At 43.0% G+C, this 143,218-nt stretch overlaps 5 protein-coding genes, 1 non-coding gene and 4 pseudogenes across 6 annotated transcripts; 6 read left to right on the top strand and 4 right to left on the bottom strand.

Annotated features, from left to right (window-relative positions):
- Window positions 1-680: 680 nt before the first annotated feature.
- Window positions 681-56,687, bottom strand: ALDH7A1 (aldehyde dehydrogenase 7 family member A1). Its single transcript, XM_064366276.1, has 18 exons — window positions 56,452-56,687; window positions 55,106-55,159; window positions 53,675-53,740; window positions 44,258-44,338; window positions 42,145-42,268; window positions 36,250-36,382; window positions 35,027-35,071; window positions 30,664-30,741; window positions 27,855-27,952; window positions 21,387-21,428; window positions 19,166-19,260; window positions 15,741-15,825; window positions 14,104-14,210; window positions 11,448-11,564; window positions 8,659-8,756; window positions 8,391-8,464; window positions 2,598-2,673; window positions 681-946 (listed from the first exon to the last, which is right to left on the bottom strand). The coding sequence occupies exons 1-18, from the start codon at window positions 56,641-56,643 to the stop codon at window positions 892-894; spliced, it is 1,620 nt and encodes a 539-aa protein (XP_064222346.1). The 5' UTR covers window positions 56,644-56,687; the 3' UTR covers window positions 681-891.
- LOC135270706 (U6 spliceosomal RNA) lies at window positions 12,923-13,029 on the bottom strand. Its single transcript, XR_010338835.1, has one exon. It is a non-coding gene; the product is annotated as a U6 spliceosomal RNA (small nuclear RNA).
- LOC110567051 (non-histone chromosomal protein HMG-17-like) lies at window positions 37,307-37,719 on the top strand. Its single transcript, XM_064366232.1, has one exon. The coding sequence runs from the start codon at window positions 37,307-37,309 to the stop codon at window positions 37,568-37,570; it is 264 nt and encodes an 87-aa protein (XP_064222302.1). The 3' UTR covers window positions 37,571-37,719.
- Window positions 51,684-52,244, top strand: LOC105714253 (profilin-1-like). The gene has a single exon (XM_064366277.1). The coding sequence runs from the start codon at window positions 51,684-51,686 to the stop codon at window positions 52,104-52,106; it is 423 nt and encodes a 140-aa protein (XP_064222347.1). The 3' UTR covers window positions 52,107-52,244.
- Window positions 56,688-61,194: 4,507 nt separating the features above from the next.
- Window positions 61,195-81,348, top strand: PHAX (phosphorylated adaptor for RNA export). The gene is made up of 5 exons (XM_021664920.2): window positions 61,195-61,301; window positions 63,934-64,547; window positions 66,878-66,998; window positions 74,364-74,447; window positions 79,011-81,348. The coding sequence occupies exons 1-5, from the start codon at window positions 61,206-61,208 to the stop codon at window positions 79,278-79,280; spliced, it is 1,185 nt and encodes a 394-aa protein (XP_021520595.2). The 5' UTR covers window positions 61,195-61,205; the 3' UTR covers window positions 79,281-81,348.
- A 492-nt stretch (window positions 81,349-81,840) lies between these two features.
- LOC105714247 (large ribosomal subunit protein P1-like) lies at window positions 81,841-82,233 on the bottom strand (annotated as a pseudogene).
- A 1,970-nt stretch (window positions 82,234-84,203) lies between these two features.
- Window positions 84,204-92,217, top strand: SPMIP10 (sperm microtubule inner protein 10). Its single transcript, XM_012448164.2, has 3 exons — window positions 84,204-84,356; window positions 85,035-85,143; window positions 91,965-92,217. Exons 1-3 carry the CDS (start codon window positions 84,271-84,273, stop codon window positions 92,172-92,174), a joined length of 405 nt encoding a protein of 134 aa, XP_012303587.2. The 5' UTR covers window positions 84,204-84,270; the 3' UTR covers window positions 92,175-92,217.
- LOC135270691 (U4 spliceosomal RNA) lies at window positions 86,990-87,118 on the top strand (annotated as a pseudogene).
- Window positions 92,218-108,418: 16,201 nt separating the features above from the next.
- Window positions 108,419-108,781, bottom strand: LOC105716235 (pancreatic progenitor cell differentiation and proliferation factor-like; annotated as a pseudogene).
- A 14,159-nt stretch (window positions 108,782-122,940) lies between these two features.
- Window positions 122,941-123,260, top strand: LOC105716228 (large ribosomal subunit protein eL42-like; annotated as a pseudogene).
- The last annotated feature ends 19,958 nt before the right edge of the window (window positions 123,261-143,218 follow it).

Below are 143,218 nucleotides of genomic sequence, written 5' to 3' on the forward strand. Positions count from 1 at the left end.
CCTCGGCCTCCTGGCAATTCTCCTGCTGCAGCCTCCTGAGTAGCTGGGATTACAGGCACCTTCCACCACACCTGGCTAATTTTTGTATTTTTTGGTAGAGACAGGGTTTCACCATATCAGCCAGGCTAGTCTCGAACTCCTAGCCTCTAGTGATCCACCCGCTTCAGCCTCTCAAAGTGCTGGGATTATAAGTGTGAGCCACTGCACCCAGCCTCCAGAAACACTTACAAAATTCTGCACAGGCAGTTTTGGCCTCAAGACTCCTCCAGCAGGTGGCAGACTCCTGCACGAGAACAAAATCTCTACCCCACAAATCTCTTCTAAGTTGACACGGTCTTCATGAGCAAAATCCATGACTGTGATGAATACCTGTTGTCATTTTAAGCTCTGCAAATTATTCCACATGAATGCTGAACTATGATCTCAAGCATATAAGGGAACACATCTCCCTTAATCACACGACATCCAATACATGCCACAGGTGGGTAATGTCAAGCAATACTCACCCCCACGGATCCTCTGCTTGCTCAGGAGACACCTGTATCTACCACAAAGTCTTCTGCTTTCTCCTCTGGTCTGTATTTTCCCAAATTCCTAACCTGGTATATACTATTTTTTCTAATTACAAAATAATCATTAACTTTAAAAAAAAAAAGTAATAAAAATCGATCCAACCCATCTTTTAGTAAATATGGCTATGTTGTAACAATTTTATTTTGATTTTTTAAAAATGAGTCTGTTGATTTAATCAGGGCTTTGGCGTCATGGGGGATTAGTCAATGTCACAGTCATAATGATGTACTTATTCAGGGAAAATTTTAATTTTCTTTGTCTTCTTCAAAAACAGCTGCCAGAACACCTCAAATTAAGCAATGTTCATCTAAAACACCTTTACTGAAACTTGATTCCTTGGGCCAAAGGAAGGTCCTTACTGTAGTTGATAGTACTAGTGGGAAAAAATGAACAGAATTAATGATAGTACACACATAACAGAAGATTTTCATGCCCACTTTTAAAATGTAGTGGATCTGTATATATTAATAAGGTGAGATCTCCAAGTTATAACTTGTTAAAGAAAAACCTTTAAGATAAAAGACAATGTTAGTATGGATCCCATTTTATGAAAGAAAAAAAAAGAGAGAGAGAGAAACATAAAATCTGGAAAGACATATGTCATCCTTTTTTTTTTTTTTTTTGAGACAGGGTTTCACTCTGTCGCCCAGACTAAAGTACAGTGGTTCGATCTTGGCTCGCCGCAACCTCTGCCTCCCTGATTCTCCTGCCTCAGCCTCCCCAGTAGCTGGGATTACAGGCGCATGCCACCACGCTTGACTAATTTTTGTATTTTTAGCAGAGACAAGGTTTCACCATGTTGGTCAGGCTGGGCTCAAACTCCTGACCTCAAATGATCCACCTGCCTCAGCCTCTCAAAGAGCTGGGATTACAAGAGTGAACCACTATGCCTGGCCCATACATGTTATTTATAGTTTTTCTTTTGAGCAGGGCACAAGAATATGGGAGCTATAACTTCTTTTTTATGTCTCTCAATAACTTACATTGAATTATCAGGGAAAACACAGATATTCCCATTTGATAGAAATACATTAAGAAAATATAATAATTTTGAAATAAAAGCTTCTCTATTAACTAGCCACCTGGTCTTTCTCATGAGAAGAAAAGAATCTCCATTAAAATGGGTTCCAGAAAAATCACAGCTGAAAGTTTGCCTTTCTAGCCCTCAAATGCACAAGCAAAGTAAAAAGAGACATAACTGACTTCAAAGAATGGGAAGCCGGTAAAAAGCCTGCATGTTTGAAATAAAACAAGCCACAGGTAACAGCACAGCACCTCTGAAATTCCTGGCACGAACACAGTCTCAGAGGCTCTAGGGAACCAAGGCTGAGCACCTGCCTGAGGTTCCAGAGCTAGTGACAGCAGTAAATGGAGCTGGGATGGTGTCTCCTGGTTCCTTACCCAGTGCTCTTTTTACAAGACAACACCTCATGGGTCTTCCCCAACAAACTCTTTTATGCACTTAAATAAAAGCCATTTCTACCCAAGAGGGGCAGGGACGGAGTAGGGGGAGACCGAAAAAAAGTAGAAGAAACGAGTCCTAGTCAAAATCTCCCAGCAGACTCCCTATCCAGCTACACACGTGCTGGGTGAATGAGCTAATCCACTTTCAAGGACTGTGCTCACTATTCTGAGAGCTGGTACCCCACTACCCTCTGCCTGCTAGCCAGGCCTGCAGGGCCCTCCCTGCCTCTGTTTTCTGCTGCTTCTACAGTCTGCAAGAGTACTGAGTGCATCCAAGAAGAAAATGAAAAGAACAGCTTCTTCTACTTTCTCCTACTGGTTGACCCCACGTGTCCTGCTCCTGGACAGAAACCACCCATGAGACCATTTCATCGTTGGGTGCTGGGCACTAGCTGAAGCAGGGCAAGAAGGCTAGAAAAATAGTATCAAATAGATTCAGAGGAGACAGCTGTGGAACGCCGGAAAAATCAAATCAAAGACAGAACAGACAACAGGAGAGTGTAAAAGCCCATTCCCAAAGGCTTTAACCCCAAACCTATCTTCCCAAAGTCTTTTCTTACCAAGTAGATCTTCTCATGTACTGTTTCCAGGCATCACTGCCAGACTCCCTGCCACCACCAGTGTGCTTTTCTCCTCCTAGAGAAATACAAAATAATGTATCTTTTGAGCAGTTTCCTTGTGGACTCCTAGTTGCTATCGCTGAAAAAAAGATATCAAAATGACACCAGAGCTACCCAATTATTTACATTTACCCCACAGTATCTCCCCTGCAAAAAATAAATCAAAGACAGAGCCCAAAACAAACAGAAAAAAGGAATTAAGAGGGAAAATAAAATGTAAGGAATTAAGAGGAAACATATCAGACAGAAACCGTAACAATTAAAAAAAAAAAAATCCCATTAGACTAAGGTATTAAGAGTAGAGGCTGAGCATGGTGGCTCACACTTATAATCCCAGTACTTTAGGAGGCTGAGGCAGGCAGATTGCTTGAGCTCAGCAGTTTGAGACCAGCCTGAGCAATATGGTGAAACCCTATCTCTACAAAAATTAGCTGGGTGTGGTGGCACACACCTGTAGTCCCAACTACTTGAGAGGCTGAGGTGGGTGGATCACATGAGCCTGGGAGGTCGAGGCTGCACAAGCCTGGGCCAGAGTAAGACCTTGTCTCAAAAAAAAAAGAGTGGAAACCTCTAGACAGTGATGAAAATATAGTTTTATTTTCTCATTTATGCTTATCTAAATATTCCAATTTTCTATTATTTATATACTACTTTTATAATAATATTTCAATGCTACATTAATATCATTATAGAGGTTTCAAGAAGATAATGATTCCATAAAACAAGAATACTATTTAAAACTGTGCCATTTAGTAAAAAACAAACAAAACAACAAAAAAAGAGAATACTCCAGTTCTCTTTTGATTAGTTAAAGAGAGAGAAAAAGAGAAAACACTGAGTGCAGTGGCTCACACCTATAATCCCAGCACTTTGGGAGGCAGAAGTAGGTGGACCACCTGAGGTCAGGAGTTCAAGACCAGCCTGGCCAACATGGTGAAACCCCGTTTCTACTAAAAATACAAAAACTAGCCGGGGGTGGTGGTACACACCTGTAATCTCAGTACTTGGGAGGCTGAAGCAAAAGAATCACTGTAACCTGGGACACAGAGGCTGAGACTGCAGTGAGCCAAGATCATGTCACTGCACTCCAGCCTGGGCAACAGAGGGAGACTCCATCTCAAAAAAAAAAAAAAAAAAAAGTGTGCCATCAAAAGTGCAAGAAACGGCCCGGTGTGGTGGCTCACACCTGTAATCCCAGTACTTTGGAAGACCAAGGCAGGCAGATTACCTGAGGTTAGGAATTAGACAACAGCCTGGCCAACATGGTAAAAGCTTATGTCTACTGAAAATACAAAAGTTAGCAGGCATGGTGGTGCATGCCTGTAATACCAGCTACTCAGGATGCTGAGGCAGGAGAATCACTTGAGCCTGGGAGGTAGAAGTTACAGTGAGCCAAGATCGTTTCACTGCACTCCAGCCTGGGCAACAGAGCAAGACTCCATCTCAAAAAAAAGAAAAAGAGAAGAAAAGAATAATGAGAAAAGATAAAATTAGACAATTCTTCAAGACACTACATTAAAATGATAGGAGTTCTAGACATTAAAATAGAGAATATAGAAGGGGAAAATCAAAGAAATACTAATAAAATAAAGAAAACTAACAAAAACCTTCTATAATTGAAAACTAAGAGTCCCCAAAATCTAACTAGGCCAGTCACTGGTCCACTGATGACCCAACAAAAAAAATTTTTTTTGAGATAGAGTCTTGTTCTGCCTCCCAGGCTGTAGTGCAGTAGTGCAATCTCAGCTCATTGTAACTTCTGCCTCCTAATTTCAAGCAATTCTCGAGCCTCAGCCTCCTGAGTAGCTGGAACTACAGGCACATCAACCACGCCCAGCTAATTTTTGTATTCTTTGTGGAGATGGGTTTTCACCATGTTGGCTAGGCTTCTCTCGAACTCCTGACTTCAAGTGATCCACCCACCTCAACCTCCCAAAATGCTAGGATTACAGGCATGAGCCACTGCACCCAGCCCAACAAAAAGTTTTTAAAACAGATCTCCATTGAGGCATATCATTATGAAATTTCAGAACATTAGACATAAACAGTAGACCCAAATATTTCTGAAAGGAGAGAAAAAAAGGATCAGAAATCAAAATGGGTTGGACTTTTCAACTGCAATACTAGAAACCAAAAGAATGAGTAATGGCTTTAAAATTTTGAGGACAAATGATTACTAACTGTGCAGAAAAAGCATAAAAGGTACAGTAAGTCTTTACTTAATTTGAATGATAGATGCTTAGAAACTATGACTTGAAGTGTAATGACATATCACAAAACCCATTTTACCATTATAAACTAGTGTTAAATTCCTATGGCACATTTCTGGTCACAAAAACATCACACATCTAAATAAAGACCCAAAATGCTTCTAATACTAAACATTGAAATAAATGTTATCCGTACTTAAGGAAGATTAATAAAAACAAGAAAAATAACTATTTACCCAATTTTTGATGTATCAGTGAGTGAAGGCACTCAGTGACAGTGGTTGGATTAAATCAAGGAATCTATGTTTTCATATCAAAAACTGTAAGGAGCACCTCCTCCCACAACACAGTTCAAAAACAAAGAATAACAAATCTAGCAGGCTCACTGAGCACTTTCATACAATGTTTATCATCATGAATTTGTACATTACTGTTTACTTTACACATGTATATTTTACAATAATTTATATTCATTCATTCATTTCTTTTCCAATCTGCTTATTGAGTTCAGGATCATGGGTAGCTGGAATCTATCCCAGTGGCTCAGGGTACAAAGCAGAAACCACCTCAACAGGGTACACTCATACAGACTGGGACCATTTCAACATGCTGATTCACCTAATGTGCACAGCTTTGAGATGTGGGAGGAAACTGGAATACCCAGACTCACATAGACATAGGGAGAACATGCAAGTTCCACACAGATAGTGGCCCTGGCTGAGAATCGGTTGTTTTATTTGTTTTTTTTCATCATTATATAGAGGACCTGCTGTATAGCAGGCTGCCTTGCAAGGTTGTTGGCATCTGGAAATCTGGCTGGTATACAGCTCTCTACAATAACATAAAACTTTCCTTAAATGGTAAGGGCAGCTCTCTGAGTCTAAATTGTTTTTGCACAAACAATTGTGGCTTTTTAAAAAATACCTGCTTTTCTACTGAGAGTCTGGAATTTTGGTATGTGCTAGGCAGAGGGTATCTACATGACCAGCCCCCAAGAAAAGCTGTAGGCCCTGAGTCTAATGAGCTTTGCTGGTAGACAACAATTCACATGTGTTGTCACAACTCATTGCTGGAGGAATTATGCACATCCTGTGTGACTTCACTGGGAGAACACTCTTGGAATTTGTGCCTGGCTTCCTATGGACCTCACCCCCATGTAATAACATCGTATCATATAGTGGGAGTATATAGGGAAAGAGAAGAAGGGTTTGCAAAGTTTCATTTATCATAATAAAGGGTCAATACATAATGTCTAAAACTGTCAAGGAGATAGCAGTGAAAGCACACTATTTAGAAAAACTAACATCAATTAAAAGGTAAATTTACTTTTTTCTTTTAGAAAAAATAATCTTAGTGTAGACTCTGAGAAAGGAGGAGGAGAAGTATGGGCAAAACTACTTTTTCCATTATAAGACTTTTTCAAAACTTTTATTTATTTAGAGACAGGATCACGTTTTACTCTGTCACCCAGGCTGGAGTGTAGTGGTGGGATCATGGCTCACTGCAGCCTTACACTCCTGGGATTAAGCAAGCCTGGGGTTAAGCAAGACTCACGAGTAGCTGGGACTACAGGTGTGCACTCACACCTGGCTAGTTTTTTTTTTTTTTTTGTAGAGACAGGGTCCTACTATGTTGCTCAGGTTCATCTCAAACTCCCGCGCTTAAGCAATTACAGGAATGAGCCACCACACCCAGCCCAAAACTTTTTTTTTAGGAAGACAGGGTCTCCTTCTGTCACCCAGGCTTGAATGCAGTGGCACAATCTTGGCTCACTGCAACCTCTGCCTCCCAGACCCAAGAGATCCTCCCACCTCAGCCTCCCAAGTAGCTGGGACTATAAGCACACACCACCATGCTTAGCTAATTTTTGTATTTTTTTGTAGAGATGGGTTTTTGCCATGTTTCCCAGGCTGGTCTCGAACTCCTGAGCTAAAGCAATCTGCCCACCTTTGCCTCCCAAAGTGCTGGGATTTCAGGCATAAACCACTGTGCCTGTCCACCAAAACTTTTTAAATTAACTATGAAAGTTTAAATGAAGAATAGTCAAATTGACTGGGTGCAGTGGCTCATGCCTGTAATCCCAACACTTTGGGAGGCCGAGGCAGGACGATGGCTTGAGCCCAGGAGTTTGAGGCCAACCTGAGCAGCATACTAAGGGCCTGTTTTTACCAAAAAAAAAAAAAAAAAAAAAAAAAAATTAATTAGCTGGGTATGGAGGCACATGCCTGTAATCTCAGCTATTCAGGAGGCTGAAGCAAGAGGATTGCTTGAGCCTGGGAGCTGGAGGCTGCAGTGAGCTATGATCACACCACTGCACTCTAGCATGAGCAACAGAGTAAGCGCCCAACTCAAAAAAGAAAAAGGAGTAGTCAATCGGAGAGAGCAGGCATGGGTTGGAAACAGGGATTAAATTAGTACAAAAGGAGTAGATATTCATGCGTTTAGGCAACTGCACAGTGGAGCACAGGGTTAAGAGGTGAATTGAAAACAGTCTTTTGCCAAAGTCATGCACCAAACAGTAATTGTAGTATATGGTCTAAAAATATAAAAGAATGCTGCTAATGATATAAACTTTTACAAGTATTAATGCATGTTTATTTTGCTTCTATATATTATTTTCATTTTATTTTATTTTTTGAGACAGAGTTTCACTCTTGTTGCCCAGGCTGGAGTGCAATGGCACGATCTTAGTTCACCACAGCCTCTGCCTCCCTGGTTCAAGTGATTCTCCTGCCTCAGCCTCCCAAGTAGCTGGCATTACAGGCATGCTTCACCACACCCAGCTAAATTTTTTTTTGTATTTTTAGTAGAGACGGGGTTTCTTCATGTTGGCCAGGCTGGTCTCAAACTCCCAACCTCAGGTGATCCAACTGCCTTGACCTCCCAAAGTGCTAGGATTACAGGCATGAGACACCGTGCCTAGCCTGCTTCTTTATTTAAAAAAAAAAAAAAAACAAGCAATCTATTTTATTTTACTTAGGATCATTTTTAATAAGTGATACTAAATATACAATGGTTAGGGAGAGCTTTTTAGGAAAAACTACTACCAAGTTTCAGCATTAATAATGCACGGCTTATTAAGAGGAAACAGGAGCAGGTCCAGTGAAAAGAAACAATTTAGTATTCTATCTAGTGAAAAAGAGTATGTTTAACATTTATATGCCTACTTTGCAAATAAAAACTAGAATATTTCATGTAAAATTTTCTGGCTTTGAAGAAGGGATTCTTAACCTTTTTTGGGTCTGGAAACTTCTCCCCAGAAAACAAATGCCACCATTTCAGGGGTTCACACATTTCAGGTTGAGGCCTCTGCTCTAACCTGATGCTGCCTCTGAGGAGATGATGCAAGACTCTATGCGATAACTTTGAATACAGAATGAAAGCTTTCTCAGCATGTTAGGTCACATAAGATTATTTCAGAATATAAGGAGTGTTTCAGTTTCTTGGTCAAACTTTTCTAAAAGCTGCTACTGGATTTTCTTTGCTGCCCAACATGGAAAAGAAGACATTATTCTCTACGTACCAAAGGCACCTCCAATCTCAGCCCCACTTGTTGGAATGTTGACATTTACAATGCCACAGTCTGATCCTTTAGGTCTGTTAAAAAGAAAGGCATGGTGAGAACAATGAACAGGAAATTAAAAACAAACAAAAATAAATAAAAAATCTAAATCAAAGCTCAAAGGCTTTCAATACTGAAAAATTGATTTTCAACTATACCGGTTTTTTTTTAAGTCCACTCATCACATAAATCAGACTTATATAAATTTTCAAAATAGTCAAAGTTGTACCCGAGCCAGCGGAAGATTCTGCCCAGATCTTTGGTAAAGATGCTACTTGAAAGTCCCTGTTTTACTTCATTATTCCATGCAAAGACCTCTTCTTCATTCTGAAAGGAGAGACATTGGAAGCTGTTAGATGTTATAGTATTCAGGTCAAAGTTCACTGACATTAATCTCATTTCCTGAGATGTACCAGTATAATTTTAGTGTACAAAAGGAAACCAAAGAGTCAACAGTATACTCTTATAATTCAGATCGTTGATAATAAGTAAAACTTTTTGGGATTTTTTTTCCCCTAATTATAATTTGAGAAACAAATATTAGCACATTCTTCCTCTCATCTAATCTATTATATATAATAGCTAATATCTAGTGAGCTCTTAGAGGAAATAACTAAATAACTCATCTAAGCACTTAACATGCATTTAGTTATTTAATCCTCATCCTATAATACAGGTTTTCTACTATCTCCCAATTTACAGATAGGGCAACTGAGGCCTAGAGAGGCTACTTTGCTCAAGAGCTCACAGTCTCATAATGTACACAAACACATTACAAAACACAAAATTATATTCTCTAGTCCCCACATGTGAAACAATGATAGGTCATTTAAAGCAAGAAATAAAGAAATGCAATCATGTAATTGCAACAAGATACAATTCTCACTATTCTTTAACTGTGAATAATGGCACATTCAAATCTTGATTAAATCTCTATAGTCTCAAAATTAATCCTAAATATTTTTTTCTTTTTTAGAAAGAGAAAAAAGAAAGAAAGAAAAAGAAAAAGAAGAAAGGAAGAGAGAAAGAAAGAAAAAAAGAATGAAAGAGAGAAAGAAAGAGGAAGAGAAAGAGGGAGAGAGAACAGGAATCTTCTCTATTGCCCAGGCTAGAATGCAGTCTAAAAATGGGTATTAAAAACCTCTTTTATGCCAATAATTGTACTTAACAATGGAGACAGGAAGGAATAAGGGAGGAAAATAACAAACAAGCAGCCAACCAATATTTCATTTAAACCTGTGAAATGCTATGCAATTGCTGAGGAGTGATTTACTTCCAATTATGTGTTCACTTTTAGAATAGGTGTGATGTGTTGCTGAGAAGAATGTATGTTTTGTGGATTTGGGGTGGAGAGTTCTGTAAATGTTTATTAAGTTTACTTGTTCCAGGTCTGAGTTCAAGTCCTGGATATCCTTGTTAATTTTCTATCTTATTGATCTAATATTGACAATGTGGTGTTAAAGTCTCCCACTATTATTGTGTGGGAGTCTAAGTCTCTTTGTAAGTCATTAAGAACTTGTCTTTTGTATCTGGGTGCTCCTGTATTGGGTGCATATATATTTAGGATCGTTAGCTCTTCTTGTTGCATTGATCCTTTTACCATTATGTAATGTCCTTCTTTGTCTCTAATCCTAAATATTTACTGGCAAGGCTAGGGCCTGTCTCAAGCTAGGGAATGAGATCTTTTAATTCATTCACCTGTGTTGGTTTTTGGAGTTTTATTTGTTTGTTTGTTTGTTTTAGAGACAGGATCTCATCCCACCTCAGCCTCTCGAGTAGCTAGGATTACAGGCACACACTATCACGCCTGGCTAATTTTTTTTTTTTTTTAAGACAAGAGTTTCACTCTTGTTGCTTGGGCTGGAGTACAATGGCGTGATCTCAGTTCACTACAACCTTCGCCTCCTGGGTTCAAGAGATTCTCCTGCCTCAGCCTCCCGAGTAGCTGGGATTACAGGCATGTGCCACCATGCTTGGCTAATTTTATATTTTTAGTACAGACAGGGTTTCTTCATGTTGGTCAGGCTGGTCTCCAACTCCCGACCTCAGGTGATCCACCTGCCTCGGCCTCCCAAAGTGCTGGGATTACAGGCATGAGCCACTGGGCCCCGCCAATTTTTTCATTTTTTATAGAGACCAGGTCTTACTGTGTTGGCCAGGCTGGTCTTGAGCACTTGGCCTCAAGAGATCCTACTAAAGCACTGAGATTACAAGCATGAGCCATTGTGTGTGTCCAGCGTCTTCACCTAGTAAAACCTCCACAGTTTAAGACCAAGATATGAGAACAGGGAAAATAAAACAAAACTCTGCAGCCTGTCCTCTGATGCAGTTTATAACCACAGGTCTTTTTTTTTTTTTTTTTGAGACGGAGTCTTGCTCTGTCACCCAGGATGTAGTGCAATGGTGTGATCTCGGCTCACTGCAACCTCCCCCTCCCGGGGTCAAGCAATTCTCCTGCCTCAGCCTCCCAGGTAACTGGGATTACCGGCACCCACTACCACACCTGGCTAATTTTTGTATTTTTTAGTAGAGACAGGGTTTTGCCACATTAGCCAGTCTGGTCTCAAACTCCCGACCTCAGGTGATCCGCCCGCCTCAGCTTCCCAAGGTGCTGGGATTACAGGTGTGAGCCACCACACCCAGCTCCCACATCTTCTCATTTTGTCTGCTGACATGTTCACAGCACTCAGGCTATCAAACTATCCAGTACCAGGGTTCAGGAGAAGCTGCCTCTATGGCCCACACAACTCGGGATTAATATGACACAGGAGATGAGGACCACACACTCCATAAACTCCAATACTAGTCCACTACCCTATCTGGTTTCCCTGGCAGCTAACTTGGCATGCTATAGAGTTTTAAAGTGTTTATCTCATATTTTATCCTGAACCTTCATATAGCTACTATTCAGATTACTTTCTAAAACCCTCTTAAAGGCTCATCAAGTGAAATTTAATCCACCATCAACTTCCTCTTATTTATTTCAACATTAGACTAGAGAACAGACTGCATTTTTACCTTGAATTTAAAGACATAGAGAATCGGAGCAAAAGTCTCTGTGTGTGCAATGGATGCATCGTGGCCAAGACCTGTCACAATTGTCGGTTCTACGTAATTTCCAGGGCGATCCATAACCTAATACAGAGAATTGAAATAAAAAGAATGGAAGCATTTCGTTTTCTAGTACTTGGGGTCAGAGGATACAATCTTTGCCTACACTTACAAAGAAAAAAATTAGCATCATTTATAGGTGAATTATTTCTCCAAAATAATTTCCTGTCATGAATGAAGATTCTTTCTTCTTGGTATTGATTCTAACTTAGTTGGTTAGAGAAAAATGGAAATAAGGAGTCAGGCAGGGATGGAGAGCCATGCCATGTGACACAACCAAGTTATATTGAACAAACACTGTTGCAAGTGGTTATTTTAATATTTACATAATTTAAATATCTATTGTGTGTTATAGATTGAATTGTATTCCCCCCAAAATTGACATGTGGAAGCCCTAATACTCAGTGTGACTGTTTTTGGAGATAGGCCCTTGCCCTTTAAGGGGGAAGGTTAAACAAGGTCATATGGGTAGGGTCCTAATCCAACAGGACTAGTATCCTTTTGTTTTTGTTTTCTTTTTTTTTTTTGAGATAGAGTCTTGCTCTCACCCAGCCTGGAGTGCAGTGGCTTGATCTAGGCTCACTGCAACCTCCATCTCCCGGGTTCAAGCCATCCTCCCACCTAAGCCTCCCAAGTAGCTGGGACTACAGGCATGCACCACCACGTCCATCTAATTTTTTTTTTTTTTTTTTTGTATTTTTAGTAGAGTCCAAGTTTCACCATTTTGGCCAGGCTGGTCTTGAACTCCTAACCTCAAGTGATCTATCTGTCTCAGCTTCCCAGAGTGCTGGGATTACAGGCGTGAGCCACCATGCCTGGCCACAAACAAATCTTTATATGCGTGGGATTGTTTTTGATTTGTTTTTTTGTTTTTTGAGACAGGGTCTTGCTTTACTGCCCAGGCTGCAGTACAATGATATCATCATGACTCATTACGGCCTCAAGTGATCCTCCCACCTCAGTCTTGTAAGTAGTTAGCACTACACGTGCATGCAACCACATTCAGCATTTTTTTTTTTTTTGTAGAGACAGGGTCTATGATGTCCAGGAGGGTCTTGAACTCCTGGCCTCAAGCAATCCTCCCACCACAGCCTCCAAAGTGCTGAAATTACAGGTGCAAGCTACTGCACCCAGCAATATGTGTTAATTTGTTTTAATACTTAACGGTATGTATTTTTTTATTCCTTGCCTTAACTGACTTTTTAAGATTACCAATAAACAGATTCTAATTGCTCTGAATACAAAGTCTCCTACTGTGCTATGAAAAGGAATTCTCCTTTCCATACAAATATTTAGGGACCCAATGCAAAAGCAACCATGACTCAGTTTCTTCTGTGTCCTTCCAGAAATGTCCCATGCATTTTTTTTCTGTTGTCTTTTTTTCAAATATAGAATGCTTCATGAATTTGCATATCATCCTTGTGCATGGGCCATGCTAATCTTCTCTGTATCATTCCAATTTTAGTATATGTGCTGTCAAAGCAAGCACTGTTGTCATTCTTTAAAACATGTATTTCTGGCCAGGTGTAGTGGCTCACGCTTGTAATCCCAGCACTTTGGGAGGCCAAGGGAGGCAGACCATGAGGTCAGGAGTTCCAGACCAGCCTGGCCAACATGGTGAAACCCCTTCTCTACTAAAAATAGAAAAATTAGCTGGGTGTGGTGGCAGGTGCCTGTAATCCCAACTACTCGAGAGGCTGAGACAGGAGAATCACCTGAATCCAGGAGGCGGAAGTTGCAGTGAGCCAGGATCACGCCACTGCACTCCAGTCTGGGCAAGACAGTGAGACTCAGTCTCAAAAAAAAAAAAAAAGAACATGTATTTCTGGCCAATCATGGTGGCTCATGCCTGTAATCCCAACACTTTGGGAGGCCGAGGTGGTGAATCACCCGAGTTCAGGAGTTCAAGACCAGCCTGGGCAACGTGGCAAAACCCCATCTCTACCAAAAATACAAATAGTAGTCGGGGTGGTGATGTCACCTGCAGTCCCAGCTACTCAGGAGGCTGAAGTGGGAGGATTGCTTTAGCCCAGGAGGCAGAGGTTGCAGTGATCCAAGATCAGGCACCACTGTACTCCAGCCTGGGCAGCAGAGCAAGACACTGTCACAAAAACAAACAGGGTCAAGTGTGGTGGCTCATGCCTGTAATACCAACACATGGGGAGGGCAAGGTGGGTGGATCACTTGAGGGCAGGAGTTGGAGACCAGCCTGGCTAACATGGGAAACCCCATCTCTACCAAAAAATGCAAAAATTAGCTGGGTATGGGGACGTACACCTGTAATCCAGCCACTTGGGAGGCTGAAGCAGGAGAATCACGTGAACCTGGGAAGCACAGGTTGCAGTGAGCTGAGATCACACCACTGAACTCCAGCCTGGGCAACAGAGTGACACTCTGTCTCAAAAGCAAAAAACAAACAAAAACATGTATTTCCACTTATAATAAAGACAGGAAAAGAAGGATGTCAAATGGGGTCACTTTCCCAATATGCCCAGAGCCCTGCTTGTGTCTAAGGGAAAAGAAGGTTAAAAAGCTGTTACACTGATCTCAGAGCATCCCGTACCTTGCCCCCATAGACCACTGTGCCACCTTCTTTCTTTGCTTCTTCCACTGCTCCAAGAAACATGCTCACTGCCTGTTTAGTGTGGAGTGGCCCATAGAGAACATTAGCTGGAGAGAGAAAAGGAAGGCTGGCTCATCATTTTGCCCTTTATGGCATCATTTTATTATTAGAATAGATTTCTCAATGAATGGACCAATCCCTTCCTATATGCTCTCAATTGAGAATGTAAGTCAGCATCCTTTTTCCATAAAGAACCAGATGTTAAATATTTTATGCTTTGGAGGACGTACGTGGTCTCCATCACAATACTCAACTCCGTCATTGTAGTGCAAAAGCAGCCACAAATTACATGCAAATAAGTAGGTATGGCTATGTGCCATGAAACTTGCTTTACAGAAACAGGCAGGACCAAGTCTGTTTGCCAACCTCTAGTTTAAAGGAATGGCTATCAATTAATCAAAGCACTGCACTCAAAATATAGGATCAGTTTACTCGTTACAGTGTGACCATTCTCTAAGGAACCGTCACAGTCAGCAGCTGGTGCATAATTCAAGGGGGAAGAGAATGATGCTGTCCTATGTCATGGCTGCTGGAGACTAGAGCACTGACAGTGGTGCAGTGACAGAGGAAGAAGGAAGCTGTAGGTAGGCCTCTATGAGGAGGAGGCATGTTAGCAAAGCCATCCCCACCCTGGGTGAAGAATGTTTCCAGGAGATAGCACAGCACAGCAGGACAGAGCCTGGCATGCCTGGAACACTGAAAGGAGGTTGGAGAAGATGGAACTCTGAAAGCAAGCGGGAAAATGGACACAGGAAGGCTGGTGAGAAGGCAAGCAGGGCAGGAGGCAGACAGCAGACCATTAAGGATCGGGAGCCTGAGAAAGAGAAGGAATCAAGAGGACTCTAGGTTTTAATCTAAAAGCAGGCCTGGCGCAATGGCTCACACCTGTAATCCTAGCACTTTGGGAGGCAGAGGCAGGCAGATCATTTCAGGTCAGGAGTTCGAGACCAGCCTGACCAACAAAGTGAAACGCTGTCTCTACTAAAAATACAAAAATCAGTCGGGTATGGTGACACACACCTGTAATCACAGCTACTCGGGAGGCTGAGGCAGGAGAATTGCTTGAACCCAGGAGACAGAGGTTGCAGTGAGCTGAGATCACACCACTGCATTCCAGCTTGGGCAACAGAGTAAAACCATGTCTCAAAAAAAAAAAAAAAAAAGAAAAAAAAAAAATCTAAAAGCAATGAGAAGTATTTTATGCAGGAGAGTGAATTATCTGATTACATTCTAAAAATCACTCTGTAGCAATACATGCAGAAAGGTCAGTTAGGGGACTCTTAAAGCCTTCCACAAGAGGGATAGTGTTAGCTTGGACAAGGGTAATAGTAATGAGAGAGAAGCTCACTAAATCTCATCCCATCTAAACAACCTCTCCTAGTCTCACCCACCAGCCCACATCAAGCACCCAGGGTCAAAACCTAGGAGCAGACACGATACCCCAAAGCCTAATAATCTGCTTCACGTGCCTTCAGGCCTCTCAGGGAAGGGAAAGAAACTCCAAAACTCAGATCAGAAACACCTGTAAACAACAGCTCTCAAAAAGGGATCCTTGGAAAACAGAAGGAGATACTCACAGTCCCATGGGTTTCCAACTCGGATCTGTGCATAGGCCTTTTTAAGTCTGTTTACAACCTCATCATGGATGCTTTCATGCACAAACTAAGCAAAAAAAGAGGTATTTGAGGGCATAGTACAATCAATGTACACACTTTTAAACAATGAATAATATTATTGAAAGTTATTGAAATATGGTAATCTCTAAAAACATAAGCAATTCAAAGCACATTTTATTTTTAATTATATTATTTCTCATTTTAATATTAACTATATGAAGTTTAAAATTTCCTTTTAGGTAGATGTTAGAATAAAATCATAAGCCATGTCCTTTTTTTTTTTTTTTTTGAGACAGAGTCTCACTCTGTCACACAGGCTAAAGTGCAGTGGTGCAATCTCAGCTCATTGCAACCTCCACCTCCCAGGTTCAAGTGATTCTCATACCTCAGCTTCCCAAGTGGCTGGGATTAGAGGCACCCACTACCACGCCTGGCCAATTTTTTGTATTTTTAGTAGAGATGGGCTTTCGCCATGTTGGCCAGGTTGGTCTTGAACTCCTGACCTCAGGTGATCCACCCACCTCGGCCTCCCAAAGTGCTGGGATTACAGGCATAAGCCACCGCACCCTGTCCATAAGCCATGTCTTTATCAAGTTTCCAAGGATGTATTTGGCTAAACTTTGCAAATACATTAAAGAAGTCAAGTACATCTGTCCCATACTGTAACTCTAAGTCTCAGTGAACACAGAGCACAGTGGTAACTAACTGCTGCTTGGTAACTACAAACACTTAGCCCCAGGCCACATAGGTCTCCAGAGGAGGCCTTAATTAGGTGAGGATAACCCTTGCACTCTCTGGGTAGTTGTGAGGTCCATGCTATGCTCCTAGTGGCAGAGCGGAACTTGCCAAACCATCTATTCTCTGAGTTAGTCTCCATGTGATGAATGAATTGACATTATGAGAACTAGTCATGAAGTAGCCCACAGTATTGGAATTTTTATATATATATATATGCGCTGCTAACTCTAAGGAAATCTATTTGAACAATGGCTAATATTATCTATTAATATTTAACACTAATATAAAGAACATCTATGAATATTTGCTCCAAAACACACACAAAAAATAAAAATTGGCTGAATAGTGAAATATTTGGCTTTCATGTAATTTCATATTTTACCATGTAATGAAGGGTATAATCATTTGGAGTACATAGTTTTTTCTTAGCTTTAATGTAATCTTTAATGGCAATTTAATGTGTATGATGAACAAATTTAATAAACTGTAATGTTACAAATACAGTATCAGATTTTTTAAGAATGTCAGCTATGTAAAAATAAAGATTTATTTTCATTTGTGCAAAACATCTGAAAAAAACAAGTATGAAAATTGTGAAAGGCTGGGCACAGTGGCTCACACCTATAATCCCAGCACTTTGGGAGGCCAAGGCGGGCAGATTACCTGAGGTCAGGAGTCTGAGACCAGCCTGGTAAACATGGCAAAACCCTGTCTCTACTAAAAATATGAAAATTAGCCAGGCATGGTGGTGGGCACCTGGAGTCCCAGCTATGTGGGAGGCTGAGGCGGGAGAATCGCTTGAACCTGGGAGGTGGAGGTTGCGGTGAGCTGAGATCATGCCATTGCACCGCACCCTTGCTGACAGAGCAAGATTTCATCTCAAAAAAAAAAAAAAATGAGAAAAGTGTGAGAAAGGTAAAGATAAATCTCATATATCTTTGAGCTTATTCTAATTAATTTAGATGTCAGTCTTATAAAGAATTTGTTCACACTCATTGTGAATGAGAGCAAAAGCCCAAAGCCAATTCCTTAATAATTCAACTGAAGGCCTTTTTTATTACAAAAGGAAAACTCAACAATAAAAAATGGCTCAAGTTCAAAAGAGCTAAAAATAATTTCTTTTAAATGATAAATGCAGCGAAATTTTGTACCTAACTAAAACTTGTTCAGGACGGGGTGTGGTAGCTCCTGCCTATAATCCCAGCACTCTGGGAGGCCAAGGTGGGTGGATCACCTGAGGTTAGGAGTTCAAGACCAGTCTGGCCAACATGGTGAAACCTTATCTCTACTAAAAATACAAAAATTAGCCAGGCATGGTGGTGCATGCCTATAATCCCAGCTACTCAGGAGGCTGATGCAGGAGAATTACTGAACCCAGGAAGTGGAGGTTACAGTGAGCAAGATCGCACCACTACACTCCAGCCTGGCAATAGAGCAAGACTCTGTCTCAAAAAAACAAAAAAAAACTTGCTCAGTTATTGTATAGTCTTTTAGTACCATAAGTCATGAAAATCAAAGTTGTAACACATACTAAACTGAAGTCCAGCTCAATCTTAAGTACAGAGATTAAACTTCCCAAATCCCACACTGAAGCTAAACCATATCTCCCCTTATATACACTTAATGTTAATTTGTCGTCTCTATATATATGTATCAGACTACATACGTATATAGAGAGGTCAAGGGTATACAGAATCATTTGCTTTTCAATGAATCATGTCATTTCAAGTCAAAGCTAAGACTAGACTTGAGGCTAAAAATTAAAATGTTTATTGATTGATTGGTTGAGACAGGATGTTGCCCTGTCCTCAGGGCCGGAGAACAGTGGTGCAGTCATGGCTCATTGCAGCCTCCTTGTCCTGGGCTCTATCAATCCCTCTGCCTCAGCCTCCCAAGTATGTGGCTGGGACTACAAGCATGAGCTATCATGCCTGGCTAATGTTTTTTAACTTTTTGTAGAGACAGGGTATCACTATGTTGCCCAAGCTGGTCTCGAATTACTAGGCTCCAGCAATCCTCCTGCCTTGGCCTCCCAAAATGTTGGAATTCTGTGTTTGAGCCACCGTGCCCAGCCCAAAATGTTTAAAATGTTTTACTACTTAAAATGTTTTTATAAAAGAGCAAGACTCTATTTTTAGCTAATAGTTTAATAATTTTTGGGCCGGGCGTGGTGGCTCACGCCTGTAATCCAAGCACTTTGGAGGCCAAGGCAGGCGATCACCTGAGGTCAGGAGTTCAAGACCAGCCTGACCAACATGGTGAAACCCCATCTTTAAAAATAATAATAATAATGATAATGATAATAATAATTTTTAACATTTTTATCTTGTTTTATTCTCTAAGTTACATTGGACTTTTTCCATATTGTTCTAGGAGTGGGACTGAAAATAGTTCTCATCTCCTACTCCAACTGCAATCAACTGGTGGTGGAACCCCAATTGGCTTGGGGTAGGGAAAAGGCAAAGTCCCTGATTGATTAACAACATGTGCCATGAGCACGGAAAGAGAACTGGGCCACATATGTGTCAGCTGCATCTAGAGAGCACGTTGTTCTAGCAGTATTGCTGACACCTCACTAACAGCAGACCTCATTAAAAAGTAGTGTTTAAGAGCAAGACAATCTCACAGGCCTATGCAGACATACTCACCAGTCGCCTCGCAGTGGTACACCTCTGGCCAGCTGTTCCCACAGCAGCAAAGAGAGCTGATGGAACAATTAAGTTGAGGTCTGCATCTTCAAAGGCTTAGGAAAGCACAAACACATCCATCAGTGAAGCAAAACAGGTAGACAGGTATTTGTTAGCTGGTATAAAACAATGTGGGTGTTTTTTTTTTTTTTGAGATGGAGTTTTTCACTCTTGTAACCCAGGCTGGAGTGCAATGGTATGATCTTAGCTCACTGCAACCTCCCACTCCCACGTTCATGTGATTCTCCTGCCTCAGCCTCCCAAGTGGCTGGGATTACAGGCATGTGACATCATGCTCAGCTAATTTTTGTAATTTTAGTAGAAATGGGGTTTCACTATGTTGGCCAGGTCAGTCTTGAACCCCTGACCTCAAGTGATCTACCTACGTCAGCCTCCCAACATTCTGGGATTACCGGCATGAGCCATAACACCCGGCCAACAATGTTTTTATAAAGTGCAGTAAGCGAATGTCAAAACTATTGTTGTAAAGTAAGCATATTAATGTCACAGAGACATATACACACATCAGGGGGAAAGGGACACTCTTTTTCCAAGGAAGACTATGAGCTCTATAATCTTTACCCAGATATAGAGGGGTAAATTGAGGTTCCCACTCCTCTGACCTCTTCATCTTTTATCTCTCAGGGGTTTTTATGTCTATTCTTTTTTTTTTTTTTTGAGATGGGGTCTCACTCTGTCACCCAGGCTGGAGAGAGTGGCACTGCAGCCTTGACCTTGTGGGCGCAGTCAATCCTCCCATGTCAGCCTCCCATTGGCTAGGACTATAGGTGCACACCACCACACCCAGGTAATTTTTGTATTTTTTGTAGGGATGGGGTTTCACCATGTTGCCCAGGCTGGTCTCAAATTCGTCCTCCTTGGCCTTTCAAAGTGCTGGGATTACAGGTGTGAGCCACCACACCCAGCCTATTTTAACTTTTCAAGCCTCAGTTTCCTCATCTAAAAAATGGGGCAATAATGCCTAGGATAATAATGGATGGTAGTAGGCAGTTAAGGAAGAGCTGTGCTCTGAAGTCTGGCTGTCAAGATACAAGTAGTAGCATTTGTCATTTGCTATCCTGTTACTTCAGGTACGTAATCATTTTAAGTCTCAGAATACAACCTTCAAATTAGATTAATAGCAGTATTTACTTCATGGGATTGTTGTAGGGATTAAATAAAATAATGCATATAAAACAGCTGAACACAGTACCTGGCAGACACTAGTGCTCACTAAATGCAAACTTTGTTTTTTACTGAAGTCTCTCTTTAAAAATTCATCCAGAGGCTGGGCACAGTGGCTCACACCTATAATCCAAGCACTTCGGGAGGCCGAGGCTGGTGGATCACCTGAGGTCAGGAGTTCGAGACCAGCCTGGTCAACTTGGTGAAACCCCATCTCTACTAAAAATACAAAAATTACCCAGGTGTGGTGGTGTGTGCCTGTAATCCCAGCTACTTGGGAGGCTGAGGCAGGAGAATAGCTTGAACCTGGGAGGTGGAGGTTGCAGTGAGCCGAGATCATGCCATTGAACTCCAGCCTGGGGGACAGAGTGAGACTCCATCTCAAAAAAAAAAAAAAAAAATTCATCCAGAACAAACCCTTCACCATCTACTTCTTATATCTTACACATACTTCTTATGTGTGTCATCTACAAAATCTAAGCATTTTTGTGACAAATTCAGACAGTTGAAAAAGAGCATTAAGTAATCTCTAAGCCTATAGGTGATTTTTTTAAAATGCCTTAAGGACATGTTTCTTCCCAATATAAAAGCACTCAATATTCCACTAAAGACAAAATAATGTTTTGAAATCTAAAGAAATGATCAAGTCACATAAGAGTTACTTAAGTTATTCTAGAGAAATATAGCCAGTTTTCAGCCAACAGAAGAAGAAAAAACAAGAAATAATGCCACACTCCAATGGCAATGGAAGCCTTATTCACAGGTTCTAGATCCCAGGTAACATGTTCTAAACATAATACCTTTCCTTCCTAGTTACCTCTGCCTTCAAACCAAGCTTGTGTCCTATCTCCCCAGTAAAATTCCTAAACACAGGAACTAGGTCTCAGGCATACGCAACATGGAAGAAATGAGATCCTAAATGAGACAAGTTCCATATATTCAGGATGGCGATTGTAGAAAATATGAACAGAAAACAAAAATGAAAGGACAGCCTTACCAATAATGGCATTATTTCCTCCAAGTTCCAATAAACTTCTCCCTTTAAAAAAAATTTCACATACAAATGAATGGCTAGCTCTGTATTTACTACACACTGCTATATAGCCTAACCCCAACTGTTAAATTACATAGCCTGTCCAATTATTTTTTATATAGCCTATTCCAATCATACAGCTATCTCAATTACACCCTATCTCAATTATTTTTCAACTTATTTTCTCTTTTTTTTTTTTTTTTTTGAGTCGGAGTTTCGCTCTTGTTACCCAGGCTGGAGTGCAATGGCGTGATCTCGGCTCACCACAACCTCTGCCTCCTGGGTTCAGGCAATTCTCCTGCCTCAGCATCCTGAGTAGCTGGGATTACAGGCACGCGCCACCGTGCCCAGCTAATTTTTTGTATTTTTAGTAGAGACAGGGTTTCACCATGTTGACCAGGATGGTCTCGATCTCTTGACCTCGTGATCCACCCGCCTCGGCCTCCCAAAGTGCTGGGATTACAGGCGTGAGTCACCGCGCCCGGCTATTTTCTCATTTTAAAGTAGCATTACTATTGTATCAATATCAAATGTCCCGATTTTGGTAACTACTGTGGTTATGCAAGAGAAAGTCCATAATCTTAGGAAATACCCCAAAATATTTAGTAATAAAGGGAAGCAACATCTTCAACTTACTCCAAACAGTTCAACAATAATATGCACTCACAGAATGTATGTGTGTGTGTGTGTGAATAGATGTTGCTGAAGTGTATGCATAGATGTTGCTGGAGAGAGAGAAAATGATAAGTCAAATGGGACAAAATGTAGGCAATTAGGGTATACAGGAATTCCTTATGTTGGTCTTATAATTTTAGGTTTGAAATTATACAAGAAAGTCTACAGACAAACCAAACCACCCTGAATGCACCCAATCTTGTCTGAAACTATTCAAGAAAAAAAAGTAAAATGGAGCAGTCACTATAGAAAACGACATGGCAATTATCCCAAACGACATGGCAATTATCCGAAAAAAATTAAACAGAGCCTAGCCAACATGGCAAGATCCTGTCTCTACAAAAATTAAAACAAATTAGCTGGGCATGGTAGTGCCTGCCTGTAGTTCCAGCTACTCAGGAGGCTGAAGCCCAGGAATTTGAGACGACAGTGAGCCATGATCGCACCACTGCACTCCAGCCTGGGCCAATAGAACGAGACTGTCTCAAATAAATGAGTGAGTGAATGAATGAATGAATGACTACATGATCAAGCAATTTCATTTCTGAGTATAAGCAGGGACTCCATATTTATTTGTACATCAATATTCATAGTAGCACTATTCGCAGTAGCTGTAAGGTAACAGCAACCCAAGTATGAATCAGCTGATGAATCAGTAAAGTAAATGTGGTACATAAATATGATAAAATATCATACAGCCTTATTTTATTTTATTAATTTTTCTTTTTTCTTCTGAGACAGGGTTTGACTCTGCTGCCCAGGCTGGGGTTTAGTGGCATGATCATGGCTTACTATAACCTCAACCTCCTGGGCTCAAGCGTTTCCCACACCTCAGCCTCCCAAGTAGCTGGACCACCATACCCAGCTCATTCTTGTACTTTTTTTGGCAGAGACAGCGTCTTGCCATGTTGCCCATGCTGGGCTCAAACTCCTGGACTCAGATCCTCCCACCTTGGCCTCCCAAAGTGCTAGGATTACAGGCATGAGCCACCATGCCCGGCTTATTATATAGCCTTAAAAATGAAATCCTATTACATGCTACAAGATGGTTGTACCTTGTACACATTATGGTAAGTGAAATAAGGTAGTCATCCTAAAGGATGAATACTTATGATTCCACTCATATGAAAGATGTCAAAATCAATGAAATGGAGAGAGGGGTAGCTACCAAGGGCTGGGTATAGGGGAAGAAGGGATTAGTGTTTATAGGGTATGGAGTTTCAGTTTTGCAAGATGAAAAAGTTCTAAAGATAGGCTGTACAATAATGTGAATGTACTTGACACTACTGAACTATGTACCATCTTAACCATTTTTAAGTAAATTTTATGTTTGTGGACTTCTCACAATAAGAGAGAGAGGAAGGAAGGAAGGAAGGAAGGAAAGAGGGATGAAGGGAGGGAAGGAAAGAGGGAAGGAAAGAAGGGTGGACAGAAGGAAGGAAGGAGAGAGAGGGAGGAAGAAGAAAAAGGAGGAGAAGGAAGAGGAGGAGGAGGAAGGAAGGGAAGAAGTAAGGAAGGGAGGGAGGGAGGGAAGCAGGGAGGGAGGGAGGGAGGAAGGGAGGGAACAGGCAGGAAACCTATGGCCCATAAGGCCACGACAAAAATCCCTCTTACAATTTGATGGTGTCTTCCAATCTTTTCTCTGTGCATTTATATTTAGTTGAGATTATATTATTTCATTTTCCTTTATTTTCTGATGTCTTACACCTTTCCCTTAAGTTATGAAAAGAAAAATCACTCCATAGTATTCCATCATAATGACATACCAAATTTTATTTAGTTCTTTCTCCAGTGTTGAATATATTTGTTGATTATCTATTTAGGTCAGGACTCTTAAGGGACACACACGAGTGTGAAGTCTTTGATACTAAAAATGTATCAAAGACCTAAATATAAGAGCTAAAACTATAAAACCCTTAGAAGAAAACATAGGAATAAGTTTTCATGACTTTGGATTAGGCGAGGGTTTCTTAGAAACAACAACTAAAGCATAAGCAACAACAATTAAAAGGCAAATTAGATTTTATCAAAATTAGAGCCTTTTTGCTTCAAAGGACATCAGGAAAAAGTGAAAACAACCTACAGAATGGCAGAAAATGTTTGGAAGTCATTTGATAAGGAACTTGTATATGGAATATACAAAGAACTCTTAAAATGTAAGAATATAAAAGACAACCCAATGAAAAATGGGCTCTGGATCTGAATAGACATCTTAAATGGCCAATTAGCACATGAAGAGATTCTCAATATCATTAGTCCCTAGCAGATTTCATCTTCTCTGTTTTCTCCCCTTTCCTTACTCAAGGCAGTAGTTAGTTCTTGGCTAAGTAGTAGAGGTAGAATTATAATTTTTAAAATATATCTACCTGTCTTAAGTTATAGGTATTTTTCTTGGAAGAGTTGGTGGTTAGGAGTGTAGTTAGAGAGCACCTGATAGAGAACTGGAGAGATGTAGAAAGTATAGATCCCTCCTCTTCTGCCAAACATCACTTGCAGCCAGGCAGGAGAAGCAGACATCAGGCATAAAATCTTCTGTTTCCTTCCTTTTCTTCTTTACACCTAGCATAGTGCTATGTTGTAGCCAGCAAGCTGTCATTAATTCAATGATTGCAGCAGAGACTAGAGTTGGTGTAGCATTTGCTGGTTTTTGGTAATAACAGCCACATGTCTTCATAATTAATATTCACTTGAGGCCAGGCACGGTGGCTCATGCCTGTAATACTAGCACTTTGGGAGGCCGAGGTGGGTGGATCATGAGGTCAGGAGTTTGAGACCAGCCTGGCCAATAAGGTGAAACCCCATCTCTACTAAAAATACAAAAATTAGCCAGGCATGGTGGTACACACCTGTAGTCCCAGCTACTCAGGAGGCTGAGGCAGAAGAATCGCTTGAACCCAGGAGGCGGAGGTTGCAGTGAACCAAGATCATGCCACTGCCCTCCAGCCTAGGCAACAGAGCAAGACTCCGTCTCAAAAAAAAAAAAAAAAAAAAAAAAAAAAATATATATATATATATATATTCACTTGATGCTTACCTGTTTCAGAGCAATGAAAATGAGAACATACTCTCCTTTTGTCACATATGCTCCTGATATCACAAATGAATAAAAGTTATTTACATGGAAGCTGATTTTAAAGTGCACTTAAGGAAATTTATGATCAAAAGATCAGTAATAAACATATGTCTAAGGCCAGGCATGGTGGCTCATGCCTGTAATCCCAGCACTTTGGGAGGCTGAGGCAGGCAAATTGCCAGAGGTAAGGAGTTCGAGACCAGCCTGGCCAACATGGTGAAACCCCATCTCTACTAAAAACACAAAAATGAGTTGGGCATGGTGGTGCACACCTGTGGTCCCAGCTACTTGGGAAGTTGAGGCAGGAGAATCACTTGAACCCAGGAGGCAGAGCTTGCAGTGAGCAGAGATTGCACCACTGCACTCCAGCCTGAGTGACAGAGTAAGACTGTCTCAAAAAAAAAAAAAGACTGGTGTTCATGGCCTGCTATATAACTTTTCTAGAACATAGGTTGATAATGTCTATCAAGAGTCCTGACCTAAGTAGATAATCAACAAATATATTCAACACTGGAGAAACAGCTAAATAAAATTTGGTCATCATGATGGAATACTACAGAGTAATTTTTCTTTTCATGACTCTTAATAACTTAGGGGAAAGGTATTAAGACATCAGAAAATAAAATAAAATGGAAAGAATATAATCTCAACTAAATATAAATGCCCAGAGAAAAGAATGGAAGACACTATCAAATTGTAAGGAGGGATTTCTGTGGTGGCCTTATGGGCCATAGGTTTCTTTCTTTCTCTCTTTTTAATTGTGGGGGGAAATCCACACAATATAAAATTTACTTAAAAATGGTTAAGATGGTACATAGTTCAGTAGTGTCAAGTACATTCACATTATTGTACAGTCTATATTTAGAATTTTTTCATTTTGCAAAACTGAAACTCCATACCCTATAAACACTAATCCCTCCTTCTCCTACACCCAGCCCTTAGTAGCCACTCTGCTCTCTATTTCATTGATTTTGAAATCTTTCATATGAGTGGAGTCATAAATACTCATCCTTTAGGGACTACCTTATTTCACTTACCATAATGTGTACAAGGTACAACCATCTTGTAGCATGTAATAGGATTTTTTTTTTGAGGCTGCATAATAAGGGCATGGTGGCTCATGCCTGCAATCCTAGCACTTTGGGAGGCCAAGGTGGGAGGATCTGAGTCCAGGAGTTTGAGCCCAGCATGGGCAACATGGCAAGACCCTGTCTCTGCCAAAAAAAAGTACAAGAATGAGCTGGGCATGGTGGTCCAGCTACTTGGGAGGCTGAGGTGGGGGAACTGCTTGAGCCCAGGAGGTTGAGGTTGTAGTAAGCCATGATCATGCCACTAAACCCCAGCCTGGGCAGCAGAGTCAGACCCTGTCTCAGAAAAATAAATAAATAAAAATTAATAAAATAAAAATTTTAAAAGTCTGCATGATATTTCATGTTGAAAAGTCTACTCTTTCTCCATTGAAGTATCTTGTCACCCTTGACACAAGTGACCATAAATGCAAGGGCTTATTTCTGGACTTTCAATTCTACTCCATTGATCTTTATGTCGACCCTTAAGCTGGTGCCACATAGTCTTGATTACCATATTTTTGCAGTAAATTTTTTAACTGAGAAGTGAGAATCCTTCCATTTTTTTCTTTTTCAAGATTGTTTTGGCTTTTTAGGGTCCTTTGCATTATCATATGAATTTTAGGATTAGCTTGTCAATTGTCACAAAACAAAAACCTGGGATTTTTACAGGACTTGCATTGAATCTGTAGATCACATGGGCCATATTGATTATCTTAACAATATTAAATCTTCTAAAAAATGAAAAGGGAGTATCTATTCATTTATTTAGGTCATCTTTAATTTGTTTTGATGATGATTTGTAGTGCTCTGTGCAACAGACTTACACTTCTTTTGTTAAATGTATTCCTAAGTATTTTATTCCTTTTGATGTTACTATAAATTGAATTGTTTTCTGAATTTCATTTTTTGGATTGTTCATTGTTAATGCATAGAAATACAATTGATTTTTGTATATCAATCTTGTGTTCTACAACCTTGCTGACCTTTTTTATTAGGTCAGCAAGGTTGTAGAACACAAGATTGATATACAAAAATCTATGTTGGCAATGCCTACATAGTTAAATGGCTGACAGATTAACTAGTCAAGTCTCGTCTTATGCTGGGGTTAAAGTCTAAAATTCAGCCTAACAGCCAAAAATTCATAGCCAATATTATCCTTGAAAACTTTGGAAATCATCCATAAAGCACAGTACAGTATACAAAGCTATGTCTATACAGCCTTTTTCAACCATGTATCCATGAAGTATCCATGAGAAGAGTGGATTTAAGCCTTTTATTCCATACTCACTCTAAGTTCTGTATTCAGTGCTCCTATTTAAATGATGACATTTTTCTTCTTTAATTTGCCAAACAGGACTAGTAGAATTTGATAAATATTTTACTATACCCATTAAAAGAGAAAATGATTTCTTTTCATAAGTTTTAATATTTAAATTTAGGACCTCCCTAACATTCAACTGCTAATAACTGTACCCCTTTCTTTTACTTAGACATTCAAATAAACATGACCACTGTCTCCATGGAAAAGGTTGAGGGGAAAAGAAAAACTCAACTTTTAGATTTCACCTCCCTATTTGAGAGAATTAAAATCCTTATTAGAAAACCAACACTTACCAAACCTCTCCTGCACCATCAGGGCCACCTGTTTTCCCACCTGAGTGCTCCCAGTGAAGGACAGCAGGTTCACTCGTTCATCTTTGGCCATTGCTGTGCTGCAGGGGAACAGACATGGTCAGTCACCCAAGCAGAGAACCCAGGAATGGCAACAAATGGTACCCAGCACTGAAGTTCCCTTGGAAAAGCAGTCCCTCAAAGCTAAAGGAAAGTCTATCCCAGGGGAGCAATGGAAGGTCTTCAATGAAAAGGGACAAAAAGTTTTTCAAAAGTAAGGCAGAACACGCTAACCTGCTGTGAGCATTTGAATAGAAATCACCTAGAGGAAGCTGTTAGGGAAGAAAGTCTTTCCTGTTATGATCTTAGCATTTCTTTGCTGAGCATTCCAGTTTTACAGACTTTTAACTGCTCTATAATTCTTTTAAGAACTAAAACTTGGGCAGGACGAGCCTGGGCAACATGGTAAAACCTCGTCTCTACAAAAAATACTAAAATTAGCCAGGTGTGGTGGCATGCGCCTGTACTCCCAGCTACTCGGGAGGCTACTTGGAGTCTGAGATGGGAGGATCGCTTGAACCTAGGAGGCAGAGGTTGCAGTGAGTCTAGATTGTGCCACTGTACCCCAGCCTAGGTGACAAGAGACCCTGTCTCAAAAAAATAAAATAAATAAATAATTAAAAATTAAAACTTGGCCAGGCGCAGTGGCTCATGCCTGCAATCCCAGCACTTGGGGAAGCCAAGGCAGGTGGATCACCTGAGGTCAGGAGTTCAAGACCAGACTCACCAAAATGGTGAAACCCCATCTCTACTAAATATAAAAAATTAGCCGGGTATGGGGGCAGGTGCCTGCAGTCCCAGCTACTTGGGAGGCTGAAGCAGGAGAATCGCTTGAAGCCGGAAGGTAGAGGTTGCAGCGAGCCAAGATTGTGCCATTGCACTCCAGCCTGGGCAACAAGAGTGAAACTATGTCTCAAAAAAAAGATAATAAAATTAAATTAAAAATTAAGACTTAAAAGCCTGTAGGGAAATATCCTAAAGCAGGGGATCCCCAAGCCCCAGGACGCCAACCAGTACCAGTCTGTGGCCTATTAGGAACCAGGCTGCACAGCAGGAGGTGAGCAAGTAGGTGGGCCAGTAAGCATTACTGCCTGAGCTCCACCTCCTGTCAGATCAGCAGCAGCATTACATTTTCATAGGAGGGTGAACCCTATTGTTAACTGCACATGCAAGGGATCTGGATTGCATGCTCCTGATGAGAATCTAACTAATGCCTGATGATCTAAGGTGGGATGATTTCATCCTAAAACCATCCCCTTGCTGTAAGCCATGGAAAAATTGTCTTCCACAAAACCAGTCCCAGTCCCTGGTGCCAGAAAGGTTGGGGACTTCTATCTTAAAGTATTCCTCATGGAAGCTGACTTATAAAGGCTATGCTAGGATTTCCAGTTGCTTCTAAAGAACGCAGATCAGACACTATTGATTTGATCCTCTTTGTTCCAAGTTCAGTGCTTCAAAGGGTCCAATGTGAGCCAAGTAGGGCAGCCACAGTATCAGTCTAATGTAGGGCTGGACAGCTTGGCTCAATTACCTAGGTCAGTCTTCCCAGGTTCAACCCAGCAAGCATGAGCACTAATACTCAAAGTGACTGCTACTTAACATGCTCCTGTACATACTACCATAATTATCTGAGCAATTGCAAGGTCAACATGAAGGACTAGACTCCCAGAATGCAAGAATACAGTCAAAGGCTGAAAGACTCATGTTTTAAATGACACTTAGATAATATTTCACTCTGCATTGTACATGTAAGAGTTGTATTTTCTAAAATTTTCTCATCAATATGAAAAACAGAGTAATGTATTGCTCCTTTTTGAGACTGCCAGGAAGTACAATAGTACGTTAAAAGTGTTGGAAGAAGAGACCAACGCTTTAGCCACACCAGTATGGGTTGTAAGACTTGACTCCTAGAAAACTCACCTAATGAAAGTCTAAGCTGGTAAGAACAACCTCAGCTTTCATCCCTGTTCAGCGCAATTATAGTCCGTGTCATCTTAACATCATGCCAAGTAAAAGCAGCAAGACATAAAAGGCTGCATATTGTATGACTACATTTATACAAAGTGTCTCAAATAGGCAAATCCATACAGACAGAAAAGTCTTTAGTAGCTGTCAGGGCACGAGCGTAGGGGGAATGGGAAGAGATGGCCAATGGATATGGAATTTCTTTCTAGGCTGATCAAAATGTTCTGGAATAAGATAACGGTGACAGCAGTGCAATACTCTGTATATTCTAAAAATCACTATATTGTACACTTTAAAAGAGAATTTTATGGTATGTAAATTGTGAATTATATGGCAATTAAAAAGGAAAAAAAATTTATTAAAAAGAAGCTGTGTTCCTAGGGTTCCCTTTTTTGGTCAGCTGAGAGACTCAGACAGTAGGCTAGGTTCTTGGCGGGCAGTGAGACCCCAGACTTCAATTCCATAGCTTTCTTTGTGAGTAAACACCTTGATAAACCAAGTGTCAGGAAGTCACAGGCTGCTAACCATTACAGCAGTTTGTTATTTCAGGATATAAACACCTTACAAATAGTAGCTCTGGGCAATTAAAATGACAATTCTTATTCATCCTCCAACAGAGCTTAGGTATTCATAAAATAAGAACCCAACAAACTCCTTAATAATAATGATTTCAAAAAACCATTCTCATCTCCTTGGTTATAGTGAGTTTCTTATTCTAGTAAAGATGATTCTCGTTGGTCAACCTGAGGTCCTTCAACAGAAGGATGCTCTCAGCCTAGTAACCTACCCAATATCTGCTCCACCACAAGTCAAGGAACAAATTGCACCAGGCAGCTTGTTGTCCTCCAGAACCTTGGCTATTATCCTAGAAAGGAAAAACAATTATTGAAACAATAATTTGATTTCTTAAGTCATTTTTTTAAAAAACAAGAATAAATTCCCACCACTTGACTCTCCTTTTTTCAACTTTCTCTCACATCCCTCAAACATACTACTCTCTTGCTTTTTCAGCCACCTTTTCAATTTCTAAGTCACTGTTCCTAAATGGCCTTCTAACATTAAGAATCCTCTTATACCAGACTCTGCCCTCAAACATTCAGACCTGGATTTCTCCTCACATATTGAAAATGACGTTTTAAAAATCTATTAGAATTCTTTTTTTTGTCCTAAAAGAATCTTGAGGCCAGGTGTGGTGGCTCATGCCTGTAATCCCAGTCCTTTGGGAAGCCGAGGCAGGTGGATCACTTGAGCTCAGGAGTTCAAGACCAGCCTGGCCAACATGGTAAAACCCCATCTCTACTAAAAGTATAAAAATCAACTGGGCATGATGGTGGGAGCCTGTAATCCCACCTACTCAGGAGGCTAAGATAGGAGAATTGCTTGAACCCAGGAGGCGAAGGTTACAAGGAGTTGGAGGCTGCAGTGAACCAAGATCATGCCACTGCACTCCAACCTGGGAGACAGAGCAAGATTCCATCTCAAAAAAAAAAAAAAAAAAAAAATCTTGAGAAGAAGGAAAAAACATAAAACATAAATAGAAGACAAAAAGCATTTTTCAGGTAGCTCAACTTATCATTGTTTTCAAGTATTTTCTGCCAAACTATGAGGAAATATCTGGTTCAAGACAGCAGATTCATCATCACTGGGCCTTTTTTTTTTTTTTTTTTGGTCTTTCACAAATCTATTAAAACGATGATTAAAAGGGAAAATAAAAAGGAAATGAAAAAGATTACAAAAATAGAACAAAAAAAAAAAGGAAATGAAAACAATAAAGGAAATTAGAGGTAGTCCCCACCAGCAAACATGTTTAAACACATCTCTGCAAAGCAGAGTTAGAGAAGTTGTAAAGCACAAACTGGGAAAGGGGAAAGGATCCCCAAAACCTAAAGTTAATCCACAGACACAAAAGAGGGAGCTGGGGCCACCACGCAGAACCTTGAAGGAGCTTGGGGATAGTTCCCACCAAACCACATCGGTCAGAAAACATCAGTACCCTACAGGCTAAAGAACTGTGGACAAGCAGAGTTTGTTCCTCTGTTAAAATAAGAAATACAGTTACATGCTACTTAAATCTGATTTTGAGTTGTAAAAAAAAAAAAAAAAAAAAAGACTAAAATAATTCTGGTTTCTCTGAAATAGAATTCCATTCATTTTGAGTTTCCAGAGGACAAATAGAGCAAAGGTTCTTTTCACCAATCATCTCAACTTACTGGCTACTTTCCAATTTGTTTAAATTTCAAAAAGACCCAAATCCCATACTCACTCTCATAGAAAAGATACCATTATCACAGCTAGAGTAAGTTCCCCCAAAATACCCTTTATAGTTGTTTTCTTTCTTCCCTCCAATCCAGGATCCAATCAAGGATCCTGGACTGCAGCTCTTAGGTTCAAGACCAGGTTTCAGGCTGCACAATTCTTTCCAGAGACTTCGGGTGCACGAGTATTGTCTGCACGAGTAGGCTGTACACTCTAAGGGCAAGGCTTTTGTTTTGTGCCTATGGGTAAAGGTTAACAAGCCCCTGTCCCTAAGGTGTGAGAATCTAACTTTAAGTTAAACTCTAGCTCTGTTACCCAAGTTACATGATTAAGTGTCAGGGTGCCATCAATGTTTCTTAGACAACTGGACTATGGTCAAAATGACCCTTGCCTGGTCACTTGCATCTGAACTGGGATAACTATCAGTGAGCTATTAAAGAGAATACCATGCTTTTTGGCTTTTCCTGAGTGCAGTGACACTTGTAACTGCATGTCGCCGTGGCCCCAGAAAGCTACAATTGTTTCAAGAGATTCCGGTTTCTGTGGGGCATTAGGCTTTAAGCCAGCGTAACCCTATACCTGTCCGATGTGGCTCTCACTTCCTTGTACCTGTGTGACTGTGAAAAGAACACTGATTGAAGAGGAATACCTGATACCATACCCCTCACAAGCTATGTTCCTGTCCTACATCCTTCTGAATACACAGAGGAACCACATGTGGGCTGTGGTCATCTTAGGAATCTGAACATTGAGTTGAATTTAAGAAGACCTCCTCGTGGCACTGCATCACTCTTGGTTAATTCCAGCAAAATTTGGCATCATTTATTTATTACCTTCCATTACAAAAGCAGATAACATTTTCAATGCTGTGAAAACTCTCAACCAGCATATATTAAACTCCTACATGAAAGTTTCAAACCATTTAAAGCAAAAAAAAAAAAAAAAAAGGCTTAAAGCAAAACTAGTAACACAATGAACAATATTTTAGCCAGCTACTTCCTAACAATTTTTAAGTCAATTTTACTACTTCCACATTAATTATTCTACTTTTTTCAAAAAACAAATGTTTATTTTTAGGACCCGGCAGTGACTCATGCCTGTAATCCCGGCACTGTGGAAGGCCAAGGAAGGCAGATGACTTGAGGCCAGTAGTTCAAGACCAGGATGGACAACATGGTGAAAACCCATGTCTATAAAAGTTAGCCAGGTATGGTAGCATGCACCTGTAATCCCAGCTACTCGGGAGGTTGAGGCAGGAGAATCGCTTGAACTGGGAGGCAGAGGTTGGAGTGAGCTGAGATTGTGCCACTGCATTCCAGCCTGGGCGACAGAGCAAGACTCTGTCTTAAAAAAAAAAAATTAGCCAGGAGTGGTGGCACACGCCTGTAACCCCAGCTACTCAGTAGGCTGAGGCACAAGAATCTCTTGAACCCAGGAGTAAGAAGCTACAGTAAGCTGAGATGGTCCCACTGCACTCCAGCCTGGGTGACAGAGACTGTGTCTCAAAATAAAAATTAAAAAATTAATACATACTACCCTTGCTCTTTTCCAGCCCATTTTCCAATTCCTAAGGCACTATTCTAAACAATCTTCTAGGCCGGGAGCGGTGGCTCACGCCTGTAATCCCAGGGAGGATTTGGGAGGCTAAGGCGGGTGGATCACGAAGTCAGGAGATTAAGACCATCCTGGCCAACATGGTGAAAACCCATCTTTACTACAAATATAAAAATTAGCTGGGTGTGGTGGCTCACACCTGTAATCCTAGCTACTCAGGAGACTGAGGCAGGAGTATCACTTGAATCAGGGAGTCAGAGGTTGTAGTGAGCCAAGATCGCACCACTGCGCTCCAGCCTGGTTACAGAGCAAGACTCTGTCTCAAAAATAATAATAATCTTCTAATATGCAGAGCCCTCTTACCCACAAACTCCACCCCAATCTCTCTACTAACAACTCTGAAATCAAAATGCAGACCATGCACACAATGGAACATCAAAGGTATATCCTAATCCTACATGGGAAGGCACCCTAACTATACATCCTCCAAATTCCAGAATAATAAATCAGTCACATTGCTTTTATGACTTAATCAGAGTTACCAGGTTCTCAAATATAAATAAGTAAAACACTAATAATTTTTTAATTAAAAGATGAACATTTTAATGTTAGATGAATCAGGAAATAAGTATAATAATCAGTTTTATTAACACTATATTAAGCAAAAGCAATAAAAGTATTAGCTGGATAGAAATCTATTCTTAGCCAGGCACGGTGGCTCATGCCTGTAATCCCAGCACTTTGGAAGGCCAAGGCAGGCAGATCACCTGAGGTCAGCAGTTCAAGACCAGCCTGGCCAACATGATGAAACTCTATCTCTACTAAAGGTACACAAATTAGCCAGGCGTGATGGTATGCGCCTGTGATTCCAGCTACCCAGGACGCTGAGGCAGGAGAATCACTGGAACCCAGGAGACAGACGCTGCAGTGAGCCAAGATTGAGCCACTGAACTCCAGCCTGGGTGACAGAGCAAGATTCCATCTCAAAAAAAAAAAAATCTCTTCTCAAAACCATTAACTTGTTGAATAGTGAGAAAATATGGCTTCTAAGTTGCAAAAATATTTCCTTCCCACTGAAGATGGTTTTATTTTCCAAGTGACAAAATAATGTCTGTTCAATAAATATGTCAATATCTGGCATGTTTCCAAAGATTTAAATTAAATGACATGGCACTGAAAGCACTCTATAAATGATATTACAAGCACAGGAAAAAGAGGTTATCCAAATTCCATGCTTAAATAAATGTGATTCTTTGACCTCAGATTAAAAAGTCAGGGCCTATCAATCACCCTTTCAATATTACTCCATATTCAGGAAAAAGAAAGCCACACATACTTACTTTGTGACAGCCACACTAATCAGGGAAGTTGTTGGAGCTCCTTTCCTTAAAAAGGTTAAAAAAAAAAAAACTTATTTGATGGAAACCATAAATATCTTTTATTATCAAACAGAAGCAAAAGTGTTTGTGAGAAAAAGCTCTGTCCAGTTAGACAACTGACAAATGAGTCTAGTAACCGAAACAGAAATCTGTCCTTCAGCTTGGTGTCTTTGAGACCTATGGAACAAAACTTTCATAAACATAAAATAGCACCAAGCAATTCTGAATCAGCTTCCTGCACTGATCACAGGAATCATTAGGTTAACCTCAGCTAATTATGGGAACTGAGTGAAGCAGAAATCTACCAATGTGCTGCATTAACTAAACTTCCCTTGGAAAACTCAGAGAGCTGAGGAAAACTATACAATGAGCCTTTTTGGATTAGAATGCTGGAAAACACGATTTCCTTTCACAACATGGTGCAAAATTATTAGTCCTCTCGAATATGTCCTATTTTATAGTTACTTTTTGAATACATTCAACTGAGTACCACACATTTAAAATGAATTAATAATTAGTGGAACAGATGCATGCAAAATGAGCCAAAGACAATTGTCCTGACTTTTCTTATTTAATTTCTTCCACAGAACACAAAAGCAAAAAACAAGTAACTGTTTGCCATCTATAATATACAGACATTTTTACTATCAAATATTTCGTAGAGTTGAAAAATTTAAGACATCAATAGGAAAACTCACCAAGTGCCTAGAATTACTTGAGAGTTCACTATCAAAGTTTTATTAGCCAGGCGCGGTGGCTCACGCCTATAATCCCAACACTTTGGGAGGCCGAGACATGTGATCACCTGAGGTCAGGAGTTTGAAACCAGCCTGGCCAACATGGTGAAACCCCGTTTCTACTAAAAATACAAAAACACAAAAAATTAGCCAAGCATGGTGGTGCATACCTGTAATCCCAGCTACCCAGGAGGCTGAGGCAGGAAAATGGCTTGAACCTGGGAGGTGGAGGTTGCAGTGAGCTAATATTGTGCCATTACACTCCAGTGCAATGGGTGACAAGAATAAAACTTCATCTCAAAAAAAAATTTTTTTTAATTAAGTTTTATCGAAGAAGGCAGGTGATGCACACCTATAATCCCAGTTACTCAAGAGGTTGAGGTAGTAGTACCTAGAAATGGCTATTTTTATCACTCACTACTAGATAGGAAAGTGAGCAGGTCTTACCAGAGGCAGACATTTCCACAGACCAAGGCGATGGCATTGTTCCAGCCATACACTGCCACAGGGAAATTGAATGCAGTGATGATTCCAACCAGGCCTACAGGATTCCACTGCTCGATCAGTGCATGGCCAGGTCCTGATGACAGGAAAAGGATGGAACATGCCAAAGCATGTTAATTTAATGCCCATCAAGTTAATAAGAACAAATGTACAGCAGACCAGAGAAGATTCCAGACGCCTTATAGTGGGATATTGGTACATTAACAAATGTAAAACAAAAGTGGTTATTACTGCACTACCTTGTAAATCACAATGATATTCATTATGCCTCTGATCCTCGTAGGAACTCTGCATAGATCAGAGCAGTATAAGTGCACCTGAGAGACAAGGACACTTTTCAGAGTTGATGGGTGCCCTAGGTGGTATGATCACAAAGGGCAGAACATGACCAGGGCACAGGGGCATAGGCCCACGTTCTTCGTTCTTTGTTTTGTTTTGTTTTGAGTCAGTCTCACTCTGTTGCCCAGGCTGGAGTGGAGTGGGGAGATCTCAGCTCACTTCAACCTGCACCTCCCAAGTTCAAGCAATTATGGAGCCCCAGCCTTCTGGGTAGCTGGAATTACAGGCATGCGCCAACACACACCATCACTTTTTGTATTTTTAGTAGGGAAGAGGTTTCACCATGTTGGCCAGGCTGGTCTCAAACTCCTGATCTCAAGTGATCCGCCTGCCTTGGCCTCCCAAAGTGCCGGGATTACAGGGGTGAGCCACTGCACCCGGCCTCCCATATTCTCTATGATGCCTGATAAAGCCCTGGGCCACCTTCTCTGAATTCAAGACAAGGTGTTTCATTTATTGGTGGAAGATGGGAAGGGGGAGTTCTAATAATTATATATATGTTGAATGAATGAATTGCACAAATCTTTACATTCACTATAAGAAAACTAAAAATACAGGAGCAGTGTGAAGAAGAAGAGGCAATTACGACCCCCGGACCGACCAAAGCCCACGCGCCACTGCATCCCACGCCCAGCGCCGACGTCCTGCCGCCATCGCCACCATGCCCAAGAGAAAGGCTGAAGGAGATGCTAAAGGAGATAAAGCCAAGGTGAAGGAGAGAAGATCCGCGAGGTTGTCTGCTAAACTTGCTCCTCCAAAGCCAGAGCCCAAGCCTAAAAAGGCCCCTGCAAAGAAGGGAGAGAAGGTACCCAAAGGGAAAAAGGGAAAAGCTGATGCTGGCAAGGAAGGGAATAACCCTGCAGAAAATGGAGATGCCAAAACAGACCAGGCACAGAAAGTGGAAGGTGCTGGAGATGCCAAGTGAAGTGTGTGCATTTTTGATAACTGTGTACTTCTGGTGACTGTACAGTTTGAAATACTATTTTTTATCAAGTTTTATAAAAATGCATAATTTTGTTTTACTTTTTTTTTTTTTAAGCTGTGTTGTTAGCACACAGAACACTTCGTTGTTGTTTTGGGGGAAGGGGCATATGTCACTAACAGAATGTCTCCAAAGCTGGATTGATGTGGGGAAACACCTTTCCCTTCTAGTTTTGAGAGACTTCCCCTTGGCTCCCAGAAGGAGGGATTCCCTGACTTTGACACACATGGCCACCTTGGCACACAAAAGCCTTGTGGTATGGAAAAACAAATTTGTTTTTATGTCCTCTTCTCCCATTCCGTCTTTCAGCATAGACTTAACTCCCTTAAGCCCAGACATCTGTTGGGACCTGACCCCCACTCATTGGTTACCAGTGTGTAAGGCAATCTGGACTTGCCAGTGATGTCACTGAGATGGCACCTGTCAAAAGAGCAGTGATTCCATTTCTAGACTGTGGATCTTCAGATAAATTCTGCCATTTTCATTTCACTTCCTGAAAGTCAGAGTCGGCTCGTGAAAAGTTGTTAAACAACATGCTAAATGTGAAATGTCAACCCTCACTCTAAACTCTCCCTGTTCAGAGCATCAGATGAAGACTTCATTGGGTTTTATAGTGGCTTTCTGATTTTTGGTAGTCCATCAAAGAAGGGAGTTTGAAAGTTGTTATATACTGTTAACGATTGTCTGCCCATGTCCTGCCTGAAACACCATGATTGTTTATGGAAAGTATCTTTAATAAAGCTGGATACAATTTGGAAAAAAAAAAAGAAAACTAAAAATACAAATAAGCTGGGAGCAGTGGATCATGCCTATAATCTCCAGCACTTCAGGTGACTGGGACGGGAGAATCACTTGAGCTCAGTTTGAGACAGATCAACATGGCAAGACTCCTGTCTCCACAAAAAAAAAAATAAACAAAAAAATAAGCTGTGTGTAGACTAGGCGCGATGGCTCATGCCTGTAATCCCAGCACTTTGGGAGGTCAAGGTGGGTGGATCACGAGGTCAGGAGATCGAGACCATCCTGGCCAACATGGTGAAAGCCTGTCTCTTTAAAAAAAAAAAAATTAGCTGGGTGTGATTGGTGTATGCCTATAGTCCCAGCTACTTGAGAGGCTGCAGTGGGAGAACTGCTTAAGCCCAAGAAGTTGAGGCTGAAGTGACCTGTGATTGCACCACTGCACTCCAGCCTGGACAACAGAGTAAGACCCTATCTCAAAAAAAAGAAAAGAAAAGAAAGTAAGGAAGAGACGAGACTAGACGAGACAAGACGAGACAAGAAGAGAAGAGAAACAAAAATATTGTATTTTAAATACAAACTTTAAAGTCACCCATAATCCCACAAGGGGCTTATTTTAATTAAAGGCAGCTGGAGCAGTGCAGAACCGTACCACAGGAATCCAATGGTTGACAAATCCTGGTTAAAAACACAGACCAACTGGAAAGGCAGCTGTCCCAGCCATCAGTCTTTCTGGCCACACTCACACTGCTAGCTAGGATGAGGGACCATACCAGATGCAGCACCTCACTCCCAGGCCCTTCTTAATCTAGGCACCCTAATCCCTAGAGATGAAGCACTGGCACAGCCTCTTCCTGGCAGGGCCTGCCTCCTCCTCTCCTGCCCTCCCCTCTCTGTCCTGATGTCACCCCCTTGCTTATAACCCTCTGGAGTTTGGCTCCCTACTATAGCTATCCTCAGAATAAAGTCCAACCTCCTCGTCATAAAATGTCCCTTCCCGAGGTTCTCTTTCTACTCCACCCGCCCTACCATTGCACCCTCCAGCTTGCTGAAGCAATGCAGTCCCCCCAAATAAGCCACACTCTTCCAGCTTTCACACAGCCTCCTTCCTTGTTTAAAACAACTTCCCGCCCCAGCACTCCACCCCTCTTCCTCTTTGTCCCACTTGGGACCTTACCTCGGCTAACCTTCTCTTGGAGGCGTACCCCAACAGCACTCACAAGGCCAGGTTAGGGGCTCCCAGCTACATGCCCACCATCCTACTGTCTACTCCCTCATATTGCTTACCATGCTGGATTATGCTGGATATAATCACTTGTTTACTTATCTCCCACTCTAAGGTCTAATTTATAAGCTGATAAATCCCTTGAGAACAGGGATTGTGCCTTACAGACCGAGTATCACCTAGTAGATTACCCAGCACCTGATAGATGCTCAATAAGCATTTATTGAATTAATAAAGTCAAAGTTACCCCAAAGCCTCTACATAGATGAGTAAACTACTTAAAAAAAAGTGTAAGCTAGTTATCATGGTTCATGCCTGTAATCCCAACACTTTGGGTGGCCAAGGCAGGCAGATATTTGCATGAAGGAGGTCTAGGCCAGCCTAGGCAACATAATGCGACCTTGTCTCTATAAGAAAAATTTAAAAATTAGCTGGGCATGGTGGTGTGTGCCTGTAGTCCCAGCTACTCAGGAGGGTGAAGTGGAAAGATTGCTTGAGTCCAGGAGGTCCAGGCTGCAAGGGGCCATAATCACACCACTGCACTCCAGTCTGGGTGACAGAGAACTTGTCTCAAATAAACAAGCAAAAAATGTGCAAGCAATTGAGAAATATTCTAATTGTGAGGTAGGCATCATAGTAGGTTCAAATAAGTTACCTGCTTGCACATGTACATGTCCCCAGATTGGAGGTTTACTAACATTTTTTAGCTGGAAAAAAACTCTTGAAAGTGGTCAATGACATAAAATTACTACTGGATAATGGGAATCATTGTTAGATATCTAATTAAAGACATGAACTGTGTATTAAAAAGACTCCTCCAACTCTTTCTACAAGTAGGGAATTTACTCAAAATTTCAAGAAAAAGAGAAAAATATGATTTTTTGAAAATTCTTTCTTTCCTGATTATAAATGTAACTGAATAACCATCATGGAAACTTTAGAAAATACAGAAGAATAGAAGAAAATCCACTACTGAAAATTCTGCCACAGAGAGAACCACTGCTACCACTTTAGCATACATTTATATCCCAGCATTGCCAATGCAAACACACAGTCACGTGTTTTGCCCCATCCAAATTGCAAACATCACAAATCACATACACTCTTAACCTCACTGTCTGCTTCTTAATCTTGCTGTCATCTTATTATCTTCATTGTTAAAACCTTAGAGAATAAAGTTGGTTCTTACAGAATAGCTTGTAATAGCAAAAGACCGAAAACAACCCTACACATACATCATTTGGAAGGTGACTAAATAAATTAGTCTCTTTATAACAAAATAGACAGCAACAGACACAGATGAAGGAAGCCCCTTAATAGACTAATATGAAAACAATTTCCAGCCAGGCACAGTGGTTCACACCTATAATTCTAACACTATGGGAGGCTGAGGCAAGTAAATCACCTCAGCCCAGGAGTTCAAGACCAGCCTGGGCAACACTGCAAAATCCCACCTCTACAAATTAAAAAAAAAAAAAAAAAGGAAATCAGCCGTGCATGGTGGTGTGCACCCATAGCCCCAGACACTCAGGAAGCTGAGGTGGGAGAATCGCCTGACCCCAGCGACACTGAAATGCAGTGAACTGTGATCATACCACTACATTCTGGCCTGGGCAACAGAGGAAGATCCTGTCTCAAAAAAAGAAAACAAACCAAAGAAACGACTTCTAAGATATATTATTGAATACAAAAGTATAAAACAGAATGTATAGCTTGCTACATATTTGCCTGTATGTGGATAAAATCTACAAGGGCCTAGCAAGGTGGCTCAGGCCTGTAATCCCAGCTACTCAGGAGGCTGAGGAGAGAGAATCACGTGAGTCCAGAAGATGGAAACCAGCCTGAACAATGTAACAAGATCCTACAAAAAATTTAAAAAGACACACAAGAAATTGAAAGCATTCATTACTTACATGGGGTACTATGGCTTAGCCACAGGGGGTAGGAGGGAAACTTTTCATCTTTTACCCTTTTATTGTTTCTAATTTTCTGGTTTGAATCTATTGCCTCTTCAAAAATCATTAACATTTGTATAATTTAAACACAAGTAAACACAACCTTCCTGTAAAAGTGTGGGGTTAGGGGAAGACAACATTCACAAACATTACTTTTAGTATTGCTAATAGTCTACCAAAATTGGCTTAGATTTTTTTCCCCTTATGATTTGATACCAAGGTCATTTCTAATGCTTTTTTATTGATGCCACAATGCACCTCTTTACACATAACTTGTCTTATTTCAGATTATTTACTTAGATTCTTAAAACTGGGCTCTTTAAAGTTACAGCTCTTTGGGTATATTTCCAAATTGTTTCACAGAGGAGTTTAAAGTGTCTTACCCATTAAGCTAACATTAAGTTTTATCTTTAAAACAAAAAAGTTCTTGATCTAATGTTTTCATCTATTTTAATTTGCATTTCTTTGAAAGATTGAGGGTATTTTCACATATTTATGCCACTTGAAATTTCTCTTTTGCACAGTCCATAGCCAGAGTATTTTTTTGGAGCTCTATATATTGGAGTACAAAACTTAGCTTAACTGACTTCATTGCTTACTTTCAGAAGGCAAAATAGGTCCTCCAATCATCCGTGATAAACCAACAGCATAGTCACAGATATCCACATACTCCTGAACTTCTCCCACACCTTCCACTAAGATTTTCCCCATCTCCAAAGACACCTAAAAATAGAAAATGACAAGCAGAATTTTTCCAACAGAATTCACATTTTAAACATTAAATTAAGAAAGGGGATCAGACTGAGATGATTAAAGAAAAAAGAGAAAAAAAAGAAAGAAAAGGGGAAAGCAAAACATATTTTGTGGATGTAATACATTAACGAAAGTCTATTTTTATTTTTATTATTATTATTTTTTTGAGACTGAGTCTCATCTCTGTCACCCAGGCTGGAAGGCAGTGGAAAGATCTCGGCTCACTGCAACCTCCGCCTCCTGGTTCAAGCGATTCTCCCGTCTCAGCCTCCTGAGTAGATGGGATTACAGGCATGCGACACCACACCTGGCTAAGAGACAGGGTATCACCATGTTGGCCAGGCTGGTCTGAAACTTCTGACCTCAGGTGATCCACCCACCTCAGCCTCCCAGGATTACAGGCCTGAGCGACCACACCCAGCCTGTTTTTTGTTCTTGGTTTTGTTTTTTTTTGGTTTTTTGGTTTTTTTGAGACGGAGTTTTGCTCTTGTCGCCTAGCTAGAGTGCAATGGCGTGGTCTCAGTTCACTGCAACCTCCGACTCCTGGGTTCAAGCACTGCCTCAGTCTCCCGAGTAGCTGGGATTACAGCCGCCTGCCACCATGTCCAGCTAATTTTTTTTTTTTTTTTTTTTTTTTGTATTTTTAGTAGAGATGTGGTTTCACCATGTTGGCCAGGCTGGCCTCAAACTGCTGACTCAGGTGATCCCCCTGCCTCAGCTTCCCAAAGTGTTGGGATTACAAGCATGAGCCATGATGCCTGGCCTGTTCTTATTTTTCTAAAGAATTCTGAAACACAAGAATTGTCTTCACTTTTTTCTGTCCATCTTGTTAATCTTTCCTCTAAAGCAAGAATTTTTTTTTTTTTTGAGACCAAGTTTCACTCTGTTGCCCAGGCTGAAGTGCAATGGCACAATCTTGGTTCACTGCAACCTCCATCTCCTGGGTTCAAGCGATTCTCCTGCCTCAGACTCCCAAGTAGCTGGGATTACAGGCACACGCCATCACACTCAGCCTAAAGAAAGAATTTTAAAAATATATAAACTACGGCTAGGTGCAGTGGCTAACACCTGTAATCCCAGCACTTTGGGAGGCCCTGGTGGGTGGATCACCTGAGATCAGGAGTTCAAGACCAGCCTGGCCAACATGGTGAAACCCCATCTCTACTAAAAATGCAAAAATTAGCCAGGCATGGTGGCACAAGCCTGTAATCCCAGCTACTCAGGAGGATGAGGCAGGAGAATCACTTGAACTGAGGAGAGAGAGGTTGCAGTGAACCAAGATCGTGCCACTGCATTCCAGCCTAGGTGACAGAGTGAGGCTTTGTCCCTAAATAAACACATAAATAAATAAAATATGTAAACTACTTTTCTTAAAAACTCATCTGGCCACTGCACTCCAGCCTGGATGACAGAGTGAGACTCAGTCTCTAAATACATAAATAAATAAATATAAATATAAACTACTTTTTAAAAAAACTCATCTGTTTACTGAACTCCAGCCTGGGTGACAGAGTGATATCTTGTCTGAAAAAAATAAATAAAATAAAATAAAATGCTTTTCTTAATAACTCATCTGACCAAGCGTGGTGGCTCATGCCTATAATCCCAGCGCTTTGGGAGGCTGAGGTGGACCAATCACCTAAGGTTAGGAGTTCAAGACCAGCCTGGCCAACATGGTAAAACCCCATCTCTACTTAAAAATACAAAAAATTAGCCAGGCATGGTGGCGTGTACCTGTAATCCCAGCTACTTAGGGGGCTAAGGCAGGGGAATTGCTGGAACCTGGGCAGTGGAGGCTATAGTGAGCAAAGACTGCACCACAGCACTCCAGACTGAGTGACAGCAAGACTCAATCTCAAAAAAAAAACAAAAAAAAAACTCACAATTTTATAAATAGAAAAGCATGACAGCCTTTTTCTCCACTCAAAGAATTATGTACATACTACAAATATACTTTACCAAGCTTCCTAGTACTTGGATCTTCTCCCGCAAGGCATCACCAATCTGTCTTACTATTTCTCCTCGTTTTGGAGCAGGAATCTAAGAAAAGAATGCAATTTTTGTGTTTGATTCAAAGCATAAATTCATGTCTCTAATACAGTATTAGATGTGTGCTGTAAAAGAACAAAGTGCAATCACATCAAAGAAGTCTTTTGATCACATCAAGACTGTGATATGGCCAGGCACTGGGGTTAAAAATAAGAAACAAGGTATCTGTGGAGCAAATATCTACTGGAAGACACAGAGGAGAAGAAAAGGCAACAAATAATTATAAATTGCCATCAGGGTTATAAAGACAAAGGAAATAAAAAGGACACTGAGATAGAGAAAACAGCAGGATTGGAGGGGAAATGGGCACGTTACTTTACCTAAAAGGTTGGCAGGAAAAATGTCTAAGGAGGTGATATTGAAGCTGAAATCTGAAGAATGGGAAAAGTAACCCACAGTAATATCTTCTCAGGGATGAGAAAAAAAAGCATGTAACAGGGTCCATGGAAAATAAAAGGGGCTGATTGGGAAGGCCAGTATGTCAATGTGCCTTTTTTTTTTTTTCGAGATGGAGTTTCACTCTTGTCACCCAGGCTGGAGTACAATGGCATGATCTCAGCTCACTGCAACCTCCGCTTCCCAGGTTCAAGAGATTCTCCTGCCTCAGCCTCTTGAGTAGCTGGGATTACAGGCACCCACCATCATGCCTGGCTAATTTTTGTATTTTTAGTAGAGACGGGGTTTTGCCATGTTGGCCAGGCTGGTATTGAACTCCTGACTTTAGGTGATCCACCCGCCTTGGCCTCCCAAAGTGCTGGGATTACAGACATGAGCCACCACACCTGGCCATAAGAAAGCCAGTATGTCTAAAGCTAGAAGCTTATGAGGACTTGGAATCTCATTCCAGATACAATGTGAAATCTTGAATGCTTTTTAAGGTGCCAAATAAGAGGATTTGCTTTATCTTTTAATATTACTATCGATAGGTAGAGGATCTGTTGAAGGGAAAAAGAGTAGAAGGAGGGAGACCAATTAAGAACGTATTATAGGGCCGAGTGTCGTGGCTCACATTTGTAATCCCAGCACTTTGGGAGGCCAAGACAGGCGAAGCACAAGGTCAAGAGTTCGAGACCAGCCTGGCCAAAATGGTGAAACCCTGTCTCTACTAAGAATATAAAAGTTAGCCAGGTGTGGTGGTGTGTGCCTGTGATCCCAACTACTCAAGAGGCTGAGGCAGGAGATTCACTTCAACCTGGGAGGCAGAGGCTGCAGTAAGCCAAGATGGTGCCATTGTACTCCAGCCTGGACAATAGGAGACTCTGTCTAAAAAGAAGAAAAAAAGTAAGGGGCCAGGCACGCTGGCTCACACCTACAATCCCAACATTTTGGGAGGCCAAGATGGGCAGATCACTTGAGGCCAAGAGTTTGAGATCAGCCTGGCCAACATGGTGAAACCATGTCTCTACTAAAAATACAAAAAAAAATTAGCCAGGTGTCATGGTGGGTGTCTGTAATCTCAGCTACTCAGGAGGCTAAGGCAGAAGAATTGCTTGAACCTGGGAGGTTGACGTTGCAGTGATCAAGATCACACCATTACATGCCAGCCTGGGCAACAAGAGCAAAACTCCATCTCAAAAAAAAAAAAAAAAGAACATATTACAGGTATGGTGGCTCATGCTTGTAATCCCAGCACTTTGGGAGGCCAAGGTAGGTGATCATCTGAGGTCAGGAGATCAAGACCAGCCTAGTCAACCTGGGGCAACCTCGTCTCTACTAAAAAATACAAAAATTAGCCAGATGTGGTGGTGGGCACCTGTAATCCCAGCTACTCAGGAGGCTGAGGCAGGAGAATCTCTTGAACCCCAGAGACAGAGGTTGCAGGGAGCGGAGATCATGCCATTGCACTCCAGCCTGAATGACAAAAGTGAGACTCTGTCTCAAAAAAAAAAAAAAAAAAAAAAAAGGAACCTTCCCCCAGGCAAGAGCCAATCACACCCCCTCCCCCTAACTAACTCCCACTGCTCCTAATCACAGCACTGCCCACCACACTTGCCTCACAGAGCTTAACTGTGAGCTCAAGGCTCTTCCTTGCTTTCTCTTCTCCCCAAGTATACCACCATGTCTTAGCACAGCTTTTCTGGATGGTCATTTTGCAATCTATTCACATTTAAAACATTTCTATAAGCAGTTCCACTTACAGAAACTGAGCTTATATGTAAGTGTGCCCAAGTATAGGTACAAAGATATTCATTGCAGTGAATGAATAGTAAAGAAAAACAGGGCCGGGCGCGGTGGCTCAAGCCTGTAATCCCAGCACTTTGGGAGGCCGAGGCAGGTGGATCACGAAGTCAAGAGATCGAGACCATCCTGGTCAACATTGTGAAATCCCATCTCTACTAATACAAAAAAATTAGCTGGGCATGGTGGCGCGTGCCTATAATCCCAGCTACTCAGGAGGCTGAGGCAGGAGAATTGCCTGAACCCAGGAGGCGGAGGTTGCGGTGAGCCGAGATCGCGCCATTGCCCTCCAGCCTGGGTAACGAGAGCGAAACTCCGTCTCAAAAAAAAAAAAAAAAAGAAAAAGAAAAACAGGAACCATCCAACTGTCCATCAGCACATAATTGGTTAATTACAGAACAGCCATAAAATAAGGTAGATTTTTATGGGAAAACATTGAAGAGCTATAATAGGATAATAGAAAACAAGAAAACACATATGGTAAGTAAACTTTTGCTTAAATTTGGAGGAAGATATACCAAGCTGTTCACAATGGTTTTTTTCTGGGGAGTGAAATCATAACAGATTTTCATCCACAATTTATATGTTTGCAATGTCTGTCATTTTCACAACACATGCACTTTTTTGGAAACAGGAAACAAAAACCTGTAGCATTAAATCATCAGCACACAACCTATACATATCCCGGCACATGGTGTGGGTTTAATGATGTTTCAATTGAATTTAGTCAGCACATTCATAAGTTTAGTCAAGTTGGTTAATTTCAACTCAGAATGGCCACTATACATGGTCTTTTACCTCCCATTCTGGACATGTTTTATTCAGTCACTTTCAACAAATAATTATTGCACACATTCTATGTGCCAGATACTGTGCTAATCCCTGGAAATTCTATTACGAATGGGGCAGTTACAATTCTTGCCCCCTACAGAGCTGACAGTCCCTGGGGATGATAAAGGCAAGAAACAGGCAATTACAATCTAATGTGGTAAATGCCATGAAAAGAGCTAGATTTCCCAAGAGGAACACCCTGAAGTAGGCTTTTTCCAGTTCAGAGTTTAGTAGGGCTAAGACTTAAAGCGTGATGAGTGTTTCCCAAGTGAAGAGGTAGGCAAGATAGAGGAAAAGCACAGGGTTAGAGGGAATCAGAGCATATGCAAAGGCTGAAAAACAAGAGAAAATGGTTTTGGAAAATTATGTCCAAGGGCGGTGGCTCACACCTGTATTCCCAGCACTTTGGGAGGCCAAAGCAGGAGTTCGAGACCAGGATGGCCAACATGGTGAGCCCCGTCTCTACTAAAACTACAAAAATTAGCCAGGCGTGATGCCTGTAACCTCTGCTACTCAGAAAGCTGAGGCAGGAGAATCACTTGAACCCAGGAGGCAGAGGTTGTATTTTGCCAAGATTGCACCACTGCACTCCAGCCTGGGTGAAAGAGTAAGACACCGTCTCAAAAAAAAAAAAAAAACAGTTCCCTGTCTTCAAGGTCAAAGAGATTCCTGCTCTTCCTCACCAGAGATGGGAGGGAAAATGAGGACACCTGGGGATGCAGGGGGCAGAAATCAGCAGCTTTCTGTACTAAAACTGGCTCATGGAAGACAGCAGCAAGTCCATTCCTGAGAAAGAAATCAATTTCTATCAACTACCTTTCCATATGTGTCACTTTGTTTCCATTTCCCTTAAAGAAAAATGTTCCATCTGAAAAATTCTAGAATTGGTCAGGCACAGTGGCTCACTCCTGTAATCCTAGCACTTTGGGAGACTGAGGCAGCTGGATCAATTGAGGTCAGGAGTTTGAAACCAGCCTGGCCAACATGGTGAAACCCTGTCTCCACTAAAAATATATTTTAAAATTGGTAGCAAGTGCCTGTAATCCCAGCTACTTGAGAGGCTGAGGCAGGAGAATCGCTTTAACCAGGGAGTCGGAGGTTGCCGTGAGCCGAGATCATGCCATTGCACTCCAGCCTGGGCAACAAGAGCAAAACTCTGACTCAAAAAAAAAAAGAAAAAGAAAAATTCTAGAATTTACTCAAATTAACTACATGAAACAGTGGTTTACCCTAACACAATCAAGGTCAGCCAAAGGGATGAGGGCCAAGCAGAGAAGCCTCACGTGAGGGAGGATCGAGATGGGATAGCCTGTGGCCAGAAGGGAGTCCAGCTTTGGTCTGTTTTTATTGAGCCTCTCTAAGCCCCTACCCTATTGGCAGTAGCCCCAAAGCACAGTTAGGAAAAACTCTGCCTCTTCCCTAAACCTTGAACTCAATTGCCTAACTCAAAATCAAACAGGTAGGATCCTCAACTGACTCTGCTATTACCCAGGAAAGCAATCTGTTCCCACTTAGCACCCCCATTCTATTTATTGGGAGGTCTAAAAATCACCAGAAATATGAGAAAGGATATTAGGTGCAGAGGCTGGCATGGGGGGTAAGAGGCGACTGCCAAATGAGATCCTGAATATGAAAATAGCAACAACAAAAAAGGTACAGCCCAACATTTAAGAAAGATCCCAGTGTCAGTTGGCACTCCTTAGGGCAAAGACAGATTTAAAAATCAGTTCATTTTTAATCAATCAGTAAGATGGCTCATGCCTGTAATCCTAGCACTTTGGGAAGCAAAAGCAGGCAGCTCACCTGAGGTCAGGAGTTCAAGACCAACCTAGCCAATGTGGTGAAACTCTGTCTCTACTAAAAATACAAAAAAAAAAATTTAGCCGGGCATAGTAGTGCATGCCTGTCATCCCAGCTACTCAGGAAGATGAGGCAAGAGAATTGCTTAAGCCTAGGAGGGGTAGGTTGCAGTAAGCCAAGATCGTGCCACCGCACACCAGCCTGGACAACAGAGTGAAACTCAGTCTCAAAAAAAAAAAAAAAGTTCAGGAAAAGACAAGACTCTGAATTCACACAAACTTTTTTTTTTTCAAATGTGTTTGTAATTACCCTGGATAAATAAACACATATAATAGACGCTTCTAGTCAAAATGTTAACTTGCACTAGTATTCGAAACAGTATATGCAAAGAGTGAACCCTCAGGTAAATTGTGTACTTTAGTTAATAACAACACATCAACTTTGGCTCATCAGTTGTAACAAAATACGGCATACTAATACAAAATGTTAATAAGGGCTGGTAGCTCATGCCTGTAATCCCAGCACTTTGGAGGGCTGAGGTGAGCAAATTGCTTGAGCCCCGGAGTTTAAGACCAGTCTGGGCAACATAGCAAAACTTCATCTCTACAAAAAATACAAAACTTAGCCAGGTGTGGAGGCACATGTCTGTAGTCCTAGTTACTAAGGAGACTAAGGTAGGAGGATTTTCTGCCTTTAAAAAAAAAAAAAGGAAACTTGGGAAGAGGAATGAGGGAGTATATGTGAATTCTGTACTTTCTTCTCGTTTTTCTGTAAACTTAAAACTGCTCTAAAAAATAAAAGTCTATTAATTTTTTTTTTTTTTTTTTTTTTTTGGAGACGGAGTTTCGCTCTTGTTACTCAGGCTGGAGTGCAATGGCGCGATCTTGGCTCACCACAACCTCTGCCTCCCGGGTTCAGGCAATTCTCCTGCCTCAGCCTCCTGAGTAGCTGGGATTACAGGCATGCGCCACCATGCCCAGCTAATTTTTTTGTATTTTTAGTAGAGACAGGGTTTCACCATGTTGACCAGGATGGTCTCGATCTCTTGACCTCGTGATCCACCCACCTTGGCCTCCCTAATTTTTTCTAAGTATATATGTATAAATATATACTTCCTAGGCTGGGCACAGTGGCTCATGCTGTAATCCAAACATTTCAGGAGGCTGAGACGGGCAGATCGTGAAGTCAGTTTGAGACCCATCTGGCCAGCATGGTGAAACCCTGTCTCTACTAAAGATACAAAACTTAGCCAGGACTGGTGATACACGCCTGTAGTCCCAACTACTTGGGAGACTGAGGCAGAAGAATCACTTGAACCTGGGAGGCAGAGGTTGCAGTGAGCTGAGATCGTGCCACTGCACTCCAGCCTGGGCAACAAAGTGAGACTCCATCTCAGAAAAAATCAGCCCATCGTGGTGGTGCATGCCTATAATCCCAGGTACTCCAGAGGCTGAGGCAGGAGAATCACTTGAGCTTGGGAGGTGGAGGTTGTGGTGAGCCGAGATCATATCATTGCATCCAGCCTGGGCAAAAGAGTGAAACTGTCTCAAAAAAAAAAAAAAAAAAAGCATATGAGTATAGGAAAACAACGATTTAAAAAATTATGCAGCTGGGTACAGTGGTTCACGTCAGTCAGTAATCCAGCACTTTGGAAGGCTGAAGAGGGCAGATCTTTTGAACTTACGAGTTCAAGACCACCCTGGGCAATATGGTGAAACCTCATCTCTACAAAAAATACAAAAAAATTAGCCATGCATAGTGGCGCATGTGTGTAATCCCAGCTACTTGGGAGGCTAAGATAGGAGAATCCCCTGAGCCCAGAAGGCAGAGGTTACAGTGAGTTCGGATTGAGCCACTGCACTCCAGCCTGGGTGACAGAGACAAATCCTGTCTTGGGGGGAAAAAAAAGAAAATACAGTAACTTTAGGATAGCATGCAATGCAATTATCACAAAATTTTACACACACTGTGTATATATGTATGTATAATAATCACAACTATGAAATAAATACATAAAAGACTGGAAGGAAATGCACCAAAACCTAAACCTAATAACCATTTTGCTTTGCAGAGGTTGGGTTAAGGGGACTAAATTTCATCATCTTATTTACAGCATCAATCTTTTTTTAAGGAATATTTATTACTTTTATGATCAAAAATAAATACAAGTAAGTTTAAATACAATAAAGGACACTGTTTTGGACACTATTCTCCATCCAGGTAGGGTGAACTTTACCTAGCACACTGTTTACTTGTGGAAGTGGTATTTTTTTGCCCAAGGATACTTTTGATTGTGCATTATGGAACCCTAGGCCTTACTTATATCCATAATTAAAGTAGAGGAAAGATGTGATCCATGCTTTACACAAAGACGTCTCTTGGCTGATAAAAAAAAAAAAAAGCTTCAGGAGCAGAGCCTCCGTCCGGACGGCAGCGTGTTCCCCGAGCTCTCCGCCTCCCCTCGCCCGCCATCCGAGGCAGCTAGAAACCAGCCCGTGGCCCCAGCAGCAGCGCAGAGAGCAGCGCCATGGCCGGGTGGAACGCCTATATCGACAACCTCATGGCGGACGGGAGCTGTCAGGACGTGGCCATCGTGGGCTACAAGGACTCGCCCTCCGTCTGGGCCACTGTCCCTGGGAAAACCTTCGTCAACATCACGCCAGCTGAAGTTGGTGTCCTGGTTGGCAAAGACCGGTCAAGTTTTTACGTGAATGGGCTGACACTTGGGGGCCAGAAATGTTCGGTTATCCAGGACTCACTGCTGCAGGATGGGGAATTTAGCATGGATCTTCGTACCAAGAGCACCGGTGGAGCCCCCACCTTCAATGTCACTGTCACCAAGACTGACAAGACGCTAGTCCTGCTGATGGGCAAAGAAGGTGTCCACGGTGGTTTGATCAAGAAGAAATGTTATGAAATGGCCTCCCACCTTCGGAGTGCCCAGTACTGACCTTGTCTGTCCCTTCCCCTTCACCGCTCCCCACAGCTTTGCACCCTTTCCTCCCCATACACACATACACCATTTTATTTTTTGGGCCATTACCCCACACCCCTTATTGCTGCCAAAACCACATGGGCTGGGGGCCAGGGCTGGATGGACAGACACCTCCCCCTATCCATAACCCTCCTGTGTGTGGTTGGAAAACTTTTTTGTTTTTTGGGTTTTTTTTTTTTTTTTTTTTCTGAATAAAAAAGATTCTACTAACACACACACACACACACACAAAGCTTCATCCAACCCAGGGCTCTCTTGGATAGGCTGCTACTCTGCAACCCACACCATCCTCACCCAATGCCCCTTGCAATCATTGACTCAGAGAAAATACTGCAGCTCAGCAGTCCCTCAGCAGTCCCACACCCAGCAGCACAGGTTTTAATTCAAATGTATTGAGGCTTTCCCTGTGCCAGGCTCTCCAGTAAGCACTTTAAATGATTAACTCATTTAACCCTCACCATAACCCCAAGAGGCAGGCACCCCCAGTGTTTTCTTTTTACAAGACAAAGCACACGGAGGATGGGAGTAGTGGGAAGATTGGGAAATCAGGCTATTCCTGTTCTCCTTTACTCTCTCCTTCTCAGGAGCCTAGCCCCCACCTAGTCACTGTGGCCAGCCCAGCACCAGTCACAGTTCCTACATTTGCTCATTTAACCAACAGTGGAGACTCAGAGACCAAGGAGGCTGACTCTGCCTCACAGCCTGATTAGACTGTCAAGGAGCATGAGCCTCACCCTGAGAAAGGGATGCTGCCACTGCTCTTTATTTTGAGACAGAGTCTCACTCTGTTGCCCAGGCTGGATGGAGTGTGGTGGTGCTATCTCAGCTCACTGCAACCTTCACTTCTCAAGTTTAAGTGATTCTCCTCCCTCAGCCTCCTGAATAGGCTGGGATTACACATGCCATCACGTCCAGCTAATTTTTGTATTTTTACTAGAGACAGGGTTTCACCATGTTGGCCAGGCTAGTCTCAAACTCCTGACCTCAGTCAGGTGATCCATCTACCTCAACCTCCTAAAATGCTGGCATTAGAGGCCTGAGCCACCGGGTCCAGCCTGCTGTTGCTCTTTTAACCAGGAATACTGACCTATTGCTGAGATATTACCAGATCAATCTGGCAGGGGAAGAGAGGAGGAACAAACAGATATTTCTAACATAGATCTTCTATTCTTTTTCTATTTAATTATAAATTCAAGTAATTCCAGTGGAGAATAAAGAGTGTTCACAGCTCAAGTTTATACTATACCAGCACAAAGTTTTAATTCATTTAAATTTAACCATTCAGTGAATGACAAGTACAGAAAACGCACTATTCTAGAAATACGGCAGAGATGAAAAAAAAAAAAGAAAAAAGAAATATGGCAGAGGTGCTTCCAAGACAGCAGGACCCCTAGTACAACATCACAAAGAGCTCATGTTTCAACTAGGAGGCACTGACCTGCTTACGAGATGTTTATGTATCTCATTGCTTACAATAGGCAAAGTGACGTCTTCTGAGTTCTAGAAACAAAGGCCATACTTACATCTGCCCAGACTTTCCATGCTTCTCTTGCTTTTTTTACAGTGTCTTCATAGTCTGCCACACTGGCCTAAATTAATAATTAGGGGGATAGAGAGGGGGAAGTAAAGAGAAGTGATGATGATCTTCTAGAACACACAAATATTTTCGGGAACGAATTGGAAAATCTCTAGGGTTCCCTAATATTTATGACTGAGAATGATCCCCACAGTCTACACTTCCAAAAACCAGCTAGAACCCAATAAAACAGGTTGGAATCCACTGTGCTTTAAAACTTTGCTTTTCAAAGCAAAATCTGTTAGCTTCATCTGGGAACAACACGTGAGGCATATTAGAAATGCAGAACCTTGAGCTCCAACCCAGACTTCAGAAATCAGCTTCATTCTAACAAAATCCTCACGCACTTCAGAAGCACTGCCTTAAATGGCCCCCTGCCTAGTCTTTCTATGGTTCACCTTTTCTATGGTTCTTTCCTTTTCACACCCCCCACCCAAGAGTGGACAGTGTCTCCCAGACAGTCCTAAATGTCAAATGAAAAATAAACACAGCTGGGTACGGTGGCTCATGCCTGTAATCCCAGCACTTTGAGAGGTCGAGGCGGGCAGATCATTAAGTCGAGATGGAGACCATCCTGGCCAACATGGTGAAACCCCATCTTTACTAAAAAAAAAAAACAAAAATGGGCTGGGCGCGGTGGCTCATGTCTGTAATTCCAGCACTTTGGGAGGCCAAGGAGGCCGGATCACAAGGTCAGGAGTTTGGGACCAGCCTGGCCAATACGGGGAAGCCCCATCTCTACTAAAAATACAAAACTTAGCTGGGCATGGTGGCAGACACTTGTAATCACAACTACTTGGGAGGGTGAGGCAGAAGAATCGCTTGAACCCAGGAGCAGGAGGTTGCATTGAGCCGAGACCGTGCCACTGCACTCCAGCCTGGGAGACAGAGTGAGAGTCTGTCTCAAAAATAAATAAATAAAAATAAACATATTATTCTCTGCATTTGTGACTTTGTATTATTCTTTTTTTTTTGGAGACGAGTCTCGCTCTGTAGCCCTGGCTGGAGTGCAGTGGTGCAATCTCGGCTCACTACAACCTCCGCCTCCTGGGTCCCAGGTTCAAGCAATTCTCCTGTCCCAGCCTCCTGAGTAGCTGGGATTACAAGCACATGCCACCATGCTCAGCTAATTTTTTTTTGTATTTTTAGTAGAGACGGGGTTTCACCATGTTGGCCTCAAACTCCTGATCTCGTGATCCACCCGCCTTAGCCTCCCAAAGTGCTAGGATTACAGGTGTAAGCCACTTCACCCAGCCAATTTTGTATTATTCTTGACCTGCCTAACTGGTTTCTGCCCCTAAAGAAAGCCTGCACAAACTCCTTGTGTGTAATTTGAACGAACACACACACACACACACTCACTCTCTCTCTCTCTTACCTGACGGACTCTTGCTATAGGCTCGTTGTTAGCAGGACAGTAAGTTGTAATAACCTTAAAACAAAAGGAAGATGATCATGTATAGGAAACATAATCCCTTCAGAACTAAGGAAATAGACCAAATAGAGGGAAGGAAAAACAAGAAAGAAAATAATGATATAATATCCCAACTCAAAAGCCTTAGGTTAATTTCTGTTACAATATAAACCACCCTACAGAGGTTGTCTTTCATTTCTGACCTAAACATTGGAAACTACCTTTCTGCAAAACTCTCCCTTGATGTCTAAATATTAGGTATATAAACAAAAGTCTTAATGTAACCAGTTATTTTGCCTCTTTTTCCATCAATAACAGACCAAACTGACTAGTTTTAGTTATTCCTTCTCTCTCTTACTCTGCTGATCCTCTGCTCTGAGATGAAATGACCAAGGCGGAAAAACCATGGGAAAAGCCTGGGTCCACACCAACTGGAGAGGTCTCAGGTCAACAATGAAAGGGAAAATTAAGCCACAGCTAAAAGGGACTTCAAGAGCCTAATGATCAGATACCACATGGAAATCAGGATGAAACACCAAGGTTTGGGGAGCAATTAAAATCATCTGCATCTCCTACGGCCACTGATAACCAAAAGAAAGACGTGTTCGCGCTGCCCAGGCAGGTTCGTTATATAATATGTAATGTCCAACAAAGTTTGTTAACTGTTATATATCATCTTCCTATTAAAAAATTCTTTCTTTTAAAGAAAAATCTGGGCGATAATACACTTACCTTTCCGTTGTATTCTATAAAACATTTTATTGAGTAGTAATGGGCGTCAGGCGCGGTGTTAAGCCCTGGGCAATGGAGAAATGCTGAAAACCAGTCCTCAAAGGCGTTCACAGCCCAACGAAAGCATGGCAGGATTTCAGCAAGTTCGAGCTTGCAAACTCCCAAGGAATTCAGGAAGGAAGATAACTTAAAACTACACTGAAGAACGTTACCTGCGGTGCATGTCACAGCTGAAGAGCCAGAGTGAAACTCTAAATTAAGGTTAGTTGCACTGCTGAGTATGACACATTTCTCACTTCAGATCTCAGGCCTCTGCCTTAAGGTTTTAAATATCCGCGGGAAGTTTAGCCCCCCACAGCTCCAAAATGACGTCGATTCTGCATAGCACAAAAGGACCTAAAATCCAATTTTTTGTTTTAAAGGCACCCTACACGAGAAAACTTTTACTGTGGCGCTTCAAAATCTCCCATCCAATACAACCGCCTCCAGCGCTAGCGGGGAGTCGGGTAGGGCAGTGCCCGCCCGTCCTCCCCTAGCGAACCCCGGCGGCTGCAGAGATTTCTTGGGCGCCCGCGTACCTCTCCCCGGGCTCCCCAGCTTCCATTATACACGCCCTCGTTTTCCTCTCGGAGGCCCAGCTCTTTCAGCCACGCATACTGGGGCTGATTGATCAGGAGAGTGGACATGAAGGCGGCAGGCCTGCTCCAAGGTCCGGGGAGCTTGCTGGTCTTTGCAGCGTGCATACACAGCGCGCGGGGGAGGCGCCACATACTGAGCCCAGAACTCGGGGTGAGCCTGAGGCCTGGAAAGCTGCTGAAATAGAGCCCCGCCCCGCGCCCGGGAGAACCCATTGGGCAGACCCGACCCCTCCCACGGGGCACACTCCCCCCGCCCCCCCCACCGCCCCGTCGGCCCCAGGTCTTCCGGAGGAGCCTTCGGGTGAACCCTGCCTGGAACAATGGGAGTGCCGTAAGGGAGGAGTGGGCTGCTGCCATCTGGTGAAAGACTCCGGGAGCCATGTTTTCAGCTAGGAATTCTTTTCAGAAAAATATTGGCGCTGAAGTACAATGGGCGAGAGCTGGGGTTCTGAAACTGTAAAATGCATGTAATGACCTGGTAGTCGTGATAAATGCACATTCTGATTCAGTAAGTCTGGGCTGGGTTTGGAGAGCCGGAATTCCTAACCAGCTCCTTGGCGATGCTGACGCCTCTGGTCCCTGGTGTAGCCAAGGGAGGGTTTGTATGGGGGGGCGGGGGGAGGGGTGTTTGTTTTCACTGTTTTGGTAATTACAAATTAAAGTTTTCTAATTAATGATAAATATTAGATTGTTGCATTTCCTTATAAATACGCTGCCTGGGTATATTCTTTTTTTTTTTTTTTTTTTTAAAGACAGAGTTTCCCTATCATTGCTCAAGCTGGAATGCAATGGCGAGATTTCCCTTCACTGCAACCTCCACCTCCCGGGTTCAAGCGATTCTCCTGCCTCAGCCTCCCAAATAGCTGTGATTACAGGCGTGCACCACCACGCCCGGCTAGTTTTTTGTATTTTTAGTAGAAACGAGGTTTTACCATGTTAGCCAGGCTGGTCTTGAACTCCTAACTTGAGGTGACCCACCGGCCTCAGCCTCCCAAAATGCTGGGATTACAGGTGTGAGCCACCGCACCCAGCCTCTTTTTTCTTGAGACAAAGTCTCACTCTATCATCCAGGCTGTAGTGCAATGGTGCAATCTCCTCTCCCTGCAACCTCCACTTCCTGGGTTCAAGCGATTCTTCTGCTTCAGCCTCCCCAGTAGCTGGGATTACAGGCATGCACCACCACATCTAGCTAATTTTGGTATTTTTAGTAGAGTGGTGTTTCACCATGTTGGCCATGCTGGTCTTGAATTCCTGACCTCGTGATCTACCCTCCTATGCCTCTCAAAGTGCTGGGATTACAGGTGTGAACCAACATGCCCGGCCCACTTTTTCAAAATATTATTTGTCACTACTTGCCTTGCAGTGTAGGCTTCCACACTGCAGCCAAGAGAGTCATTTTATGTTTTCATAAAAAGCCTGTGTTTTCCTCCCACTGGGCCTGTGCCCTTACTGTTCTAGCTGTAAAACCCTTCCTTTCTTTTTTTTTCTTTTCTTTTTTTTTGGCGGGGGGTTGGAGGGCAAGCACAGGATCTCACTCTGTCACCCAGGCTAGCATGCAGAGTCACGATCATGGCTCATGAAGCCTCAACCTCCGGGGCTCTAGTGATCCTCCCACCTCAACCTCCCAAATAGCTGGGACTACAGGCATGCCACCACGCCCAGCTAATTTTTGTGGGGTTTTTGTAGAGACAGGGTTCCCCCATGTTGCCCAGGCTAGTCTGGACCCCCTTGGCTCAAGCGATCCACCCACCTTAGCTTCCCAAAGTGCTGAGATTACAGGCTTGAGTCACCGCTCCTGGCCCCTTTGATCTCTGCATTCAAGCCTGAGCTTTATCTTTTCCACCCTTATAGTACAAATGATTTGAACAAACACTCTGCATGTATCAAGCACCTACCAGAAACTGTAGTTAGTACTAGGCATACATGAATGATGCGTTCTTTTGTAAATAATACGTTTTTTTCCTGTTAGGGCAAGGATCATCTCTGACTCATGCTTGCATTGCTCCAGTTCCTAGCATTGTTCCAGGCTTATGCGCACTTACGTGAGTGTATGAACAAATGAACCAATGAAGAACACCCTTGAAGGGTAGCAGTGCCTGTCTGACATTGGTACTCTCTAACAACAACCTTGCTGCTGTCTTCCATCTACCCGCAGGACCACAGTGCTAATTTTTCTAATTTTAATTCTCAGACATTTGAACTGATTCCCTTCACTTTCTACTAGCCAACAGGTTCTTTGTCTACATATCCCAAAACCACATTTTTCCTTCTCATCTTCTCCATTCACTTCAATGAAATGAAAACACATATACAGATGCAGTAAAGTTTAGGAGCAATACATAGTGTCATCAAGGAGTGTTAGCTTCCCTCTCTTCGAGTCAAGAAGAGATGTATGGTCATCCTTCTAAACTGATTCTGGCTGGCCGAGCACAGTGCCTCATACCTGTAATCCCAAAACTTTGGGAGGCTGAGGCAAGAGGATCACTTGAGTGATCAGAAGTTCAAGACCTGGTCAACATTGTGAAATCCTGTCTCTACTAAAAATACAAAGATTAGCTGGTGGTGGTGGTGCACATCTGTAGTCCCAGCTACTTGAAAGGCTGAGCCAGGAGAATCGCTTGAACCCGGGAGGTGGAGGTTGGAGAGCACTAAGATTGCACCATTGCACTCCAGCCTGGGCGACAGAGCAAGACCCTGTCTCAAACAAACAAAAAAAACAATAAGCCAATTCTGGGAAAATAGGCACCAGCAGCAACTGCTCACATTGAAAATAAGGATTTCATCCCTCTTCTGCCTCCTTTTTTCAAAACTCCTGTAAGACACGGGGCCAATGAAAGGAGTTCCTTAGAACTTCTGCTGGAGTGATTGACAGTTTCTTCCCACACCCGCGAAATTCAAACATAAAACCATTAAATCTCCCAGATAGAGAGATGAGAGGTGGGCATGGCACTAGGAAGTTCTTGCCCTTAAAACTACGCCCCCTTGTGGACCCGGAAAGAAAACACACTCCCTCAGTGGGTGGATAGCTTGAGGTCAGGAGTTCAAGACCAGCCTGGCCAACATAGTCAAACCCCGTCTCTACTAAAAATACAAAAATTAGCCGAATATGGTGGTGCATGCTTGTAATCCCAGCTACTTGGGAGGCTGAGGCATGAGAATCGCTTGAACCCAGGAGGCAGAGGCTGCAGTGAGCAGAGGTATTGCCACTGCACTCCAGCCTGGAGACAGAGCGAAACTCTGTCTCAAAAAGAAGAAATAAAGAATTTAATAGGAGGCCTGCCATGCCACGTGGGAGAGAGAATTATTACTCAAATCAATATCTGGGAGAATTCAGGGGCTAGTGTTTTTCAAAGATAGTTTGGGGAAGGGATGGAGTGGCTAAGCAATGGGTTCTTGCTGCTGATTGGTTAGGGAAGCAATCTTAGGGGTGTGGAAATTTTCTTCAACCCGCTCAACAGTTTCTGTGTGGGACCACAGAAGCGGTTGGCGGTTCGCGGTTCAGGTGGAGCCATTGGTAGTCAGACAAGCAAAATATCTGAAAAGATATCTCAAAATGTCAATCTTAGGGTCTACAATAGTGACGTCATCTGGTAGAGTAACTGGGAAAGTTGCACACCTTGTCACCTCTGGGATGATGATGGGCAAGGGTTTTTGTCTACACCTTAAAGAATTCAGCCTCCTCTATTCTTCTACCCTGGTGGTCACTTATTAGCTTTACAAAGGCGGTTGACTTTTGGGGAAGGGTTATTATCATTTAAACTATAAACTAAATGTCTTCCAAAGTTAGATTGACCGGCCCAAGCCCAGGAATAATTAAGGGCAGCTTGAAGGCTGAAAGCAAGATAGGGGTTGAGATCAGATCCCTCCCACTGCTATAATGTTCTCACTGTTATAATTTTTGCAAAGGCGGTTCCAAGATAACCTTTAAAGAATGGAGTTGGTTGAGGGAAGGGCCTTCCAGGCCGAGTGAACAGCAAATGCAGAGGCCTTTAGCTTGGAATGAATAAAGGAGCAGCGCGCCAGCGGTTGGGCAGGGGGACACACCAGGATCAGTGGCCAGATGCCCAGATCACAGGACCTTGTTTGCCAGGCTGAGAACTCAGTCCTTGTTTTGGGGAGGGATGCCCTTGGAAGATTCGAGCTAAGGTACAATCCTCCCTCGGTATCCGTAGTTCTTTGTTTTCGGGACCCCCACACAGATACCAACACCCGCCATGCTCAAGCCCCTTACTTTAAATGGCGGTGCACGGTCGGTCCTTCCCATCCGCAGGTTCGGCGTCTGTGGATAGGGAGTGGATACAGGGCGGACTATACTGCTTGAAAAGCTTCCCTGGAAGCAATATGTAGAGTGGATTGTGGAGGAGCAAGAATAGAAGCGGGGAGGCTTGACCAGAGCATACAGGCGAGGGATGTATGGCCAAAGGCGGAATCCCAGGCTACCGCGACTCCTAACATATTTATGTTTGCATGAAAATAAGGTTTGGAAGAAAAGCGTTGGGGGCACAAGGGATTCATTTTTCCGGGGTAGTTCCAGTGCAACGGCGACGCCTCAGGCCGCTGGGACAGGCAGGCCTCCGCGCGGGGGCGCCCGAGCAACCTCGTCGCCGGGCCTTCCCGCCGGAAGTGCTCTCCTGACCCGCCGCCGCTCAGAGGTCCGCACCGCACCGCGCCGCGCCGCGCCGCGCCGCGGGAAGATGGCGTTGGAGGCCGGCGACATGGAAGATGGGCAGCTTTCCGACTCAGATTCCGACATGACGGTCGCACCCAGCGACAGGCCGCTGCAAGTGCCAGTGAGCGTGAAGGGAGGGTGGGTGGTCGTGGCTGGGCGCGCCGAGCCCGGGCCCCGGGGAGCGCGCGAGTGGCGGTGAGGGTGAGGGTGAGGGTAAGGGGTGGGAGCAAAGAGCCCGGGCTACCGGGTCATTGGCGGTAGAAGAGGCAAGCAGGCGTCCCTCGGGCGGGCTCACGGAGCCCGGGTTTCGGAGGCCTGCGGACCCCGACTCGGCTGGTCTCTGCGAGGCGGGGCGCGCGAGCCTTGGCGCCTCCTGGAGGCCGGCTTGCGGCGGCCTCCGGGCCATCTCATCTCCACCTATAAACTTAGGGCTTCCCTAGCGCCTCTAGGTGACCGTAAAGGAGTAGATTTTACCAAAAATGTAGCATCTGGGGACATCGACCCTAAACAGCCTGTGATGCTGTTTCTACCTGAACCGAAGGGAGACTGAGGCCCAGGAATGACGTTTATCGCTCACTCAGAGACCTGGTCTTTCATCTTTCCGCCGAACCTAGCTTTGTCATGCGGTACCGTGGCACTAGGTTTTTGCATTAGCTTCCCTGGTTTTGTTTGTTTGCCTGCTTTTTTGAGACGGAGTCTCGCTCTGTGTTGGAGTACAGTAATGCAATTTCGACTCACTGCAACCTCCGCCTCCGGGGTTCAAGCGATTCTCCAGCCTCAGCCTCCCAAGTAGCTGGGACTACAGGCGTGCGCCATCACGCCCGGCTAATTTTTTGTTTGTTTGTTGTTTTGAGACGGAGTCTGCCTCTGTCGCCCAGGCTGGAGTGCAGTGGTGTGATCTCGGCTCACTGCAACCTCGGCGTCTCGGGTTCAGGCGATTCTCCTGCCTCAGCCTCTCAGGTGGCTGAGATTACAGGCGCCTGCCGCCACGCCCGGCTAATTTTTGTATTTTTAGTAGACACGAGGTTTCACCATGTTGGCTAGGCTGATCTCGAACTCCTGACCTCAAGTGATTCTCCTGCCTCGGCCTCCCAAAGTTCTGGGATTACAGACGTGAGCCACCGCGCCCGACCCAGCTTCCCTGCTTTCTAAACGGGAATTTGTCTTAACTGCCTTAGTAAGTAGCACCCTCTTTGAGAGGGCTTTGGTGCCAGGCTACCTGTGTTCAAATTCTGGTGCCACCAGTGTGTGACCTACGGCAGGTTTATTTAGCTTCACTGCTTTTTGTCTCCATTTGTGGAAATGGCGTTATCACAGGGTTATTGAAAGAATTTTTTTTTTTTTTTTTTTTTTTTTTTTTGAGACAGAGTCTCACTTTGTTGCCCAGGCTGGAGTGCAGTGGCACAATCTCAGCTCACTGCAATCTCTGCCTCCCAGGTTCAAGTGATTCTCCTACCTCAGACTCCTGAATAGTTTGGACTACAGGCGCTGCCACCAAGCCCAGCTAATTTTTGTATTTTTAGTAGAGATGAGGTTTCGCCATGCTGGCCAGGCTGGTTTCCAACTCAGGTGATCCACCCGCCTCCGCCTCCCAGAGTGGTGGGATTACAGGCGTGAACCACCGTGTTGGGCCTATTATAAGGATTCTATAGAGCATATAGTGCACAGTAATGCCTGATAAATGTTAGATCTGATTATTATTTGAAGATAGGAAGATAGATCATTCTAATCTCTATTTCTAGCATAGTAGGAGTTTAGCAAATACTTGGTTTAGTGTATAATACAAAAAGCAAAGATGATTTCTTTTTTTTGAAACAGAGTCTTGCTCTGTCACCAGGCTGGAGTGCAGTGGCACAATCTCAGCTCACTGCAACCTCCGTCACCTGGGTTCAAGCAATTCTTTGCCTCGGCTTTCTGAGTAGCTGGGATTACAGGTGCACACCACCACACCCAGCTCATTTTTGTATTTTTAGTAGAGACGGTTTCACCATGTTGGCCAGGATGGTCTCGATCTTCTGACCTCGTGATCTGCCCACTTCAGCCTCCCAAAGTGCTGGAGTTACAGGCATGAGCTACCATGCCTGGCTGGCAAAGATGATTTGTTTTGCATAGAAGTGTCATAGGAAATTAGTACCAAGATATTTTGTTTTTGAATCTCAGGCTGTTTTACATAAATTGACCCATGACTTGGTAAATAAACTTAATGCCATACACTCTGGGGTTTTAAAGTATCATGCCCAGCCTGGCAAGACCCCATCTCTACAAAAAATGCAAAAAAGATTAACTGGGTATGGTGACGGTTGCCTGTAATTCTCTCAGGAGACTGAGGTAGGAGGATAGCTTGAGTCTGGGAGGTTGAGGCTGCGGTGAGCCATGATTGTTCCACTGTACTCCAGCCTAGACCACAGAACAAAACTTGGTCTCAAAAAAAAAAAAAGTAATTATTATGTATGTCATTTTTAAACATCTGACAATAACTGGAAAGTCTGAAATCTTTTCAAGGTGACGAGCTTTGGTAGTATTGTAGAAGGAGATCTTAGAACTAAGTGCTGCATTAGTTGTAAAGATAAGAATTTGTGACTTTTAAATTGGCAAAATCCACGTGGAAATTAGAAAAGTAGGGACTGATTGGTCTCAGACTTGTCTTTGAAGATCAGTTCCATTTTGGAATGGCACAGTTGAATCTCTAAATTTTTTAAAATTAGGTAGGTGGAGTTTATGTGTTTTGTGAAATTGATTGTTATTTCTTGCAGAAAGTGCTAGGCGGGGACAGTGCTGTGAGGACCTTCCAGAATACGGCAACTGCGTGTGCACCAGTATCACATTATCGAGCTGTTGAAAATGTGGATTCAAGTGAAGAGAGTTTTTCTGATTCAGATGATGATGGCTGTCTTTGGAAACGCAAACGACAAAAATGTTTTAACCCTCCTCCCAAACTAGAGCCTTTTCCGTTTGGCCAGAGCAGTCAAAAACCACCTGTTGCTGGAGGAAAGAAGGTTAACAACATTTGGGGTGCTGTGCTGCAGGAACAGAATCAAGATGCAGTGGCCACTGAACTTGGTATCTTGGGAATGGAGGGCACTATTGACAGAAGCAGACAATCTGAAACCTACAATTATTTGCTTGCTAAGAAACTTAGGAGGGAATCTCAAGAGCATACAAAAGAACTAGACAAGGAACTAGATGAATATATGCATGGTGACAAAAAAATGGGATCAAGGGAAGAGGAAAATGGGCAAGGTCATCTCAAAAGGAAACGACCTGTCAAAGACAGGCTAGGGAACAGACCAGAAATGAACTACAAAGGTCGATACGAGATCACAGAGGAAGATTCTCAAGAGAAAGTGGCTGATGAAATTTCATTCAGGTGAGCATTTGAATTACAAATAAGTACTTGACCAGATGGTTTCTATTTATAGGAAATAAAATAGATGCCAAATACTTTAATGATATGTTCCCTTTTTCTTTTTTTTTTTGAGACAAGGTCTTGCTCTGTCACCCAGGCTGGAGTGCAGTTGCTCACTGCAACCTCCTGGCTCAGGGATTCTCCCACCTCAGCCACCTGAATAGCTGGAACCACAGGCACATACCACCATGACCAGCTATTTTTTGTATTTTTAGTAGAGACAGGGTCTTGCCACGTTGTCCAAGCTACTTTCAAACTCCAGAGCCCAAGGGATCCACCCGCCTTGGCCTCTCAAAGTGTTGGGATTACAGGTGTGAGCCACTGAGCCAGCCTAATTTGTTTTATTTTATTACTTTTTTTTGAGACAGGATCTCACTCTGTTTCCCAGGCTGGAGTGCAGTGCTGCAATCACACCTCACTGCAGCCTGGAACTCTTGGGCTGAAGGGATCCTTCCACCTCAGCCTCCTGAGTAGATGGAACTATAGGCACAGGCCATCATGCCTGGCCAATAAAAAAAAAAATTAGAAGGGGTTTCACTATGTTGCCCAGGCTGGTGTCAAACTCGTGGGCTCAAGCAGTCCTCCCACATTGACCTCCCAAAGTGCTGGGATTATATGCTCCGAACATTGACCTCCCAAAGTGCTGGGATTATATGCATTAGCTACTGCACTGCTCACAGATTTTTTTTTTTTTTCTTTTAAAGAGATGATCTTGCTCTGGTCACTCAGCTGGAGTGCAGTAGCACAATCATAGTTCACTGAAGCTGAACTCCTGGGCTCAAGGAATACTCCTGCCTCAACTTCCCAGATTGCAGGGATTATAGGTGTGAGCCACTGCACCTGACTCTTTCTGAGAATTTTTCTGTTTTTATTTTTGAAACAGTTTTGCTCTGTTGCCCAGGCTGGAGTGCAGTGGTGCGATCTTGGGTCACTGCAGCCTTCCCTCTGGAGTTCAAGAGATTCTCCTGTCTCAGCCCCCTGAGTAGCTGGGATTATAGGATTCACCACCACACCCAGATAATGTTTTTTTGGGTTTTTTTTTTTTTTTTGTAACTTTAGTAGAGATGGGGTTTCACCATGTTGACCAGGCTGATCTCAAACTCCTAACCTCAGGAGATCCACCCGCCTTAGCCTCCCAAAGTGCTGGGAATACACGCACGAGTGACCGTGCCTGCCTATGTTTTCATTTCTTTAGGGTGAATACCTAGAAGTAGAATTGCTTGGTGTATGGTAAATTTACAATTCATGTATTTTTACTCTGAACATATGAAAAGTTCAGATTTTGAATTAACATTTTCATTAGCTCTAAATCACTAAGGAACAGTGTCACAAATTTGAAAACAGATATGGTTTAGGAGCAATGTAGCTAGTAGGAAAACAAGTATTTACTTTCCAGGCAAGCCTATCTGAATACCAGTACTTGATTTTTAAAATACTGGGGAAGTTTGGAATTTGAGTGCTGGAAAGGAACTTAGAGATTTTGTAAACTAAAACTTTCATTTTACAGATTAATGTTAGACCTGGAGCTAAACCCTGATCCTTGTGTTCTAAGTCTATTGCTCTTTCCGCAAAAAGACACAGCCTCCTCTTGAGGAGAAACAAAGGGTGCCAGGTCTGAACTCTCGATCTCTTGAAAGTGTGAACTTTAACACTGGAAGAATTACTTAGGCTACCTATGTTTCTAACCTCTCAATGACAAAATGGAAACGATAGTACCTATCTTGTAACATACTTCAGAGAATCAACTGGTGTAGTACATGTAAGGTTCTTAGGATTGTGCTTACTGTAATTATAATAAGCCATCAGTAAAATTAGCTATTTCTATTTTTTTGTCCTGAAGCAGGGAGTCTATGAGGGAAAGGTCCTATCCCATTTTAAAACTCCAGACATCTCTGGAGTTAAGAGAGCTAGCTTTTAGGCATAATAATTGAAAGGCTGTATGTCTGTTACTTTGATAATAGTGTACTGTTTTTTTCTTCTTTTGCATGTAGGCCTGCATTCATCGTGCTGTATGTGCACATTTATTTTGAAATCTATTATCCAATAAGGCAAATAAGCCAAATATGAGAGTTTAGATGGAAACTTGAGGTTACCATCTCCTTGTGTGACCCAAGATTAGGAATATTTACATGTCAGTGATTCTAAGATTAAATATTAAAGTTTTAGAAAAGTAAGTGTTGCTAGAATCAGATTTTTATTCTAGCTGGGGGTTAAGCTGGAGAATGAGGTAGATTTCTTCAACTTTGTACAACAAACAAAGAGGTTAATTTTACTTATTTGTTTCTTATTAGGTTGCAGGAACCAAAGAAAGATCTGATAGCTCGAGTAGTGAGGATTATTGGGAACAAAAAGGCAATCGAACTTCTGATGGAAACTGCTGAAGTTGAACAAAATGGTGGTCTCTTTATAATGGTAAGACTGCTTAACTGTTTTTCTTTTTGTATTGTTTATCCTGTTTTTGTTTTTGATTACAAATTTAACTTGGCCTTTGTTGGATCTCTGATTTATTATGCATTATTACAGCAAGTTTGAAGTTTTTAAACCATTATCAATAATGAAGACTGGGTTAAAAAAAAAATAGTGGCCAGGTGCGGCGGCTCACACCTGTAATCCCAGCACTTTGGGATGCCAAAGTGGTCGGATCACCTGAGTTTGGGAGTTCAAGACCAGCCTGACCAACATGGAGAAACCATGTCTCTACTAAAAATACAAAATTAGCCAGGCATAGTGGCGCATACCTGTAATCCCAGCTCCTCAGGAGGCTGAGGCAGGAGAATCATTTGAACCCAGTGAGCCAAGATCACACCATTGCACTCCAGCCTGAGGAACAAGAACGAAACTCCATCTCAAAAAAAAATTAGTACAGTCATTTTTGCATTTAATACTTTCCTTACAAAAAACAGATAAATTGTAGCCTATTACTGTATAGTCACCAAAACATTTCTTACATGATTCATTAAAGGTAAGGGTTGATTTTTTTTTTTAAGGAGTCACCCAGGCTGGAGTGCAGTGGCATAATCTCGGATCACTGCAACCTCCTGGGTTCAAGCAATTCTCCTGCCTCAGTCTTCCGAGTAGCTGGGATCACAGACGTGTCATCACAACCAGCTAATATTTATATATTTGTATTTTTAGTAGAGATGGGGTTTCGCCATGTTGACCAGGCTGGTCTCGAACTCTTGACCTCAGGCCAGGTGATCCACCCGCCTCGGCCTCCCAAAGTGCTGGGATTACAGGAGTGAGCCACTGTGCCTGTCCAAGGGGTTAAAATTTTAAGACAGCAGTGTCTAGGGGAGCCTAGGAGCTCAGATCTTGAGAACATGGGTTTTAGAGTTTGGGTACCCTTTTTTACTTCTAGATTTACAACATATTAGTTGAAATTTGACTAAGTTGTTTGACTTCTTGGAGCCTCAGTCTCCTCAGCTGTAAAATGGGGATTAGTCCTATGTTGTAAGGATTAGAGTAGATAATGCACATAAAGTACTGATCACAGTGTCCAGCACTTAGCAATGGTAAGCAGAAGTGTTATTTTTGGTTTGAAAGGGTCCTGGGGTGGGAGAGCAATAATGGAAGGAAAGTTTGAGAAGCACTTTACTGTTTCAGAATGGCAGAAAGAGCTCCTCTAGTTAGGCCAGATCATGAGCACTGGCAGTTATAGAAGGGTTTGGCACATCTCATTTAATTCAGCTTTCACTACAGGGTGAGGATGAAGGTTTGAATGACTTCCTTGTGTTTTGTTACTGATAAGTCTGAATAGTATAACATCACAAGGGAGTAGATCAATATTGTGCTTTAGACATGGGGAGAAAAAAACCCAGTTAGGATTGATAGCATTGGCTGAAGAAATAGCCTGTGAACATAAATTACAGAAGTCAAAACAGAGGTTAGCAACAAAACAAATAATAATCATTAATGCACTGCTATCCTGTTTGTGTCATTGTTAAAGTACTTTGATTTTCATTTAGTTGACCCCAAAATTAGAGATTTCATCAATATTTTAGTACTGTAATAAATCTTTATATTCCAGTGAGCTAATGCAGATTTACTAAATATTGGGAAGGTGCAGGTTCAAATTAACTTTCTTATTTTATTTTGTTTTTTGAGACAGTCGGGCTCTGTTGCCCAGGCTGGAGTGTAATGGCGCAATCTCAGCTTACTGTAACCTCTACCTCCTGGGCTCAAGCCATCCCCCACCTCAGCCTTCTGAGTAGCTGGGACTGCAGGTGCATGCCATCACACTTGGCTAATTGTTTGTGCTTTTAGTAGAGATGGGATTTCACCATGTTGCCCAGACTGGTTTTGAACTTGTGAGCTCAAGCAATCTGCCCAACTTGGCCTCCCAGAGTGCTGGGATTACAGGTGTGAGGTACTACGTCCGGCCCCCAAATTTGCTTGCTTTGGATGAGTTCTTTCCCTGAATAGTTACTGAGTGCTTTCTCCATGCCAGGCACTGTTCTAGAGGGGGGAGCTTATGTTGTGCTTGGGGGAGAGGATGACAGTCTATAAACAATAAGTATAACTTCAAGTGTGTTAAAAAGTAATACATTGACCAGGCGCACCTGTAATCCCCGCACTTTGGGAGGCCGAGGTGGGTAGATTGCTTGAGCCCAGGAGTTTGAGACAAGCCTGGGTAACATGGTGAAATCCTGTTTCTACCAAAAAAAAAAAAAAAAAAAGGCCAGGCTTGGTGGCACATGCATTTAGTCCCAACTACTCAAGAGGCTGAGGTGGGAGGATCACGTGAACCTGAGAGGTCAAGGCTGCAGTGAGCCGAAATCATGCCACTGCACTCCAGCTTGGGTGACAGAGCGAGACCCTGTCTCCAGGAAAAAAAAAAAAAAAAAAAACAGTGATATATCCTGTGGGAAAAGAAAGAAATCAAATGGAGATATAGGGAGTAGCAGAAAAGAGGATGTTGCAATTAAACTAATGTGCTCTGAATAGACTATTGAGAAGGTGCCATTTGAACAAAGACTTGAGGTGAAGCAATGACTATTGCAGGAAGAATAGACCAAATAGAAGTAACAGCCATTGTAGAAGTGAAGGATGCCCGGCAAGGCCAGAACTAGGGTGAAGTGAGCAATTTACTTGCTGTAGGTGCAAAATGTGAGATTGCCTTAAATACTCAATCAAAATGGGCCGGGTGCGGTGGCTCAAGCCTGTAATCCCAGCACTTTTGGGAGGCCGAGGCAGGTGGATCACGAGGTCAAGAGATCGAGACCAACCTGGTCAACATGGTGAAACCCCGTCTCTACTAAAAATACAAAAAATGATCTGGGCATGGTGGCACGTGCCTGTAATCCCAGCTACTCAGGAGGTTGAGGCAGGAGAATTGCCTGAACCCAGGAGGCGGAGGTTGCGGTGAGCCGAGATCGCGCCATTGCACTCCAGCCTGGGTAACAAGAGCGAAACTCCGTCTTAAAAAAAAATAATAATAATCAAAATGAATATTATTTGAATGTACCAGTTTCAAAAATCAAAATTAATGCAAAAAATCCATAACGGACAAAATTTTAAAGACAGGCTTTTACCCTGTACTTGGCAAGACTGCTCCCTCCACCCTGATCTCTGCCTAGTTCCTGTCTGAACAAGGGGCCAATGTGGCAGGAGCAGAGTGCATGAGAGAGTTGAATAAGATGTAAAGTCAGAGAGGTAATTGGGCCAGGTCTAGTAGGAACCTGTTTGCCATCTAAAGGAATTTGCCTTTTACTTTAAATGAAATGGCCCCTAGAGGGTTTTGAACAGATGAGAAATACATTTCATTTTGGCTGCTGTTTTGAAAAAAGACTGAATTAGGGGTAAGAGTAGAAGCAGGAAAAGCCATTCCAGGTGGGTCTGACCAGCATGGTAGCAATGGGGTGAAGGAAAAGTGGTCAGATTCTGGGTATATGTGGAAGATAGAGCCAACAGAATTTCCTAGTGAATTAGATGAAGGATGTAAGAAAAGGAAGAGTCAAGGATGACTCCAAGGTTTTTAGGCAATTTAAAGAGCAATATCCAAAAATTCACATTAGCTCCAAAGTCTCAAAAGTCTATTAGCATGAAGATGGAAGGATATATATAATGGATTGTTTAATGAAAAGACACAGATTACAAACCAGGCCCAGTGGCTCACGCCTCATCACTTTGGGAGGCTGAGTCAGGCATATCACCTGAGGTCAGGAGTTTGAGACCAGCCTGACCAACATGGTAAAACCCATCTCTACTAAAAATACAAAAATTAGCCAGGTGCGGTGGTGTGTGCCTGTAATCCCAGCTGCTTCAGAGGCTGAGGCTAGAGAATCACTTGAACCAGGGAGGTGGAGGTTGCAGTGAGTGGAGATTGCACCACTGCACTCCAGCCTGGGCAACAAGAATGAAACTCCATCTCAAAAATAAACAAATAAAAATACAAACCAATTTACACATCAGAATCCCATTTGGGGTTGGGGTTACAAATATATGTGGCATATAAAAAAGTAAAAAGATGACTAGGTGTGGTGGCTCACACCTATAATCCTGAGACCAGCCTGGGTGACATGGTAAAACCTAATCTCTACAAAAAAATACAAAAATTAGCTGGATGTTGTGGCACATGCTTGTAATCCCAGCTACTTGGAAGGCTGAGAGGGTGGGAGGATCCCTTGAGCCCAGGAGGTCGAGCTGCAGTGAGGCATGATCACACCACTGCACTTCAGCCTGGGTGACAGAGTTAGACTCTGTCAAAAAAAAGTAAAAAGATTATATATGTGAAAATGTTACAGTAATTATGGGTAATGGAATTATGGGTGGTTTTTTCTTTCTTTTTTTTTTCTTTTTGATACAGGGTCTCTGTCATCCCGGTTGGAGTGCAATGACACAATCACAGGTCATTGCAGCCCTGACCTCCCCAGCTCAAGCAGTCCTCCCACCTCAGCCTCCCAAGTAGCTGGGACTATAGGCTTGAGCCACCATGCCCAGCTAATTTTTATATTGTTTGTAGAAACGGGGTTTCACCATGTTGCCCAGGCTGGTCTCAAACTCCTGGGTGCTCAAGCAATCCATATGCCTCTGAGATTACAGGTGTGAGCCCCACTGTACCCCACCTATTTTTTCTTTTTCTTTTCTTTGAAACAAAATTTCATTATTATTGCCCAGGCTGGAGTGTAATGGTGCGATCTTGGCTCACCGCAATCTCCACCTCCCAAGTTCTAGTAATTCTCCTTTCTTAACCTCTCAAGTAGCTGGGATTACAAGCATGTGCCACCATGCCCTGCTAATTTTGTATTTTTAGTAGAGACAGAGTTTCTACATGTTGGTCAGGGTGGTCTCAAACTCCCAATCTTGGGTGGTCCGCCCACCTCGACCTCCCAAAGTGCTGGGATTACAGGCGTGAGCCACTGCACCTGGCCCTATTTTTTCTTATAACTAGATGTTTTGCTACTTTTTTCTGCAGTGAGTTGTCCGACATGCACATGCTTAGCTGAGGTCAAACAAGACAACACTCTGCCTTGTTTCAGCTTCCTTACTATAAACAGGTGTCCTTTTCAAGGTCTGTTTAGTGCCATCTTTTTCACATTTTGTATATTTTTTGCTCCCTGAGGATTTTACTGTTTAAAATGGCCCCTCCAAGGGTAGTGCTGTAGTGCCAACTAGTGTTTCTAAAGAGCAAGAAGACTGTGACATGCCTTAGAGAGAATATATGTGCTAGATAAGCTTCATTTAGGCATGAGTTACTGGCCATGAATTCAATGTTAATGAATCAACAATAAGGTGTCTTTAAACCAAGATACGTACAAGGTTATATACTGATCTGTTGACAAAAATGTTTATCAAAGGCTTTCAGGAACATAACCCTGTATTTTCCAGATGGAATGTTTTTATATTCGCAGCAACTTTATAAAGCAAAACTACCATGACTAGTGAGAAGCCACTGTGTGTGTGTGTGTGTATGTGTATCTGATTTATTATATATATTTAAATCTTTGATGCCTTTGGAATATATCTTGGTATAAGACATGAGGTATAAATCCAACTTAATATTTTCCATGGTGGCTACCCAGTAGCTCAACCACCAATTCCGTGTGTGTGTGTGTGTGTGTGTGTGTGTGTGTGTGTGTGTGTGATGGAGGTTTGCTCTTGTCACCTAGGCTGGAGTGCAGTGGCGCAATATCACCTCACTGCAACCTCCGCCTCCCGGGTTCAAGCAATTCTCCTGCCTTAGCCTCCAAAGTAGCTGGGATTACGGCCATGTGCTACCACACCTGGCTGAGTTTTGTATTTTTGATAGAGACAGTGTTTCACCATGTTGACCAGCTGGTCTCGAACTCCTGACCTCAGGTGATCCATCTGCCTGGGCCTCCAAAGTGCTGGGATTATAGGCATGAACCACCTCACCCAGCCTCAAATACCAATTCTTGAATAATATATTTATCTTCTCCAATTTCAAATAGTATCTATATCATAAACTAAATACCCATATATATTTGGCCCTTTTCTTCTTGGGTTTTCTATTTTGCTTCACTGATCATTCTAGTTTTTTGTTTTTTTTTTCTGAGATGGAGTTTTGCTGTTGTTACCCAGACTGGAGTGCAATGGCGCGATCTCGGCTCACTGCAACCTCCGCCTCCTGGTTTCAAGCAATTCTCCTGCCTCAGCCTCCCGAGTAGCTGGGATTACAGGTGCGCACCACCACGCCCAGCTAATTTTTGTATTTTTAGTAGAGACGGGGTTTCACCTTGTTGACCAGGATGGTCTTGATCTCTTGTCCTCGTGATCCACCCGCCTCGGCCTCCCAAAGTGCTGGTTTTATTTTGATACCACACTGTTTTAATTATTGAGACTTTATGATGTATTTTAACATCTAATAGAATATTCATGCCGGGCTCGGTGGCCCACACCTGTAATCCTAGCCCTTTGGGAGGCTGAGGTGGGCAGATAACCTGAGGTCAGGAGTTTGAGACCAGGCTGGCCAACATGGTGAAACCCCATCTCTACTAAAAATAGAGACGCAGCATAAAAATGGCTCGATCTTAGCTCACTGCAACCTCTGCCTCCTGGGTTCAGTTGATTCTCGTGCCTCATCCTCCCAAGTAGCTGGGATTACAGGCACAAAAATTAGCTGGGCGTGTGGTGAGCGCATATAATCCCAGGTACTCGGGAGGCTGAGGAACAATTGCTTGAACCCGGGGGTCAGAGGTTGCAGTGAGCCGAGATTGTACCACTTCACTCCAGCCTGGGCAAAAAAGTGAAACTCCAATTATAAAAAGAAAAAAACAAATGCTGGGAGGCTGAGGTCAGGATTTTGAGACCAGCCTGGCCAACATCATGAAACCCCATCTCTACTAAAAATACAAAAAAATTAGCCACGTATGGTGACACACACCTGTAGTCCTAACTGCTGGGAGGCTGAGGCAGAAGAATTGCTTGAACCTAGAGACAGAGGTTGCAGTGAGCTGAGATCGCACCACTGCACTCCAGCCTGGGCGACAGAGCGAGAGTCCATCTTAAAAAAAAAAAAGTATTCACCGAATTAGCCAGGTGGCAGATAAAAACAGAAAATCCAGTCATTTGTTAGGTCATTTGAGCTAAGTGGCCTTATTTCTGTTACCATATAGATTTTTTAAATCACAGAATTTTAGAGTTAAAAAAGACCAAAGATTACCTTTGACCTTCATTTTATAAATGAGGGTCAGAATCAGGACTGGACTTCAGATCTTATATTCCTTCAATCCCCTTTGTTGTGTCTCTGTTAAAAGATGCCTTGACCATTTATGAGAAGAGTATATGCAGTTTAACTTTTCTGTTTCTTTTTTGTAGAATGGTAGTCGAAGAAGAACACCAGGTGGAGTTTTTCTAAATCTCTTGAAAAACACTCCTAGTATCAGCGAAGAACAAATTAAGGTAATGATAATGTCCTCACCTCTTAAGCGCTGTCATAATTAGACTTCTACCCAGCCTCTAGCTTCGTTATCTATGAATATCCGTTACGTGCTCTGCCTTCAGTGAACTGATTTTGTTATCATCTCATTCTAAGTAACATTTGTGCCTTTTATTTATTTGTGTATTTATTTATTTATTTTGAGGCGGAGTGTCACTCTGTCATCCAGGCTGGAGTGCAGTGGTGCGATCTCAGCTCACTGCAACCTCTGCCTCCTGGGTTCAAGCGATTCTCTGCCTCAGCCTCCCAACTAGCTGAAATTAAAGGCGCCTGCCACCATGGTTGGCTAATTTTTGTATTTTAAGTAGAGATGGGGTTTCACCATCTTGGCCAGGCTGGTCTTGAACTCCTAACCTCATGATCCACCCACCTTGGCCTCCCAAAGTCCTGGGATTACAGGAGTGAGCCACCGTGCCTGGCCAAGAATATATTTTATATACTTTCCTCCTAAGCAGGATAGGTTTCCATATTCCATTTGTTATATCACCTCTTTTATTATTTTTTAAAATTATTTTTATTTTTATTTTTTTATTTTTGGAGACAGTCTTACTCTATTGCCCGAGCTGGAGTGCATCATCATGGCTCACTGCATCTTGACCTCCCTGGTATTAGATAACCCTCCTACCTCAGCCTCCCATGTAGCTGGGACCACAGGCATGCTCCACTATGGCCAGCTAATTTTTGTATTTTTTGTAGGAGCGGAGTTTCAGCATGTTGGCCAAGCTGTTCTCCAACTCCTGGGTTCAAGCAGTCCTTCCACCTTGGCCTCCCAAAGAAGTGCTGGGATTACAGATGTTAGCCACCTCACCTGGCCCTCCTTTTTTCTTTTTAACCCCACATTTTCCTTCATGATTTAGACATTTTGAAGAGTTAAAGATGGTTAAGTCAGGCAATGGCTTATGTCTGTAATTCTAGTACTTTGGGAGGCCAAAGTGAGCAGATCACGAGTTGAGGAGTTCAAGACCAGTTTGGCCGACATGGTGAAACCCTGACTCTGCTTAAAATACAAAAATTAGCCAGGCCTGGTGGCAGGCGCCTATAATCCCTGCTACTCAGGAGGCTGACACAGGAGAATCACTTGAACCTGGGAGGCAGAGGTTGCAGTGAGCCGAGATCACACCACTGCACTCCAGCCTAGGCAACAGAACGAGACTATGTCTTTTTAAAAAGAAGAAGAAGAATGTTGGGTTACTTTATTATATTCTGGTGATTATCTCCTCGTGGCTTTGTTTCATTGATTATTCTGTCTCCAGTATTATAAACTGGAAAGTGTAGACTCTTTAGTATTTTAAATCATTTTTGTGTTACCGGGAATGTCTTTTATCATTCTTCTACAGGTTGGGTTTTTCAAAACTTAAAATTTGTTATCTTTTAATTTGCTAATCAGAGAACGTGATTTGCACTTAGGATTTATGCAAATACTAAAGACTGAGAACTAACCTCTTTCATAGGAAAGAGGTAGTGCACATCTAACACAGCTGCTGTGTTTGAGTAGCTCTGTGTTTTTTGTTGTTGTTGTTGTTGTTGTTTTTATGTTTTCTTTGTGATAACAATGGTGATAAAGGTAATAGGAATGTGTCTTTTAGCCACACTGACTGTAACGCTAATGATGACAGATAAATAAAAGCCACTTACCTTGAGCTGGTCCGGGTAATCATATTTTTCATCTGCTCAGTGTTGTTTCTTTTTCCTTGCTTTCTGGCTGTTCACTTAACAGTCATTTTAAAAGAGTCTGCTATATTGACATTCCAATAGGAAATGTTACTGTTATTGCACATCTAAAATCTCTAGTAACTACTTTTTTCATCTCATTGTAACAACTGTTTCAATAATATGATTTGTATAAGTTTCCTTAGGAACACGACTGTTGAGTGGTGGCAAAGATTATACTCTAATGTTCTCTCCTCTCCCTCAAATCTTGAAAAAGTATGTACTTATTGAAAAAGTATGTACTTAAAAGATACCTTCTAAGTAACTAAACCTTGAACAAACAGTATTCACAGGCAGGAGAGAAGAAATGCTGTAACATTTACTGACTGCCTCCCACAGGACCAAAGATTCATATTATGTAACTTAATCTTCACCACATTATATCACCATGAATGTTACTTTGTTATGCAAATGAAGAATAGTCAAAATTATATGCCTGGGATCACACAGAACACTGTGACTCCAAACCCGCGTTGGGGTTATTTTCACTGTAATGCATCTTTATAATTCAGTTATTCCAGCTCATTCAGGTAAAACGATTTTAATGCTAGAAGGTTTTCATGTTAAACTACCAGAAACTTTGCATTATAATAACAAAAAATAGAAACATTTAGAATATCTAATAGTAGGGAAATGTTGACTTATAAGGACTTTTTTTTTTTTTTGAGACGGGGTTTTGCTCTGTCGCCCAGGCAGGAGTGCAGTGGCGCGATCTTGGCTCACTGCATCCTGTGCTTCTCAGGTTCAAGCAATTCTTCCACCTCAGCCTCTTGAGTAGCTGGGATTACAGGTGCACCACCACAGCCAGCTAATTTTTGTATTTTTGTAGTTTTAGTATTTTTAGTTTCACCATGTTGGCCAGGCTGGTCCCAAACTCCTAATCTCAGGTGATCCACCGTCCTTGGCCTCCCAAAGTGCTGGGATTATGCATGAGCCACTTCGACTGGCCAAAAAATTATTTTAAAAAAGAGTTAGTTTCACTCTGTCACCCAGGTCTCACTATGTTGCTCAGGCTGGTCTTGAACTCTGGGGGTCAACTGATGTTCCTGCTTTGGCCTCTCAGAGTGCTGGGATTACAGGTGTGAGCCACTGTACCTGGCAGCTTTGTTTTGTTTTGAAGAGATAGGGTCTCCTGCTGTCACTCAGGCAGGAGTTCAATGGCACTATCATAGTTCACTGTAGCCTCAAACTCCTGGGCTCAAGTGACCCTCTTGCCTCAGCCTCCCAAGTAGCTGCGACTATAGGCACATACCATTATGCTCGACTTCTTTTTTTTTCTTTTTCCGAGACAGAGTTTCGCTCTTGTTACCCAGGCTGGAGTGCAACGGCGCGATCTCGGCTCGGCGCGATCTCGGCTCACCGCAACCTCCGCCTCCTGGGTTCAGGCAATTCTCCTGCCTCAGCCTCCTGAGAAGCTGGGATTACAGGCACGCGCCACCATGCCCAGCTAATTTTTTGTATTTTTAGGAGAGACGGGGTTTCACCATGTTGACCAGGATGGTCTCGATCTCTTGACCTCGTGATCCACCCGCCTCGGCCTCCCAAAGTGCTGGGATTACAGGCGTGAGCCACCGCGCCCGGCCGAGTTTAGACTTTATACCTTCACATGTTACCTCTCTTTTTTTGCCTCATTTTCCACATCTGAAAACAAGGATAGCATGACTGTCTCATAAGGTTTTTGTGAGGATTAAATGAGTTAATTTGTGTGTAAAGTCCTTAGCAAAATGCTGGTATGTAAAAGTACTCACTTGGTAAGTGGTAGCAAGCCTCATTATCTTCCGAATTCACCTTCGTATTTCCTCTACTTTTTTCTCATGTATGTACCCTCCTTTTCCATCCTCATTCTTCCTCATCTCTTTACCAAATACTTTTATTATTTCTCTTCATCAAAACACTCATATTTTGAAGTTTTCCCTTACCCCTTCATTTCAAAGATCTTTATGCCTTCCTCTGCTAATTCTGTGTGCTACTTATAACTATTTAGCATAAATTTTAGGAGAGGGTCTCCTTTATCCCACCATCTTCCATAATGCTTTTTATACAGGAAGGGATTGGGATTTGTATTCTTTAAGAATATAACAGGGCCTGGCTTCGCTGCAGCTTTTAGGAGTCCCTGCCCAGGAGATAATAAGGTCCCAGAAGTATGTCCTGCTATACCAGCTTCTTTTTTTAAAACTTTGAACCTTCTCTGTTTTAGTACAGATAGACTATCCCTAATCTGAAAATCCAAAATACTCCAAAACTTTTTTGCTTTTTTGTTGGTGTTGTGTTGTGTTGTGTTGTGTTGTGTTGTTTTTTGAGACAGAACCTCAACTCTGTGGCCCAGGTTGGAGTGCAGTGGTGCAATCTCAGCTCACTGCAGCCTCCACCTCCCAGATTCAAGCAGTTCTTCTGCTTCAGCCTCCTGAGTAGCTGAGACCCACAGGCATGTGCCATCACGCCCAGCTAATTTTTGTACTTTTAGTAGAGACGAGATTTCACCATGTTGGCCAGGCTGGTCTCCAACTCCTGACCTCAAGTGAACCACCTGCCTTGACTTCCCAAAGTGCTAGGATTACTGGCATGAGCCACCATGCCCAGCCTTCATTTAGGAAAGTTTTAACTGTAGAGATGATACGTTATGGTAGAATAAGCATGGCCCTAAACCTAACACTAGGCTGGGTTTAAATTGGTTTCAATATTATTTGCAGTGAGTACTTAATATCTTGAACTCCATCTTAATGATGAGCCTAATAATATTTGTTTATGGGCCAGTCGTGGAATAAACTTTTAATACATGGCAGTTCTTATTTACTAAAGTTGTTCCTGTATTATAGGACATCTTCTACATTGAAAATCAAAAGGAATATGAAAATAAAAAAGCTGCCAGGAAGAGGAGAACACAAGTGTTGGGGAAAAAGATGAAACAAGCTATTAAAAGTCTAAATTTTCAAGAAGATGACGATACGTCACGAGAAACTTTTGCAAGTGACACAAATGAGGCCCTGGCATCTCTTGATGAGTCACAGGAAGGACATGGAGAAGCCAAGTTGGATGCAGAGGAAGCCATTGAAGTTGATCATTCTCATGATTTGGACATCTTTTAAGTACATTTTCAACAGTTCCAGGACTAAGCCTTTCTAAAATAACATTGTAATAAACCATTTTTACTGAGATTGCAACATTTTGCACTGAAACATGAGAATCTGGAGGAAAGAGAATTGTTTTCTTATTTTAAATAAAGTATGTGGGGAAAGGAATGCAATTGATAGAAACATTTAAAGGTATCTCATGTCTGACAAAATACTTAAGAGTATATAGCACAGGATTTAATTTCTCAATCTGTTGCATGTGCTAATTATTATGACTATTAATAGTTGATAATCAGTTTTGTCTCGGTCATAACATACTATTCAAAAGTTTGTTTGCTTTTTCAAGTTTATCTTTGCATTGAATTATGCTTTGGCTTTAAAACATTCCACTAAAATCATAACGGGACATATAAATTATTAAGCTGTTACAAGTGCATTCAAATTTGCTTTTTCTGTGTTCTAAGAACTCAGGCAATTTTAAGGATAAAGACTAAAATTGGCCAGGCTCAGTGGCTCACACCTGTCATCTCAGCACTTTGGGAGGCCGAGGCAGACAGATCACTTGAGGTCAGGAATTCAAGACCAGCTAGACCAACATGATGAAACCCCATCTGTACTAAAAATACAGAAATTAGCTGGGCGTGGTTGTGCATGCCTGTAATCCCAGCTACTTGGGAGACTGAGGCAGGAGAATCGCTTGAACCTGGGAGGTAGAGATTGCAGTGAGCTGAGATCCAGCCCGGGTGACAGAGCAAGACTCCATCTCAAAAAAATAAGAAGACTAAAATTAAGAGGTTTATACTGATGGTTCTTCCTACTCATTTGTTTGTCCAGAAGTAAGTAAATGTCAGAAGTTTTTCAGATAACTATTTGTGCTTTTTGTTTTTTGTTTAAGTCAGTGTCTCAGTCTGTCGCCTAGGCTAGAGTGCAGTGGCAGTCTCAGCTTACTGCAGCTTCCACCTCCCAGGTTCAAGCGATCAGGAGCCTCAGGCTCCTGAGAGCTGGGATCACAGGCATGTGCCACCAAGCCCAGCTAATTTTTGTATTTTTAGTAGAGACTGTTTTCGCCATGTTGACCAGGCTGGTCTCAAACTCCTGGCCTCATCCTCCCAAAGTGCTGGGATTACACGCGTGAGCCACTACGCCCAGCCTATTTGTTCTAAAATTTAACGTGTTTTTTGACTTCTTAATTAACCTGGTCATATACTAAATGTGATCTCCTGTGTATTACCACATATACTAAAAAAATTTTCAAACTGGGCACCATGGCACATTCCTATAATCCCAACACTTTGAAAGGCCAAGAGAGGAAGATTGCTTCAGCCCAGGAGTTCCAGACCAACATGGGCAACATAGTGAGACCCTGACTCTAATTTAAAAAGGAAAAAGAAAAGCATTCCCAGTGGCAGCCTGCCTAAGACTTTTACCTTATGTTAAGGAAGTTAAGTCCTTAAAAGGTTACGTAAGCCGGGCACGGTGGCTCATACCTGTAATCCCAGCACTTTGGGAGGCTGAGACAGGTGGATCACTTGAGGTCAGGAGTTCAAAACCAGCCTGGCTAACGTTGTGAAACCCCATCTCTACTAAAAATACAAAAAATTAACCAGGCATGGTGGTGCATGCCTATAATCCCAGCTACTTAGGAAGCTGAGGCAGGAGAATCGCTTGAACCCAAGAGACAGGTTGCAGTGAGCCAAGATTGTGCCACTGCACTCCAGCCTGAGTGACGACAAAACTCCATCTCAAAAATAATAATAAAATGTTACATGTGCATGAAGTTTTAAATTACCCTTTCTTATTAATGAAGAAAATAAAGGTAGTTTAGACATTCCAAGAGTTAACTGTAGTTTACCAAATATATTAAGCAAAAAATATGCTTAATATATTAAGCAGAAATTTTGTATATTAAGCAAAAATGTAAAACTCAGCAATTATAAATATTCCTTACAATTAATGTACTTGAAGTCTTTCAGTAGTTCTGAGAATATGGTCATTGAAGTTGGATCTAAGAGGAAAGTGGTTATCGTTTGCTTTTTATTTATAAAGAATGCAAAAATAAAATGAGATTTTTGGCAGTCCTTAATGAACTTCAAGTGAGTATTTTTAAATCTTAAATGTTCTTTCATTAAATTGGTTTAACCAAGAAAAGAAATATTTTTAAAAGGTAACTGGATATTGACCCTAACTAAGACAATTTGTGGGAGGTGATTTCAAAGATAGTACAATAAGAAAGATGATTATTCTGAATACTTAAATGCCACATACTAATGTAAATATTGCCAATTTTTCTAGAGAAAGTTGTGGCTTTCAAAAGGCATTGATGCCTGAAGCTACTTTATCTTCATCAAGATTGTCCCTTTCCCCACACCTTCCTGGTTCATTTTATCAATAGTTTTTTCTCTTTTTGAGACAGAGTTTTGCTCGTTTCCAGGTTGTGGTGCAATGGCATGACTTTGGTTCACCGCAACCTCTGCCTCCCGGGTTCAAGTGATTCTCCTGCCTCAGCCTCCAGAGTAGCTGGAATTAATAAGGTATGCACCATTAGAATAATCCCAGAATATTCTATAAAAGAGATTTAGTCAAAAAGACCAAACCCCATGTCCTCATCAGATTCCTCAGATTCTTTCTTTACTTCCCCTTTCTTCTCAACTGAAGCAGCTGCAGTGGAGGGGACAGGACTTCCAGCTGGTGCAGGTCCACCAGCCCTTACATTGCAGATGGGGCTCCCAATGTTGACATTGGCCAGGGCCTTTGCAAACACGCCAGGTCAGAAAGTGTCAACATTTACACCAGCTGCTTTAATGAGGGCATTGATCTTATCCTCCGTGATGGTCACCTCATCATCACGCAGAATGAGGGCCGAGTAGATGTAGGTGAGCTCAGAGACGAAGGCTATGGCAGGGGCATGTGTGGAGCTAGTGCTGCTGGGCGCGGTGCAAATCGCTGGATGACGTGAGGGCCTCACCATAATGTGGCCTTAGCTTTCTCGGAAGAACCAAGCACCTTGGCAGCAGCTGAGGAAAGGACAGTTACTAAGATTCTTTAAAAATTTACCGGCTGGGCACGGTGGCTCACGCCTGTAATTCTAACACTGTGAGGCCAAGACGGGCGGATTGCCTGAGCTCAGGAGTTCAAGACCAGCCTGGGCAACAAAGTGAAGCTCTGTCTCTACTGAAATACAAAATATCAGCCGGGCATGGCAGCGTGTGCCTGTGGTCCCAGCTACTCAGCAGGCTGAGGCAGGAGAATTGCTTGAATCCGGGAGGCGGAGGTTGCAGTGAACAAAGGTCATGCCAGTGCAAAATAAAATAAAAATGTATCTAAGATGACTGACTTTTCTGACCCCTTCTGGCTATCCAAAATCAAGATGTGCAAACCATTCGCAGGTATGTATTGTCAAGATATGCTCTCATCAAACCAGCATATCTTGCCGCAATCCTTCCTGCTTAGCCTAATATTAATATTTTTCCTACTTGCTGGCAGGTAGAATTTAATAACCCTCCACCTCTCTGTTTTAGTAGTTTTAAGTGTTTATCTTCCCTGGTAACCTTTGTTTATTAAAATCCATTTTCACAATCTAAAATATTCTGCAATATGACAAATCCTAGGGGATAAAATAGGCTGGATTTGTTTGAGTTAAACAAATTAGATTTACACTCTTGAGCTTCGTGTAATAGATGGTAAAATAAATGTGACATGTATCAATTGTGCCGTATATAGTGATGTTGAGCATTTTTTCATGTACTTGCTGACCTTCACATGTGTTCTTTTAAGAAATGTGTACTAAGAATCTTTTACTTTTTTTTTTTTTTGAGATGGAGTCTCGCTCTGTTGCCAGGCTGGAGTGCAGTGGCGCAATCTCGGCTCATGCAACCTCCGCCTCCCAGGTTCAGGCGATTCTTCCACCTCAGCCTAATGAGTAGCTGGGACTACAGGCACGTGCCACCATGCCCAGCTAATTTTTGTATTTTTAGTAGAGACGGGGTTTCACCATATTGGCCAGGATGGTCTTAATCTCTTGATCCATCCGCCTTGGCCTCCCAAAGTGCTTTTCTTCCTACTTTACTTTTTTTTTTTTTTTTTTTTTTTTGAGACAGAGTCTTACTCTGTCACCCAGGCTGGAGTGCAGTGGCATGATCTTGGCTCACTGCAGCCTCCACCTCCTGGTTCAAGTGATCCTCCTGCCTCAGCCTCTCAAGTAGCTGGGACCACAAGTACACAACACCACACCCAGCTTATTTATTCATTTATTTATTTTTTTGAGATGGAATCTTGCTGTGTCACCCAGGCTGGAGTGCAGTAGCACCATCTCTGTTCATCACAACCTCCACTTCCCAGGTTCAAGCAATTATCTGGGATTACAGGAGCGTACCACCATGCCCAGCTAATTTTTGTGTTTTTAGTAGAGGTGGTGTATTACCATTTTGGCCAGTCTGGTCTTGAACTCCTGACCTCAAGTGATCCACCCACATCAGCCTCCCAAAGTGCTGGGATTACAGGCGTGAGCCACTGCACCCAGCCAAATTTTTTTATTTTTTGTAGAGACAGGAACTTACTATGTTGCCCAGGCTGACCTCTAATTCCTGGGCTTAAGTGATCCTCCTGCCTCATCCTCCCAAGGTGCTAGGGTTACAGGCATGAGCCACTGTGCCGGGCCAGAAGGGGGATTTTTTTAAAGCCCTGAAAATAGCCCTGAGCTGGACACTTTTTTTTTTTTTTTTTCGAGACAGAGTCTCACTGTTGCCGGGCTGGAATGCAGTGGCACAATCTCGGCTCACTGCAACCTCCAGCTCGGGTGCAGGTGATTCTTCTGCCTCAGCCTCCTAAGTAGCTGGGATTAGAGGTGCCCACCACCATATCCGTAAGCTGGACACTCTTAACAGCTACTGCTGAGAGTTACTTTGAAGTTAGCAAAACATTGTTACATCAGAGCAGCATTGTCATCATAATTAGACTAGTGAGTTAGTGAAGTTTTAGATAAGAATTCCACCCATTGCTGTCAGGAATGGCTTCAGGGAAAGATACTTGCCCTACTTTGCCTAAAATCACCGACAACTGCTCTGATGAGAGTCCCTACAAACCTGCTAATAAGTGAGGACTTACGGGGTCTGGGGTTATTTTGTGTGCTTGTTTCACAACCTGGGAGCTACATAGATAAGAATAATAACTTTGTATTCCCCTTTGGCATCTATGTAGAAAGCATTATGTTCCAGAGGGAAATATGTGTGCAGGGAAAGCGAGTCTGACCTGAGTGTAGAGCAAACGTAAATTCAGAAGCCAATAGAGTTACTGTTTTCTGTGGCTGGCCAGATATTTCCTTTAGGCAGTGGGTAGGCCTGAGGGAAATCAGGTGCCTTGCCTTCTCCTGTAAAGTGAGGTTAAAATGCGGGGCAGTGTGCCATGGATCACTTGAGGTCAGGAATTCAAGACCAGCCTGACCAACATGGCAAAACCCTGGCTGGGCATGGCAGTGCACTCCATCTCATTTTTTAAAAAAAAAAGTCAGACTAAAACAGACATTGTGGGCAAATTGTAAAGGACAGCATGCAGTTAGAGGTACAGATTCCTGGCCTTGACTTGGTCTTGGTGGTACGTAGGGATTTAAATGGTTGATTATCTTTTAGTTGAGTTTCAATGGCATAGCCATCTGTCCTGCAGCTGCAGGGGACCAAACATGAATGCGCAACTGCCTCCAGTCCCTGCAGTGATGCTAAAATGATTGTATTTGGCTCACAAGATAACTTTTCTTCTTGCTTTCCTAATCGCCAGGTATGAAGAGATTCATTTGCCACGATTTTCATTAAAGCAAGGGATGATCCCAAAACGTTATTTTATGCCTTGGAAAGAAAACATGATATTCAGGAATGTGAATCTGAAGGTATTTTCCCATAAGTATACATAAGAAAAAAAAAATTAGACTGTATACAGTGGCTCATTCCTATAATCCTAGCACTTTGGGAGACCAAGTCAAGTGGATCAGTTGAGGTCAGAAGTTTCAGACCAGCCTAGCCAACATGGTGAAACCCTGTCTCTACTAAAATATGAAAATTAGCTGGGCATGGTGGTGGGCGCCTGTAATCCCAGCTACTCAGGAGGGTGAGGCATGAGAATTGCTTCAACCCAGGAGGCAGAGGTTGCAGTGTGCCAAGACTGCACCACTGCACTCTAGCCTGGGCAACAGAGTTAGACTCTGTCTCAAAAAACAAAAATAAAATATATATATATATAATTTAGTATATCTATGATAGGCATACATAACTATGCAAAAACTATTTTGATGTACTATCACATAAACTTGCAAACAAATGTTAAATAGTAGTATCTGTTTAACCTAATCATATACCAAAGAATTTCAGAAACTCCACGTCATGCTGTCTTACAGTTGTTAAATTATCATCAGAAGATGCCATTAATATTAAAGGTAAACTACAGAGCATTTTTTTATGAAATAGAAGAGATGGTGAAGCCCCGATACAATATGTACTACATATTCAGATAGAGAGGTATGGAAATAGTTTGACTAGTTTTACACATGACTTGCCCATTCAGTGCTCCTGTTCAGTCAATAGTTTTGTTTATTTATTTATTCCTTTTTTTCTTTTTGGAGACAGGATCTTGCTCTGTCTTCCAGGCTGGAGTGCAGTGGTGTGATAATAGCTCACTGCAGCCTCAGTCTGCTGAGTTCAAGTGATCCTCCTGCCTCAGTCCCTCAAGTAGCTGAAATTGCAGATGCACATCACCATGCCTTGCTAGTTTTTGATTTTTAATAGAGATGAGGTCTCACTGTTTTCCAGGTTGGTCTTGAACTTCTGAGCTCAAGTGATCCTACTGCCTAAGCCTTCCAAAGTTCTAGAATTACAAGAGTTAGCCAACACAGCTGACCTACTTATTTTATTTATTTATTTATTTGTTGGAGATAGGATCTCACTCTGTCACCCAGACAGGAGGGCAATGATGCCATCATGGCTCACTGCAGCTGCAGCAATGTCTTGGGCTCAGGTGATCCTCCCACCTCAGCCTCCTGAGGAGCTGGAACTACAGGCACATGAAAAAATACCATGCCGAGGTAGTTTTTGTATTTTTTTGTAGAGATGAGAGCTCTCTATGTGGTCCAGGCTGGTCTCCTGGGCTAAAACGATCCTCCTGCCTCGGCCTCCCAAAGTGCTAGGATTACAGGCATGAATCACTGCACCTGGCTCCTGTCAGTAGTTTTAAAACAGCATGAAAACTACTGCATGTAAAATGGTGCAGCCACTGTAGAAGACAGTGAGACCATTCTTCAAAAACTTAAACATAGAATTACCGTATGATTCAGCAATTCCACTTCTAGCTATAGGCTCAAAATAATTGAAAGAAGAGATTCCAGGCCGGGCGCGGTGGCTCAAGCCTGTAATCCCAGCACTTTGGGAGGCCGAGGCGGGTGGATCACGAGGTCGAGAGATCGAGACCATCCTGGCCAACACGGTGAAACTCCGTCTCTACTAAAAATACAAAAAATTAGCTGGGCACAGTGGCGCGTGCCTGTAATCCCAGCTACTCAGGAGGCTGAGGCAGGAGAATTGCCTGAACCCAGGAGGCGGAGGTTGCGGTGAGCCGAGATCGCGCCATTGCACTCCAGCCTGGGTAACAAGAGCGAGACTCCGTCTCAAAAAAAAAAAAAAAAAAAAAAAAAAAAAAAAAAAAAAAGAAGAGATTCCAATAGGCTTGTTTTAAAACATTTTCTGAGCTTTGCACAGTGGCAGTATCATAGCCAATGAGGTTTATCCGAGGCGCGATTATTGCTAATTGAAAACTTTTCCCAATACCCCGCCAATATAGTCGGCATTGGCAATTTTTGGTAGTCTCTACAGAAACTGAACTATCTAATAAAAAAAACAAAAAATATTTTCTGGGCCGGGCGTAGTGGCTCATGCCTGTAATCCTAGCACTTTGGAAGGCCAAGGTGGGTGGATCACCTAAGGTCAGGATTTTGAGACCAGCCTGGCCAACATGGTGAAACCCCATCTCTACTAAAAATACAAAAATTAGCCAGGCATGGTGGCACATACCTGTAATCCCAGCTACTTGGGAGGCTGAGGAAGGAGAATCACTTGAACCCTGGAAGGGAAGTTGCAGTGAGCTGAGATCATGCCACTGCATTCCAGTCTAGATGACAGAGAAAGACTCTGTCTCAAAAAAAAAAAAAAGAAAAATCTAAATTCAGATTGACTGCTTACTTTTCTATAAAAGCCCAAAATCTGGCGAGGCAAAGTGACTCATGCCTGTAATCTCAGCACTTTGGGAGGCCGAGGCAGGCGGATCACGAGATCAGGAGTTCGAGACTAGCCTGGCCAATATAGTTAAACCCCATCTCTATAAAAATACAAAAAATTAGCCGGGCGTGGTGGTGCGCACATGTAGTCCCAGCTACTCAGGAGGCTGAGGCAAAAGAATCTCTTGAACCCAGGAGGTGGAGGTTGCAGTGAGCCAAGATCACGCCACTGCACTCCAGCCTAGGTGACAGAGTAAGACTCTGTCTCAAAAAAAAAAAAAAAAAAAAGGCCCAAAATCTAGAGAAAAGAAAAAAATGTAAATACAGATTGACTATTTACTTGTAAAAAGGTAAGTTGTTTCTTTTAGGAATAAGATACAGCCTGGGCAACATAATGAGATACTGTCTCCATAAAAAATGAATAAAATAAAATTAGCCAGATGTGGTAGCATGCACCTGTAGTCCCAGCTACTCAGGAGGATGAGGAGGAGAATCACTTGAGCCCAGAAGGTTAAGGCTGCAATGAGCCATGATTGCAGCACTGCACTCCAGCCTGGGTGACAGAGCAAGACCCTGTCTCCAAAAAATAAAATAAATAAGAATAAGATAAAAAGTAACAATCAGACTACTAGAGGAAAATTCAAGTTAGAATTTCTAGGAAAAAATGTGTTTGTCTAACTCATTTGCAAACTTCAAATAGATAAGCAGTTAATGTTGAATAAGAATATATTCTGCCAGCTGGACGTGATGGCTCACACCTGTAATCCCTGCACTTTGGAAGGCCAAGGCAGGGGGATCACCTGGGGTTGGGAGTTTGAGACTAACCTGGACAATATGGAGAAACCCTATTTCTACCAAAAATACAATAAAAAAAAAAAAAAAAAAATTAGCCAGGTGTGGTGGCACCTGCCTGTAATCCCTGTTACTTGGGAGGCTGAGGCAGGAGAATTGCTTGAACCCAGAGGCAGAGGTACCAGTGAGCCAATATCGCAATATCGCACTATTGCACTCCAGGCTGGTCAACAAAAGCCAAACTTCGTCTCAAAAAAAAAAAAAAGTTAAATAAAATAAATATATGATATATAAAATATATTATAAAAATACAGCTCAATTATTTTCTGATAAAATGCATATGTATAATGTAATGAAAATGGAGCTGCATTTGCCATGGGCTGACTGTGTATTTTTATCAGATATTTTGAAAACAAAAATAAAACTTAGAAAATCATGACTCAAGTATTAGACTTAGGCAAAAAATTTGAATATGTTTACTAGGCCAGGTGCAGGGCTCACACCTATAATCCCAGCACTTTTGGAAGCCGAGGTGGGAGTTCAAGACCAGCCTGACCAACATGGTGAAACCCTGTCTCTACTAAAAATACAAAAATTGGCCAGGCAAAGTGGCTCACGCCTGTAATCCTAGCACTTTGGGAGGCCGAGGTGGGTGGATTGCCTGAGCTCAGGAGTTCGAGACCAGCCTGGGCAACATGGCAAAACCCCATCTTTAAAAAAAAAAAAGAAAAAATAGCCGGGCGCAGTGGCTCACGCCTGTAATCCCAGCACTTTGGGAGGTCGAGGCCGGTGGATCACGAGGTCAAGAGATCGAGACCATCCTGGTCAACATGGTGAAACCCCGTCTCTACTAAAAATACAAAAAATTAGCTGGGCATGGTGGCGCGTGCCTGTAATCCCAGCTACTCAGGCGGCTGAGGCAGGAGAATTGCCTGAACCCAGGAGGCGGAGGTTGCGGTGAGCCGAGATCGCGCCATTGCACTCCAGCCTGGGTAACAAGAGCGAAACTCCGTCTCAAAAAAAAAAAAAAAAAAAAAGAAAAAATAATAAAAATAAATAAAAATAAAATACAAAATTAGCCAGGCATGGTGGTGGGTGCCTATAGTCCTAGCTACTCAGGAGGCTGATGCAGGAGAATCGCTTGAATCTGAGAGGCAGAGGTTGCAGTGAGCCAGATCACACCATTGCACTCCAGCTTGGGCAACAGAGCGAGCCTCTGTCCCAAAAATAAAAATAAAAATGGGCCGGGTGCAGTAGATCATGCCTGTAATCCCAGCACTTTGGGAGGCCGAGTCAGGAGTTCAAGACCAGTCTCACCAACATGAAGAAACCCCATCTCTACTAAAAATACAAAAATTAGCATGATGGTGCATGCCTGTAATCCCAGCTACTCAGAAGGCTGAGGCAGGAGAATCGCTTGAACCTGGGAGGTGGAGGTTGCAGTGAGCTGAGATCATGCCGTTGCACTCCAGCAAAACCGCATCTCAAAAAAAACAAATAAATATGTTTACTAAGACTTGCTACAGTCTTAATATTAATCTGTATTTCATGTAATTTAGTGGCATATCAAGTCATTTTCAGTGCCCTAAGTAGCTTCAGCATGGTGACAGTATTGACTTTTTCATTTTAGTTTACAACTATAGGTTATAAACTTTATGAGTTGAAATCAGGAAGGAAAAGCTTTGTTTTGATTGTATCAGACACTTATTCTTGACCTTACATTTAGAACTATAATTCAGCATAATTTTTCAGAGCTACTTTACTTTTGCGATTTAGTTGGCAGTGTTTCTACCAATGAAAATTAAGTAAGTTAAGTGAAGTAATGTGCCCACACTGAGTAAATGCTGTAAATGCTAACTTTTACATGAGTAAAATTTCACACTGAGTAAATGAGTAAATTTTTCACACTGAGTAAATGCTGTAAATGCTGTAAATGCTAACTTTTATGCTTTCCTTCCTTTTGTTTATCCTCACCTTTTATTTTTCCATTAGGAGGTAATAAAAACTCCATCTAACAACATTAAAAAATACAGCACAGAGGCTGTATGCCGTGGCTTATGCCTCTAATCCTCATGCTTTAGGCGGCTGAGACAGGGGGATGGTTTGAGGCCAGGAGTTTGAGACCAGTCTGAGCAATGTAGAGAGATCCTGTCTAGTAAAAAAAAAAAAAGCCAGGCAATGTGGTGTGTACTGTAGTCTCAGCAACCTGGAAGGCTGAGGCAGGAGGATTGCTTGAGCCTAGGAGTTCCAGGCTGCAGTGAGCTATGATTGTACTGCTGCACTCCAGCCTGGGTGACAGAGTGAGGCCCTGTCTGTGAAAAAAATATATATATACACACACACACACATATATGTATGTGTGTGTGTATATATATATAAAGGCCAAGCTTTTTCATTCACATATATTTTATTTGCTACTCAAAGAATCCTTTAATATTCCCATTTTATATTTGAAAAATTTGGCCAGGCGCAGTGGCTCATGCCTGTAATCCCAGCACTTTGGGAGGCTCGAGGCAGTCAGTAACCTGAGTCAAGAGTTCGAGATCAGCCTGACAAACATGGAGAAACCCCATCTCTACTAAAAATACAAAAAAAAAAATTATCTGGGCATGGTGGCACATTCCTGTAATCCCACCTACTCCAGAGGCTGAGACAGGAGAATTGCTTGAACCCGGGAGGCAGAGGTTGGGATGAGCTGAGATCGTGCCATTGTCCTCCAGCCTAGGCAACAAGAGAGAAACTCCATCTTAAAAAAAAAAAAAAAAAAAAGAAAGAAAGAAAAAGAAAAAACTGAGTCTTCTGGGGGTAAATGACTTGAAAAGTTCACATTAAGTAGTGAAGCTAAAGTTCAACAATCTGCCTCCAAATACCTCATCTTTATAGTCTGTATGGCTCTTTCTGGTAGTCAGATCACACTGACCCACAAAGCATTGCTTTTAGAAAAGGGATGTTCCGGGCCGGGCGCAGTGGCTTACGCCTATAATCCCAGCACTTTGGGAGGCCGAGGCGGGTGGATCACGAGGTCAAGAGATCTAGACCATCCTGGTCAACATGGTGAAACCCCGTCTCTACTAAAAATACAAAAAATTAGCTGGGCATGATGGCGCGTGCCTGTAATCCCAGCTACTCAGGAGGCTGAGGCAGGAGAATTGCCTGAACCCAGGAGGCGGACGTTGTGGTGAGCCGAGATCGCGCCATTGCACTCCAGCCTGGGTAACAAGAGTGAAACTCTGTCTCAAAAAAAAAAAAGGGTATGTTCCTCTGTTCAGCAAAGCTTCCTTCTTAACAGGGTTAGTTGACTAGCCGTCTTTTTGGAGAGGGAACAGGGTCTCACTCTGTCGCCCAGGCTGAAGTGCAGTGATGTGATCATAGCTCACTGCAGCCTTGATTTCCCAGGCTCAAGGGGTTCTCTTGCCTCAGCCTCACAGACACGTGACACCACACCCAGCTAATTTTTTAAGTTTTTGTATAGATGGGATTTTGCTACGTTGCCCAGGCTGGTCTCAAACTCCTGCACCAAAGCAATCTTCCTGTCTTGGCCTCCCAAAGTGCTGGGATTACAGGCATGAGCCACGGCTCCTGGTGAAATTTCCTCCTTAATCTAACAAGAAAATGATGTTTGATGTGATACACAGCAGATTTTTCTTTTCTCTTAGCAAGCAGAGGTGTGTGGGATCCATACCGGCCCTTTAGAAGACTCTCTGTTTTTGAATCACAGTGAAAGACTTTGCCATGGGGAAGATCGTAAAGTCATCTTGAAAAAAGGCCCACCAGAAATAAAAATTGCAGATATGCCTTTGCATTCACCTCTCTCCAGATACCAAAGCACTGTGATTTCCCATGGCTTCAGGAGACAACTAGTCTGATGAAAGAAGAATAAAATAATAAAGCGTTTCAATCTCTGCTCTCTCTCTCTTACCGTCTCTGATAAATGTTTAAGTTCGTTGTAAATTTGTATTTCACCTGCAAGTTCAATTCGTTTAAAGGTCTTAAGACTGTTATATAATTTATAGATTCTACAAGCTTTAGCAAGGAAACAGACTCTGAGATCGTATGAGATGATGTGGAGGAGGAAGGAAAACTGCCTTGCTGACATTGATTTCACACTAAGTACATAAGAATCAGCAGACTAGTCCAGTTCCACTGTCTAACCTCACCACATTCCTCTTCTCTTCTGTCCTCCTCACTATATCTTTATTATTCATCCCCTTTGATCTTCAATGTCAGATGAACCAAATAGAAATAGAGTTGCAGGATGTTGAATTTATTTATTTATTGAAACAGAGTCTCGCTGTGTCACCCAGTGGCTCACTACAATCTCTGCATCCCAAGCAGCTGGGACTATAGATGCACACCACCATGCCTGGCTAATTTTTGTATTTTTTGTAGAAATGAGGTTTTGTCATGTTGCTGAGGCTGGTCTCAAACTCCTGAGCTCAAGTGATCCACCCACCTAGACTGCCTGAAGTGCTGGAATTACAGGTGCAAGCCACCGCGCCTGGTAGAATGTAGACGTATTTTTGCTACTTGCTGATTCTGCCTAACCTCCTCTTTTCTGACTCACCTCTCCAACACACATGTACCTAAGGTTCTGGATACTGGTAATTAATCACTGTGGTAATTAGAAGTGTTTGGCAGACAACGGTTTGATACATCAAACAATTTTACTGAGAGAGATGTACTTTCTATATTGGTTTAGAGTATCCAAGTGTCAATTTCCTACAGTAAATAATTTATTTACATAATTTGGCTACATAACAACTACCATATGTAAAGTAATATGCCCACTGTATAAGACAGTCTGGCAGTTCCTCAAAAAATTGAACATAGAATTGCCATATGATTCAGCAATTCCATTTGTCAGAATATACTCAAAAGAATTGAAAGCAGGGCCAGGCGTGGTGGCTCACGTCTGTAATCCCAGCACTTTGGGAGGCCGAGGCAGGTGGATCATTTGAGGTCAGGAGTTGGAGAACAGCCTGACCAACATGGTGAAACCCTGTTTCTACTAAAAATACAAAAGTTAGCCGGGTGCGGTGGCAGGCACCTATAATCCCAGCTGCTAGGAAGGCTAAGGCAGGAGAATCACTTGAACCCGGGAGGTGGCAGTTGCAGTGAGCCAAGATCACACCATTGCACTCCAGCCTGGGTGACAGAGCAAAACTCTATCTCAAAAATAAAGAAAGAAAGAAAACACAAAAGCCACATGATGATCTCAGTAGGCACTGAAAAAGCATGTAACAAAATCTAAAATTTTACATTCTTTCATGATAAAAACTAGGAACCAAAGGAAACTTCTTCAACCTGAAAAAGCTCATCCATTAAAAACCCACAGCAAAAAATTAAAAAACAAACAAAACAAAAAAACCCACAGCTAATATCATAACTAATGGTGAAGAAAGACTGGATGATTTTCTCCTAAGATCAGGAACAAGGCAGAGATGCCTGCTCTCCAATTCTGCATGTTATAGACTCAGCTTCTTCTTTTTTTTGTCACCAGGCTGGAGGGCAGTGGCGCAATCTCAGCTCACTGCAACCTCTGCCTCTCGGGTTCAAGCAATTCCCCTGCCTCAGCCTCCCAGGTAGCTGAGATTACAGGCACGTGCTACCACGCCAGGCTAATTTTTTGTATTTTAGTAGAGACAGGGTTTCATCATGTTGGCCAGGATGGTCTTGATCTCCTGACCTCATGATCTGCCCACCTTGACCTCCCAAAGTGCTGGGATTACAGGCATGAGCCACCACACCCAACCTCAACTTAGCTTCTTAAATTTCATGAGCCAACCTCTGTCTGCTAGCTTCAGACTTTTCTTCTGCAGCTTCCTCACCTCTCAGCTTTCATAGACTTGCAGAGTGTTAGGGCCTTGCTCTGGATTAGACTTTGGCTTAAGAAAATTTTGTGGCTGGTTTGCTCTTCTATGTGGATCACTAAAACTTTCCCCATGTCAGCGATATGACTGTTTCACTTATTAATATCATTCATGTATTCCCCAGAGAAGCACTTTCAGTTTCCTTCAAGAACTCTTCCTTTGCATTCAAAACTTGGCTGTTTGATGCAGAAGGCTTTTTTTTTTTTTAGCCTGTCTTGGCTTTCAACATTTCTTCACTAAGCTTAACCATTTCTAGCTTTCAATTTTGATATAGTTTGATTATATGTCCCTGTCCAAATCTCATGTTGAAATGTAATCCCCAGTCCTGGAGGTGGGGCCTGGTGGGAGGTGTTTGGATCATGGGGGCCAGTCCCTCATGAATGGCTTGGGCCATCCCCTTAGTGATAAGTGAACTTTCACTCTGAGTTCACATAAGATGTGGTCCTTTAAGTGTGTGGCATCTCCCTTCACCTCAACTTCCTCTTGTTGCTGCTTTCACCGTGTGATATGCCTGCTCCCACTTTGCCTTCCACCATGAGTAAAACCTTCCTGAGGCCTTCCCAAAAGCCAAGCAATGGTGACGCCATGCTTCTACAGCCTGTGTAACCATTAGCCCATGTAACCTCTTTTCGTTATAAATTACCCAGTCTCAAGTATTCCTTTATAGCAATGTGACAACCGACCAATACAGATTTAAAGTGGAAGATGTGTGATGCTTCCTTTCTCTTGAACACTTAGAAGCCATTGTAGTGTTTTTTTTTGTTTTTTTTGTTTTTTTGTTTTTTTGTTTTTGAGATGGAGTTTCGCTCTTGTTACCCAGGCTGGAGTGCGATGGCGCGATCTCGGCTCACCGCAACCTCTGCCTCCCGGGTTTAGGCAATTCTCCTGCCTCAGCCTCCTGAGTAGCTGGGATTACAGGCACGCACCACCATGCCCAGCTAATTTTTTGTATTAGTAGAGACGGGGTTTCACCATGTTGACCAGGATGGTCTAGATCTCTTGACCTCGTGATCCACCCGCCTCGGCCTCCCAAAGTGCTGGGATTACAGGCTTGAGCCACCGCGCCCGGCCCTGTAGTGTTCTTAATTGGACTAATTGCAATATTGTTGTGTCTCAGGGAACAGGGAAATCCAAGGAGAGGGATAGAAATGGGGGAATGGCCAGTCAGTGGAGCAGTCAGAACACACACCTTTTTTTCACAAAAAAAGTCAGTTCCTCTGGGAAGAAAGTAGGAGCTGTGTGTGTTATGGCCTTCTTCTCCTCTCAGGCAAAATCTCCAAGCCATGACTCTGGAGCTTGGGATGATTTTTAAAAGGCACACATCTCTCCACATGACACACCTACTCCAGGTGCTGAGCACTCGATGGAGTAGGATGATAGTGTAATTGAGTCTTCTTGCTTCTCCCAGCATGGAACCACCACCTCACAACCTGGGCAAATGTAACTGCAGCCTCAGTATTCTTGGTGGCTCTGTGCCCAGTGTAGAGAGCTTCCATCCCATGGGTTGTGGCAGGGTAGAAGATGAGAGTCCTCACTTCTTGGTCACACTTGCCTGATGCTTAGCCTGAGAATCAGGTAGGGGGAACGATGAGAAATACTGACATCCTGCCCTTCATGGGAAGGTAGCCCTCTGACTAGAAATGGGAGAGGAGAAGCCTTGTGTTCAAGTTCATCTAGAGATTCAAGTTCTCTAGAGAACATCAAGTACAGACCAAAGAATTAGAAGAAATACTAGACTAATTCTGTCTTTTTTTTTTTTTTTTCTTTTTTTAGACAGAGTCTCGCTCTGTCTCCCAGACTGGAGTGCAGGGGCCCTTGGCTCACTGCAACCTCTGCCTCCCGGGTTCAAGCGATTCCGCTGCCTCAGGCTCCCAAGTAGCGGGGACTACAGGCACCCACCACCATGCCCGGCTAATTTTTGTATTTTTAGTAGAGACAGGGTTTCACCATATTAACCAGGCTGGTCTTGAGCTCCTGACCTTGTGATCCACCCGCCTGGGCCTCCCAAAGTGCTAGGATTACAGGCATGAGCCACCGCGCCCTGCCTAATTCTGTCTTCTTATGTGGCAAGTACTAAAGCCTAAGTAAAGGTATATGAGACAAGACAAACCGTGAGCTATGCTTTACATAACTATGCCGTTCTGTCACCCAATTCAGTCCAAGACTTGAGAAATAACCGGGTGTACCTCTCAGAGGAGTTATTTTATACATCACATTTAAGGAACAAAAAGTTGTTAGTCCTGAATTTCTAAAGGCTATTCAGGATAAATAGATTTTTACTTCCTATAATCCTCTAATACTACCTTACCTCTAAAATAGACCTGAACCAATTAACCCACTTCTCTTTAAGAAGAAGCGTTATCAGCACTCTGTGTCTATCAAGAATTTTTCCAGGGCAGGGTGCAGTGGCTCACACTTCTAATTCCAGCACTTTGGGAGGCCGAAGCAGGCAGATCACCTGAGGTTGGGAGTTTGAGACCAGCCTGACCAACATGGAGAAACCCCGGCTGTACTAAAAATATAAAATTAGCTGGGCATGGTGGCACATGCCTGTAATCCCAGCTACTTCGGAGGCTTAGGCAGGAGAATTGCTTGAACCTGGGAGGCAGAGGTTGTGGTGAGCCAAAATTGCACCCACTGCACTCCAGCCTGGGCAACAAGAGTGACACTCCATCTCAGAAAAAAAAAAAAAAAAACTTTCCATTATTTTCTCTTCCACTGAAAATAAAGGTAAATTTAGCTGGTAATGGGATAATTTCCAGCAAAGTCTTCGAGTTAAATTTTGAGGGATGTCTTATATTTATACCACTCAACTAGAATTTAAAATCCAAGGTAATTACTGAGACCAAATAAATTTTGTAAGAATGAGGAATGGGAATGTTGCAGGGCATCCTGAAGAAGCTACACCCTCTATGAATGGATACCTTGCACTCCAGGAGCTCATTTCAGTGAAATTTTTGTACATTTCCAGAATGAAATGGGAAAAAAAAAACGCAAAGGCGAGTTGAACTGAACAATGCGCAGTGCTTGGTTCTGGCCTCATGAAAACATCTGAATATATTGTTTACATTTAATGGTGCTGTGAAAGTTAATAGGAATAAAAATGGAGTACCTAATGTTAAAAATAAAACCCTGGCCAGGTGCAGTGGCGCTAGTCCCAGCTACTCTGGAGGCTGAGGTGGGAGGATCGCTTGAGCTCAGGAGTTCTGGGCTTTAGTGTGCTATGCCGATTGGGTGTCCGCACTAAGTTTGGCATCAATATGGTGACCTCCCGGGAGCAGGGGGCCACCAGGTTGCCTAAGGAGGGGTGAATCGCCCCAGGTCTGGCCCAGGTCGGAAATGGAGCTGATCAAAACCCCCGTGCTGATCAGTAGTGGTATCGCGCCTGTGAATAGCCACTGCACTCCAGCCTGGGCAACATAGTGAAACCCCATCTCTAAAATAAACAAACAAACAAATAAATAAATCCCTGACAAATAGAGGCAGGGAAGGCTGTGAAGAGTGGATTCTCATGTTTATATGCCTGATAACAAAACTATCACAAAAGGCTCCACAAAAACCAACCTCACACAAAGGCCATTGCAAACTTACACAAAAAAATACTTCTGCAAGGACATCTGCCCAGTAACTCTTTGTTTAATTTCAGACTGATGTCACCCTTGTTATTGATCTCTGTAGCCAAGAATAATCATTTTAAAACAGTTATGCAATCCTCTTTATTTTTTTTTTTAACTCTTTGTCTTCCTTTGCGTCTCTGAATACATACATACTTTACTATGGCATGTATATTCTCATTGCAATGCTCTAGTCCCAAGTAAATATTGTTTTCTTTCAGAGAGCCTCTCTCTGTGTTATTTAAATTGACATATACAGTGTCAGAAATGGGACCTGAAAAAGATCACTATTGGAAGACGCTGGCAATTCTTGGAATCGGAATGCAGTAGTCACTTGAGCCCATTTTGCTCTCTGCTTTCATGGCTAGCCTTTTCTGAGCTGAGTCTTCTCTCAGGCCAAGCCTCCCTCTTTTTGGTAGAACCTCTTGACTTTGGGATCTGATTTAAATAAACCCATCTCTTTCTTTCTTTCTTTCTTCTTTCTTTTTCTTTTTTTTTTTTCTCTTTCTTTCTTTCTTTACACGGAGGGGGTTTTTTTTGAAACAAGCAAGGGAAAATAGTTAAATTAAATAAAAAGAAACCAAGATAAGAATGGTCATAAAAATTTTAACCCCAGGTGTGCAGGTCAAATATTTAACTAGGCATGCAAACCAAACCCAAAGTAAATTAACCAGAAAAGACATGCCTCACAGGCAGAGTGTCAATTCTGTAGACTCCAGAGTACTCAATCTAGAAAGATATACATTCTTACACAGGAAAGAATTTACCATAAGAGACAAAAAGTCTTTTATTGAGGAAGAAGACCCTCAATCCTCTTAAGCTTCTAAGGAGCCCTTCCCCCTAGACTTCCACATTGCATTTCAATAGGAGAACTACAGGCTGGCAGACCCAGGCGCCACCCTTAATTGCACCCCCATAGATCGCAGGCATGGTATGGAGGAATTTTTGTGGAAGGCATTGTTTTTACTTAAACACGATCAAACCCCCACTTAAGTCACGTACCCCATGCCTACTTCATGGATCAAGACCCTTTCACATGTAATTTCTAGAGTCGTAAGCCTTTAAAAGGGCAAGGATTTTTTCCGTTACGGGAGCTCGACTGTTAGGCATCTATGCCACCACAACCCCTGGCTGAATAAATCACCACTTCCTTTCCAGTTTGGTGTTCAAGACGTTTGTTTCCCGGCCTTTCCTGCTTCACTATCATCTCAGGAGAGATGGCTGGTTTGCCATTAAGATGGACTTATTCGGCTGGGTGCAGTGGTTCATGACAGGAATCCCAGCACTTTGGGGGCCAAGGCAGGCAGATCACAAGGTCGAGAGATCAAGACCAGCCTGGCCAATATGGTGAAACCCGGTGTCTACTAAAAATACAAAAATTAGCTGGGCATAGTGGCACATGCCTGTAGTCCCAGCTACTCAGGAGGCTGAGGCAGGAGAATTGCTTGAACCCTGGAGGTGGAGGTTGCAGTGAGCCGAGATCGGGCTACTGCACTCCAGCCTGGTACCTGGACAGAATGAGACTCTGTCTCAAAAAAAAAAAAAAAAATTACAGCCTGGTCAACAAAGCAAGACCTTGTCTCTACAATCAATCAATCAATAATCAATTGTGGTGACATGCACCTATAGTCTCAGCTGCTTCTGAGACTGAGGCAGGAGGATTGCCTGTGGCCCAGGAGTTTGAGGTTGCAGTGAGCTGTGATTGCATCACTGCATTCCAGCCTGGTAACAAAGTGAGAAACTGTCCCTTGGCTGGGTGCATTGGCTCATGCCTGTAATCCCAGCACTTTAGGAGGCCAAGGTAGGTGGATCACCTGAGAACAGGAGTTCGAGACCAGCCTGGCCAACATGGTGAGACCCCATCTCTACTAAAAATAAAAAAAATTAGCCAGACATGGTAACAGGCACCTGTAATCTCAGCTACTCAGAAGGCTGAGGCAGGAAAATTGCTTGAATCCGGGAGGTAGAGGTTGCAGTGAGCCAAGATGGTGCCATTGCACTCCAGCCTGGGTGACAGAGAGACTCTGTCAAAAAAAAAAAAAATACATTATGGACAAGTATTTCTAAAACTTACAAAATGGTTCTTGTATATAAAATACTAAGACAGACAATTCAATATTTCTTGCTTTCTAGGTTTTCACACCCACTAAAATTTCTTGGCTCACTGCAACCTCCACCTCCCAGGTTCAGGCAATTCTCCTGCCTCAGCCTCCTGAGTAGCTGGGATTACAGGAGTGCACCACCATGACCAGCTAATTTTTGTATTTTTAGTAGAGATGGGGTTTCACCATGTTGGTCAGTCTGGTCTCGAACTCCTGACCTCGTGATCTACCCGCCTTGGCCTCCCAAAGTGCTTGGACTACAGGCGTGAGCCAATGTGCCCACCCTAAAATTTAAAGTTATTAACAGTTTAAGGTTGGGCTTGGTGGCTCACGTTTGTAATCCCAGCACTTTGGGAGGCCAAGGAGGGCAGATCACTTGAGGCTAGGAGTTCAAGACCAGTCTGGCCAACATGGTGAAACCCCATCTCTGCTAAAAATATAAATATTAGTTGGACATGATGGTGGGTGCCTGTAGTCCCAGCTACTTAGGAAGCTGAGCCAGGAGAATCACTTGAACCCGGGAGGCAGAGATTGCCGTGAGCTGAGATTGCCACTGCACTCAAGCTTGGGCCACAGAGCAAGACTCTGTCTCAAAAAAAAAAAAAAAGTTTAAAATTCTAATTAAGTTAGGCAGAGTGGCTTGTGCTGTAATCCCAGCTGCTCAGGGTACTAAGCAGGAGGATGAGTTGAGCTCAAGTTTCAGGCTGCAGTCAGTTATGACTGCACAACGGCACCCCAGCCTGGGCAACAGAGTGAGACACTTCTAAAAAAAAATTCTAGGTGGGGCACAGTGGCTCATGCCTGTAATCCCAGCAATTTGGGAAGCCAAGCTGGGCAGATCACGCGGTCAGGTGATAGAGACCATCCCGGCCAACGTGGTGAAACCCCATCTCTACTAAAAATACAAAAATTAGCTGGGTGTGGTGGTGCACTCCTGTCTTCCCAGCTACTCTAGAGGCTGCGGTGGGAGGATCACCTGAGCCTGGGAAGTCAAGGGTGCAATGAGCCGTGATTGCACCACTGTACTCCAGCCTCGGTGACAGTCCTTGTCTCAAAGAGAAAAAAAAAATTAAAGAAAAATTATTTACTGCAGACTATTTTATCATCGGAAAACAAGGAAAAATTTTTGCTTTGCACACACTGCTCCTTGTGTGGAATGCACTCCTCCCTCTGTTCTGCCTGTTAGAGTTCCAAATCCAAGATAAATGTCAAGTCTTCTGTGAAACTTATTTCCTAGTCTATTTTCTCCTTAACCTGACTTTTCCACCCTGATTTTTCCAAGTTCGTTATTTGCCTAATACTTCTGCTTCCTGACCAGAAGAGGTCAGTGTTCCATCAATTAAGAAAAAAACAAATGTGATAAATTGTTTTGGGGTTTTTGTTTGTTTGGTTTTGCTTTTTTTTAACTAAAGGAAAACTTTTTATTTAGAGATATGATATTATATTTCCTAGCGATATTATGATATTATAGAAGTTAGACATAAACATCTATCATTGCCTCTGTAACTAACAAGTTTTCTTGGAGTCTCGCTCTGTCGCCCAGGCTGGAGTGCAGTGGCCGGATCTCAGCGCTCACTGCAACCTCCACCTCCTGGGTTCAAGGGATTCTCCTGCCTCAGCCTCCCGAGTAGATGGGGCTACAGGTGCATGCCACCACACCCAGCTTTTGAGTGTTTTTTTTTTTTTTTTTTATTAGAGACAGAGTTTCACCATGTTAGCTAGATGGTCTCCATCTCCTGACCTCGTGATGCATCCACCTCAGTCTCCCAAAGTGCTGGGATTACAGGCGTGAGCCACCGCACCCAGCCAACTAACAAGTTTTCAAGTGGAGTATTTTATCAACAAATGTGAACTTTGGACTATTCTCATTAGTACCTAGCACTTTACTGAGCCAGTAAAGTACACCTGATATTTAAAAATTTGAAAGTATAAAAAGAGAAATCAAGAGAGAATATATTTAAACTGGAAAACCTAATTTTTCCAGGGACAAACTAAAAGCTATTAGTACAGTACTTCAGAGCATGTATGAACTTTGGAGTTAGACCAACCAGGATTTGAGGGTTTTTGTGTTTTTTGTTTTTGTTTGTTTTTGAGATGGAGTCTCCCTCTGTCTCCCAGGCTGGAGTGCAGTGGTGCGATCTCGGCTTACTGCAACCCCTGCCTCCTGCCTCAAGCCTCCCAAGTAGCTGGGATTACAGGTGTGTACCACCATGCCTGGCTAATTTTTTGTTTTTGTATTTTCAGTAGAGACAAAGTTTCACCTTGTTGACCAGGCTAGTCTCAAACTCCTGGCCTCAGGTGATCTGCCTGCCTCGGCCTCCCAAAGTGCTGGGATTACAGGCGTGAGCCACTGCACCCAGCCGGTATTTGAGTTTTGACACTGTCACTTACTGTGCAACTTCACTCATGCTCCACACACCACATGCCTCGTCCTCGGTTTCTCATCTTGAAAATGGGGATACTGATAGCTAATTCACAATATTGTTTTATTTGGTGGTGATGGTGGTGGGTTTTTTTGTTTTGTTTGTTTATTTGAGACAGGGTCTCACTCTGTCCCCCAGGCTGGAGTGCAGTGGGGCGATCTGAGCTCACTGAAACCTCCAAGCAGTGACTACAGGCACATGCCACCATACTAACATAGCTGTACCCTCTTTAATTTTCACTTCGGGAACTACTCTCCGTGCACCAAGTGTCTTACTTCTAAGTTCGTCCCCTGCTTCCTCTCTTTTTTTTTTTTTTTTTTTTTGAGATCGTGTCTTGCTCTGTCACCTAGGCAAGAGTGCAGTGTTGTAATCTTGGCTCACTGCAACCTCCCTCCATTTCCTGTGTTCAAGCGATTCTCCTGCCTCAGCCTCCCAAATAGCTGCGATTACAAGCACCCGCCACTGTGCCCAGCTAATTTTTGTATTTTTAGTAGAGACGAGCTTTCACCATTTTGTCCAGGCTGGTCTTGAACTCCTAACCTCGTGATCTACCCACCTTAGCCTCCCAAAGTGTTAGGATTACAGTCGTGAGTCACCACGCCCGGCCTCCCCGCCTCCTCTCTCACCTTTGGCATAAATAAATTGAGACAGCTTAGTTAATTCTGTACACTGCTACTAGAATGACGTAGTCACTTGTGGTCCCTTCATCTTCCTGTTCAAAAGCCATTCATAGGCAGTGGCTCACACCTTTAATCCCAGTACTTTGGGAGGCCGAGGTGGGTGGATCTTCTGAGGTCAGGAGTTCGAGACCAGCCTGGCCAACATGGTGAAACCCCATCTCTACTAAAAATGCAAAAATTAGCCAGGCATGGTGTCATGGGCCTGGAATCTCAGCTACTCGGGAGGCTAAGACAGGAGAATCGCTGGAATCCTGGAGGCTGAGTTTGCAGTGAGCCAAGATCGCGCCATTGCACTCCAGCCTGGGCAACAGAATGAGACTCCATCAGGAAGGAAGGAAGGAAGGAAGGAGGAAGGAAGGAAGGAAATGTCATTCTTTATTTTTGTGTGCAGGAAGTGCTGCTAGCAAGAAGCTGGCTACATACAGCACTTCCTTAAAGATCCTTATTTGCACAAAGGTAGTGTGATGAAAGGAAACTGAAAACTTGGGACCTCAATTCACTATGCCAAAAGAAAAAAACTAAGTTGAAAGCTGAGTCATTCAAGAAGTTGCCTTTCAGCCGGGAGTGGTGGCTCGTGTCTGTAATCCCAGCACTTTGGGAGGCTGAGGTGCGCGGATCACCTGAGGTCAGGAGTTTGAGACCAGCCTGGCCAACATAGTGAAACCCAGTCTCTACTAAACAATACAAAAAAAAAAAAATCAAAAAAAAAAAAAAAAAAAGCCAGGCAAAATGGCAGGCCCCTGTAATTCCAGCTACTCAGGAGGCTGAGGCAGGAGAATAGCTTGAACCCAGGAGGTGGAGGTTGCAGTGAGCCAAGATTGCACCACTGCACTCTAACCAGGGTAACAGAGTGAGACCCTGTCTTTAAAAAAGAAGTTGCCTTTCTTTTAGCTGGGCATGGTGGGTGGTACACACCTTGCATGGTGGGTGGTAATCCTTGCTACTCAGGAGGTTGAGGTAGGAGAATCACTTGAATCCAGGAGGTGGAGGTTGCAGTGAGCTGAGATCGTGCCACTGCACTCAGCCTAGGTTACAGAACAAGACCCTGTCTCAAACACACACACACACACACAAGTTGCCTTTCCTTTTGTTCCTAAGCAGATAGCTACAGATAAAAGGTTAAATATCTCTATAGGTAGCTACTCTATGTTCACCTTCTCTTATGTAAAGTGCTGATTTATGATTTACTGAGAGGGAGATGAATATGTAATTGACTATTACACTCCCTGTTCCTTTTCTCTTGCAACATGTAGACTAGCATACCCTTCCTGTCTCCCCTCCAGCCCATGTTTCCCCTTTAAATATTGAAGTCCTCAAAATCATCTTTGGAGAAAGGCACAGACCACAGACTATTCCTGTGATTTCATGTTTATTTCTTCCAGGCATGTCCTTAACTTTGGCAAAATCAACTTCTAAATTGATTGAGACTCGTCTCAGATACTTTTTGGTTTACAGTAGTTACAGCCACAGCCCACTTAGCTGATGAAGATTTAAATAAATTTGATCACAGGTAAATAGCTTGCACTTCCTATAAGCCAGGTTGATGATGTTGCTATTTCACTAGTACAGGCTGTTTATGACCAGTGTTCATTCTGACTGATCAATACTAGTGCTGGACAGTGTGTCAATGATTTTGATTACTGCTCCTTTCTGAATGCTTTCAGGCCTAGCTTTTGAAAACAGAATGGTCTAGAAACCGAGAGAAGAATCATTCTCCACCACCAAATACAGAGTGCTGAGTCCTCAGTACTGGACCCAAAGCCTGGTAGATCATAGGGAGTATATTCTGAGTCAATAGAGGCAACTGTTTTCTGTTTTTGTTTTTTTGAGACAGAGTCTCACTTTGTCACCCATGCTGGAGTGCAGTGGTGTGATCTCGGCTCACTGCAGCCTCCGCCTCCCAGGTTCAAGCAATTCTCGTGCCTCAGCCCTCCAAGTAGCTGGGATTACAGGGATGCACCACCGAGCCCAGCAAATTTTTGTATTTTTAGCAGGGATGGGGTTTCACTGTTTCCCAGTCTGGTCTCGAATTCCTGGCCTCAAGCGATCCACCTGCCTTGGCCTCCCAAAGTGCTGGGATTACAGATGAGAGCCACCATGCCCGGCCAAGGCGACTGTTATATGAAGACTTTTAGGTTAGCACAAAGATTGTTTAGACTTCGTGCAGAAGCACTAACCATAAAAGATAGATTAAAATTAAAAACTTATCTTCATCATAAGATTCCATTAAGGGAGTGAAAGGAAGGCCATAGACTGATAGAAGACATGTGGAATACATATACCCAAAGTCTCCCATTCAGAATATATAAAACACTCCTTTAAATCAGTAAGAAAAAAATGAACAATCCATTTTTTTTTTTTTTTTTTTTTTTTTTGGAGATAGGGTCTCACTCTGTTGTCCACACTGGAGTGCAGTGGCACAATCTGAGCTCACTGCAACCTCCACCTCCCAAGTTCAAGCATTTCTCCCATTTCAGCCTTCTGAGTAGCTGGGACTATAGGTGTGTGCCACCACACTTGGTTAATCTTTGCTTTTTTGTTTTTTTGAAATGGAGTCTCACTCTGTCAGCCAGGCTGGAGTGCAGTGATGCGATCTTGGCTCACTGCAACCTCCACCTCCCAGGTTCAAGTGATTTTCCTGCCTTAGCCTCCAGAGTAGCTGGGACTACACCACCTACTACACCAGGTATGGGTGTACCACTATACCCGGCCTAATTTCTTTGTGTGTATTTTTAGTAGAGACAGGGTTTCACCATGTTGGCCAGGCTGGTCTTGAACTCCTAATCTCAAGTGATTTGCACCCCTCCACCTCCCAAAGTGCTGGGATTACAGGCGTAAGCTACCACGCCTGGCCTAATTTTTGAATTTTTTGATAGAGACAGGATTTCACCATGTTGGCCAGGCTCCAATCTTTCAAATGGAAAACAAACAGGCATTTAACAAAAGAGAGCATCCTCTTTGTTCTCTGGCAGTGTGAGGAAAAAGCATGCCTCTTTATTCTCTCTAGGGACTTCTTGTCTCCTATGGATAGGCCTTGGGCAAATCACACACACACACACACACACACACACACACACACACACACCAAGCCCAGATGAACAATAATTTTCAGCAATGATGAAGTTCAAATCCAATCTAAGAGCAACAAACATTTTCCCAAACACAAAAATAATTTGCAGACATGACTCCTGCACACAATGAAGAAAATAATTTGGGCCCTCCAGATCTTTGCACCACCAAGAAAATTCTTCTAGATGCTTTTCTTAGCAAAACAAAACAGCCATTTAGACCTAGTCTCTACCATCAGCAGCATGAAGAATTAGCAAAGGCTTTGAAATCAGTTTTTTGTTTTTTTGGTTTTTACTCCCTAAAGATCACCAGAAGGAGAAAAATGTACTGCCCTCTGTCTGGAGTCTTTGGAATTTTTTAACTCTCTCTCTCTGTCTCCCTCAGGGGGACACACACACACACACACACACACACACACACACACACACACACGCACCCCACTTATTTTCCTTAATAACTTTTTAAATTTTTTTTGAGATAGTCTTGCTCTGTCACCCAGGCTGGCATGCAATGGTGCAATCTTGGCTCACTGCAACCTCCGCCTCCTGAGTTCAAGTGATTCTCCTGCCTCAGCCTCCCCAGTAATTGGGATTACAGGCACATGCCACCACACCTGGCTAATTTTTGTATTTTTAGTAGTAGAGATCAGGTTTTACCATGTTGGCCAGGCTGGTCTCGAACTCCTGACCTCGTGATCTGCCCACACTGGCCTCCCAAAGTGCTGGGATTACAGGCATGAACCACCATGACCCACCCCTTTAATATCATTATATTTTAAAATAATTTAATATTGATCAGGGATGGTGGCTCACATGTGTAATCCCAGTGATTTGGGACTGAAGCAGAGGAATCACTTGAGCCCAGGAATTTGGACCAGCCTGGGCAACATAGTGAGATCCCCATCTCTAAAAAAATTTAAATTAGTTGGGCATGGTGGTGTGTGTCTGTAGTCCTAGCTACTTGGGAGGCTGAAGCTTTAGTAAGCTATAATCACACCACTGCACTCCAGTCTGAGTGACAGAATGAGAACCCCTGTTGAAAAAAAAAAACTCACAAGAAGTTGTAAAAATAGCACAGAGACTTCATATTTACCCTTCACCCAGCTTCCCCCAATGATAATATCTTACATAACCATAGTAAACTGTCCAACCCAAGAAACTGATTTTGGTAAAATACTAATAATTTGGGAACAGTGGTATCGAACTTACTTAAATTTCACCAGTTTTTACATGCACTCTTTGGCACATACTATGAAATTTTATCACAAATGAAACTTCAACTACTCATCACCACCATCATCATACAGAATCATTCCATTGCCACAGAGAAACTCCCTTGTGTTACCCCTTGATAGTCACACCTCTGGCCATTTCTTTTTTTCTTTTTTCCTTTTTTTTTTTTTTTGAGACAGAGTCTCTCTGTCACCCAGGCTGGAGTGCAGTGGCACAACCTCAGTTCATTACACACTCCACCATCCAGGGTTCAAGTGATGCTCCTGCCTCAGCCTCCCAAGTAGCTGGGACTACAGGTGCATGCTACCAAGCCCAGCTAATTTTTTTCATTTTTAGTAGAGATGGGGTTTCACCATGTTGGTCAGGCTGGTCTGGAACTCCCGGCCTCAGGTAATCACCCACCTTGGCCTCCCAAAGTGCTGGGATTATAGGCATGATCCACCCTGCCAGGCCAGACCAGTGCTTTGCAAGATCGTAACCTCTGTGAGTTTGTTTTCATTAAATATAGTTTCTCTTTTCTATATTCATGAGTCACTTTCCTAAAGATTGGGACCTCGTATCTTCAAAATGATAACTCCTTCCTTCTCTTTCTTTCTTTCTTTCCTTTTTGGTCCGGATTGTAAACTTGTTCATCCTTTGGTCTTTCTGGGGAATTGAAGAATTATTTTCAAGTACAGGAAGGTTCATTGTCATTCTGGTATTGGAAGACAAAGATAATGGTTGTGCCATAGTTTTTTCAAGCCTGTACATTTTATCTTAAGTGTTTACCAGGCAAGAAATCTTTGACTGGTGCTACCTGTCAGAGGAGCAAGAAGCCTTTGTGAGCCAAAGGGTCAGAGTGGGTTCCAATTTTTTTTTTTGGTGGCTGCTTGGAGTTTGTTTTCCGCTTGGTGCCAGGTGCACAGTTCCAGGTGTCGGGAAAGCTCCTCAGTGCTGAGGCCAGGCTGGGCCGTGGAGAGCGGGGCCCTCACTCCTTTTCGTGTCTGCAGTGTGGATATGGAGGTCTACTCGCTGCACCCACCTGGTCTACAGGGTGAGGGGTAGAGGGTGGGAGGGGGGCGGGAGGGGCTGTGGTGGCCTAGCGCCTCCGCAGGCCTGAGGCTGGTGGTCACCGCTCAGGTCAGGACGAGGTCCCAGCGCAGGCTGTGCTGGACTGACCACCTGGCTGCCTCCTCGGGGCGTCTTGAGCCAGGCCATAGGTGGTCATGCTGCGGTAGGCCTGGTGGGCGGGGGGAGGGGGTGTTGGTTCCGGGTGCCCGGAGGACCCCAGCACCGTGGCCAGGAACCCGAGAGTGGACTTCCCGAAAAAGAAGCTGGCCCACCAGTGACCCGGGTCAGCCTTGGGGATATAGCCGCGGAGTGGGGAATGGCTTCCGCGGGGCACTCGGTACCCGCAGGGGCAGTTGCTGGAAGTGGAACCCAGGCGACGCCGGCAGTAGTCGTGGGTGGCCCCGAGCGAGCCGCCGGAGGGGATGGCCGCCATTCAGGCTTGCGGGCTGGTGGGACCTGGGCGGCGACCCCTCCTGGCCTCGGCGCACGATCACGGGTGGCGGGGACGGGGCGCTAGGCCACGGAGCCATTGCAGAGGACACCGCGGGAGGCCGCTCCACGGCAGCCCAGGCTGGAGTGCAGTGGCGCGATCTCGGCTCACTGTAACTTCCGCCGCCCGAGTGCAAGCGATTCTCCTGCCTCAGCCTCCTGAGTAGCTGGAGGGATTACAGGCGCGCGCCACCACGCCCAGCTAATTTTTGTATTTTTAGCAGAGACGGGGTTTCACCATGTTGGTCAGGCTGGTCTCGAACTCCTGACCTCGTGATCCGCCCACCTCGGCCCCTCAAAGTACTGGGATTACAGGCGTGAGCCACCACGCCCGGCCAAGGGCACAGGATTTTAGGAGATGAGAACTGGGCATGGTGGCATATGCCTTTAGTTCCAGCTACTCAGAAGGCCGAAGTGGGAGGATCGCTTGAGTCCAGGTGTTCAAGGCCAACCTGGGCAACATAGTGAAAACCCATCTCTGTTGAAAAGAAAAGGATTTGAGGAAATGAAAACTGCAGTGGACTTTCTACATGAGGAAAAAGCACAAATAGAGGCAGTGAGGAAGAAAAGAAAAAACAAAACAAAACACTGTATTTATGGGAAGGTGAAAACATCCTGGGCCAGAAGTTTTCTGTTGGAGAATAATAAAAGATACTGTTAGATAAGAAATCTAAGTGATCCATCCTGTAAAAAAAAAATTTACCCCCCCCCCCCCCCGCCCCGCAAATAAGTGATGGACATAGGTTACTGTGGATTAGAGAGGATGTCCCTGATCAGAACGGGATTTGACAAAAATTAATCTGGTAGTAGTTCAAAGGATGAATTGGAGACAAAGAGAGAAGGACACTTGTTTGGAAACACATCCAGGTAAGAAGTGCCGGATTCACATCAAAGCCACGTGAATGGAGAATAAGGGCTGCTCGTGACATTTTATATTGGAGCGAATGAAGTACACAATGGAGACTTGGGCACATGGACACAGGTTGGACCCGTAGCAGAAGAGCTGAATTGCACTTGGGAGTTATCTTTATAAAGGAGGTCAGGAAGGCAGTACTGAAGAAAGTTATTTTAACCTTCAATAAAAGGGAATAAAACATTTTTCTAGAAAGACAGATGGTGATACGGAGAGGAAAAGAAATCGGCCAGGCGCGGTGGTCACAGCTGTAATCCTAGCACTTTGGGAGACCGAGGCAAGTGGATCACCTGAGGTCAGGAGTCCAAGACCAGCCTAGCCAACATGGTGAAACTGCCTCAACTAAAAATACAAAAAATTAGCTGGGTGTGGTGGTGAGTGCCTGTAATCTTAGCTACTCTGGAGGCTGAGGCAGGAGAATCACTTGAACCCAGGAGGCAAAGATTGCAGTGAGCCGAGGTTGTACCATTGAACTGTAGCCTGGGCAACAAGAGCAAAACTCTGTCTCAAAAAAAAGAAAAAGAAAAAGAAATGAAAGAAATCAAGGTGTGGTGGCAGAAGTAGTAAGATGTAGGGAGCTTTCTTTTATGGTGAAGTTTTTGAAGGAAGCATTTAGTATGACTAATCTGTTTTCCCCTTCAGAAGTGGCTCACTTAAATACAGCCCAATTAGGAGGGAATAGACAATGCACCCAAGGTCAAGATTGGACTTGCTTTGTTATCTTCTAAAGATTCATGAGAGTGGCAATATTTAAGACCTGATACATTTAGAACAAGCTATGAACTGATGTGTGCATTTTTAATCAAAGTAGGAATGACATGTCTAATCATGTAACTCACTAACTCAAACTTCTTGTGTCTCAGTACAAATCAAATTAATACTATGACTCTCATTTCTCATATTAAAAAAGCAATTCCCAACGTGAATCACTTATTTATTTAGAAAATGAATAACTTTATCAACCTGCTTTGGAGATATAAAGTGCCCTAAGGAAGCAGTAGTCAGAATAAAAGCCAGCTACTGCAATTATCTCACGCTGCCCTCCTGGATTCACAAACCCACAGCTGGGCATGCACCTGTCATCCCGGCTACTCAGGAGGCTGAGGCAGGAAGACTGCTTGAGCCCAGGAGTTGGAGACCAGCCTGGACAATGTAGTGAGACTCCTATCTCAAAAAAAAAAAAAAAAAAGTTCCCTGACTCTCACCCGGCACTTCCCCCTCCCCCGCAAAAAAAAAAAAAAAAAAGATTCACAAGCCCAGTTTCTCCGTTTCCTCTGTTTCACTACATTCCACTGATGTTGACCTTCTTCCTGTACTTCAAATATGTTGAGTTTGTCCCTATCTTAGAACAACCTGGAAGCCTCTTCCTGAGATTGTCACATGGCTACCTCTTTCTTAACATTCAGTTATTTACGTATGTATGTATTTATGCATTTATTTGAGACGGGGTCTCACTCTGTCACCCAGGCTGTCATTGCAGCCTCAATCTCCGAGGCTCAAGTGATCCTCCCACCTCAACCTCCGAAAGTGCTGGGATTACAGGTATAAACCACCATGCCTGGTATCATTCAGTTTTTTCCTTCTTTTTTTTTGAGGCGGAATCTCACTTGTCACCCAGGCTGGAGTGTGGTGGTGCGATCTCAGCTCACTGCAGCTTCTGCCTCCCATGTTCAAGCAATCCTTGTGCCTCAGCCTCTGGAGTAGCTGGGATTACAGGTGTGCACCGCCACACTTGGCTATCTGTATTTTTAGTAGAGACAGGGTTTCACCCTGTTGTCCAGGCTGGTCTCCAACTCCTGACCTCAAGTCTCAGCCTCCCAAAGTGCTCAGATTACAGGTGTGGGCCACTGCACCTGGCCACATTGTTCAGTTTTTAAATTGAATGTTATCTTCTCAGGGAGATAGAGCAGATGCTGCTGGGTGTTCTACCCATACCCCCTCAGCAGGCTGTGCATTCATCCTCCAGCTACCAGGGGCCTTGGCTGCTAATGGCTCAGGCCATTGTTCTTTCACAGAGGAGTGTTGGCTGAGAGGAGCCTCCTCCCCTGGAAGTGGTCCTGGAGATGATGGTTGAGAGGTTATGTTCTCCTGCTGGGGAGCCAGGGCCAAAGGTTCACTGACGAAGGGATATAGCAGCTTCCTTGCCTCGGGGTGGGACAACTTCTGTGGTACAATTAACAGTTAAGGGCTTGCCATGGGATCAGGTGGAAGCTAAACTAGCTTTTTTTTTTTTTTTTTTTTTTTTTTGGCTGAGTCTCACTACTCTGTTGCCCAGGTTGGAGTGTAGTGGTGTGACCTCAGCTCAATGCAACCTCTGCCTCCCGGGTTCAAGTGATTCTCCTGCCTCAGCTTCCCAAGTAGCTGGGATTACAGGCACGCACTACCATACCCTGCTAATTTTTGTATTTGTACTAGAGATAGGGTTTCAGCATGTTGCCCAGGCTGGTCTTGAACTCCTGACCTCAAGTGATCGCCAGTGTCAGACTCCTAAAGTGCTGGCATTACAGGCGTGAGCCACCGTGCCCGGCCTAGAGGCTAAACTTCTGAAGTCATACCTTTGCCTAAATTTTCCCCAGCTGTCTTCTACTTTTCTTATTCCCAGATTTCTTCTTAAAATCACTGAAGCAAGAATTTCTGCCTCAGTTTTTACCCACAGGGGACATAACCTAAAGGTAGTGACGGAAGTAGGCCTAGGAAACAGACTAGATTTAGATTTGGACATTGGATCATTCGTCCACTAGATGGCAGTGAGAACCCCATTTATTTATTGTGATGATGCAATTGCTAAATTGTTCACCCATAGTTTACTGGGCATGAAGTGTAGTTAGAAGTTGTGTTAAACTAGCAGTTTGGGAGGCAGAGGTGGGTGGATCACCTGAGGTCAGGAGTTCAGGACCAGCCTGGCCAACGTAGCGAAACCTCGTCTCTACTAAAAATACAAAAATTAGCCAGGCATGGTGGCACATGCCTGTAATCCCAGCTACTCGGGAGGCCAAGGCCGGAGAATCACTTCAAAGCAGACTGCAATGAGTTGAGATCACACCACAACACTCCAGCCTGGGTGACAGAGTGAAACTCTGTCGTTAAAAAAATAAAAGTTGTGTTCAATTGTGGAATGGCTCTGGCATTTGAGTGTGTGGAGAAAAAGGGAAACCAGGGCATGCAAGACCACGGTACTATTTTTTCAACTTCTTGTGAGTCTGTAATTCTTTCAAAATAAGAAGTTTAAAAACTGAAAAAAAGCTGGGCGTGATGGCTCATGCCTGTAATCCCAGCATTTTGTGAGGCCAAAGTGGAAGGATTGCTTGAGCCCAGGAGTTTGAGACCAGTCTGGGATGGTGAAACCCAATCTCTATAAAAAAATGCAAAAATTAGCTGGATGTGGTGCTGCGTGCCTATAGTCCTAGCTACTCAGGAGGCTGAGGTGGGAGGATTGCTTGAGCCAGGAAGGTCAAAGCTAAAAGGAGCCGTGATTGTGCCCCTGCACTCCTGCTTGGGTGACAGAGTGAGACCCTGTCTCAAAACAAAACAAAAAAACAAACAAACAAATAAAACCACTGAAATCAATAAATGGCAATATCATGAAAACACTATCGTATCCTAGGTGGAATAGTAAACATTAGTACCATCTTCAAGGATTAAGGGGTTCGGAGACAATGATTCTCACATATCCTCATTTAATTCAATAACCTGGTTTCTGTAAAAATCAAAGAATTGTGCCAGATGACATGGACTACCAGAAACTCAACGAATAGTAGCCCCAATTAAAGCTCTTGGACTAGAAGTAGTATTTTCACTAGAACAGATGAACATAGATTTTGATATGTGGTGGGTAGCTATTGAACTGGCAACTATATAAATATAAATTAATGTAATTGAATATATTCATGACTTTGTGCCAGGACTATGTTAATGCCCCTATTCTCCATCACAATGCAGTCCAAAGGGACCCAGATCATGTGGCCATTCCACAGCATTTCACATTCAGCAGTTACGTTGATAAGTGAGCATGAGAAGAAGTACCCTGGATTGCTGATAGGACACATGCACTTCAGAAGGTAGAAGATAAGCCAGCCCTTAAAGGAGTCTGCCACATGCACTAGTGAAGTTTATAGGGGTTGGGTGTTCTGAGGCATGCCAGGACAAGTCCTCTCTGGTAAAGGACAAGCTATTGAACCTTCCATTCCCTACCACTAAGGAAAAGCACAGAGCATGGTAGGCCACTATGCATATTGGAGGTATATACCAAATTTGGGGAACACTGCTTTGATCCATTTATTAGATGATGATGAAGGTTACCAGTTTATTTATTTATTTTCATTATTATTACTTTTTTTTGAGATGGAGTCTTGCTTTTGTTGCCCAGGCTGGAATGCAATGATGCAATCTTAGCTCACTGCAACCTCCACCTCCTGGGTTCAAGCGATTCTTCTGCCTCAGCCTCCCTAGTAGCTGGGATTACAGGTGCACACCAACATGCCTGTCTAATTTTTGTATTTTTAGTGGAGACAGGGTTTCACCATGTTGGCCAGCCTCATCTCAAACTCCTGACCTCAGGTGATCTGCCCACCTTGGCCTCCCAAAGTGTTGGGATTACAGGTGTGAGCCACCACGCCCAGTCTTAAGGTTACCAGTTTAAATGAAACCCAGATTTTAAAAAGGCTCTATAGTAGATCTAGTTTGCACTGCAAGAAACATTGCCACTTGAGCTATATGACCAAGGAGATTCTAAGGTACTAGATATATCTGTGGTAGATAAAGATGCAATCTAAAATATTTGAAAAGCTCAAATATGAGAATCTCGGGGCAAATGAGAAGAGTTCTGGGGCAAGGCCATGCCACTGGCAACAGAACTATACACTATTCAAAAAACAGCTTTAGGGCTGGGTGCAGTGGTTCATGCCTTTAATCCCAGCATTTTGAAAGGCCAACGTGGGCAGATTCCTTGAGGTCAGGAGTTTGAGACCAGCCTCACCAAAATGGTGAGAGACTGGCCTTGCCAACATGCCGAAACCCCATCTTTACTAAAAATACAAAAATTAGTTGGGTGTGGTGGTGCATACCTGTAATCCCCAGCTACTCAGGAGGCTAAGGCAGGAGAATCACTTGAACCCAGGAGACGGAGCTTGCAGTGAGCTGAGATTGTGCCACTGCACTCCAGCCTGTGTGACACAGCGAAACTCCATCTCAAACAAACAACAAAAAAACAGCTCTGACATGGTGGCTCACGTAATCCCAACACTTTGGGAGGGCGAGGTCTGAGCTTAGGAGTTCGAGACCAGCCTGGCCAACATGGTGAAACCCTGTCTCTACTCTAATTTCGTATTTTGTAAAAATACAAAATTAGCTGGGCATGGTGGCATGCACCTGTAATCCCAGCTCCTTGAGAGTCTGAGGCAGGAGAATTGCTTGAACCCAGAAGGCAGAGGTTGCAGGGAGCCGAGATTGTACCATTGCACTCTGGGCGACAGGGCAAGACTCTGTCTCAAAAAAAAAAAAAGAATGCCTGGAGAAGAAGCATGTGAGTAGATTGATGGGAGTGGGCAAGAAATGCCAGCTAATGTCCACCAGGGATCATGCACTGCTGGTAAAGTTCTAAACAAGCAAAGTCACATAGTAGATATGCTGACTAGCTTCTATCCTCAGCCACATCAGTGCTTGCACAGTGACCTATAAGCAGAGTAGCTGTGGTGGCAGCAATGCAGGTTATGCGTGAGTTGAGCAGCATGGGTTCCCTCTCAACAATGCTGATCCAGTTACTGTTGCTGCTGAGTGTCCAGCCACGGGAACAAAGAACAAGACTGAGCCCTCCATGCAGTACAGCCACTTGAGAATAGCAACCTGCTACTTGGTGGCAAAATGATTAGATCAGACCCCTTTCATTCTGCAAACAGCAACAATTCATCCTGGGCAACACTGGATTTATTATAGCCTCGGGACCAGCTGCAGCAGTCAGGGTTGTTAAGATTGTTCCACTAGCCCTTCTCTTATACGGACCCAGAAATTGCACCAGCCAGAATTCCAGACAACCTGCAGCCAGATGGACTGACATTAACATAAGAAACATTTGGAGCTGAATGGTACAAAGGGCAGACTGTAGCAGATGCTATTGGTGCCCTTGTAAATCCCCCTACACAGGCTGGTGTGCCAGCATGGGCTGCTAATGGTTTACATATGTGCTCCTCCCCAGAGACTTGCATTTGGCTGAAGGGAGCTGACTGAAAGATTAACGTACTCCCCACCCCACAGATAATCTGGGGCCAATGACTGATGGATGTAGAGGGAGAGGCCCAGCCCCTTGCTTCCGGAAGGGTTCACCAAACATTTGTGCTCTTGCTTCCACAGTGCCCAGAGGCAGTGTCCAGCCATGAACTGCATTTCCCAGCCTCCTTGCCACTCGACAGGGCCATGTGGATAGTTCTCATCAGTGGAATGTGAGAGGAAATGAAATGTAGTCTCTCAAGACCAAGAAGATTAAGAAGCCTTCTCTACTTATTCTTTCTCCACCCTTCATCCTGCCTGCAGAGGAAATCCTACAGCTGAAGGAGCCACCAGATTAAAGGAGCCTGGGTTCCTGAATCACCACATGGAAGGCTGCCACCAGTCAGGAACATTTGTACGGTTAAGTGAGTGAGAAATAAACTTTGGTTGTGTTTAGCCACTGAGGTTTAGAAGTTGTTTTCTTACAGCAGCAAGAGGGGTATCAATCTAACTAGTATACCCTCTACCTACAAACTCTAATGGAATTTCTGATGTACTAGAAAGTCGAACTGTGTGTTTCCAAAGGTTTCTTCTGATCCAGATTCTCTGGTACATTTCCTCTGAAAAATGACTGTATTGTTTATGAGTTATTCTGCAGAAAGATCATATTGCTAACAGTATTGCTTACCTATCCTATTGTAAACATGATAGAGCTCAAAAGCCCATGGCTGAGAGGAACTAGATTCTAATTCTGGCTCTTGTCAACCTGTTATAGGGTCTAGTAAAATGTAACTGGTTTTTTTTTTTTTTTTTTTTTTAAACAGAATCTTGCTCTGTCACCCAGGCTGGAGTGCAGTGGTGGGGTCTTGGCTCACTGCAATCTCTGCCTCCTGGGTTCAAGTAATTTTTTTTGTCTCAGCCTCCCAAGTAGCTGGGGTTACAGGCTCCTGCCATCAGGCCAGGTGAATTTTGTTATTTTTAGTAGAGACAAGGTTTTACCATATTGGCCAGGCTAGTCTCGAACTCCTGACCTGAGGTGATTTGGCCACCTCAGCCTCCCAAGGTGCTGGGATTACAGGCATGAACCACCGTGCCTAGTGGTAAAATGTAACTTTACCTCTCTGAGCCTCAGTTTTATCAACTGTAAGATGAAATGTGAGAGAGGACAATGGAACCTCTAAGAGCCTTTCTAGCTCTGATGTTTAATGATTATCTATAGTGTATTTCTTCAAGAAATATACAGCAACAGTTTTTTATATGCTGGGAGGAGTGGGAGCACAGAACTTCAGTGCATTAAATTTTGCGCCAAACTTAAGTTACAATAAACTATTTAATCACTGAGTATCTTTTATTTTTGGAATTTAACATTTTGGGGATGAGTCAAAGACACTAGGTTCTTTGCTTTTGACGCTAGATATAATCATGCTGACTCAAATAGCTCAAATATTCCATTCAATTAAGGCAGTAATTGGGGATGATTTATCTTTCAGAGGAGTGGAAAATGGGGCGAAGGAAGTCCACTGGGAAATGGCTGTGTTCGGCAATACCAAGAAACACTCCAGGGTACGTGGCCACCATCAGTGACCCGTAGCCCAAGCCAAGAATGAATTCAATGTTAAGCTACAAGCTGTTGAAGTTTTAATTCCTTTTTTATTTTTCTGAGACGGAGTCTGGTTCTGTTGCCCAGGCTGGAGTGCAGTGATCTGATCTTGGCTCATTGCAACCTCCACCTCCCAGGTTCAAGCAATTCTCTGCCTCAGCCTCCCAAGTAGCTGGGATTACAGGCACGTGCCACCATGCCAGGCTAATTTTTGTACTTTTAGTAGAGACAGAGTTTCACCATCTTGGCCAAGCTGATCTTGAACTCCTGACCTTGTGATCCACGCATCTCAGTCTTCCAAAGTGCTGGGATTACAGGTGTAGAGTCACCGAGACCGGCCTGAAGTTTTAATTCCTTTATAAGCAAATAGGTATGGCTGTGTTCCAATAAAATCTTATTTTCTGGTTTCAGCCATCATTTTTTGAAAATTGACAAACCTAAAGAAAGTCATTGGAAGGCACAAGATTATTAAAGAAAAATTTCCAAAATCTGTTTTCCTGGTAAATGTAAAGTCTTCTGACATTCTGTTTCTCTGAATCACATGGGTTTTTTTGGTTGGTTTGTTTGTTTTGTACAGGACGAGGCATTTGTCTAATCTCTTGATGCCTGTGTAATAAATCTAGGGGCTGGGCGCAGTGGCTCACGCTTGTAATCCCAGCACTTTGGGAGGCCGAGGCGGGCAGATCACCTGAGGTTGGGAGTTTGAGACCAGCCTGACCAACATGGAGAAACCCCGTCTCTACTAAAGATACAAAATTAGCCAGGCGTGGTGGTACATGCCTGTAATCCCAGCTACTCAGGAGGCTGAGGCAGGAGAATCGTTTGAACCTGAGAGGCAGAGGTTGTGGTGAGCTGAGATTGCACCATTACACTCCAGCCTGGGCAACGAGAGCAAAACTCCGTCTCAAAAAAGAAAAAAGAAATCTAGGCCGAGTGTAGGCAAGGAAGGGACTGGGAAGGGACTGGAAAGCATCTGGGTCTCTGACTTTTTCTGGGCTGCCTATATCTCACCTATTGTGTAATATGCATGTTTCCATTGGGCTGACTTTCCCACAAGCGAGGACAATGAGCAATCCTCAGAGGCTGGAGCAGCTGTAGATTCAGTTTCAGCTGTTGGATGATGCCTTGCCAAATAGCCATGCAAGTTTTTGTCAAATTCTAGGGCTCAGCTACAGCTTGAGCAATGACATCCCATAAGGCTTTTAAAGGGACAGAAAAGACAGATCATCTCATCCCCCTCTTTGTCAAGCATTTTGCTCCATTCAATTTACGACAAACCTGGCTTTTCAGTGTTTAATCTATGTATTCCTATTACTAATATAAAAGGTACAGCCTGGGCACGGTGGCTCATGCCTGTAATCCCAGCACTTTGGGAGGCCGAGGCAGGTGGATCACAAGTTCGGGAGTTCAACACCAGCCTGACCAACATGGTGAAACCGCGTTTCTAGCCGGGCATGGTGGGGCACTTCTGAAATCCCAGTTACTCAGGAGGCTGAGGCAGGAGAATCACTTCACCTGGGAGGTGGTGGTTGCAGTGAGTCAAGATCGCTCCACTGCACTCCAGCCTGGGTGACCAAGTGAGACTTCATCTCAAAAAAAAAAAAAAAAAGGAACAGTGATTTCCTTAAGAACTGAGACCTAGGGTATTGCTGGCCTTCTCTGCTGAGGATCTGGGGAATAATTTCAAAATCTCCTTATAGAAAAATGCATCAAACCACTAGAGAAGATTAATATAGTTTAGATATTTTTCTCTAAATCTTAGGTTGAAATTTGATCCCCAATATTGGAGTGGGTCCTGGTGTTTGGGTTATGGGGGCAGATCCCTCATGAATGGCTTGGTGCCATCTTCACAGTAATGAGTGAGTTCTCTCTTGCTCTACTAGGTTCCCTCAAGAGTTGGTTCTTTTTTTTTTTTTTGAGACGGAGTTTCGCTCTTGTTACCCAGGCTGGAGTGCAATGGCGCGATCTCGGCTCACAGCAACCTCTGTCTCCTGGGTTCAAGCAATTCTCCTGCCTCAACCTCCTGAGTAGCTGGGACTACAGGTGTGCGCCACCATGCCCTGCTAATTTTTGTATTTTTAGTAGAGACGGGGTTTCACCATGTTGACCAGGATGGTCTCGATCTCTTGACCTCGTGATCCACCCGTCTTGGCCTCCCAAAGTGCTGGGATTATAGGCGTGAGCCACCACGCCCGGCCAAGAGTTGGTTCTTAAAAAGCCTGGTACCTTCCTCTCTCTCTTGTGCTTCCTTTCTCATGTCATGTGATGCCTGATCCCTTCTGCCTTCTGCAGTGAGTGGAAACTTCCTGAGGCCCTCATTAGAAGCAGATGCTGGTGCCATGCGTCTTATACAGCCTGCAGAACTGTGAACCAAATATAACCTCTTTCTTTATAAATTACCCAGTCTCAGGTATTTCTTCATAGCACTGTGAATAGACTAAGACAGAGATGTTGGAGAATCTAAGACCTGTTCCATTAGGAACCAACAGCATCTAGCACATGCTACTAGTATCACCTGGACTTAAAATCTCCATGCCCTCTGTCTTCTTTTACCTTCTGTAACCATTCACTTGCCAGCTTATGTCTAGTCAATGTACACAGGGTTTTTCATATCATTCCTTTCTAAAATTGCCACCAATTATTTCAGGCTCTCTCACTGACACTATAGCATGAGACTCTGAATAGCCTTTCTAGCCCCAAGGCATCTTGAAATGCTTGTAGGCTATTCATTTTAAACCTGTTTCCCATCATATTTATTTCTGCCCATTTCTTCTCAATGGTTCCCTACTGCATATGTAATTAAATATAACCTTATCCTGGCATATCTTAAAATTAAGCTTTAGCTTGCTTAATTTTACAGCATTAATTTCTTTCTTTCTTTCTTTTTTTTTTTTGAGATGAAATCTCCAGTCCAGGCTGGAGTGCAGAGGCACAATCTCGACTCACTGAAACTTCCACATCCCAGGTTCAAGCAATTCTCCTGCCTCAGTCTCCTGAGTAGCTGAGATTACAGGCAGGTGCCACCATGCCGGGCTAATTTTTTTTTTTTTTTTTAGTAGAGACAGGGTTTCACCATGTTCAGGCTGGTCTTGAACTCCTGACCTCAAGTGACCCACCCACCTTGGCCTCCCAAAGTGCTGGGATTACAGGCATGAGCCACAGCACCTGGCCATCCAGCATTAATTTCTTAGTACCAATGTCGTACACGTGGTTCTAAGAGAACTACCTGGAAAAGCTTGAGCTTTCATAATTACATAAGTATCTTTCTTCATCTTATGTTTTCCACCCTGAAGGGCTGCCTTTCCTTTTTACTCTAATTTTATTCAGGCTTTTAGGAGAATCTCCAATGTCTTTTCTCCTTGGAAACTTTTTCCATATGGGTAAGGTCTGGTTTTGGTTTTCTTCACAACCTTCACTATTTTAAGCATAGAGCCATTCACATAGCTATTTTTCAGTACTCTTTTGTGGAACTGAATTAGATAAATAAATCCTTTGGGTACAATTCCAGATCCATTTGTGACTGGCACTGTTCAAGGGCTAAGGATACAGAAATGGTCAAAACAGGAATAAACTACTGCCTTCAAGGAGCTTAAATTAAGGGCAAGAGTAAGGGAGAAAGACAATCAATCAATCGATCAATCGATACACAACATATATAGAATGTCACTTGATATGTGAGCTGTGGAGAGAAGTAAAGTGGAAAGGGGGATAGGGAGTACCAAAGTGATTAGAGGGGAGGTAAAATTTTAAATAAGGTGATTACAGAGGATCCCACTGAGAGGTGACATTTGAGAAAAATCCTGAAAGGGGTGAAGGAATGAGCTTGCAGCTGCTAAGGGAAGAGAATTTCAGAGAGGGGCAGGAGTTGCACAAAAGCCCAGGGGCCAGAGCTTGCTGTGTTCAAGTAATAAATAACAATGAGAGCAGTGTGTGGTGGGAGATGAAGTCAGAGGATCTCAGTGGGCCATAAGCCATTATGAGAGCTTCAGCTTCTGCCCTAAGTTAGATGGAAAGACTTTGCAGGCTTTTGAGCAGAGTGGATTGTATTTTTTTTCCTTTCTTTCTTTCTTTCTTTTTTTTTTTTTTTTGAGACAAAGTTTCACTCTTGTTGCCCAGGCTGGAGTGCAGTGGCAAGATCTCAGCTCACTATAACCTCTGCCTCCCAGGTTCAAGCGATTCTCCTGCCTCAGCCTCCCATGTAGCTGAGATTACAGGTGTCTGTCACCATGTCCCCTAATTTTTGTATTTTTAGTAGACATGGGTTTTTACCATGTTGGCCAGGCTAGTCTTGAACTCCTGACCTCGGGTGATCCACCTGCCTTGGCCTCCCAAAGTGCTGGGATTACAGGTGTGAGCCACCACACCCAGCCTGGGTCATGGGGAAAAATTCCTCATGAACTGCACCCGGCCTGAACTGTATTATAAAAGGAGCTCTTGGCCAGGCATGGTGGCTCATGCCTAAAATCTCAGCACTTTGGGAGGCTGAGGTGGGTGGATCACTGCACTCCAGCCTCGGCGACAGAGCGAGACCTCCATCTGGGGGGAGAGACGAGGAGCTCTCTGACTTCTTGAGAGTAAACTGTGGAAAGACCAGGGTAGAAACAGGAAAATCAGCACCAAATGAATGAATGAATGAATGAATGAATGAATGAATGAAATAGGAAAAATCATGCTAGGAGCCTCTACAATAATCTGTGATGGTAGCTTAGACCAGGGTGGTGGGCAATGTTATGAAAAGAAGTCAGATCCCAGAGATATTTTAAAGGTAGAACTGACAAGATCCGCTGATGGGTAAAATACAGAATGTGAGAAAGAGAAGAGCCAAGGATAATTTCAGTTATCCTTTATCAATTAGAAGGATAAAGTTGGCATTTACCACAATGTGGTAGACTATGGGAGGAACAAGTTTTAGAAGGTGGGTTGGAGGGAAGACAGATTATTATTACATTATCAGTGATAACTTAAAAATAGTCCTAATCTTATTCAATATTTTCATTAAAAAAGTCCTTTCTAGGTCAGGTCTGATGGCTCATGTCTATAATCCTAGCACTTTGGGAGTCCAAGGCAGGGAGATCATTAAGGTCAGGAGTTTGAAACCAGTCTGGCCAACATGGCAAAACCCTGTCTCTACTAAAAATACAAAAATTGGCTGGGTATGGTGGTGTGTACCTGTAATTCCAGCTACTCGGGAGGCTGAGGCAGGAGAATCTCTTGAACCCAGGAGGTGGAGGTTGCAATGAGCTGAGATCACGCCATTGCACTCCAGCCTGAGTAACAGAGACTCTGTCTTTAAATAAATAAATAAATAAATAAAAGAATAGTCATTTCTAGCACACTTTAGATTTAATCTCAAAGCCCTGCTTTCTGTGCCAGTAGTGCTCATGCAAACATGGTGAATGTTCCTAAAACCCGCCGGACTTTCTGTAAGAAGTGTGGCAGCACCAACCCCACAAAGTGACACAGTACAAGAAGGGCAAGGATTCTCTGTATGCCCAGGGAAAGTGGCGTTATGACAGGAAGCAGAGTGGCTATGGTGGGCAAACTAAGCCGATTTTCCAGAAAAAGGCTAAAACTACAAAGAATATTGTGCTGAGGCTTGAGTGCGTTGAGCCCAGCTGCAGATCTAACAGAATGCTGGCTATTAAAAGATGCAAGCATTTTGAACTGGGAGGAGATAAGAAGAGAAACGGCCAACTGATCCAGTTCTAAGTGTCATCTTTTATGAAGACAATAAAATATTGAGTTTATGTTCAAAAAAAAATCTCAAAGCCCTTTCTCTTGGTATCCTTATAATACAAATCTATAGAAGGTTTATATATTAAACTACATTTAAAAAATTAGCCTGGCAAAACCTACCACAAGCCAAGTCTAAATAAAGATGACAAACTGAAAAAATTGTTGTTGTTCATATTAGAATACTAGGTTTCCTAATATACAAACAGTTACAAGGCTGGGCAAGGTGGCTCATGCCTATAATCCCAGCACTTTGGGAGGCTGAGGCAGATGGATCACCTGAGGTCAGGAGTTCGAGACCAGCCTGACCAACATGGTGAAACCCCATCTCTACTAAAAATACAAAAATTAGCCGGGCGTGGTGGTGTGCGCCTGTAATCCCAGCTACTCGGGAGGCTGAGGCAGCAGAATCACTGGAACTGGGGAGGCAGAGGTTGCAGTGAGCTGAGATAATACCACTGCACTCTAGCCTGGGTGACAAGAGTGAAACTCTGTTCCCCCCCAAAAAAAAGAGTTCCTACAAATCGGTAAGAAACAACAGCAGCAGCCCAATGGAACAATGAACAATGGATTTGAAGAAACAGTTTATATATGCATGTACACACACAAAACAACTATGAATTCCTTTTAAACATGACATTCAATGTCATTCAAAATAGCAAGTTAAAGGTATAATTAGACAATTTCCTTTTTTTTTTTTTTTATTTTTTGAGACAGAGACTCGCTCTGTCACCCAGAGGCTGGAGTCCAGTTCAATCTTGGCTCACCCCAACCTCGGCCTCCCAGGTTCAAGCAATTCTCCTGCCTGCCTCAGCCTCTTGAGTAGCTGGGATTACAGGCACACACAACCACGCCAGGCTAATTTTTGTATTTTTAGTAGAATCAGGGTTTCACCATGTTGGTCAGGCTAGTCTTGAACTCCTGACCTCAGGTGATCCACCCATCTTGGCGCCCAAAGTGCTGGGATTATAGGTGTGAGCAACTGCTCTCTGCCAACAATTTCCTTTCTTATGAGATTGATAAAGATCAAAAAGATTATCATGCTTTGATCCTTAGGGGGAAAAAAAGGTAAATAACTCAGGGCGTTGACTAGGGCATAAGGAAATAGTATTCGCATATATCACCCTCCAGGGAGGGCAGTTTGGCAACAACACCTATCATTATTTTAAAGGCACATACTCTGACCAACCAATTCTACTTCTAGCTATGTATGTCAGAGATGTGATCACATACTTCTAAAAAGACACATACACAAGATTATAGGATGTAGTAGTATGGTATGTAATAGCAAAAGATTGAAAACAACTTAATATATAACAATAATAGAGTAATGGCCAAATAACTTGTGAGACATCTATTATAAACATCCATTAAAAATAATAAGGCAGCTTTGCAAGATATATGATTAAAAGAAAAAGGCGAAATGCAGAGTGATTTGTGTAGTAAGCTATCATTTGTGTTTAAAAAAATGAGAGACAATCTCTGCATATATGTTTGTAACTGCATGAAATATCTCTGCAAGTATATATGGCAAATGGATAAATATCATTGATTCTGGAAAAAAAAATGAGTGGCTGGAAAATAAGAGTGGAAGGAAACTTCTTTTGGTTTTTTAAAATTTTATTTTAGTTCTTGTTTTTTTGGAGATGGAGTCTCATTCCGTCGCCCAGGCTGGAGTGCAGTGGCGTGATCTTGGCTCACTGCAACCTCCACCTCCTGGATGCAAGCGATTCTCCTGTCTCAGCCTCCTGAGTAGCTGGGACTACAGGTGCCTGCCACCAGGTCCAGCTAAATTTTTTTTGTATTTTAGTAGAGATGGAGTTTCACTGCATTGCCCAGGCTGGTCTCAAACTCTCAAGCTCAGGCAGTCTGCCTGACTTATCGTCCCAAAGTGCTAGGATTACAAGCGTGAGCCACTGCACCAAGCTGACTTTTTTTTTTTAAACCAAGTATTTTAGCTTGAGTTTGTGGGAATCAAACTCTGAGACAGAAATGAGTGCAGAAGATTTATTGGGGGGTGCTCTCCAAAGATAACACCTGCAGGAAAGTAAGGAAGACAGCATTTTCTCTTTTTTTAATGTGGGACCAGTGCAGCTGTCCCCAGGGCTCTGGGAGTTCTCTATGGCCTGTCAGGGAATCCCGGGGGGCTAAGACTGCAGTGGCCAGGTTTTGTGCTTATTTACTCGGGGGTGGATTGAGGGAAGAGCTATGTACCTTGGAGTACCCTGGCCTGACCATCTTTCAGAACATGTCTTGATCAAGGCTGCCCACCTGTTGCTCTTGGTCCTTGGGCACTGGGAGGCATGGGTCCTGCTGCCTGTCCAGCTGGGCTCGCTTCCTGGGGCTGCCTGGGACCAGAGGCCTTAGAAACCCACAACGCAGTTGCAGCTGAGGCCTCAGCCTGATCTATAGTTCTGTGATGAGCTCTGGAGTTGCGATGGTCCTTCAGCATCGTGCCACATTGAGGTAAGAAAAACAGGACTTTGTGCCCCCAAACCCTGCAGCCCATCATTGGCCTAGGGCTGCCTCTGAAAAGGCCTTCAGAAAGCCTCCATTTGGTTCACCCACTGACATTCCCCACAGCAGGGATATGGGTTTCTGAGCTCTGAAGAAGATCTGGGCAGAGTACCTTCAAGTTTGTTGAAAAATAAAATAGAAGCCAGGCATGGTGGCTCACACCTGCAATCCTAGCACTTTGGGAGGCCAAGGTGGGTGGATCACTTGAGGTCAGGAGTTTGAGACCAGCGTGGCCCACATGGTGAAACCCTGTCTCTATTAAAAATACAAAAATTAGCTAGGCATGGTGGCAGGTGCCTGTAATTCCAGCTACTCAGGAGGCTAAGTCAGGATAATCACTTGAATCTGGGAGGCAGAGGTTGCAGTGAGCCAAGATTGCACCATTGCACTCCAGCCTGAGAGACAAGAGTGAAACTTCAACTCAATTAAAAAAAAAAGAAAATAGAATAGCTTGGGTGTGGTGGGCAAGAAGCCAGTACTCTACACTGAAATTATAGAAGGCTGCACTGAAAGCCCTCCTTTGAAATTGTCTTTGGGGGCTGGTAGCCCTGTTTTTTAAAAGTAGATTACTCTGACAGTGGTTTGACCTACTAGCCCTATCTCATCGAAGAGGGCCTTTCTATTCCTCTTTTTTTTTTTTTTTTACATTTTTTTCTTTCAAAATTTTTTTATCTTTTTTCATTTTTTTCTTTCAAATATATATATATATTTTCGTGCTGAAATCCTAGGGTCTTTCTATTTCTTTAAGGCCCCCATTCTCCCACAGGTGACAGAAGAGGAAAGAGAAGTAACCCAAGTGACTATGCCTTGAGAAAGCAGTTTACCACTCTATTTTAAATGTCATATTTATCTCCCAGTCTAATTTTAGCTACAGATTCTTAGCTACATCTAACTTGAATCCATTATGTTTTGTTTGCTTTTTTTTTTTCTTTGAGATACAGTTTCACTCTGTTGCCCAGTCTAGAGTAAAGTAGCACAGTCTAGGCTCACTGCAACCTCCGCCTCCTGAGTTCAAGCAATTCCTCAGCCTCCCAAATAGCTGGGATTATGGCATGTGCCACCATGCCCAGATAATTTTTGTATATTTAGTAGAGACAGGGTTTCACCATGTTAGCCAGGCTGGTCTTGAACTCCTGACCTCAAGTGATCTGCCTGACTTGGCCTCCCAAAGTGCTGGGATTGCATGTGTTAGCCACCGTGCCCAGGCTCACTGTATTTTAAAAGGAATTTGGTATCTTTTTCTTTGTGCTCCTTTACTTCCTTATTTATAAAGTTTAATAATTCACGTATTACCTAGATTCTTCAACAAAAAGTGAGATTTAAAAAGATTTAAGAGACAAAGGAAATAGTGAAACTTACTTAATCCTGGGCCAAAAAAAAAAAAACCCACAAAAAACCCACTGCAAGCCAGCAACCTGGCTCATGCCTGTGATCCCAACACTTGGCCTTCCAGGCCAAGGCAGCAGGATTGCTTGAGCTCAGGAGTTTGAGACCAGCCTGGGCAAAAGAGCGGGACCCCATCTCTACAAAAAATTTAAAAATTACAAGCGTAATGGCACATACCTGTGGTTCCAGCTACTTGGGTGGCTGAGGCAGAGAATCACTTGAACCTGGGAGGCAGAGGTTGCAGTGAGCCGAGATCATGCCTCTGCACTCCAGCCTGGGCAACAGAGTGAGACCTTGTCTCTCAGAAAAACAAAACAAAAATTAATTAATTAATTAAATCCCCACTGCAAATAACTTTTTTTTGTTTTTGAGATGGAGTCTGGCTCTGTCACTAGGCTGGAGTGCAGTGGCACAATCTTGGCTCACTGCAACCTCTGCCTCCCAGGTTCAAGCAATTCCCCTGCCTCAGTCTCCTGAGTAGCTGGGATGACAGGTGAATGCCGCCATGCCAGGCTAATGTTTTGTATTTTAGTAGAGATGGGGTTTCACCATGTTGGCCAGGATGATCTTGATCTCCTGACCTCATGATCCTACCCACGTCAATCTCCCAAAGTGCTGGGATTACAGGCATGAGCGACCATACTCAGCCTGCAAATGAATATTTTTAAGACAAACAGGGAAATTCAAACACGGACTGGGTATTAGATGATACCAAGAAATTACCATTCATTGTATTACATATAATTTTGAAGTTCTTTTCTATTAACAATCAATGTTAAAGCATTTATGAATGAAATAATATAATGTCTGAAATTTGTTTTTAAAACTACCTAAAAAGAGGGGTGGTGGGTGGGATAAATGAAACAATATTGATATCATGATAGTAATTGTTGAAGCTGATAACAAACACATGGGGTTTAATGTGCTATACTCTCTACTTTTATACATATTTCAAAATTTCTATAATGAAGATGTAAGAAATTCATGTATCTAAGTACACATATTTACTATGTCATCTCCCTGAACTGTATCACTGAAAAAAAAAATGGACCAGGCGCAGTGCCTCACGCCTGTAATTCCAGCACTTTGGGAGGCTGAGGTGGGTGGATTACCTGAGTTCAGGGTTGGAGACCATCCTGGCCAACATGGTGAAACCCCGTCTTTACTAAAAATACAAAAATTAGCTAGGCATGGTGACAGGTGTCTATGTAATCCCAGCTACTTGGGAGGCTGAGTCAAGGAGAATCACTTTAAGCTGGGAGGTGGAGGTTGCAGTGAGCTGAGATGGCACCATTGCACTCCATCCTGGGTGGCAGAGCAAGACTCTGTCTAAAAAATAAAAAAATTAAAAAAAAAATTAGCTGAGCACAGTTGGTCTAGCCTATAGTTCCAATTACTTGGGAGGCTGAAGCAGGAGGATTGCTTGAGCTCAGGAATTTGAGGTTGCAGTGAGCTGTGATTGCACCACTACACTCCAGCCTGGGTGACAGAATTAGACACTGTCAAAAGAAAGAGAGAGAGAGAGAAAGAAATTAAAACCAAAATGAAAAATGTATTAAATTTATCAAAACAAAAAACAATTTAATGAGAGAAGCGGCCAGATTTGCAAAATCTTTAATGTTTAGTTTAACTGAAGGCATCTGGAGTCTCACACTTGCTTCTGTATTCTCTCTCTTGCAATATCCCCTACCATGCAGCCTTCAGAAAACTCCATAGTGCACTAGTGTAAGAACAAGAGTAAGAATGGGAGTAAAAAAGGCAAATCATGCCTTAACATAATTACGCAAATAATTTTGACCTCATAGACCCTCCCCAAAAGTCCTCAGGAACCCTTAGGCATCCCAGGATCACACTTTGAGAACCGCTGCTATATAATGTATGTGTGCAGGGAAGTTCATCCACATGAGAAAATCAGAGTAGACCCACTGAGCCCTGAGACCCGTGGAGACCTGGAGATACCTGGTTATTGTCACTCACTCACCTCACCCACAATTTTTACGACTACCTCAAAAAGAATTCCTCAGAAATGGCTCCAAGGAGAAAAATTGTACCCTTACCTAAAAGATAATCTAACTGATGTTAATTAAGGTTTTTAAACAGAGATTTAAAGTGCTTTCATGACACAAAGTCTTTTGAAAGAAAAGGAAATTAATTTTAAACTTAATTCTTAATAGCAAAACATTTGTTTAAAGATTCCAGTATTTTTTTTTTTTTTTTGAGATGGAGTCTGGCTCTGTCGCCCAGGCTAGAGTGCAGTGGCGCAATCTCGGCTCACTGCAACCTCACCTCCCGGTTTAAAGTGATTCTCCTGCCTCAGCCTCCCAAGTAGCTGGGATTACAGGCACCTGCCATCACACCCAGCTAATTTTTGTATTTTTAGTAGAGACAGGGTTTCACTGTGTTGGCCACGTGGGTCTTGAACTCCTGACCTGGTGATCCACCTGCTTCGGCCTCCCAAAGTGCTGGGATTACAAGTGTGAGCCACCGCGCCCGGCCTCCAGTATGATTTTTCTTACAAGATATTTTATTTTATTTGCCCAACATCTGAAACTTCCAGTTCATAATTTACTAAAGCTATGAAGAGTTAATTTATTGATGCTACTAATCCATCTAGATTTTGGTTTCAGGGTCAAATTTATTATCATGGACAAATAAGCCAGAGTTTATTGATTTATCAGTAACACTGTAATTTTGCAAATTACAAGGCCCAATACACACAATCACATAACTTTATATGGATGTTATGGTAAAAGAAGTGTGTGATGAGAACTTCCAAATTAACCAAACATGTTTTTGTATGTCTCATTGTTTTGATTATCACATCAACAACCCTTTTTGTGTATTTTCTCTGAAGTGTTCATCCAGTTATTCTCTGAACAGATGGTCCCCAGAAATTACCTCATTCGGGATAGGTTAATTAAGCATGAAAATTATGATACAATATATGGTTCCATCTTTCATAAGAAATACTACCCATTTCTGCAAATGAAGTAGATTTAAACAAAGTGTCCTCAGATTGTGCTTAGAAAAGAGAGTAAGAGAGGCCCATGTTTAGGTAAAATAAGTTATAAGAAGAATAGAGGCTGTTGTTCCTGTGTTTCCAGTTAGTAAGCGACAAAATTACACAGCTCATTGGTGATCCAAGTACCTGTAGTTTTTAGTGATAAACCCTAAGTGAATATGTCGGATTTTTCTACGGACTGACCTTTCTGCATGAAACATTTAGATTATGAGACAATTGTGAAGCATTTACTGCTTTGATATATTAAATGTCTGCTTTCAAGTCAGACGTTTGGAAATTGCATCAAAACTTTAAAATCTAGAGTTTAGTCTACTGTAGTTGATGATTTATACAGTGATGGTAAGCAGGGTTCTACCTCATCCTAAAGCATGTTTTGGAAATTCATAGAGATCTTTTTATCCCTCACAGTAATTAGAGAATGCAACACTAGCATTGAATGGATGGGGACTAGGAATGCTGGACCCCCTGCAGTGTGTGGAACTGTCTCACACAAGGAAGAATTAGCTTCATGTTGCTTAACTTTCTAGTGATCCACCATAATGAACCCACTTCAAATACAAATCAATGATAATTTGGTAGATTTAAGTAATAAAAAGCATTTTGTTGTTGTTGTTGTTTAAGATGGGGGTTTCACCAGGATGGCCAGGCTGGTTTTTGAACTCCTGACCTCAGGTGATCCACCCACCTCAGCCTCCCAAAGTGCTAGGATTGCAGGCATGAGCCACCACGCCCAGCCTTTGTTGTTTTTTACAAGTTACACCCCAAACCTCTGTAATTTAGGAAGAGGTAATTACGAATAAGGAAACACAAATGGATTGAAGATTTGCCTCTAAACAATTGATTTACTGAATATAGTTACAGTCCTAAAAATTGGTAGTAAATAAACTGGAGGCCGGCGCAGTGGCTCATGCCTGTAATCCCAGCACTTTGGGAGGCCGAGGCAGGCAGATGGGAGTTCCAGACCAGCCTGATCAAGATGGTGAAACCCTGTCTTTACTAAAAACACAAAAATTAGCCAGGCTTGGTGGTGCACGCCTGTAATCCCAGCTACTTGGAGGGCTGAGGCAGAAGAATTGCTTGAAACCCAGGAGGTGAAGGTTGCAGTGAGCCAAGATTGCGCCACTGTACTCCAGTCTGGGCAACAGAGCAAGACTCCATCTCAAAAAGTAAAATCAAATTTAAAAAAATGTAAAAACTGGGCCTGGCTCGGTGGCTCACGCCTGTAATCCCAGCACTTTGGGAGGCCGAGGCGGGTGGATCACGAGGTCAAGAAATCAAGACCATCCTGGTCAACATGGTGAAACCCTATCTCTACTAAAAATACAAAAAATTAGCTGGGCATGATGGCGCGTGCCTGTAATCCCAGCTACTCAGGAGGCTGAGGCAGGAGAATTGCCTGAACCCAGGAGGCAGAGGTTGTGGTGAGCCGAGATCGCGCCATTGCACTCCAGCCTGGGTAACAAGAGCGAAACTCCGTCTCAAAAAAAAAAAAAAAAAAAAAATGTAAAAACTGGAAAAGGAGCTATTAGTAGTGATTCATTATTTCTCTCTTAAAAAAAGTTATCACTGATGACACATCATAGGCATCCCGTTGTGTCACTTGTTGTAATGTTGAAGTTATGTAATGCCATGAAAGTGTTCTGCAAGGTACTTTTGGAAATCTAACAACCCTAATGGGCTATATTAACACAATTCCATTGCTCATTTGGGACAATATCATACCTTCTCATTTCCTCCAATACACTGTCTAGACACATTATCCCTACCTTTTTTTTCTTTTACCATCTACCAACATAAATCACATTTGTCCCCATGCTATTTCATTTGTCTTGGATGGAATATCCCCTGCAGAATCTCTACCCTCTCCAGAAATACTGGATCAGGATCTGCATTTTTGACAAGATTCCCAGGAATACATATGCAGAACTACAGTTGGAGGTGCACGGTTATAATGTAGCCATGCCTACTGATTTACATATTAAAATATTGAAAAATTGAAATATTGAAAATTTAAATATTGAAAAATTAAAATATTGAAAAATTGGCCAGGTGTGGTGGCTCACTCCTGTAATCCCAGCATTTTGGGAGACTGAGGTGGGCAGATCACCTGAGGTCAGGCGTTTAAGACCAGCCTGGTCAACATGGTGAAACCTTATCTCTACTAAAAACACAAAAAGTAGCTGGGTATGGTGGCAGGTGCCTATAATCCCAGCTACTTGAGAGGATGAGGCAGGAGAATTGCTTGAACCCGGGAGGCAGAGGTTGCAGTGAGTGGAGATTGAGCCACTGCAGTCCAGCCTGGGTGATAGAGTGAGACTCTATCTAAAATAAATAAATCAATCTCTATTTCTACTAAAGAAAATATCTATATTACACAATTATAGCTTATTGCCAAAAAGCTAGTGGTGGGCAGCTATGTTAGTTTTGGATATTTACAAAGACCAATGGTCAGAATCACCTGAAAGTCTTCATAAACACAGATTGCTGGGCTTCACTTCCAGAGTTCCTGATCCAGTAGGGTGGGTGAGGCCCAAGAATTTGCATTTCTCACAAGTCCCCAGAGAGATCACACTTTGAGACCACACTGATATAAGGCATGGACACCAAAATTATAAAGATTTTTTTTTCATTGAAGACACCTCCAGTGCTGATATGCCAAATAAACATGGATTCTATACTTTGAATTTCAGACTATATATACAACTTGATAGAATTAGCTGCCAAAAAAAAAAATATGTTTTCATGGTCAGTTAGAGCATGAGAATGTGGTCTTAAAATGCAGCAAATAATACTGCCTAAATTTCTTTTTTTTTTTTTTTCAGATAGAGTCTTGCTCTTGTTGCCTGGGCTGGAGTGCAATGGCGTGATCTCGGCTCACAGCCACCTCCACCTCCTGTGTTCAAGCGATTCTCCTGCCTCAGCCTCTGGAGTAGCTGGGATTACAGGCACATACCACCATGCCCAACTAGTTTTTGTATTTTTAGTAGAGACAGGATTTCACCATGTTGGTCAGGCTGGTCTCGAACTCCTGACCTCAGGTGATCTACCCGCCTTGGCCTCCCAAAGTGCTGGGATTATAGGTGTGAGCCACCTCGCCCAGCCACTGGCTTGGTTTCATTCTCTGACTGGTGAAGAAGATTAAGTGTGGGAAAAGAGACAAATTTTGATGACCAAATTATTTTCATTACAGATTTTCCTCTTAATGAGTTATGATATGTGATCATCTCAGCACTAGATATTCTGCCATTTTTAACCTGAAGTGATTAACTAAGGATATACATGAGTTTGAATGTATTATTAAGATACTCTAATTGACCAACCCATGGAAGTCATAGAAATGGTTTTATCTTGTTCCTCATTTCAAAACTGCATGTCAATGCCATTTCCCTCAACAGCCAGCATGTTTCAACATGGAAGTGCAGAATCTTCCTGTTTCTTTTTTTTTTTTTTTTTTTTTTTTTTTAATAGAGACGGGGTTTCACCATATTGGTCAGTCAGGCTGGTCTCGAACTCCTGACCTCAAGTGATCCACCCACCTCAGCCTCCCAAAGTTTCTTTATGTAGCATGTTGTTAGATATATTTAGTAGTTTCAACTTTATTATATTTACAACTTTCACATTCATTTCTGAATCAATTCCTAAAGGTGTACTGTTGGCTACTGTCTCAGTCCATATGTGCTGCCATAACAAATTACTTGGAACTGGATAATTTATATAAAGAACAGAAATTTATTGCTTACAGTTCTGTGGGCTAGAAGGTCTAAGATTAAGGTGCCAGCAGATTTGATGTCTAATGAGGATCTGGTTTCTGCTTCCACCATGGTACCTTGTTGCTGTTCCACATGGCAGAATGGCAAAAGGAACTAGGGGCCAAGTGCAGTGGCTCACGCCTATAATCCCAGCACTTTGGGAGGCCAAGGCAGGCCAGTCTGGTCAACATGGTGAAACCCCATCTCTACTAAAAATACAAAAATTAGCTGGGCATGGTGTCTGGTGCCTGTAATCCCAGCTACTTGGGAGGATGAGGCAGGAGAATCGCTTGAACCTAGGAGGCAGAGGTTGAAGTGAACTGAGATTACGCCACTGCACTCCAGCTTGGGCAATAGAGAGAGACTCCATCAGAAAAAAACAAAAACAAAAACAAGCCACAAGAACAGAACAAAACAAACAATAAAGGACTAGGGAAGCTCCCTTCCACCTCTTTTGTTTGTTTGTTTGTTTGCTTGTTTGTTTTGAGATAGAGTCTTGCTCTGTCACCCAGGCTGGAGTGCAATGGCATGATCTTGGCTCACTACAACCTCCTCTTCCCGGGTTCAAGTGATTCTCTTGCCTCAGCCTCCTCAGTAGTAGAGACAGGGTTTCATCATATTGACCAGGCTGGTCTCGAACTCCTGACATCAGGTGATCCGCCCGCCTCAGCCTCCCAAAGTGCTGGGATTACAGGCGTGCACCACCACATCGGGCTAATTTTTTTTTTTTTTTTGTAGAGATGGAGTTTCACAATGTTTCCCAGGCTGGTCTTGAACTCCTGAGCTCGGGCAATCTGCTCACCTTGGCCTCCCAAAGTGCTAGGATTGTAGGCATAAGCCACCATGCCCAGCCAGGCAAAGTATTTTCAAGGCCCTATAGTCCAGTTTCCCCTTCAAGGGTGCTCTGGATACCCTGGAATTTTATGCCAAATTACCACAAGAAGCTTACTTACTGGACCTTCACGGGCCTCCTCCCTGGTCCATTCTCCTGAGGATGGACCACACCACTGGTGTGCTTGCTGCTGGGTCCAAGGGGTGGGCAGGAATGTGGGTGGAGTTTGGACACATGGATGAGAAATTTCCACAGATGGACACTAGTCCCTCCCGTGGCCAGGAGAGAGCTGAGAGTTGGAAAGAAAAGTGGGTAGGCCAGAAGGGGCCTTCCTGCCTCCCTCAGCTGGGGCAGACAGTGAGTTGGAGAATTCTGAATTGGTAATAGCGTTTCAGGTCCTTCTGAGGGTAGATACTCTGCATATAAATAATGCAGCCCTAAACACCCTCGCACAAATGTAATTGGAATGTTCCTAAATTCCCTTGCTTTCTGGATTACCTTTTTCTTCACTATCCTAAGAAAATACATATGTTGCGACCTCACATAACTGCAGAAAGCCCAGCAGTCTTCCAGAAGTTCTTCAGAAGGGTCTCTGTCACCTCAGCACCAATTTCTTCTGCTCACGTTTTCAGGTCTTCTCTAGATGCTCCTTATGTGTGCCTATTTCCCCCACCTTTCACCTCCACCGTGAGCACCAGCTCCAGACACCACCATCTTTAGGCTTTTATGTGCTAAAGATTTTCATGGAAATTCTGGGGAAACTAGAACTATTTGCTTGAAAACAAACAAACAAAAACTAGGGCTTATCAGTCATCACTGGCTCTCCAGTTCACGAATCTTTCTCAGCCACAGGGAGTTTGCTCTCTTTTATCCCTTGCCCAAAGCTCCCAGTTGCTTCCACGATATTGGGGTCCACCTTCTCATCCTGAAAGGTTTTCTCCAGTCCTCTCTTGATTCTGAGTTCAAGGGCCTCCACCACTTGACTCCTCAAAGCCCAACCTGAAAATTCCCATTTGTGATTCAGAGGCACTTACCTTTTTTCCAACCTATCCCACAACTAGCCCAGGAACTTCTTTCTTATAACTGAAGAGCATATTAAAGTATGATAAAATGAAAAGCAGGGGGCTGGGTGCAGTGGCTCATGCCTGTAATCCCAGCACTTTGGGAGGTTGAGGTGAGTGGATCACCTGAGGTCAGGAGTTCGAGAACAGCTTGGTCAACATGGAGAAACCCTGTCTCTACTGAAAATACAAAAATTAGCCTGGTGTGGTGGTGTGCACCTGTAACCCCAGCTACTTGAGAGACTGAGGCAGGAGAGTTGTTTGAACCTGGAAGGTGGAGGTTGCAGTGAGCCAAGATTGTGCATTCCAGCCTGGGTGACAGAGTGAGACTCTGTCTCAAAAAAAAAATAAAATAAAAAAAATAAATAAAAGCAGGGGTGGGGCCGTGGGAGAGGAAATAGAAGGAAGAGGAGGAAGAAGAAAGAAGGGAATAGGAGAAAATGGGGAGGGAAGTAGGAGAAGGAGAAGAAAAATAAAACTGCTTCCTACTTAAGAGACTGCTTGTCCTCTATTGAGGCCAGGTGCAAAGTTTCTTCCCTTTACACACAAGTCTTTGTTTCAGCCTGATTATTTTCTTAGGCTGGATCCCCAGAAGTAAACCACTGAGACAAGGGTATGAACATTTGTTGAACTCTTTGAGACATATTATCAAGTTCCCCTGCTGCAGCTCCTTTGACTTGGTTTATGGTCAATTCTCCTTGATTTGATTCAGAGATTTTACTGGTCACTCAACTTACTTTGCTTATGCTTGTTTTCACAAGGTTTTAGTGAAATAAAAGTTTTTCCTTGCCACATTCTCCCCCCACAAAAAAGAAAAAAATCTATAGACTCCTGTGGGAGATGATCATGGAGCTCACCCTTGTCTTATTTGCTGGCAATAGTGGGAGTGTTTCTGGCATTTCCCCATTAAATATAATGTTGCCTCTTGGTTTGAGATACACAATTTTTTTTTTTCAGACAGGGTCTTGCCCTGTCACCCTGGCTTGAGTGCAGTGGCATGATCATGGCTCACTGCAGCCTTGATTTCCCAGGCTCAATCGATCCTCCTGCCTTAGCCTCTTAAAGAGCAGCTAGGATTGGCCGGGCGCGGTGGCTCACGCCTATAACTTTGGGAGGCCGAGGCAGGCGGATCACGAGGTCAAGAGACCGAGATCATCCTGGCCAACATGGTGAAACCCTGTCTTTACTAAAAATACAAAAATTAGCTGGACGTGGTGGCACACACCTGTAGTCCCAGCTACTTGGGAGGCGGAGGCAGGAGAATTGCTTGAACCCAGGAGGCGGAGGTTGCAGTGAGCCGAGATTGCGTCACTGCACTCCAACCTGGCGCCTGTCAAAAAAAAAAAAAAAAAAAGAGCAGCTAGGATTACAGGCATGTGCCACCATGCCTGGCTAATTTTTGTTCTTGTTTTTTGTTTTTTTCTTTTTTGTGTGTGGAGATGGGGCTTCACCATGTTGCCAGGCTAGTCTCACAGTCCTTAGCTCAAGCAATCTGCCTGCCTCAACCTCCCGAAGTGCTAGGATTATAGGTGTGAGTCACCATACCTGGCTGAGACACACACTTTTTTTTTTTTTTTTTTTTTGACATAGAGTTTTGCTCTTGTTGCCCAGGCTGGAGTGCAATGGTGCCATCTCAGCTCACTGCAACTTCTGCCTCCCAGGTTCAAGTGACTCTCCTATCAGCCTCCCAAGTGGCTGGGATTACAGGTGTGCAGCACCACACCTTGCTAATTTTGTATTTTTAGTAGAGATGGGGTTTTGCCATGTCAATCAGGCTGGTCTTGAACTCCTGACCTCAGGTGATCCAACTGCCTTGGCTTCCCAAAGTGCTGGGATGACAGGCATGAGCCACCGAGTCTGGCCAAGACATACACATATAAAATCAGGTCAGGGCCAAGTGTAGTGGCTCATGCCTGTAATCTCAGCACTTTGGGAGGCCAAGGAAGGTGGATCACTTGAGGCCAGGAGTTTCAGATCAGCCTAGCCTACATGGTAAAACTTCATCTCTTAAAATAATAATAATAATAATAATAATAAAATCAGGTCAAGAAGAGATTCATCTTGTTCTAATCAAAATTATTGATTTCAGGCTGGGCGCAGTGGCTCACACATGTAATCCCAGCACTTTGGGAGGCCAAGGTGGGCAGATCACCTGAGGTCAAGAGTTGAGACTAGCCAAGCCAACATGGAGAAACCCCATCTCTACTAAAAATACAAAAAAAACAAAAACAACAACAACAAAAACCCCTAAAATTAGCCGGGCATGATGTACGCACCTGTAATCCCAGTTACTCGGGAGGCTGAGGTGGGAGAATGGCTTGAACCCAGGAAGCAGAGTTTCAGTGAGCAGAGTTCACACCATTGCACTCCAGCCTGGGCAACAGAGTGAGACTCTATTGGCATTTGGGAGTTTTGTGTGTTCCCTGGACTGGAAAGCATCCAGTAAGATATCTCAGATATTTGCAAATATCATGAATACGTCCTGTCCAAGTACCCATCTGATATGCAAGTCTTCACTTTAACATTTCTACCAAGTGGCCACCAGTCCAACCTCTGTCTGTCTAAATGCTAATAATGGCGTTGCCAATTTTCTTTGACTCCCTGTAGCATCTACACACTGTTTCTAGTTTTATCCCTTGGGTGATCACAATAAACCTAATTAATTCATTCTATTTCCTCTGCCTAGAATGCTTTTTTCCACCTTTATAAGATATATTCATACTAGTTTTTTTTTTTTTTTTGAGATGGAGTCTCACTCTGTAGCCCAGTCTGGAGTGCAGTGGTGTGATCTCAACCCATTGCTACCTCCAAACTCTCCACCTCCTGGGTTCAAGCAATTCTCCTGCCTCAGCCTCCCGAGTAGCTGGGATTACAAGCTTGTGCTACCATACCTGGCTAATTTTTGTGTTTTTAGTAGGGACGGGGTTTTACCATGGTGGTCAGGCTGGTGTCGAACTCCTGGCCTCAAGTGATCCACCCACTTCGGCCTCCCAAAAGTGCTAGGATTAGAGGCGTGAGTCACCATGCCTGACCCATATTAATCTTTTAAAAATAAAATAAAATTTGATCTCTTCCAGAAGAAAAAAAGCCAGACTTCAACCAAATATGCCTCAGGAGGAGTCAAGATTGAGATGGCTCTTGCTGCCCCTGCAGACCCTGAACACTAGTACTACCGCCACCACCAGGCCGGATTCTAACCCACCCTACTTCTGTGCATTTCCTGCTCCTGACTCAGTATTTGGAATTAGACATCGTATTTGTAAATACTATGTTCCAGAGTCCTAGGCAAGGGTTTCTGGTTGACCAGGTTTGGGTTAGAGACAGCACTGTGGCACCCAGGGTCAGGAAAAGTAAGTGCCTGGCTTTCCAGTGGGAACCCATATTCCACCAAGATTCATACAAACTGTCTACCCCAGAATAGGGTGCTGATGCTAAGCAGCCAAGAATAGAAACCACAAACATCTACTCCCCATCTATTCTATTTTTCCCTAAAAATTTCATCGGGAGTCAATGTTCAGCATTTGAAATGATAATATCATTTTTTGCATCAAATCGATTACTAAAGTAACTACATTTATAGATTTCTTAATGTTCAGCCATCTTCCCCTTCTTGGAATAAAATTCATTTGGTGGTGTTACTGTATTCTTTTAATGTACAGCTGCATTCTATTTGCTAATATTTAGGATTTTTCATGGATAATTCATAAGTGAGATTGGTGTGTATAATCATTTTCAGGATTTAATAGCTACATATTGATTCCATTATAAATAGTTCAGATGATTTTTTTCCCTCTCTATTCTCTGGAGCAGTTTAAATACTTGCAGGCAGCCAGGCGCAGTGGCTCATGCCTGTAATGCCAGCATTTTGGGAAGCCAAGACAGGCAGATCACCTGAGGTCGGGAGTTCAAGACCAGCCTGATGAACATGGAGAAACCCTGTCTCTACTAAAAATACAAAATTAGCCGGGTGTGGTGGTGTATGCCTATAATCCCAGCTACTCAGGAGGCTGAGGAAGAATTGTTGGAACCCAGGAGGCGGAGGTTAAAAAAAAAATTGCAGGGCCGGGCGCGGTGGCTCAAGCCTGTAATCCCAGCACTTTGGGAGGCCGAGGTGGGTGGATCACGAGGTCGAGAGATCGAGACCATCCTGGTCAACATTGTGAAACCCCGTCTCTACTAATACAAAAAAATTAGCTGGGCATGGTGGTGCGTGCCTGTAATCCCAGCTACTCAGGAGGCTGAGGCAGGAGAATTGCCTGAACCCAGGAGGTGGAGGTTGCGGTGAGCCGAGATCGCGCCATTGCACTCCAGCCTGGGTAACAAGAGCGAAACTCCGTCTCAAAAAAAAAAAAAAAAAAAAAAAAAAAAAAAAAAAAAATTGCAGGCTGGGTATAGTGGCTCATGCTCATAATCCCAGCATTTTGGGAGGCTGAGGCTGGCAGATTGCTTGGACTCAAGAGTTTAAGACTAGTCTGTGCAACATGGCAAAACTCCGTCTCTATAAAAAAAAAAATACCAAAAAAATTAGCGGGGCATGGTGGTGTGTGCCTGTAGTCCCAGCTACTCAGGAGGCTGAGGTGGGAGGATGGCTTTAGCCCAGGAGGTAAAGGTTTCAGTGAGCTGAGATTGCACCACTGTGCTCCAGCCTGGGCAACAGAGCCAGACCCTATCTCAAAAAAAAAAAAAAAAAAAAAAAAAAAGATAAACAAATACTTGCAAATATTTGTAACTACTGTGTTCCAGGAACTCTTCTAGGTATGTTACATATATTAATTCATCTAATCTCTGCAAAAACCATGTAACTATCATTATTTCCATCTACACAAGAAAAAAAACTGACAGAGTCGCTTGCCCAAGGCCACAAAGTTAATCAGCATGACACGTTCCTTGAAGATTTGAAAGCATTTACCTGTGAAATTTATCCAGGACTGGTGTTCATTTGAGTAAGAAGTTCTTTGTTAATTTAAAAAATAAAATCCTAGAACAGCAGTTTTCAAAATGTAGTCCTCAGACCAGCAGCAGCCTTGGCACCACCTGGAAACAGACCTACTGAATCAGAAGCTCTGTGGTGGGTCCCAGCAACTGGCGTTGTAACAGCCCAGATGATTCTGACAAGCGTTCATGTTTAAAAACCACTGAGCTAGAAATATAATAACCACATTACTCAAAAACTCGGGGGAAGAGGCCAGGCGCCATGGCTCACATCTGTAATCCTAGAACTTTGGGATGCCAAGGCCGGTGGATTGCCTGAGCTCAGGAGTTCAAGACGAGCCTGGACAACATGAAGAAATCTCATTTCTACTAAAATACAAAATATTAGCTGGGCATGGCAGCGGACTGTAATCCCAGCTACTCTGGAGGCTGAGGCAGGAGAATCCCTTGAACCCAGGAGGCAGAACTTGCAGTGAACAGAGATCATGCCACTGTCCTCCAGCCTGAGTGACAGAGAGACACAGTTTCAAAAAAAAAAAAAAAAAAAAGATCGGGGGAACATAGCTGATCCAAAAAGTAAGAACAGGCTGTGTGCGGTGGCTCACACCTGTAATCCTAGCACTTAGGAGGCTGAGGCAGGTGGATCACCTGAGGTCAGATGCAAGATTAGCCTGACCAATATAGTAAAACCCCATCTCTACTAAAAATACAAAAATTAGCTGGGTGTGGTGGTGTGAGCCTGTAATCCCAGTTACTCGAGAGGCTGAGATAAGAGAATTCCTTGAACCCGGAGGCAAAGGATGCAGTGAGCTGAGACTGTGACACTGAATTCCAGCCTGGGTGACAGAGTGAGACTCTGTCTCAAAAAAAACAAACAAACAAAACAAAAAAAATGGGGGGTGCGATTTAAATCTTGGAATTGGAATCTTCAGGAGGGTCTTTTGCCTTTTGTTTACAAAGCTCTTCTTTCTTTGGGGAACTGCTTCTGTCTCACAGCAATGCAATTGTGTGATTTTGATGGGTTTTCTACACCAGGACCCTGCTCTGTAGAGGGAACATGATATTCCAGACATCATAATGTCCTGCTTATCTGACTTTAGCAAGTGTTCCAGAGAAGGGGGTGCATCCCAAGTCGGGGCAATTAGAGTTTTGCCCAGGATTTACATTTGGAGATGGAGAAAGTGCTTTGCTTTTTGCATTATGGAGGTGGAGTAGAGGTTAATTGAGGAATATTATCTGATAATTCCCCTGCCAGGTACAAAAAGCCCACCTACAGAGAAGAGAGTAAGTCCAGAACAATGAAAAAAATTAAGTTGAAAGACGAAATGAGCTCATTTGAGAACCTGTATCTGTCAACCTGAAACCAGCCACACCCTGAATCTACCAGTTACACAAGCCAATAAACTCTTTTTATGCTCACACTATTTTGAGTTTCTGTCATTTCTAACAGAAAGCATGCTGGCTGCCACACTAAAGAGTAAACAGAAGATATTAAACTATTTCATAATCATAATATTTTAACTTTCAAATCCATTACACTTGCACGTGTGTGTGTGTGTCTGTGTGTCTGTGTGTGTGTGTGTTTTGGGATGCAGTTTCATTCTTGTTGCCCAGGCTGGAGTGCAATGGCACAATCTTGGCTCACTGCAACCTCTGCCTCCTGGATTAAAGTGTTTCTCCTGCTTCAGCCTCCCAAGAAACTGCGATTACCGGCATGCACTACTACACCCAGCTAATTTTTTGTGTTTTTAGTAGAGATGGGGTTTCACCATGTTGGTCAAGCTGGTTTCAAACTCCTGACCTCAAGTGATCTGCTCACCTCACCCTCCCAAAGTTCTGGGATTACAGGCGTAAGCCACCACACCCAGCTGCAACACTATTTTGACAGCACAAAAGTGTTCTATCTAAATTATACTTTTGTATTAATTTATACCTTAAAATATTGCATAACTAGCTAAATAATTTTGGCTTTTTTATGTTGGTCCACAAACTTGCATTTTTTCCTGAACCCAAGCCGTTACTTCCACCTTTCACCATTCAGATTCTGAAATGTTCACAGCCAGTGACACTTTTGTTTCCTCAGAGCTGGCAGGTGCCACGAAAAAATCAGCTCTAAACTGCTGACTCCTTTGGGAATTTGTTCACTTGAAAGGAAATCAAATATGGCCAGTGTTGGCAGCTCTCTTTTCTCTGTTTGGCTTACCCATAAGGAAAACCCTGGTACATAGGAGGCACTCAATAAATATTTATTGAATAAATGAATTGAAAACCCATGTCGACCAGCTGCAGTGGCTCACCCCTGTGATCCCAGCACTTTGGGAGGCAGAGGCGGGAGGATCACCTGAAAGGAGTTCGAGACCAGCCTGGCCAACATGGTGAAACCCTGTTTCTACTAAAAATACAAAAATTAGTGGTGCATGGAAACTTGGAGGTGG

This window comes from Aotus nancymaae, unplaced genomic scaffold (assembly GCF_030222135.1).
Source record: "Aotus nancymaae isolate 86718 unplaced genomic scaffold, 86718_ANA_hifiasm-v0.15.2.pri h1tg000064l_1, whole genome shotgun sequence".
Taxonomy (NCBI): domain Eukaryota; kingdom Metazoa; phylum Chordata; class Mammalia; order Primates; family Aotidae; genus Aotus; species Aotus nancymaae.

Excerpts from the sequence above, each read along its gene's own strand:
- ALDH7A1 (XM_064366276.1), bottom strand. The coding sequence starts at position 56,643 with ATGTGGCGCCTCCCCCGCGCGCTGTGTATGCACGCTGCAAAGACCAGC. Across the intron at positions 42,269-44,257 it reads TCCAAGTACTAGGAAGCTTG|GTGTCTTTGGAGATGGGGAA; the intron begins GTAAAGTATATT and ends TTCTATTTTTAG. Across the intron at positions 19,261-21,386 it reads AGGAAATAATGCCATTATTG|CCTTTGAAGATGCAGACCTC; the intron begins GTAAGGCTGTCC and ends TGCTTTCCTAAG.
- LOC105714253 (XM_064366277.1), top strand. The coding sequence starts at position 51,684 with ATGGCCGGGTGGAACGCCTATATCGACAACCTCATGGCGGACGGGAGC.
- PHAX (XM_021664920.2), top strand. The coding sequence starts at position 61,206 with ATGGCGTTGGAGGCCGGCGACATGGAAGATGGGCAGCTTTCCGACTCA. Across the intron at positions 61,302-63,933 it reads ACAGGCCGCTGCAAGTGCCA|AAAGTGCTAGGCGGGGACAG; the intron begins GTGAGCGTGAAG and ends TATTTCTTGCAG. Across the intron at positions 74,448-79,010 it reads TCAGCGAAGAACAAATTAAG|GACATCTTCTACATTGAAAA; the intron begins GTAATGATAATG and ends CCTGTATTATAG.
- LOC110567051 (XM_064366232.1), top strand. The coding sequence starts at position 37,307 with ATGCCCAAGAGAAAGGCTGAAGGAGATGCTAAAGGAGATAAAGCCAAG.
- SPMIP10 (XM_012448164.2), top strand. The coding sequence starts at position 84,271 with ATGGCTTCAGGGAAAGATACTTGCCCTACTTTGCCTAAAATCACCGAC. Across the intron at positions 84,357-85,034 it reads CCCTACAAACCTGCTAATAA|GTATGAAGAGATTCATTTGC; the intron begins GTGAGGACTTAC and ends CCTAATCGCCAG. Across the intron at positions 85,144-91,964 it reads TCAGGAATGTGAATCTGAAG|CAAGCAGAGGTGTGTGGGAT; the intron begins GTATTTTCCCAT and ends CTTTTCTCTTAG.